Genomic DNA, 144,179 nt, shown 5'->3' with positions numbered 1-144,179 from the left:
AAATATCAGCATTTTCTGACAAGTTCATTTCTGTAACCAGATTTGTAATAGCAGTTATGGTTCAAAACTTTTTTTGTCGCAGGTAACTGAAGATAGCTTTGACCAAGGAGGAAAGAATTGAGGTCATTTTGATGTCTGGAGAAACGAAGTTTCCGTGTCATAGCTGCAGATTTTAATAACCGGCACCCAGTAAGACCTCCAATTTCACACAACACTGTCAGGTGCTTAATTTCCGAATTCCGTGAAACTGGGACTGTGGCTGACAAGGCACGGAGTGGCTGTCCAAAAAGTGCTACTGACGAGACAACCTCAACAATGGTTTTGGCGTCCTTCGTGAAGAGCCCACAACGCAGCACACAACGTTTGTCAGCAGAATGTGGAATCAGCCAGTCATCGATCATACGAATCCTTCATGCCCATCGATGGCATCCATTCAAGATTCAGTTACCCCCCACACCTAGCAGAGGATGACCCAGACAGACGTATGCAGTTTTGCATGTGGGCCTTAGAGCAACATCAACAAGATCCCTCTTTTGCACAAGACATCTTGTTCAGTGATGAGGAAAACTTTTATGTCAGTGGTGAAGTTAACCGTCACAACCACAGGTACTGGAGTGACCAGAATCCACTCTGGATGGAACCTTCCAAGGTAGTTGGTGACGTTAAGGTTATGGTGTGGTGTGGGATATGGGGTACCCATGTAATTGGACCCTTTTTCATTGACCAGACCCTAAATGCTCAACGCTACCTCGAAATGCTGCAAGAAGTGGTGTTTCCCTCAGTTCTGAATGAAGATGGCAGCTTTCCCTGTTACTTTCAACAGGATGGGAGCAGTTGTTCGACAGTGGTTAGATGGTCAATTTCCTGGTCATTGGATTGGCCGACATGGTTCTGTGGAATGGCCACCCAGATCACCCGATCTAACACCACTTGACTTTTATCTGTGGGGTCATTTAAAGCAACTCGTGTATGCACAGAAAATAAGAAACAGACACCATCTCCAGCAACGCATTGAAGAAGCGTGTGCCAGCATTTCTGCGGAAATCCTTCTGCGAGTGCATGACGATTGGATCCAGCGCCTTCAAATGTGTGTTGACCAAGAGGGACAACATGTTGAACACATTAAGTGACTGTCCTTTATGGAGAACAGTCCAGCCTGTAATTCCAAACTTGTCAGAAAATGCTGATGTTATTTGATATATCACACGAATCCCTTTCCATTTAAAAAAATTGACTTAGATTCAAGATGGCGCCCATGTTTGGTACATACCGTAAAAGATAGACCACGTCACCCATACCTTACTGGAGTATTCAAGTTTCCCAATTCCTGTAGAGTTTTTGAAATAAAAGGGTGTACTGTGACTTTTGACTCACCCCTATAGATATAGAGATTATACAAGCTGTATCGGAAAGAGATCAAAACTCCAGATCAGACAGAGCTCAAAAGATCCCTGCAAAGCTGTCAACATGTTTCAAATCGTAATGATTCTTTTCCAAGGCTTTTGGGGGAGGATCTAACTTGGAGCAATGTATAGTGTAGCAAACACTATATGAATTAAAGTATAAGAATGACAAAATGCATTTAAAACAAACCTGCTAACGCATAATAAAAGGACAGGATAGACAAATAGGTGATAATATTGAAAAATTAATGATATTAAAAATTAAGACCTGATACTTTTTCATTCTTCCATTATTGACAGAAGGTCAGACATTACCGATGATAGTGTCTACACAGTTACATGCATTCGGAGGACTCAACGCTATGTTAACAAATATGTCAGATTTCTCTCTTTTTATGGCATTATCTTTAGGACTATATCATCCCTCACCCATCCTGCAACACACACCTCTGTCCACATTGCCCCTTCATTACTTCACTCACCTCTAGTTAACACTCATAAACTCTTTCCTACAATAACTTTAACAGCCTCACCCTGTTAACAGAAACTAAAAAGGACACACATCTTACAATCATCTATACTATCTTTCTTCCTTCCTGCTTCTATTAGCTGGTGATATCGCCTAATCCAGGTCCCCCACATTTCTCACACACGCATATATCTGAACACTACAGAAATCCAGCAAACCTCAAACGTATCACCTGTCTCCCCTCTCTTGCAAAGTCCTTTAAATGTGCCCTTTGGAAAGCACGCTCTGTTTGTAAAAACCTAAACCTTCTAGCAAAAACGGAAACATGGCTCACACAATCAGACACTGCCTCAACTGCAGCGCTTTCACATGGTGGTCTCCATTTCACCCACACCCCCAGACCAAGAGGCAGACAAGAAGGTGGGGTTGGACTACTTCTCTCCCCACAGTGCACATTCACAGTTCTACCAAATGTCCCATCACTCACATTCACATCTTTTGAAGTACATGCTGTTAGGATTTTTAACCCATTCTCTATGCGTGTTGCTGTCATCTATCGCCCCCCTGGTCCCGACCAACAATTTCTTGAACACTTCTCTGCGTGGCTCCCTCACTTCTTATCCTCTGACATCCCCACCATCATTCATGGGTGATTTCAACATCCCTATTTCTAATCCACGTTCCAATGCTGCTTCCAAACTACTCTTGCTAACCTCCACACTTGACCTCTCCCAGTGGATTGACCTTGTTTTCTCTAGACTATGCTCAGTGTCTGATTTCCTTAACACTCCTTTCCCCCTGTCAGATCATCACCTTATTAGCTACTCGCTCACCACCAGTTCCTTACCCTACAAAGTGTCAAGCTCTTCCAAGCCTCCTCACAACCGCAGGAATATGAACTCTATTGATCTTCAACAGTTTTCCACCTCTCTCCAACACCTTCTCTCCCCAATTTTTACATTCTCCTCCCCTGATCAGGCAGTACCCCATTTTCACCAAACCCTAGCAACTGCCCTTGATCAAGTGACTCCAGCGACACTACATACTCCACGTAGACTTCATTGCCAACCGTGGCACACTAAAGTAACACGAACTCTACAAAAACTTTCTCATAAAGCAGAATGTCACTAGCGTAAATCTTGTACCTCTAATAATTTCATCACATATACTGGTATCTGCCACGGCTATAGAAATTCTTTGGACACTGCAAAACAAACATATATCCAATCTCTCATCTAGGGTCAGGCTTCTAACCCCAAACGCCTTTTTAACACATTTAAATCTCTTCTCATTCCTCCCACCCCAAATCCTCCAACTACCATCAGTGCCCAGGATCTTGCTTCATATTTCAAGGACAAAATAGATAAGACTTGAAATGGTATCATCTTCCTCGACAAGCAATCAGCTCAATTTCTTTGTACCACCCTCTGACACTCTCTCTTCTTTTGATCCCACAAATGAAGAGGATGTTTCTACTCTCTTCTCATCTTCCTGCTCTACCTCCTGTCGTCTTGATCTCATTCCCTCACAAATTAGTAGGTCCCTGTCTCCTGTGCTCATTCCCCCTCTAACGAAAATCTGTAATTTCTCTCTTTCTATTTTTCTACTGGTATTTTTCCATCACTATTCAAGCATGCAGTGATTACTCCCTGTGACTGGATCACTGATAAATAACTTCTGGTATGAATTCATTTATATAATTACATATGCACTTATTTTTTATATTGTATATATTCTGAGATAGGAAATCGTTATTTCTGAGACCAGAGTAGAAATTTGTTTTTCTTGTTCTAACCTTACTGAAGGATATGCCTTATTTCTGATGTATATAACTAATACAATAGGACTTTGTGGATGGAGGTCTTTTGTGTATTGGGATGTGTTTTGTATGGAAGTGTCATTGTGTGGGATTTGTAAGGTTGCTAGTGGAAACCTCCAATTGGGCATGTGGAAGGGAGCCTGATAGCAGGAATTGCTAACAATGTTTTGTGATGAAGTGTCATGCCTGCTCTGGCCAAAGACCCAGCAGGGGGTCGTTACTGTGTGGCTTTTGTCCTTCCAAACCTTTCTAAACATTGTGGACAGCATGTGATGCAGGACATCACAGCGTTTCTAGAATTTCCATAAGTGTCATTTTTGTTAGCTTTGAGATGCATGTAAATCCATGTTTGTATAAATAGGTTACAACCTGATGCTAAAAATAGCCTGTGTCTGAACTGTATAAAAGGCACTAGCTTGTATTTGAAACTTATTCTTCTAATTTTCATCTGACCTGATCACACTAGTACCTTCAACCAGTGTGAGAGCAAATAAACATCTTGCTTCAAGACCTGTTTGAAAACATCTTCAATATTGCTGTATTCCTGTGACCTGCAGATTAGACCCTAAAATCTAATCTGTTCACCAGCTGTTTCTGAGGTTTGGACCCAAGCTTTCTGGTACCACCGCTCTGCCTGCTACCCATGCAGCCCTGGTCAGTGTGATAGGCCAGGTGGGACCATCCACAGCATCCCTGATCCATAGTAAGAGGTCAGGAGTACCAGCCTAGGTACACCAGCAACGAGACACGCTGTTAGCGTCAGTTACCCAGGAGAAACTCGGTACTGGATGCCGGTAAGAGTCCAGTGGTGGCAGCTTGTGTAAACTCCTCCCACTGTGGCAAGAGGGCACGTTTGGGATAAGGAAATGGAACGGTGGCAAAGTAAGCCCAGCTGGTTCCCAGCAACAACAGACAGGGTGGCATAGGCGGTCCATCCTGTCACGCTCCCATTTTAAAAAAAACAAATTCTGACCCAAACTCTCTCTCAAATTACCACCCCATCTCAGCTCCCATGCCGCTCCAGGCTTCTCAAGAGAATTACCTACAATCACCTCACACACTTTCTTACAGCAAACAACCTACTGGATTCTCTTCAGTCGGGATTTCGCTCTCAACGCTCCACAAAGACTGCGCTGACCAAGCTTGTCAATGATATGATCACAGCAAAAAGTAAAACCCATTACTCTCTTCTAATTTTCCTGGACCTCTCTGCTGCATTTGACATTGTTGACCACTCTCTCCTCATACAAACGCTACAATCCCTAGGTCTTGCAGGCACTGTCCTATCCTGGTTCTCATCCTACCTATCTAATTGCTCTTTCAGTGTTAATTTATCTGGACCTACCTCTGCTCCACTTCCTTTATCAGTTGAATTACCACAAGGCTCAGTCCTAGGTCCTCTGCTATTCTCAATCTACACCACTTCTCTTGGAAAACTAATAAGCTCCTTTGGATTTCAGTATCATCTCTATGTGGATGATACACAAATCTATCTATCCTCTCCTGATCTTTCACCATCTGTGTTGTCTCGCGTTACTAACTGTCTCTCTGCCATTTCATCTTGGATGTCTTCTCGCCAACTTAAACTCAATCTTTCAAAAACTGAATTAATAATATTCCCACCCAAAACCAGAAGCTTCCTGTCTGACATTTCTATTTCTGTTGATAACATGACCATAAATCCCACCCTGCAAACTCGCTGCCTAGGTGTAATCCTTCATCACCATCACTGTTTATTTATATAGCGCCACTGATTCTGCAGCGCTGTACAGAGAACTCATTCACATCAGTCCCTGCCCCATTGGAGCTTAAAGTCTAAATTCCCTAACTTGACTCACAACTATCATTTATTCCCCACATCAACTCTATATCTAAATCATGTTACATACAGCTAAATAACATTTCCAGAATACGCACATATCTCACACAAGACACTGCAAAAACCTTAATTCATGCACTCATCATCTCCTGCATCGACTATTGCAATTCCCTCCTTACTGGTCTTCCCAAAGTCAGACTAGAATCCCTACAATCTATTTTGCACGCAGCAGCTAGATTGATTTTCCTTGCAAACCGTTCTCCCTCTGCTGAGCCACTCTGTCAGTCTCTACATTAGTTGCCTGTATTTCAATGAATCCAATATAAAATTCTTCTACTAACATACAAGGCCGTCAACAAAATTGCACTGGCATACATCTCCTCACTTGTCTCAAAATATCTCCCAACTCGACACCTCCGTTCTGCACAAGATCTACGTCTCTCTTCCACTCTCATCACATCCTCCCATTCCCGATAACAAGACTTTTTTCGGGCTGCACCCACTTTGTAGAATTCCCTCCCTCGCACAGTAAGACTTTCCTCTAGTCTACAAACCTTTAAGAGTTCTCTGAAAACCCACCTCTTCAGGCAAGCTTATGATAGTCCTCAATCACCATCTTAATCTCCCTAGGTTCCCCTATTACCACCCTCTACACAGCTAACACAAGACAACAACCCTCTGACCAACATTGCTACACACACAGCCCACTCAATACCTTTACCTTTGCATTCTAGCTGGTCCAGTGTGCAATATGATGTAGCACGTTCTCTTGTGTTTCAAGCTCCCATTGTCCCATAGATTTTAAGCTTGCTAGTAGGGTTCTCTTACATCTCTGCCTGTATGTATTACCCAGTATTGTTTTATTAATGTTTGTTCCCAATTGTAAAGTGCTACAGAATTTGCTGGCACTATATAAATAAATGTTGATTATGATTATGATGGAATATAATCACTCTAACACATCTTATAAATAGCTATGGCAAATTAATAACATTTGTAAAAAAGTCAAATTAAGGTAACATTAATTAGAACAGAGCAACATCCATATAGCAGTTCATAATATGGATGTATCATGGACGTTGCCATATAAACAGATATAACGTTGAATAAAAACATTAAATAAATGAAGATAAATTCCAAACTATATTCAGGAGAGAGATCCTAGCAGTGGATGAATAGTAGTAGTTTCAATAATAAAATATATACCAAAAATACTAAAGAAATCAATTAATTTCAAAGTCTTGATTTTGACCTCCTGGACACAATGGGCCTGAGTCATTGCTCCTGGACAAACCACGTTGCAATGCAAGGGGTGTCAATTAGTTTATTATTTTGAACGCAAGGAAAATACTGGCTGTTTTTTCATGTAGCCCACAAATACTTAACAACATTATTTTTACACTGAAATTTAAAGATGATCTAGGACATGTCCTACCCCAACTAAATCTGTCCCCACATTATAAGTTTACCTCCCCCCTTAATGCAACATTGTTTTACTATGGTACAAAGTTACTGCTTTTTTTGCTTTACTTTCCTCAATGACTTAGGCCCAAAATCTTTAGTCTTTGTATCCATTTCATTTCACGTTTAGCAAGCCTAACCAAATTATCCTTTTGTCTACAATTATCTTTTTGTCTACAATTATTGTCAAGTTTTATCTATTCCTAAAAAATGAAAGTGTACCTCACCAAAGTGGGATGAAACTGAATGTTTCTCCCCATCCCCTTTTTGATGACATTAAGACGTTCTCTTAAACAAATTTTTAGGGGACGAATGGTGCGGCCAACATAAAAAAACACAGCATTCACATTCCAAAAGATATATAACATTGTGGCTGTGACGCATTATGAAGTGTTTAGTTGAAAATTTCTTTCCTTTGACTGTGAAATCTGTATATTTCCCAACATCTTTTCTACAAATCTTATAGCCAACACGGGTTCCACATCTATGGAAACCCTTAGTCAAAATTCTGCCAGCTTGGTCTCAAACAGGTAAATAACCTTTTAAAATCAGAGGATTTCTGCAGATCAATCTGTGTCTTCGGAATAGATTTAGATAGGATAGGAATAGGATCCTTACATAATATAGTCCAATGTTTATAAAAATTTTACTCAATGTCTTTATATTGCGAATTAGGTTTCAGAAAGAATGCCCACTGAACTCCATTCAGTGGGACCCAGAAGCCTGTCTCTATCTATATATTGTAGTAGTTAGTGTAGTAGTATCATAGTTGTCTCCAACTATTTTTCTGGATACCCTTTATCCAAATTGGATCTTCATATCATCCAGTTGTGTTTCTAGGATGGATGCTTCAGTGCAATTTCTCACTAAATTGATCCATGGGGATATTAGATATCCATTTCGGGTGATGTCAACTGTCAGCTCCAATATAAGAATTTGAGTCTGTATGCTTCCTATATGTGTTTGTACATAGACCACCCTTCTTGACATATATATATTAACATTCAAAAAGTTGACATTACCACTTATTTTTTAAGTCCATTTTATATTCACTGTATTGTCATTTAAATAAGAAGAGAAATCATCAAGACTTTTTTCTACTACTTCTTCATACAAAAAGCACATAGATGATAAAACAATTCCAGTACACTAGGTTTGAATCAAACGGATGGACTTGCCATACTTGTTTGTCTTCCACCATGCCATAAATAAAATGGCATAGCTTGGGGTAAACCTACTGTCCATTGCAGTCCCAAATTTCTGTACATAGACTGTTTATCAAAATAGAAATAATTATTCTTAAGGATGGGTTCTATACCTTCCAGAATACACATTCTTACATCATCCTCCACATTCTCTTTATGTAAAAAGTACCCAAAAGTTTCAATGCCATCATGATGACTGATAGCAGTGTATAATGACATCCTCTGTTATAGGTAACCAATTTTCTTGCCAACGAAAATTTTTTGCTTTTAAAAGAAGGTCCTTAGTATCTTTTTTATATAAGATCTAGTCTTGACTTCCAAAGGTTGTAAGTGGTGGTCTTGATATTCAGATAAGTTTACTGATTTTGTACATGCCACAATTGGTTTGCCCGGTGAATTAAGAACATCTTTAGGTATTTTGGTAAATGTATAAATAGTCGGGATAACTAGATTTGAAATATGTTCTTTTTCTTCATCATTTATAATGCCTTTGCTTTTGTATTTATCAACGAAGTCAGTAAATTTTTGATTTATAATACTAGTTGGATCTTCTTTTAATTTATTATAAGTGATGGTATTGGTTAACTGTCTATAAATTTCTGCTTCATAATTGGTCCTGTCCATATCCACCACACTACCACTGTTGTTTGCAGGCTTAATTACTATGGATTTATTAGCTTGTAAATCTTTTAATGTTAAATTTTTCTTGCTTGGTTAAGTAGTGTGCATTATTAAATCTTGCTGGCAGATCCTCTATATCAGGGTTGTCCAGCACGCCTGTAAATGTGGCCCAGAAGGAATTTTGGTTGTGGCAAGGGGGCAGCGCTGTTAATGGAAAAAAAAATCCTGTAAGAAAAAGAAAAGAAAATACTTACCTTGCGGTCACGCGGTCACGTCAGCTGGTACTCCGGCTCCCTCCCTTGTCTCCTCCTCCGTGCGGTGCTCGCAGTGAATGTCAGGCGTGATGTCATCACGCCCAACATCCATTGCGGAGCGCAGCACAGAGGAGTCACCTGCGCGAGAAGAACAATCAGCAGCACAGAATTGGAGAAAAGAAGAGAAGAGGACAGGAGAACAAGCCGATTAAAAGGTAAGTTAAGGGGGATTTTCTTTTATTATTTCAAGGGACGCTGACCAGTGAATAAAAGTCACCTGGTCCTGGAGCATCATGGACCTTATCTCCCTGCTACATACTTCTACTTGTAATACTAATGGGGCATTATATATTATTCTCTTTGGCCCATTATAAGTTGTTATCCCTTAGTTATAACATAGTGGTGTAATTAGCAAAACAGATCACAATTTGGGATCACAGTGATGTATATGTCAGGTACCGCAGGCCTGGTCAGGGCACCCTGATATACAATGCCTGGCTTAAATGCACTTTATTGATACTGCATCAAAATAATACAAAAAGTGATTATAGTATAATAACTAGAGAGGATTTTTTTGAACAGGGCGATTGAAAGGTAAGTATAGGGGGATTTGAAAAAAAAAGTGAGAGATATATATATATATATATATATATATATATATATATATATATATATATATATATATATATATATATATATATATATATTTTCTCATATATATATGTTAACTATGTTTTCTATGGTTTTTTGGATGATCAGCTATCGTTATTGTTAGTGTATCTTATGTGCGGCCCAAACCAACTCGTCGTCTTCCAATGTGGCCCAGGGAAGCTAAAAGGTTGGACACCCCTGCTCTATATCATCCAAGACCATACGTTTAAAATTATTGATAAAATTACCTTTCATATGACCTGGATAAAGGATTTAGCATTCTCTAAATTTCCAATAGATGAAATATCATTCACTTTTGATATAGTAAACTTTGAATAGAAAGATTTCTTATGAATTTATGAATATCTACAAACATGTCAAAAAGATCTATATTATTAACAGGAGCCAACATTAATTCCATTTCTAAGATCAAAGTTTCTACTTTTGTTAGCTCTTGTGAGCTCAAATTATAAATCGTCATCTTATTAGAACATCTAATATAACAGGCTCTATGTCATTTGAGGAACCCCTGGATTTTTTTCAATCTCTTTCATCTGTAACATTTATTCCTTTCAATCCTCTTTTGCTTGTCTTCTCCCCTTTTACTTCGAACCCTAATCCTTTTTGTCTTTATCTCTACCTGAAAATCCAAATGCTCAAACCCATAAAAGGGTCAGTTTTGCTATTTAAATGTTCTAAGTGATTATAAAGTGGTAGTTGCATATTTAATTTTCCATTTCCATGAAGGTCATGTTTCATATGTCCTCAACCACTAAAGTGATTATATAATTATTATTACGGCAAAAACATTTCCCCTATCTGATTTGTATCTATTGTTCTGTACTCTTTGCCAAGGTTTGAATGATAGGATTTTGTCTGTGTTTATTCATAAAGTCTGTGTTTCAGTCCTAAATTTTTGTTGTGTCCTTTTTTTATTTAATATTTTGTTCCTCCTCCAGGACCAGCCACCTTCCTTCTTTTGCCACGGGTCTCATAATTTGTAATTCACTCCCTTCCTTCAACCTGTGTGTGGACTCATCCTATCAATGTAAGAGGCAGGTGTCACATGCTATGTCCACCATATGGCAGGTGCCCCCACATGTGTGCAGGCTGCAATACTCTTCTGTCTGCCTCTCCAACACATTGCGGCTAAGGTAAGTGGAGGTGGGGTATGTTAATATAATGTGTGAGGGGGAGGGGTCTTAATATAATGTGGGTCCGAGCATTGGCGGAACTACCATTAGTACAGCATGTGCCATGAACTGGAGCCAATGAGGATAATGGGGCCCACTGCATGGCAGATGCAGAGGGTCGGGGGCCCCGGTTCCCTCCTCCCAGCCTCTCTGCACTGTGGCCCACAGCTCGCTAGTTCCGCCTCTGGGTGGGAGGTAGGTTATTCATTTAATGGTGCAGTTTAGATGGGGATTAATTATTTAATGGGTGCTTTTTGGGTGAGTGGTGATGGTGAGGCAGTTTAATTTAATAGTGGGGCTTATTATTTTAAGATTGGGTAATGGAACCTTTAATTTATTATTTGAATGTGGGGAAAATGAGATCTATCTATTAAATGTGAATATGAATTATTTAATGGTAGTGATGGATGTGGAAAATAAGAATATTTATTAAACGTAAATGCTGTAAATTTATTAAAAGCTACAAATCACCTATAGATTGGAAAGCTGCGAGCAGCGTTTCCCTTCTCTGTCTGTATGTATTATCCAGTATTGTCTTATTAATGTTTGTTCCTAATTGTAAAGTGCTACGGAATTTGCTGGCGCTATATAAATAAATGATGATGATGATCACTCTTCGATGAATTCTATATAAGTGAGGAATTATATAACGAGATCATACTTGAGCACACACATGATAGTAACCAGAATTAAAATCAAGCCTACTAGGCTAGATCTGTAGTGTGTGTTCCATGTTCACAATAGATACGCATATAGCAGCAAAATAAATGTACAACAATAGCTTTATAATGATGTAGTAATTAGTTCACATTAGATCTTCCTTCATACTAGGTGAAAATGACAGATCCAATGAATCAACTACAATAATTGCACTCACGCTATGATCAAGACGATAAAGGTTTATGAACCATTCATTTCCAGGGCAGTCCAATATACATACTATATAAAGATTTACATAGAAAATAAATAGCAGAAACATGTTGCACGAGCACACACAATGATAACCTGATGTTAAAATCAAGCCTACTTGGTTAGATTTGCAATGTGTGTGTCGTGTTAATAATAGACATGCATATTGCAGAAAATTAACTGTAGATCAATGTAGTTATAAAAACAATAATTCTATAATTATATAGTGATTAACTCACAACAAATCCTCATTCATACTAAATGAGGATAACAATGATCCAATGAATCAAATACAATGACTGCATCCGAGGCACGAGCATCCGCAATAAATAACAGCAACAGACACAAACAGGCGTGACAAAGATGCAACCTATTACCTCCTCACTGCATCTCGCCTGTAATGAATGTAATACTATTTAGTGGCTGTGAAGTAAGCCGCACTCCTAATTGATGCAGTCATGGCCTAAGGAGTAATCAAACCGTTTTATTGAGAAAAATTGAGATACAACTAGGTTCCCAAACAAAAAAGGTGAATCGTTTACAAGCCATAAGCAGCATATTTGAAAATGTATACATGGCTAGACTGAATTGTAGAACATATGTTCTATTCCTAAATTAAACATTTGATCATAATTATAGGAAGATGATGAACTACACACTTAACGATGTGCATCTTAACTCAGTGTGCAATAGGAGCACAAATAACATATTGTTCTCTAGATCTTTGATTCATAGTAACAAATGTAGCAATAATCTGTACTAAATTTTTTGTACAGGTGTTTATCACTCAGACTCACAGCCAACATCACGATGCAGATCTCAACAATGGAACAGATTGATTCTCATTACTAGTTTCATCATGTACAAAAGAAATGAATAGGTGCCCTTGACGTAATAAGCAGATCTAAATATCTAAACATATAAAGGATCCAAAGAACACTTAACAGGTTCATCTATAATCAAAGGATTACCATATAATACAAATCACCAGCTGTATTTATGCAAATCCAATCATAAAATAATACTAATAACATAGGACCTTTTACTAATAACTAAACTAACAGCAAACATTTGAAGCACCCAAATCCAAACGTCTCTTATTGAAAAGATTACAAAAACCACTTAATCTCAAAATCTAGATTCAGCCATTTGGGGTTGCGGGTGTTGAATAAATAAATCCATTCTATTTCAGCTCTAGCTAGATCCTCTTCTTATTTTTTCCTTTCATCTCCAATCTCCCTAAACTAATTTTATACCACAAAGATCTGTAATAGATTCCGCATTATATTGATGTTCAAATTTACAATGGTTAGAGTGAAAACTGAAAAAGAGAAAATAAAATTCCCACCTTTTCAACAGAATTAACGGATTTTATCAGATCATTAGTCACTGTTCCTTTTCACTGATGGAGTTAATCTTAAAAGAAAGGAAAATATAACTATTTAAATTAGGACAATAAATAGAAATATTATAAACACTAATTTCCCCTTGTGGGGATTTAGATTATTACAAAGAAATAGAGAAACACATGATGTACAGAAAAAGAAAAAAGAAATATCAGACAAAATATCTAAATATATACAAAAGCAAAAGAGGATTTGTTAACAGGCACAGAGCACATGTGATCAAAAAAAAGATAGAGAATTTTTTCTAAGGAAGCCCCAAAATGTGACCCATCTAAGTACAATGTAAATAACAAAAGAAACTAGAAAAGAACAAAAAGATCATTGCAGAAGGAAAACCAAATGGAATATAAGATTAAACAATTCAAACCATCATTATTCCCAACATAGGGATAAATGCAGTAATAAGTGACGATCTGGACCTAGAAGAGATCATAAATTGAGACAGACTGAAATAGAGGAAATTACAGAAATAGACAGCAAAGTCAGGAAGGTGATTACACAAACTTGGGTATTTTTGGTTAATGACACAAGATGTTAGTGCTTTAGGCAGCTGCCCCGGTTGCCAGGCTTTCGGGGGGAGGGGGGGCACTGTGGTTTGGTACCCCATCAACAATATCTCTGAACAAGTCATTGTTAGGTGACCAGGGTGGTGTGATCGACCCACTTGCTATTTCCCCATGCCACTGTCCTTGGGTGACCATTGTGATGTCACAATGCTGTCAGTGAAGAGGAGCTAAAAGGGTCCAGGATGGAAAGAAGATGTGGAGATGCAAACAAGAAGAGAAAAGAAGAAAAGGTAATTATATTAACACAAAAATTTAAGGGAGAGGGGGCTACAGAAAACACGGAGAGAGGGAGAAAATGGGGAAGAGTGCTACAGAAAATCTGAAGAGTGTGCTGGAGAAAATGGGGAGAGGTGGCTGCAGAAACTGGTGAGAGAGGACTGGAGAAAATGGGGGGAGAGAGGGGGGCTGTAGAAAATGGGGGGGAGGCAAGTAGCTACAGAAACAGTGGAGAGCAGGTGCTGGAGAAAAAGTGGACAGGGAGGGCTGGAGAAAACGGAGAGGGGACCAGAGAAAACGGGGGAGTGGGGGTGGAGAAAATGGGGAGAGGGAGCTTCAGAAAGTGAGGGGATGGGGCTGGAGAAAAATGGGCGAAGAGGGGCCTGGGGAGGGTCAGTAGGCTGAAGTTTTGCCTAAGACGCAGAGAAACCTTGCACATGTCTTTTCTTAAATGGCAATTTTTAAAGCCGATCATCACTCACAAATACACAAGCTGTTTTTAGAGACATGATGTATTTTAATTAATCTGTGCTCTGTTTTATTAAGATAGTTTGAAGTCATTTTCTGTAGTGTTGTACAACAAAATGAAACCATTTAGTATTTTGAACTATATAGAATATACAGTGCACACTGGGATTAGCATTGCTAATCCCCAGTGTCTAATGACCCTACTGTACAAACTGGACTTTAACATTGCTTTATAATATTATTATATATGCTTTCAAGATTAAATATCACTGATCTGTGGTATAGTACTCTCATGGGGTACTGGCAAAAATGTGAAAATGTGTCCGTCCAACAAATGCTCCCTTGTCGGAAATAATTTAATGTTAGAGATTAATATTTATCTATTTAGCATGCTGTGAGGTTTGACAATTACCTTATAAAATTAAATAAATTAATGGTAGGTCAATGGAACAAGACATTGAGGTAAATGGAGGTAAATCAACAAGCCATACTGAATGTCTGCCAGGAATGTCTTTGTTTAAAGGGGGAGATTCGAATGCCGGCAATGTGGCATGCAGACATCTCACTGCACACATTCCAGGCAATTACAGTAGAAAGCTCCGCTCATTTAGAGGTGCGAGGTAAAATAAGCATAGAATTCTGTCATATCTCCGCAGCGAGGTGTCTCGCGGACGTTCCAGAGACATCTCGCGGCTAATTGAATCTCCCCCAAAGAGTTTATTAAAGAAACATTACATAAGACACATCGTGGCTAATTGAATATCCCCCAGAGAGTTTTTTAAAGAAACATTACATAAAATATTAACTATTTTAAAAATGGTGTATTATAAAAATATTCCTATACTTCAACATTTTACATACTACTGCCTAAAATATGGAATCTACATCTGCATCAACTTTTCCACTGAGCTACTCCTGTACCATGAACATTTTAACATAAAAAAAACAAAAAACATAAAAGTAATTTAAAAAAATATATATATTAAAGTAAACATTATCTTAACACTCTGTAATGCAAAAATCAGGTTAAGTACAACAGATTTCAATAATGGAATAAGAATAATTTATTTTGATTTTCCCATAACAGCTCACATTTCCCCACTGAAATCTGTAGCCCTAAATGCTTATTTTCCCAGAATTTGCTGATGCACTAACATGATCAGAATAGGTGGTAATAGTTTCCTAACTTAAACTTCAGGTCACATGGCTGCCACGGTTTTTTAATTAATAATTATGGGAGCACTAGACATATAGAACTTAACAAAGCTTATCCAGTAGATTAGCAAAATCAAATACTTATGGCTGAATAATGAGGCTGCATCTGTAGTATGAAGAAAAAAATCTGGAAATTATTAAGGGGGAAAATTGTTCAAAAAAAACAGGTTAGGGAAAAGCTTTTTGAAAAGGTTTATGGCTTTCATTATCCTTTTAAAGTTAAAATATCTGTCCACCACCTAGTCACTGTCTTGATATGATTAGCCCTCAAAAGACAGTAGCCAAGCATTGAGGACAATGTTGAGAAAAGTCACTGTGAGGTATGACCTATTGACCTCACTTAATATTTTCCTGAAATTCAGACCATTTCATTTTGTAAACTTTCCAACATTGCTCTATGCAATGTACTGCAACTGCAATGTACTATATATATGACTATAAAAAGTGCCACAAATTGCTTAACACATTTCCTCTTTGAGATTAACAGATTTATTGCATGCAGGCAACCCCCAACTTTGATGTGGCGTGTAACCAGAGGGTACAAAGTCCATTTTAAAACATCATTTGTGAAATGATGATGTCAAATATCATAATCACACTAGACAAACATGTATGATAAGAGCAGGGCTGCCAAGAGGAATTCAGGGCCCCAGTACAACAAATTCATGGGGCCCCCCCTTATAGTTGAGTATGCTAAAAAAAAAAAATCTGTGTCATGCTGCCTCCCTCCCTTCATTTTTAACCCCTCTGTGCCAAGCCCCCACTCATTTTTTTAACCCCCTCTGTTTTTTAACTACCCTGCCCCCCCCCCCCCCCCACCGCAAACAAACAGAACAATAAAACAAAAAAAAACAAAAAGTTAGTTTTGGAAAAAAAATAAAAAAAAATTAAAGAAAAAAAATCGTCGGTGCTAGGGCCCGGGCCTGACCCCTGGCATGCCTGGGCCTGGGTAGATAGTACCCACCCCCCATCCCTCTCGGCGGCCCTGGATAAGAGATTGTGATAAGTCATGTGCATTTTGTGTTGCATGCACAGTGATAATGGGTAATACTGCACCTGTCCTATTGTATTCGTTTTTGTTTTAACTGATGAGTGAAATACAATGTGGTGAACTAACTTCAGTTTATCATGTTATACTCATCACTTTGTTTTAAGTAATAATTGGCAGCTCAATAGATAGTGCTGTTTGCTGCTATTTACACACTGCTATTTCACCCTGTATGATGTATTGTAGCAGCACCCTCAGTTGGTCTGTCATGCAATTCAACCCATTTTGTTTCACTTATTTTTTGCTTTTGAACCCTGTTTTAACATGTTTATCTCCTTGGACAAGTCACTTTGTCTTCCTCTGTTCGAGGCAGAAAAAGGACCTTTAAGCTATAGACTACCCAGGTGCTGTAATGGGAAATTAAAGAGGACTTTGTTATGAGTGAAAACATGCATTATGAACGTACCTTGCACTCAATGTCCAAACATCTTTGTTTTCACACACAAATGTATTGAGAAGTTGCTCACGTCCCACTCCCAAATTGCTAAGTAAGTTTGACCCATTGCCAAAGTTTGAATTGTAAGTGTATTATAGACAAATGGTCTGATGAAGAATTAGATGCATTTTACATAATAAACACAGATGTCAATTTAGTCCAAAAACCCCATGATACATGCAACTCGGCATACTGCCTAAAATATACATGCTGGAGGAAGATACATTTAAAGCATGTCATATGCTTCAAGCGTAGAGTGATGCCAGTGATCATCATTAACTCATGTAGAGTTGGCACTTATGCCCCAAAATGAGCAAATATCTTTAGAGATATGACTTACATATAATTGTTTTTGTGAAAATATGTGTTAGGAACCCCTCCAGCCGGTACAACAAAACCCGGAGTCTGCTCTGAAGTCTGGTGTTCACTGTTACCCCTAGTGATGGGGACAGACTTGGCTGCAGACACACAGAGGGTCAAGAGATGTGTACCGGCTAAGGAGAACCCAGGAATAGAGTGTTATGATGGACAGCAGCGTGGGGTCCAGGCCAGAATCGTTGCCGGCAGCAGACAACGTAGCCGGAGAACAAACCAAGGTCAGGAGTCGCATGCACAGGTACAGAATCCAGGTTCAGGCTATAGATCAGGGTCAGAAGCACAGGTTCAGAGTCCAGGAACAGGCAAGGGTCATACACGGGTAATCAATCTTAGGTTGAAACACCAACACAGGAACTAGGTAGCAGGCAGCAGAACTGAAATCAGGACACTATAACTGGCAGGGAGGCTAAGCCCTCCCTGCCATTTACACTGTAGCGAACCAATCAGGGCATTGCCCTTCAACAAGACACAGGTTAGGTAATTAAATAAAGAACCTATTTAGCCCGCAGGCTATAGTGCGCGCGCCCGGCAGTACTGAGTGGCCGGGGCGCGGGAGCAGAGATCTCAGCGGCCCCGACGCCAGAGGGAACAGGAACTGAGTCGCGGCGGTGCCCGCGACCGCCGCGGCTCGTGACATTATGTACATTTAAAAATTATTCAAACAAGGTTTTTACACCTAGATGTCTTTAGACTTTCTGTTTAAAACATGCCTCCTTTTCCACTGCAGTTATAGATGAGGCAAATTTACTCCCTTTTTTGTTTGGTCTCCTTAATGACTGCGCTTCTTGCTGAAAGAAGCATACACATAACATGGTATAGTATAGGGAATACTGATCTGTGTGGAGAAGTATATATTGTCCTTTGTTTAGAGCTGGACACATTTGTGTAGCAAACTTAAATGTGTATGTTTAGTCTGAGATATCTTGAGACATATCTCATCCTAAAGATAGCTTGAAACTGTGAGAAGTAAATGCAAAACTCGCCTTGGCCTATTTAGACACAATATTATAACATAATGAAATGTCATTCACACAAGATCATTATTTACATATATAGCACCAAATTTTGCAGCACTGTAGAGATAGTATATTTGTCATTCACGAGTCCCCGTCCCATTGGAGTGTACAGTCAAAATTTCCTCACATTTTCCTGGTTATGTAATTAAATGCATGCTCTGCATTGCTAAACGCTTTGAAAATCTTGCATAGTCCAAATTAAAATGACAATTAATGTGAATTGATGACCCTGATTTGATATAATATAGCCAAGGTGGTAATACATTAAGTATTATCAGCTAGAGGAGTCTATACACAAACAGCCAATCAGAAACCACTAAGTAGTGATGCTGATTGTCATCATCACCACTTTCAGCTGCACCCAGCTACCATTATTGAAATCCATAGGTTCCAATTCCATACCAGTTTAATAGCGTTAAGCACCAGTGGGTGTAGGAAACACTACAAACCCTGAAACATCGTGACATATCTGGCTGAAGTGGGCGGCACATGTTTGCAGTCCAAGTTCATTGGTATACACAGCAAATCTCAACTAGGTAATTGTCACATTCCAGACCCTAAGTCAAGGTTTTGCTTACCGGGTCCAGGATCCAGTCTGCTCACCTCCTGGTCAGCCCCCATTCACTTAGCATGTGTTTGTGTCAGGACACAGTCTGACTGTTCTACAGCCTTCTTCTTTCCATGCTTGTTTTCCCTAGTGGTGGGCCTGTGGAATTGGCAGTTTTTTAATGTATTTGTTTATGTGATTTATGATGTCACTTTGCCTTTTTTGAATTCCCTACACTATTTAAACTAGCTCTGTGCACAATATGGCATCAGAGTATTAGGTTACCTTTACTCCAGTATTCCATGTAATACTTTTTCTTCTGGATCTCCTGTGTACCAGTTTACTGTCTTGTTTCCTGACCTTGAACCACTGCCTCTGTAATTCTGACCTCCGTTTGACATGAGCATTTGTTTTTGCTTGCATATTTTGTACCTTCACCACCAGTCTGTTACTGATCCAGGAAGTTCTGACATATTCTTTGGTCCCTGTATACCAGTCTGTCACATCAGGAACATGTGCAGTATGTGCGACCTATGTGTCACTTGTTGCAGAGCCCTGATAAAAACCAGTGACATGCTAAGACTACGCGCCTCTGATTGTCCTAGTGCTAATTTGGGACTGTAAGTCCAGGATTCATACCATCTTAATGTGAGAGTGACAGTAATACTTGCAGTACTGAGACTACATGTGAAAAGTCTGGGTTTACACTGAACAATCTATGCAAAACTTTATTTCATTCAAACTCCACATATACTGACCATACTTAACTTTTCCCATGTAACACTTAATCCTGTAATACTCCAACTTTCTATACCAATCCCAGCTAAGTATATTAAACTATCCTTCCCAAGTCACTTCCTATACACTCTTATCCTCTACACACAATGTAAATATCACTTTCTAATTAACAATCTTTACTTTTTAAAACAACCATTTTAATCTTTCAAGTCAGAATATTCCCAAACAGTCTATGCAAAACTTTTCCATACCAATTACTATTAATGTAACACATATTAATCTTCAATCTGCATTATGAACACATTGTCTTACTCAGTCTAACTTTTGCAATCTTACACAAGTCTTTTCTATCAACTCAAAACAGTTCACAAACATTGTAACCACAACAATTCCATTCACACTCCACATTATTATTATTATGACCAAATGTGATCTCTCCAAGATACCAGCTCCCAATGCCGTCCCAAAGCAGCTCCAATAGTTTACAGCCCTACCATTAAAACGCTGAACATAAACACTGGGTCTAAACACTGTACATATTAAACATATTTAACCCATACTTGCCAACTCTCCCGGAAAGTCCGGGAGACTCCCGAAATTCGGGTCAGTCTCCCGGGCTCCCGGGGGAGATGGCATTTCTCCCGCATCCCGGATTTCACCGAGAATCGTGTCATTTGACGCGATTCTTGGTGAATCACGCCATTTTGGAGGGCGGGAGGGGGCGGGACGAGGCCAATCGCGTCATTTTGGCCTCACCCCCTGCGACGCAAATTACGGTTTCGCGGGGGGCGGAGCCAAAATGACGCGATTGGCCTCGTTCCGTCCCCTCCGGCCCTCCAGTCACACCCCCTCTCCCGGAAACTCCGGGAGTTGCAACTATGATTTAACCAGTGTATATTCCCTCATGACCACATATTAAAACAGCCCAGGGTGGGCCCATATATACTTCTCTTTTCCAGTGTCCAGATGGGGAGAAAAATCCTATGTATGTGTCTGCTTCTCAGTCCAGCAAGCAAGAGGGAAAAAAACACTTGACCCCCAATTGTGGATGGAGTCTCAGTACAGGAATATCTTTAGACATGTTAATTACCTGAGGACTGAACTAAAGCAGCTCCAATTTCTATACCAGAAATCAGGTTTCTGAAGAGGAGGGGGATGTGCAGCTTTAAAGATTCACCAACTGAAATTACCGCTGGTGGCGCGTTCAGGAGCTATCACTCCTTGACACTGCATGATGCGCCTATTATAATCTGCCAATGATCGCAAACAATTGTATCAATTTATTATATTTGTGAAAAGCTTAAAAGACTATAACAAATAAAAGAAAATCAAAAATGTAAAACAAAAAAAACGAAAAACCTACCATTCATCTATGATCTCAAATTAAACATGTAGGGCATGATTCATCTTTGGACGCAAGTCCATTTGCATATTTTGTGTGAAATAACTCATGCACATGGTCAGACATGGAATGGGGGAAGGAAAGGCGGACAAACGTTGGCAATTTACAGCACAGGCGCCCCAAGGTCGTGCCAAAGCAGATGCAGCTGTTTCAAGAACTGTGTTTTTTGAAAGTACGTGTTTTTTTAGCCGTATAATTTGCATCAGCTACTGGACAGGTGTAGGTGATGAGTGTCACGGCATAGTCTTTGTATAAAAAAACTATACGTATGCATGCCATTAGATAACAAAGAAAATGTATATGGAAGAAAGATTGAATATATAAATACATTCATTTATTTTATCAATTTTTTTTTTGCATGCTTTGTGAACTTTATATTGCATATATGCATCCTGCTGTCTGCCTAAACAGTACTTGAGATAATTAGGCTTATGATAACAGAGTGTACTTATACCCAAATTCAAATGCAAACGTATCTTGAGATCCACTTGGATTTGAATATAAGTGCATGTAGGCTCAAATTCTATGCTCGTTTGAAAAATGCAACTTGCATGCAGGTTGAGTTCGAAGGTGAATCAGGCCTGTAGTGTGTACTCTTTAATAGCACAATTTAAAAACACACAATAAATTTGCAGCCAGTAACAACATAATTTAAGGATATTTTAAATGTAGCCAACTATTGCTTGTGTGGAGGAAAACATATATAAAACATAAAAATTAATTATCAATATTTATTTTAAAACAAATGAAGATCAGTTGAAAATGTTAGTATCTATATTGAAACATAAACAACACACATTTAGAAATAAGAGCAATTATTGCTTGCCTTCAGATGTTCAGCAGTGCTTTACTCCCTTGCTTGTGGACAGAATGCGATGTACAGTCAAGTCCATAAATATTGGGACATCGACACAATTCTCATATTTGGCCTCTTTGCAACAAAGTATTAAAAAGTGAAAGTTTGATGTAGGATTGTTTAGTTTGTCCCATTACTTTTGGTCCCTTAAAAAGTGGGAGGCACATATAGAAACCGTTGTAATTCCTACACCGTTCACCTGATTTGGATGTAAATACCCTCAAATTAAAGCTGAAAAACTGCAGTTAAAGCACATCTTGTTAGTTTCATTTCAAATCTATTGCGGTGGTGTATAGAGCCCAAAATATGAGAATTGTGTCGATGTCCCAATATTTATGGACTTGACTGTATGTAAGCACTGATACATGCTCTGCTAGAAACACAGAACTCCATGACACATATTGCTCCTTATTAAATGAACTGTATATCAAAGTACCAATAATCATTTATCACTTTTATTTTTTACTTCAAATTTATATTTGTATCAGTCTCAACTGGATTATCATTGACAATTGTCATTCACTAAGGATTTAAAAGATGTATGTTTTCTTTTTTTCCCTCATGCACTGAATATCCAGACTTACAACTTTGCATAAGACTGTAGCTGTGGCTACTGATGATAATAAAAAGCACACTTTAAATCCCAAAATAGACACTACAGACCAAAATAAGGAAAGCCATAGAGAGACACATCCCTCACATGATAACATCACCAAAACCATTACTGTCACCTGAAGCTACGTTATGGACGTCTTGTAAATAAATTTGCCAACTAGAGTGGAATCTCCTCGGTTCTCTTAACTTCATAAGAAGGGCTTTGATTGGCATGAGATAGAGAATATTACTCATGAAGAATTCCCTGATATTATGGTTGATTAAACTGTTTTATTCTAAGGTTTTTCAACATTGCAGTCCAAATGAAACGTGATGAAAAAATGTAAAAAAAAAAAAGGATATAGCTTCTTCACTTGCATTGCTTTCAGTTCAGTTCATCACTTGATGAATGCATCTTGAATAGTTGCTTACACAGAATTAACTGATTGTGCATGAATGATCTATGATAATAGCAGTTCAAGTTGCATTTAACATACGGTGAATGTAGTAAAAAGTACTAAAGTGACCTACCCAGAAGTTATAATTTCACAATGTTCATGTTTACCTTGGAACATAAAGCTACTCTTATGGTTTCAAAAGCGGAAAGTTGTGAAGCATTTCAAGCTAAAGTGTTCGATTATATTGGTGTTTGCCTTGTTTGTGCTTTGTTCTCTCTCCCTTTTCCACTGCCCTTCCCTGTCTCATCTTTCCTACCCCCACCTTATTTTAGGGCCAGGAGCCCACTCAAGCCTTTTTCTAAGCCAAGGGGAGAATTGGAGATAATTTGAGGATACAGAGAGACAAAGATCACCTGAGTAGGACCATGAACGCCAACTTGAAAGTAATTTCTTTTAATGCTAGGGGTCTAAATCTGCCAGAAAAACACTCATGTTTAATATACCTTCCACACAGGTAAGGTAACATACAGTAGCTCTCATTCAGGAGACATGCTTTAAAAGAGCCACTTTCTGAAAAAACATTTATCCCTGAAACGTCTGTGATCGACGCAACTAAGGGAACTACAGATAGGCGATGGTAGAGGCTAAAATACTTAATCAGATATTTACCCTGGTTAATTTTTACGCCCCTTGCCAGGGACAGCAGAATTCCTAACAAAGGCTCTAGAGCAGCGGTTCCCAAACTGTGCGCCACAGCTCCCTGGGGTGCCGCAGCCAGGGCCGACGGTGAGCGGGGTAGACCGAGTGCTCCCCTCTGCCTGCCACCCAGCTTGTCCGCTGGCCGGAAAAAACAAACAAACGGAAAACCTGCAAACTCCTCCCTGCATATCAGGCGTGACATCATCACGCCCGACATTTCAGTGAAGAGCGATGCAGCGAGGAACAAGAACACAGAACAGAAGAAAACAGAACAGTAGAAGACAGAAGAAAACAGAAGAGATATGCAAGGGCAAGTAAAAGGTAAGAAAATGAACAGAGGATAAAAAGGGAAGTGCAAAACAAGGAAAACTGATACTTTTATTGTAGGGGCACATGGTGAAAGTAAAAGGGGCAAAGGGGCACATGATGAAAGTATAAAGGGGCACGTGATGATAACGGTGCACATGTGATATTGTGAAGTGGCACATATGATGATGAAGGGGCACAGTGTTATGATGAAGGGGTAAAGTATGATGGAGATACATACTCTGCATTTATTTAAACAGCCTTTTTGTACATGCAATTTTTCTTCCTTTACCAATAACTATTACCACCTTTATCTTATACTTATAGATATACATCACGATATGATTGTATGTGCATATTTTTTTATTAAATGTTTTATAGATTTTAAATATGTTTCAAAAGTCATTGAATTAAAAAATAATAATAATTCTCGTTCCCCAACACTCCTATATCTTTTTATGGTGCTTTATGAACAACTTGTCAGTCCTTTAAGTGAGGTGCTTGGGAATGAGAAACATTTTAACATATAAGGCCACTGTCTTTATGTATTGAGTGAGATAAGCGCTACTTAATGTAGGTATCGATAGGCACTGCTTAATATAGCTATCGCTAGGCACACGTTAATGTAGGTATCGCCAGGCCCTCATTAATGTAGGTATCGCCAGGCGCTCATTTATTTTGTTGACCAGTAATTGTTGCAGACTGGGGTGAACCATCAGTAGGGGATATACTTTGTGTATAATATATATATACAGCAATACTGTAGCGTCACTATTGTGGGCTATCACCCTGCACTGTTCCTGCTATTTGTGTGGTGTTGCTTCTTAGAAGCGCAATTTTACTTCTAGTATAGGAGCTACACAGGATTTGACTTGATCTAATAATAATTACATTTTGTGATTGCTTCAGCACCAAATTATTTTCTTGCACAAAAAAATAGAAATTTTTTTGAACATTGGATACAAGCGTGCTAGTGAAGAAAATGAGTATAAGCATTTCTGTCCTGACCTAAATGCTTATTACTTTATTTTGACCCAACTACTTAAAATCAGGACTACCCCGTTTGGACTCAGGGGTGCCTTGAAAAAATGATGGAGTCCCTAATCGAACTGAGAAAGTTTGGGAATCACTGCTCTAGAGTGAAGGATAACTTAGATGGAACTCTTCATTTTGTCTGTGTGTGTGTATAATGAAATGCAAGTTTTAAAGGGGAATTTAAGCAAACTCTTGAGTGACAAAACAAAGCTGGCCTTCCAGCACTGCAGGAAACAATATTTCCAATGAGAAGATAAGCCAGGTCGGCTTCTGGCTACAGTTCTGAGAGAACAGATATCCCTAACTTACATTCAGATGATTAAATATGACTTGGGAAAGATGAGACACCTACATACATGTATATCCAAGGCCTTCTACACATATTCTAAATTCTATGACCTATCCGAACAGAACTCCCCTATAGAGGTGAGTTTCAAAGAGAGAGTGATAGACCAGTATTTGAGAGGGATACAGTTTCCTAAAATTTCAAATTAAATGAGTCAGGCAATAGAATCCCCTTGCTCTCATAAAGACCTCCCCTCAGGGGAAAAGCCCTGGCCCAGATGGGTTTTTTATTACCTATTACAAATTTGTTAAGGGGTCATTCCATGTCAGTTCACCCAGTCCAGAACACCCGCCGACTCAGATTTTCATGAAACATTGTACACTTGATACTACCACATATCTTCTAACCCATGTAAAATGTATCTTCTCTAGGCCTCATAGTTTCTGAGATATAGGGGGTCAAATTTATGTAAACTTGCTCAGAAATGCCACTTCTGATTCTCTGTTTTTAGTGGGATATGTCTAATAAAAATATTCACATCTCAGTGCCTAATCTACATATCACTTTGAAATTTTTATCCTTTGTCAATCACAATATGGGGATTCCAGAAAAAAAAGTTTTATCAATCTTTCCCGACTCTGAAAGTCATTAAAAATCATTTAGTTCAACAATCAAGAATTTTTTGAGATGAAAATATTCTTGTGTTCAATAAGCATTATCAGCCTGATGCAGAGGAGTTAACATGTCCCTTTTTTAAAATGAATCCTTAAAGTATACTTTAAAAGGCTATGAAAGAAAAATAATGGCATTTTGATTGCCTGTATCAGTTTTTAATGTTTAATTAAAATTCTCTCTTTAAAAGTGAAAGTAGTGTCAGCATTCTCAAAGGTGATGTCACAAGGCAGGGTGGGGCATGTTTCACTGCTCTTGCTGAGTCTGCACTGTGGTAAGTCAGTCTTCTGCTATCTGTTTTAGAGTGAAGGTGTTCTGTATCAGAAGATATTGTTATACTAGAATGTTTTTTTTGTTTTTTTTTCCAGTGGTTAATTTCAGTGTAATTCTAGTGTAATTCTTTTTTTTAAAGAAATTTCTGTGTTTTCCAGAAATGTCTGAAACTAAACAGCCTGTTGAAAAATGTAATGTGGGAAAAGAAAATGGAACTGAGTGCCACAAGACTAGCTACACAAAAGTGGTCAAACTGGATTTTATCCAAACATTAAGTGGTCTAGAAAATGAACTCTTGTTCCTCAGAAGTGGGATAAATTCCATGTTGTTATTAAATGTTTGTGAGCATCACAAAGCATATTATATCAAGAAATACAGTACATATTAGATGACTTGTTTTGATCCATTTAAATGTCACAAGAAAAAAAATAACAAAAGCACTTAGGATTGTCAAGTGACTTCTCTAAAAAACGAAATAAAATCCCAGATATTGTAAAGTCAATCCCTGGTCAGAAAATATGTGGGGCATGCCGAGAAAAGGTTCAGAAACACCCAACATTTGGAAACCTGGATCATGATAATGAAGAGGTGGATTTAAACAGTGACAGTGACCAGAGTATGTTCTATTTAGAAACATCACTTTCAAAAGATGAAACTTTGGAGCAAATCAATGCATCACTGATATAATTAGGGGAGTAACCTTTGAAATTCCATACAATTGCATCCCATAGCAAATCTTCATATGCTAAAAGAAAAATTAAATCTGCATGCTCCACTCTGAGAAATAAGGTTAGTAGAATCACCAAGAATATTCTCCGGAGAAGGACTGCCAAAACCTGCCAGAATATTTGCTACAAAAAGCAAGTGATATGGATGAACTTGTAAGATTAATTACAGCTAAACTTATGACATAGATGACACAAAGAGAAGAAATACAAGTTTTGACTCTAGCTCCTACTTCAGGTAGTAAAAAAAAAAAAGTTATGGAAATATTTAATGGTAGTCAATATGCAGTCCGTCAAGCAAGAGTGCTTCTTAATAAAAAGGGAATTTTAACTTTACCCGAGCCAAGGAAAGGCAAAAAACTTAGTAAAAAAAACAGTTGAAGTTTTTCAAAACTTTTTCCAAAATGATGAAAATTCGAGTGTTATGCCAGGAAATAAAGATGGTGTCAATATTTCAAAAAATGTACATATGCAAAAGAGGTTCTTATTTTCTAATTTAAAAAAGGGTATATGCTGATTTCAAATTAGAATACCCTAGTATTAAAATAGGCTTCTTGAAAGTCTGTATTCTGTGACCAAAATGGTGCGTGTTGGCAGGGTCCTCTGGAACACATTCTGTATGTCTTTGTACATTCATCAGATTGTAACTCTGCTGCTTTATGCCTGTCATATAGAAGAGACCTACTAGGGCCTAATTAGTCTGTTCAAAAGATAACAGACTGCATGCTACGACACTGCTGTGTCCATCAAGTGACAAATTAAAAAGCATTCTACTTGAGAAATTTGAAGATTGTGACCCTGAAGATGAAATTTCTTAGTAAGTATTTACTGACAGAACAGAGATGGTGAGATACACTGTAACATTTGGTGAATATTTAGAAACTTTCATCGATAAAAAAAAACCACTTGTCTCTTAATCATTTATTGCTAAGGCACAATCAGAGTTTGTAAAAGAAATGAAGGCCAACCTTCAACTTGACACAGCTATTGTTCTCCTGGACTTTAGTAAAAACTATTCTTACGTTATTCAGGATGAAGTTCAGGGGTATAATTGGACGAACAATGGCTGTATGTACCCTGCACCCAGCTGTAACCTACACGCATGTCCCACAGTCTGATGATCTGTTCATCACAAGTTTGTGTCTTGTGTGATGATTTGGAGCATCATGTAGCATTAGTGTACGAAATACAGAAATTAATTATTCATTATATCAAGATAAACATTACTGCTGTCAAAAACGTGTGTTACTTCAGTGATGGGTGTGCTGGGCAAAAACTTTCTCAACTTATGCTGCCATGGTCAAGACTTTGCTTTGAAAGCATCATGGGCATTTTTTTCAACCAGTCACGGTAAATCTCCTTGTGATGGCATTGATAGAACAATTAAACATCCGATTGCCAGAGAGCCTACAGAGAATAACAGGTCATGTGATCGACTCAGCAGAAAAAGTCTTAAACTTCTGCAAGGGAAGAGTTGCAAATATAAAGTTCAGGCTATTATTAAAAGAAACACTTTCAGAAACACGCAAGCAGCTACAAGACTGCTTTTCCAAGGCAAAAACAGTACCTGGTACAAGAGGATTTCATCACTTCACCCCTGTATCTAACAATTTAGTATGAACAAAGTAAATCAGTTTAGATAAAAACTTCAGTTCCACTTTTCATTTCTCAGATCAGAAGAATCCATCACCATTCAATATGTCACAAACCATTACAAATTCATACATAGCATGTGTTTATGATAGTCATTGGTTTTTGGATTGGTACTATCAAAAGATAAGGAGGAATGTGATGTTGAAGTTAAGTTCATGCATCCCAATGGCCCTGCTTGATCATTTCACTGGCCTCTACAGAATAAACAAGACATATGTTACGTTCCTGTATGTAATATCATTTCCTCTGTTAGCCCTCCTATCACGACGGGTACTGGAAGGATGTATTACTTTCCTGAAAAAGGAAGTTGATTATGTACAACAGCAGTACAGTCTAAACTTCAGTTAGACATAAGGCATCTACAATAAATGAAATACATCAGCTTAATTATTAAAACTTGAACTAGTTTGAAATAGGCCTTATATATTAGCCTAAATCATTAATGCTGGTAATAACACTGCTAATAGTACAAGTTGTAATTTATCCGTTTTATTGTCCATTAAGAATAATTTTTTGTAATGGAAAATTAATGTTTAGGATCATTCATGAATACATTTTTTTAAAATTATATTATTTGTTGGCTTGTGAAATAATAAAAATTATTCATTGAAAGCCTCTTAATTTAGTATGAATTATGCCAGATTATGTATAGGATATCTGCTTATCAGGCAGTTCAGTTTCAGACATTTCTGGAAAACACAGAAATTTCTTTAAAAAAAGTTTTTCTTTACAACATTAGAATTACACACAAATTAACCACGTAAAAAAATAAAAAACATTCTAGAATAACGGTATCTTCTGAGACAGAACACCTTCACTCTAAACCAGATAGCAGAGAACTGACTTACTACAGTGCAGACTCAGTAAGAGCAGTGAAACATGGCCCAAGCTGCCTTGAGTGACATCACCTTTGAGAATGCCGACAGCTACTATTGTTTCATAAATTACAGAAAAGCAATCAAGAGGGGCAAGTGGGCCTTATAGCGGTAATTTTTATGATGAATTTAATCGTGGTATTTAAAATTCCAAAAGGAAAACACCTGGTGTGCAAATTTATAATTAATTACTTTTCATTTTTAAAGAGAGAATTTTAATTAAAAATTAAAAACTCATACAGGCAATAAAAATGCCATTATTTTCTTTGATAGCCTTTGAAAGTATACTTTAAGGATCAATTAAAAAAAAGGGACATTGATTGTTGAACTAAATGAGTTTTAATGAGTTTTAGAGTCAGGAAAGATTGATAAAACTTTTTTTTCTGGAATCCCCATATTGTGATTGACAAAGGATAAAAATTTCAAAGTGATATGTGGATTAGGCACTGAGATGTGAATATTTTTATGAGACATATCACACTAAAAACGGAGAATCAGGAGTGACATTTCTGAGCAAGTTTATATAACTTTACCCCCTATATCTAAAAAACTATGAGGCCTAGAGAAGATAACTTTTACATGGTTTAGTAGATATGTGGTAGTATCAAGTATACCAAGTTCCATGAAAATCTGAGTCGGTGGGTGCCCTTCTCATATTATTCTGCCCCCCCTTCCCCCTGCAGCATACTCTGTTCACCTCTGTTGGTGATTAAAACAGTTTTTTGGACTGATCTTAAGTGCACTATAATGTATAATTTTCCCACACAAAAGCTCACTTACAGATCTTTCTACATTCAATTCACAGTACGTGGAATAACAACAAGCACACCTTCCACCACTAGGAGACACCAAAGTTTCATACATACCAGTACATACCAGTTCCTCAAGTGCACTGAAGAAAATTGAACAGTGATAATAGGCTAATTAATATATAATACAAACGGAACCATCTATCAAAATGTCCAACAAGTGAGTCTTTGGAGAAATTAGGCAATTCTAAATGTACTCCCTACAAAATAGGAAATCTGGGAGATTGTCAAATCTGAGATATCAAGATTCCAAAGAGACCTATCCCATGTAGTGACTATGCTCACCTGCAAAATGAAACGGTGCAAGAACCTAATTTTTAGAGGGATCCCAAATTAGGAATTGTTTTGACCAATGTATTCAATAAAATTGTGGATCAAGAGCCAGTCACACAAACAGGGCACATAGGGCTCTGCGCTCCTGAGATCTCAAGTCAGATATACCACGAGGCATCATCTGCAGACTGCATTACTAATAATGTCAAAGAAGAAATAGGAATTGTCAGGAGGGAATAGACTTTGAGGGGCATATTTACTAAACTACGGGTTTGAAAAAGTGAAGTTGTTGCAACACTAAAGGGAGGGGGTGATTGTATATATCATTCTGTTTAATGTGGCCAGCTAGACAGCCCAGAGTCATACCAGCAGGAGGGCCTGTGGTTGTGTGGGTTTTGAAAAAGCTAGACCATTAATAGTCCCGTTATGACAGCTGCCAATCGCTGTTAGGTCCCCTATCTAACACTGCTCAGGCCCAGCCCACTGAGTGTGGGAAGCAAACTGATGGAGGGTCCAGGTTGAAGGGCTGTGTTATGCTTGGTACACTCTATGCATTGAAGTTTATACTTCTGCTATAATGAGTTGAAACTTGCTAAAACTCTGAGTCTTGTTACATGGTGAGCCTGCTGCAGCAGGGAGACATTGGGCTTAACTCCTATCATGCTGATAGAGAAGAGAATATCAAGCAAGGGGACCGGGACCAAAGGGCAAGAAAACTAAGGTGAATGCAGTCCTTAGGCTCATGGGGTAAAGGACAGTGAGTGTGGAGAACCTGTCTGCCATTTATTTAATACTGTATGTTCTATTTTTTGTTCTTTTACACAACAAAATTACTGTTGTACTTTCTAACCTTTGTCTAAGTAAATTAAAGCCCTAAAAAGGTGCTGGCTAAGGTACCCCGGGTGGCCAGCCAGTGTTAACTGGGTGCAGATGGTCCAAAACTAAACCCAGTGTCCTCACACATGTTTTGTATGAGTGGAACAATGTTCACTAAACTGTTTCTGTATGTTAATCATTTGTATGTTGTTGTTTGTTCAACCAATCCATCCTCTTCCTTCCACCCCATACCCTCAACTACATTTATATGTACATTCAGTAGAACTAGGGTATTAGTGGATATTTATCAGATATTGAGTAAAAAAAGCAACCATTCAATCATTTTACACCCCATCCAACAACTTCACGGGTTGACCAATTAAGGCTTAATTCTGTTAATGTGAAGGGTTTAAATATTTCTGAAAAGAGGTCCAAACTCCTACAAGTGATCCTTGCAGAACTATTTGATATTGCATTTATCCAAGAGACCCATTTTAAACTGAATGATCCCCATAATTTAGGAAATATTTGCTATCCACATGTATTTTGCAATAATAACCCTTGAAGGTAAAACCAAAAGAAATGCAATCTTTATCTCAAAACATATACCTGTATCTTATATAACATATCATCCACCAGGTGAAGGCTGGGGAATAATTGAAAATTGTAAGCTCTTTAACCAATCATTCACCTTTCTCAATATACATGTTCCCAACCATGGTCAGTCAGTGTTTTTGTCCCAGACTCTAGAACAAATTGAATACTTCCAAGAAATACTCTGATAATAGAATATAATTTCAGCTAGACAATGAACCCTGTACTGGACTCATATAACAAATCTCCAAGGTACATCTATAATAAGGTGTACTTTACATGATTGCCAGCTGGCTGATATGTAGAGAATCCAACAAATTGACAATAGGGATTATTCTTTTACTCACATTGGCATGAGCTGTACTCTTGAATTGACTGTTCCTTGATTAGTCATAGACACTTTCAAAGGATACTAAAATTAGACAATTCACCTGGTTGAACCACTCCCCAATCTACTTAACAATACACCTACTAGAGACCTTCCCCAGACAGTTGTCCCACTCAAACTCAAATTGAAAATGCCATTGAGGAACATATCGCAAAAAAAAACAACTTAGATACTTCCAAAAACTATAGTGTGGGAAGCATGTAATTGTGTGATAAGAGGGAAATGTATACAACTGGGTTCTTTCAGGAAAATATCAAAATCCAGTCAAAATAGAAACTGTCTAACTTAAAGTGAATACAAAGTTTACTGGGGCACATTAGACTGGGGGATATATTTACTAAACAAGGGGTTTGAAAAAGTGGAGATGTTGCCTATAGCAACCAATCAGATTCTAGCTGTCATTCTGTAGAAGGTACTAAATAAATAACTAGAATATGATTGGCTGCTATAGGCAAAATCTTCACTTTTTCAAACCCACAGTTTAGTAAATATACCCCTGGGTATCTGGTCTGTCTAAATAGTATCCTTCAGCAAAAATAAATGGGTCCTTGTCGTATTCATTTAATATTACAAATGGGACCAGACAAGCATGTCCCCCATCTCCTCTGAGATTTGTCCTATGCATGAAAGTGCTTACAGAAAAAATATACAGCGCTAATTGAACCAGAAATGTACCATAAATAATCTCTCACAAATTTTACAATAGTCAACATAGACATATAAGTCACATATAACTCTCTATCACGTATATATATATTATATATATATATATATATATATATATATATATATATATATATATATATATATATATATATATATATATATATATATACACACACACACAATTTTAAGAAAATTGTTTAATGAAATCTCAAACACATCAAATTCATCGCAATCATCAAGAGTCCCACAAGGTACACAAGGGAAATATAAAAACAAAGAATATATATAAAAAAAATGACTGAATACTGATAGATTTATGAAACAATAAAAGTTCTTCATCTGGAAGGAATGTTCAGCTTCTTGTAGAATTCATTAGTAGCTAGCAATACATAAACAAGTGATTAGAGTGAATTTGTTCTCCTAAATGTGGTGATCAAAAGCCACATAATATGAATTGAAATATCACTAATGTCACTAATACATGAGCTTGAGAAATTGACAGACAAACTGCCACGTATCTAGATCCTCCGATAGAAACACCCATCTCGTGTAAACTGCACAAAGATACAAAGAGGTATTTTTACTAAACTGCGGGTTTAAAAAAGTGGAGATGTTGTCTAAAGCAACCAATTGGATTCTAGTTATCATTTATTTGGTACATGCTACAAAATGATAGCATAGATCACCTCCTCTTGGATATAGTGAAATATTCTCTGCAGCAACTTTCAAATTAGCGATTTTCCTTGATGAATGAAATGAGTCAATGGTGATTTGTGAGAGACAAATAAAAAACCTATTTGAACAGCTCAATTAACCCTTCATGGGTCCAAATGAGACCATAATAAATAAAAAGACAGTCATATATGGAACCAAGACAAAATATGTCAATAAAACAATATATAGATATATCGAGAAAATAAATCCATAAAAATGATATATATATATATAATATGTAATGAAATTCACCTTAAGAAAAATATATCTATGTATCTAGCAATAATAGTCATATATAGCAATAATATTAGGAATAATACTAATACCAGTAATACTACCATTAATATCCACATCTCTTGATCATATACTGATGTTATCATAATTAAACTTAGTTTATTTTTAAAATAATATTCTAAACAATAACCTATACTAAAATAATTAAAATCAAAAGAAAAAGAAAGAAAATCACAATACCAAACTAAATAATTTACAAAGTTTTATTTAACTTCTTTGCTTCATTGAAATCATCTGGATAAATGGAGTTAATCTGATATTCCTCTTGTTTACACAAATTCCTAAACCTGTCTCCTCTTTCTGTAGTTTGTACATGTTCCAAGCCAATATCAGATAGGCATGTTGGATCTCCATTACGAATGGAGGCATAATGATGAGATATACTGTGAGATGGTTATATTGCAGCTCTGTTCCATGATCTTCAATTTCAAAGGTTTATTAGTTCTACAATATATTGAAAAAAAACAAAAACAGCTACATTGCAACAAATATAATCTGTATAATAATATAATGGAATTTCTTTCCATAGAAGAATCTGCTTTAAGAGCTTTCAAAGCTTTCCTTTCCCCTTTAGATAAATCGGTATGTTTCTTTAGGGGTTTAGTACATAACTTTCTGAAACTATTAAGAGTTAACTTAATAAAAACAATTAATACTAGGGCCTTGAACATAGTGGGAAAAAAATTCAGATTTACATTTACACTGATTTTTTCTGTCATTAAAATTATTGTTGGCTGTACCCAAAACATCAAAAATAGGGATTTCTTCCTCACAAGACACCCTATTCTCTTTCCTTAATTCACTCAACACAGACAACGCAAAGTCTTCTTTCTTATCTAATATAATTGATGCAAACACCTCTTCAGATATTTTAGATTCTTTTAATGCAAAATATTTTTTATGACACTCACGAGCGTGTAAACCTGTTAAGTTCAATAAATAACTCCAAAACATTGGGTGTTGAAGTAGGGGCAAAATGATAACAGATGGTTTTTAGTAAGCATTTATAAAAAATCATCCCGAAACAGCGTGTCCAATAGGAGGCTGTCCCGGCAATGATTTCACTTAACTTAAAAGTCACGCTGTCTGTCTCTTCTCTCCGATCACTATGGCAAGATTTCTTTGTGCATGAATGAGCTAAGGTCATGCATGTGCAGAGACATATTTGCGACAGTGACCGGAGGGGAGGACAGGTAAGCTGCAGTGAGGGATCCTAAGATTGCGGAACTTGTTAAATAACGCAAAATCGCAGTCAGATAAGTAGGTGGATTACATAACTGTATGGCTGAGAATAATCATCATCGACATTTATTAATATAGCGCCAACATATTCTGTAGTGCTTTACAATTGGGGACAAACACAGTAATAAACAAACTTGGTAAAACAGACAAAGAGGTGAGAGGGCCCTGCTCGCAAGCTTACAATCTATGCGACAATGGGACTTGGATACATGAGGTTAAGTCTACATATTGCATTTCAGTCCAGCCAGATTGCAAAGGCAAAAACAAAAAGGGAATACACTATAGGGTGGTAATAGGGTAATTTAGTGAGGTTAGGAGGGTGGTTGAGGAATATTATAAGCTTGTCTAAAGAGGTGGGTTTTCAGAGAACGCTTGAAAGTTTGTAGTGCAGAGAAAAGTCTTATACTGTGAGGGAGGGAATTCCATAGAGTGGGTGCATCCCAAAAAAAGTCCTATAGCCGGGAATGGGAGGATATATTGACAGTGGATGAGAGACGCTGATCTTGTATAGAATGGAGTTGTCGAGTTGTGAGATATTTTGAGACAAGTGAGGAGATGTATGTTGGTACCTTGTAGGTTAGTAAAAGTATTTTATATTGGATTCGGTAAAAACCAGGCAACCAATGTAGAGATAGACAGAGTGATTCAGCTCAATTTGCAAAGAAAATCAATAGATTGTAGGGATTTGAGTCTTGTTTTGGGGAAGACCAGTAAGGAGAGAATTGCAATAGTCAATGCAGGAGATGATGAGTGCATGAATTAAGGTTTTTGCAGTGTCTTGTGTAAGATATGTGAGTATTCTGGAAATGTTTTTTAGATGTATGTAACATGAATTAGATATAGAGCCGATGTGGGGAACAAAGGATAGCTCCGAGTCAAGGATCACACCTAGGCAGTGAGCTTGAGGGGTGGGGTTTAAGGTCATGTTGTCAACAGAAATAGAAATGTCAGGTATGCTTTTTTTGGTGGGTGGGAATATTATTAACTCTGTTTTGGAAAGATTGAGTTTGAGTTGGTGAGAGGACATCCAAGATGAAATGGCAGAAAGACAGTCAGCAACACAGAATGCTGAAATTAAAGAGTCAAAGGCCCCCTATTTATGTACCACCGCATTTTACTAACAATAGATTTCAATCCTCATCGCACTGAAGAACTGAACTGAACTATCATGCATATTTATTAAAAATCTCCAACATGAACAGCAGTCACTAAAAACTGCTGTTCCTGTGAAGTACAAAACTTACCTTTTCACTCCCTCTTCTCTTCTGATGAAGATTGCGATGCAGTGTCCTCCTACAAACACATGTGCGCATGCGCTGTGTGAAAACATGCACACAAACATTTCTAAGGAAGCGATGATGCACGTGAGAGGGAGGAGGGATTATATGATCCCTCCACACGTGCGCTGTGAAGCTCTGCTCTTCAGAACAGATTTGAACAGACCTGAAAACTGTGACATACGGTAATGTACGCCAGCCTGAGCTGGCGTACATTAACGTGAAAAACATTATATTTTCGGAACTTGTTAAATTGCGGTTCAGAGCAGTCCCCATACACATTTATGCGGACTTCTCTCCTGGTATGTCTATTCATTAAAGAAATTTTTCATCTCTATGGATGTCCAGTTGAAATTGTATCGAATCGTGGGGTTCAGTTTACCTCCAAATTCTGGCGATCCCTATGTAAACTGTTGGACATTCACCTCAACTTCTCCTCAGCTTATCACCCATAATTTAATGGACAGACAAAAATGATGGACCTGAAAACTTCATTCGCATCTACTCCTCTGCTTTTCATGATAACTGGATGGATCTCTTACCCTGGAAGGAGTTCGCCCACATAATTTATACCATGAGTCTGCTTCATCTACTCTGTTCTTCATTGTCTATAGTCTTCACCTAAACTCTCGACCCTTCCTCCCACCCAAATTCCAGCAGCTTGATGATCTCCATCAAGACTTTGTCTCTATCTGGACCCAAATTCTGAGATGCCTCAGGAAAGCCTTTTCCCGATATAAGCACTTTGTAGACAGGAAACTTTGGGCTGTGCCTCCTCTTAAAATCGAAGATAAGGTGCGTCACTCTACTAAGAACATTCAACTTAGAGTCTATGAAGTTTGCACCCCAATTTATTGGCCCTTTAAAGATTATTCGGGTCATCGATCCGGTAACATTCAAACTTGAGCTTCCAGCTCCTCTGTGGGTAGTGTCTAGCCAAGCAGACCTCGAGGTTCCTCCGGACTCTGATTTTGTGACAAAGTCTATGGAAAAATACATCAAACAGAACCTTGAGAAAAGTTTTATTCGTTCTTATAAATCACCAGTTGCAGATTTTTCTGTTTCCAAGAAAGACAGAGTTACACTTCTTCATTGATTTCCTTGAAGTTAATAAAATAACTATAAAGAATTAGTATCTACTTAATTTCTGAACTTTCTGACTAGTGTAGGGGAGCTATTATGTTTAGTAGGATTGATCTTTGACAGGCCTACAATTTGATTAGAATAAAAGCTAGTCGTGAATGGAAAACAACCTTTAATATAAATTCAGGACATTAGGATTACCTAGTAATGTAATTTGGCCTATGCAACACTCCTGCAATGTCCCAAGACCTCATCAATGATACTCTCTGGAATTTCTTGGGAAAATAAATTTTCGTTTAATTAGAATATTTCACTTATCTCAGAGAACATCAAGCCCATGTATGTCAAGTCCTTGAACACCTAGGATTTACCAAATTGTTTTCCAAAAGTTAGAAATGTGAACTCAAAAGTACCTCAGGTCTCCATTTTGGGTTTCATCAAAACTGCTGAATGCTTCTCTATGGATCCCATCAAGGTCCAAGCCATATTGGAATGGGCTGTGCCTCTTAATCTCAAGGCCATCCAACGATTCCCGCTGTTTGCCAACTATTATAGAAGCCAACTATTATAGAAGAGTCATACCAGCCTTTTCTTCTATAGTAGCACTTAATCACAGCACTCACAAAGAAAGGCATAGATCCATCCTCCTGGTCCCCTCAGGTCTTGCAAACTTTTGAAACTTTAAAAAAAGCTTTTACTTTTGCACCAGTTTTGCGACATCCTGATCCACAATTGCCACTCTTTATTGCAGTAGACAGCTTGGATGTGGGAGTTGGAATAATTCACTCGCAAACAGATCCAGAGACTCAAACTCCATCCCTATGCATTCTTTTCTAAAATGTTTCAACTGCTGAGTATAATTAGGACGTAGGTAAGAGATCTTTTAGCAGTAAAATGGGTTCTGGAAGAAGGGTGACACTGGTTGGAAGTTGCAAATCATAGAGTGACCATTCTCACTGATCATAAAAAGTTGGAATACATTGGTTCTGCTAAGAGACTCACACCCGGATCAGTTCAATGTGCCCCTCTCTTTACCAGATTTAACTTTGTGATTACATACCAGCCAGACTACATAAATATCAAAGATGACACACTATAAAAACATCCTTTCTCAAAAGTGTCTTCCTGATAACAATCCCATATACAATCATTCTGGCTATCCTGACTTCGAATCTGTCCAAGACTTTGATACAGAACCAATGCATGGTTCTGCCCAAGACTCCTGAGAACCTCGTTTGTCTCTGATTGTTTCAGACAACAAGTCCTGTCAGAATTATGGGCAGCATGGTGGCTAAGTGGTTAGCACTTTTGCCTCACAACGCTGGGGTCATGAGTTCAATTCCCGACCATGGCCTTATCTGTGTGGAGTTTGTATGTTCTTCCCGTGTTTGTGTGAGTTTCCTCCGGGTGCTCCGGTTTCCTCCCACACTCCAAAAACATACTAGTAGGTTAATTGGCTGCTATCAAAATTGACCCTAGTCTCTCTCCTTCTTTTCGTCTCTCACTCTGTCTGTGTGTATGTTAGGGAATTTAGACTGTAAGCTCCAATGGGGCAGGGACTGATGTGAATGAGTCCTCTGTACAGCGTTGCGGAATCAGTAGTGCTATATAAATAGATGATGATGATGATGAATTACATGATCATAAATTATCTGGACACCCTGGTATTAGGAAGGTGACCTCAACGCTTTCTGTATCAGTTTGGTGGCCACATGGCGACATTCGTGAGGTATGCTCCTGCAACAAGTTTCCATGCGACATTCCCTATGGCTTGCTGAATCAATTACCAGTACCTAAAGGATGAGGAAGAGTTGGAGGGACAGGCTGGAGCACCCATAAGGGTAAGAACATACACAATGTAGAACAAATAGAGCCCTTATGAATGATTTCGCCTTTAGCATAGTCAATGAGAGGATTCTGTTTGAATAAACATGAATGACCTAAAATGAGTGAAAACTAGGGGCAACTGTTCAGAATGCAGACTCTCTGGTCACACATTTCCATGGATTTTGTTGAACTGCCAGTCTCCAAAGGCTTTAATATTATTTGGGTAGTCATTGATAGAGACATAAATTGGGCCATATTTCTAAAGCTGTCTCATTGTCTCACTGCTGGGAGGTTAGCCCCATTATTTGTACAGCATATCTTGAGGCTCCACGGATTCCCTGAGAATATTGTGTCTGGCATGGGTGTAGGAATTCACAGGTCATTTTGGTAAAGCCTTCGGTAATCTCTTTGGGATAGATTTCAATTTATCTGCATATCATCCACAGATGAACGGGCAGATGGAGAGTTAATCTGACCATTGAGTAATATATACACCTTTCTTTATAGGATGATTGGGCGGACCATTTACCACGTGCAGAATTTGCTCATGACAACTGTCCACAGTCTGGGCTTGATTCATCAAAGAACACAAAACAAACATATTGTGCGTTTTTTTAAAAAACACACATATATCAGGCACACGCACGTCCATATTCAACAAGGCGTGGATCTGAAGATACATCTGTTGATGAATACAAGTCTAGCTCTAACAGATAAGACACTGTAGGATACGTCCAATACATATGAGGAATATCAAGTCACAAAAGAACGCACAGGAAAAAAAAAAGTATTCAATTAATGTCATCCGTTAATATTATGGTCGTTAATGACAAAACATTAAGAATTTTTTAATTTTTAAAGTTTTCATAAAAATACATTTAGGATGTTATTAATGTCTACTGTACATAAAATATTTGTTTACAGTTGCTCCCGCCTGCAAACACACGTTCTAGCTTGCATGCACAGCCGTCATCACTAGTATTCAGCACTTGCACCATACCTGTTGGTGGTGCAAGTAATTCGACTGAAAATCACGAACCATAGAGATGCACAAAGCTTGAATTAGCTTTGCATGCCCTTACCGTACATTGACTATGTACATACGTCCAGTCCCCACCCCTGAAATCGTAGGCTGCAGTAAGGAATAAGGGTCCTTTGCACTCAAAGATGAATTGGACGTTGCTACGTTCTCTGACGCATGGTTAGATTGTGGGCATACATAGTGCAATTTTATGCTAAATAGGGCCCGTATCAGCATTTTTATGCCTTAATGAATCAGGCCCTCTGCCGGTGGAATATCACCTTTCTACTGCATTTATGGGGTTCACCTTAAGGTCAATTATTTTTCTACTACTGTTCATGCATACTCATCTGTGATACTGCCAAAATTATTAAATTGGTCTGGAGGAGCATTCATAAGGTTTTGTCCCAATCTGCTGTCCAAGTCAAAAACATTTTTGACAAACATCAGATCATTTAAATTCCGCATTGTGGACTGGTTGATGGATCTCCTGAGTATACAGTGGAAAAAATATTAGATTCAAGAAGGGTTCGAAACAAAGTAAAATATCTGGTCCATTGGATGGGCTGTGAACGTAAAGAGAGCGGGCACTTGCTTTTGATTATGATGGTCGTGTAACTTACATTCTTAATATAAAGGTATTGAGAGCAATGGATGGAAGCACTGGCTAACTAGGACAAGGGAGGGTGGTTTCATCTATTTTCAGTTTGTCATCTCGCTTACAAAAGAAAGCTGCCTGAACAGTTCAGCTGTAAAACTGGAACCTGTGTGATATGGTAACAAATGATCAAGAAAGAAATTAAGTAGATGCTCCGGAAGGAAATTTCCAGAGTCTTACACACGGCTAGTGGAATAAAGACTTTTACAGAATAAAAGACTTCCTTAATTTACAATATAATCCCTGGAATATATGTGGTCTAAGCACAAGATGCCCAAATGTTATCAGATTATTATAATCCCCCTACTTTATTTATGAGGCCTCACAAAGGGTCTGCTGCGCCGTACATAGACATTGGGACAACAGTACAGGGTAACGGTATATTGCGTAGAGGCAGAAGAAAAACAAAGTGCAATTAGTACAAAAAGTACAAATAAGGTGCAAAAAGCACAAAAATTACAAACTCAGCAGAGAGCAGCTGCACAGGCAAAGAGGTAAAGGTACAGAGAAAAAAATGGGAAGGGGAGGAGGGAAGTGAAAAAAGGAGGCTGAGCCTGTGCCCAATAGTGTGGGTGCCACTAACAGGATCAAGGTAAAGATGGAGATGCAAAGGCAAGGGAGAAGAGGAGAGACAGCGGCAGGAGTCAAGTGATGAAAAGGAGAAAAGAGGGTGGGGAGCCAGGTACAAAGGTAAACAGGAGGAAGAGGACATGAGGATAGAGGGCCCTGCTCAAAGGAGCTTACAAACTGAAGGTGAGGGGAAGACTGACAGGAGACACAGAGAGGGACGATCGGGTGATGAGATGAGATGACTTATGGTAAAAGGAGAGATAATGAGAGTAAGTAGGAGCAGAGGAAGAGTGGTAAAGTATGGTTAGTGTAGTAGGATAGTGAAGAGGGGAGAAGAGGGCAGGGTTAGATGGAGGAAGGGTAGGTTAACCTGAACAGATGGCTTTTGAGGGAGTGTTTGACTTTTGGTCGGTTCGGGAAAATCCTGAAAGAACGGGGGAGATCCAGAAAAGGGAGCAGCATGGGAGAAATTTTGAATGCGGGAGTGAGAGGTGGTGACCAGATAAGAGGTGAGGCGGTGGTTATTGGAAGACTGTAGAGGGTGAGGAGTATGAGTGGAGATGAGGTTGGAGAGGTACGTAGAAATGGCATTAGAGAGGGCTTAATAGGTGAGAAGTTTGAAGACTATTCCAAAGCAGAGGGGGAGCCAGCATAGAGTGTGACAGAGAGGGGAGGTCGATGAGGACCGGCAGGAGAGGCAGATCAGTTATAATCTGCTGCGTTTAGTATGGACTAAAAAGGAACGAAACTGGTGCAGGGGAGGCCAGTGAGGAAGAGGTTGCAGTAATCCAGGTGGAAGATGATCAGAGTGGACGAGAGTTTTGGTGGCATCAGGCTATAATGCAGAGATGGAAACAGCATGATTGGGCATGGGATTGTATGTGAGGGGTGGAGATAGAGGAATCAAGGGTGACCCCCCGGCAACAAAGTTTTGGCAACGAGGAGATGATGATATAATCAATGGTAATGGAGAAGGCAGGAGGTGAGGAGCCTCTAGAGGGGGCGGATAACTATCTCATAGGAGGTAATAAGCAATTTCATTGAGCTTGAAATTTCTACAATTTTTGATTTCAAGTGCATTTTGTTTAAAGTGTGATGTTATAGCCACTAAGGAGTTTATTCCAGCGTAGGGTTGAATCTTGTAAGGAGCTAGCAAAGTTAGTCATTATAATATGAGTGGTAGCTGGACTGAAGATCTCACTCAATGCATATCTTGTTATATGTACGCACATTTGGAGCAATTGTTCCTAAGGTATATATATCTCTGAGAAATGTGAGCTGTTGGTCTCTTTGGAAGCCCAGGTAACTGATTTAAGGCCAGACTAATGCAACATTGAGGGATATTGTCAATCTGGAGAAGAGTTTACAGCTCACCGTTGGTAGAGCAGAGACAGAGGATGCACAGGTAGGCAGTTGGGTAACAGTTACAAGGGGTAACAGAAGGAGGAAGACACAGGTCAGTTCTGATTTTAGCAATCCCAGCAGATTTGCTAGACTGGATGAAGATATACTGTGGAAGGCAGTTCAGAATTTATAGAGTTGGGCGAGACTGCTTCCACTAACAACCAGGGGAAAAGTCTCTCCAGCATAGATGGGACCAAAGTTACTCAGGGATCTAGGCAGATTGTGGTGGTAGGGGATTCAATTATTAGAAAGACAGGGCAATCTGTTACCAGGACCATGAATGCAGAACAGTCTGTTGTCTCCCCAGTGCTCAGGCTCGACATATTGCAGATTGGGGGGACAGATTGTGGGAAGGGCTGGGAATGACCTGGTGGTTTTGGTGCATGTTGGCACTATTGACAGAATTAGGTGACCTAAAATATGATTTCAGGGAGCCAAGTCACAAACTTAATGAATGGACATCCAAGGTATTTTAGGAAATACTACCTGTGCAATGTGCAAGTCCTGGGAGACAGCGGGAGATTAACGCGTGGCTAGGGAATTGGTGTAGAACAGAGGGTTTTGGATTCTTAGAGCACTGGGCTGGTTTCTCGTTCTGATGCAATTTTTGTCGTCGGGACTGATTGCACCTGCATGAGGAGGGGGCTGCTGTGCTAGGGAAGGATAGTTAGAAGGTTGAAAGAGATTTTAAACCTGGCTTCATGGGAGGGGCAAGCAAGTATTGATAGGATAGACATTGATAGTAGTAAGTAAGTAATTTAACAAGAGTCAATGAAGTGGAGAGGGGTAAAAGGGAAGCATAGCAGATAAGGAGAGGCTCATGTGTAAGCCAATAAGAAAAACAGTCATATCAAAGCAAAAAGAATTACCGAAAGGGAGCAATAAACTTAAGTGTATGCTTGCAAATGCAAGAAGCCCAACAGGTAAAATGGGGGAGTTAGAAGAAATAGCAATGAACAAGCAATATGATATTATAGGTATTACGGAGATATGGTGGCATGATACACATGACTGGGCAGTCAACTTGGAAGGTATTAGTATGATTGAGGAAACCCAATTTTTAAATATGGAAGATTTTAATTATATGGATATTGATTGGAGTACGGAGACTTGTGATACAGCTAGGGGCAACAGATTTCTGAGCACGCTAAAAGACCAAAATAGTAGAGGAACCAACTAGAAACCAGACTACTGTATTTAGTAATAACAAATAATGAGGATGTAAAATCAAATATACAAGGGAGCAGTTGGAAAACAGTGATCATAATATGGTCTCATTTGAAATTAGTTTCTAGAGGCAACAATGTAAGGCATTAATTAGGACTAAACTTTAGAAAGGCAAATTTTAATAGGCTAAAGGAGTCTATAAAAGGCATAGACTAGGATGCAGTTTTTAAGAGAAAAAAAAACAGAAGAAAAATGGGCTGTCTTTAAAATGTTGTTGAAAACACACATATAAATTCATTCCTATGGGAAACAATTGTAAAATAATCAAGTCTAAACCAATGTGGCTAAATAAAAAGTTTAGTGAAGAAATGAAAAGGAAGAAGCTTGCATTTAAATTGTTTAAGTCTAAAGGAACTGAGGATTTTTCTTCGTATTTACAAGGAATGTAATAAAACATGCATAAAGAAAATTAAAGACAAGTTGCAAAAGAAAGCAAGAGAAACCCTAAAAAGTTTGAGTATATAAATGGCAAAAGGATTAAGAAAGTTAATATAGGACCTCTAAGAAGAGTGATGGGTGGACTAATTAATGATAATAAAGGAAAAAGCAAACGTATTAAGAAACTTTCTTTTCTTCAGTAATTACTAGAAAGGAACACATGGTAGGGATAATACATAAAAATGGAAATGCAACTGTACAATTAAATAATACTTGGCTGACAAAGGAAGAAGTCCAAAGGCAACTGAATAAAATTAACATAAATAAAGCTCCAGGTCCAGTTGGCATACAACCAAGGGTTCTTAGGGAAGTAAACTCAGAAATCGCTAGACCATTTTTCTTAATTTTCATAGATTGAATTTCATCAGGCTCAGTACCAAGGGATTGTTGAAGAGCAGATTTGCTACAATTGTTTAAAAAGGGAATGAAACCACAATCAGGAAATTATAGACTGGCAAATCTGACATCAAAAGCAACTACTACAAGGTATATTAAGGGATAGTACTCAGGATTTCTTGGTGAGCAATACGATTATTACTAGGAATCAGCATGGAAATGTAAGGCATAGGTCATGTTAAACTAATCTAATTAATTTCTACGAAGAAGTTAGTGAGAACTTAGTCCATGGTAGTACAGTGGATGTGTGGATGTGCAAAGACTTTTGATACAATGACACACAAGCGGTTGATTTACAAAATAAGGGAACTGGGTCTAGGAGACAACATTTGTACTTGGGTTGAAAACTAGTTGGAGAATAGAGAGTTGTGGTAAATGGAACATTTTCTAATTGGTCAAAAAGTTTTAAGTGGTGTACCTCATGGTTTTTGTGCCGGGGGCCACTTTTTTTTTTTTTTTATAACTCAAGTAAAATTTTATTGCATTTTTTACTTTTAACAAAGAAAAAGCCCAAAATATTAGGCTAGTATAACAAACTAAAACCCACGCAGGGGCACAAACAGTGTCAAATATTCATAAATAACAAAATCAAAATGCATTATAGCTCAGACTGTATAAACAGATTATGCACATTGCCTAAAATACAAGATAGTGAGGCAATAACACAGCAATATTGACAGAAAATACAAAACATTGACCTTAATAGTCGAGGTGGCTGGGTGTCTGTCCCCAACACTTCATTAGGAAAGCTCCAACTCCCTCAATCCTTCTGTAACATACGGGGATGTTCTCCATCTGTACCACATCTTTTCATGTTTATACACTAGGTTTCTACTGGTGTACATGAACCTCTCATGACCTACTGTGTGGATAAATCCAACTTCTCAAAGTCGGGCCTTCTGGTGCCATCCACTTCCTAGTGATGACCACTTTCGCCAGCATAGGTGTCGTATTAATGAGCAATCTAATAAGCTTATGGATGTTTTTGTCCAAACCCAAACCAAATATACATAGTCTTGGCGTCATGGCAGACACTCCCACCTCCAACCGATTTATACAAACCCCCACCTCTCTCCAAAAGTATGAAACCAACGGGCACTCCCAGAGCATATGCCAAAAATTCCCTCTCTCACTCCCACTTAGGACACAAAACCACCTGACCGGTAAATTTAGAGAGCTGAAGAGGAGTAAAATACACTCTGTGCAGCAGGAAGACCTGAACCTGATGAAACTTAACCGATGCAGTGACCTGTTGACTGCACAACATAATATCCCATGCCTTATCACTAATTTGCCCAAGATCACCCTCCCACCGGCGACGCAGTTCCGGCAATCCACCAACACCAGATTCTTCCAACAACAATGAATACAGAGACGAAATTTGCCACCTCGGGCCCAACCTTGACAGCTGCACCCTCAACGGATCTGCATTAAAACTCGGGGCAGCTTCCCGAAACTGCGAGGCCACAGCATGTCTTAACTGCAGATACCTGTAAAAGTAACCCCTAAATAGCTCATATAATCCCCGTAATTGCTGAAAAGAATGCATTATCCCATTCTCAAACAATTGCCCAATATGTACTATATTATAAATGTGCCCGGCTGCAGCTTAACCAGCTCACCAAAGTCCAGATTATCCCAAATTGGAGTACATGGATCCCAGACCAATTCACCCCCAATCCGAGATGAGAATCACCACAGCTTAATGGCTTGTACCAATAAGGGAGGATCACCCCCAGACTTTCTATCAGCTAGAATAAACTGCTCCCGTAGATGTTTAGAACCTGTCCCAGAGACAAGAAAGTCGTGTAGATCCATACCCATCCGCGACCGGAACCATACCTCAATAGGTGCCAACTGAGAAGCAAAGTAATAGTGTCTCAAATTCGGCAGAGCCAGACCCCCCGCTCCCCGGGAACGGTATAAAGTAGTAAGCCTGACTCTTGGTTTCTTGCCCGCCGACACCAAAGAAGCCATGAGACGCTCAATAAAACGGAATATACCATGAGGGATGTAAATCGGGGACTGCTGCAAAACACAGAAATTTTGACTGCATTATCATTTTAACCAAATTGATTCTACCTGTGACCGTTAGTGGCAGCTGTTTCCACACCCCAACCCAAGAATGTCTCCGGAGCATCACCCTCTGCCTTTTCAGGAAGACCCACCAGCCGAACATTACTGCGTCTGAGGCGGCCCTCCATGTCTGACATCTTCTGTTTAACAGACACCATCTGAGCCTCCAAACCAGCAACTTTCTGTGGCAAAGGAACTGTAGTATCCTCTAGTATGGAGATGTAGGCCTCCCTCTCAACCACACGCTCACGAATCTTCTGAAAATCCTGCCGCATCAATGACAAATCAACCTGCACCTCTCCAATTTTGTCCATTACTTTCTTTTCAGAGGCAGTGATAGCTTTCAGGACCTCTTGAAGAGAAGAATCAGCAGGCAAATCTGTATCTTTGGAAGACTGAGGTACCTGCAATTCAGGCGCAGGAGCTCCTCCCGAGGCTGTAGCAGGGTTAGAACGGGCATATTTCTCCAATCTGCAAGCAGCAGAGGTGCCCGCAGAGTGTTTGCCCATAATAACACCCTCTATGTAAAGACGTTGATAGATGCACCACCAGATGATATACAAGCAGCTTAAAGTTAGGTTCACAGCTGGGAATTGTAGGACTCAAGGGAGAATATAGCCCCTTCAGTGAAGGGTCCCTTAAATATACACAGTCCAGCCAGAACTTGCACAGAGAGCAAAAAAATTTCCCAAAGAAGGAGAGCCCCCAGGCAAACCTGAATGGTACAGGATATGTTCTCTTCACTAATTTCAAACAGATTACAATAGGTATAGTGGCTGCAGCTTGAGTGATATGCAACTGTATTCCAGCCTGCTCTCTGCCAACATCTGATTCTCAAGATGGTGTAGTGGCCCGCTAGATGGCGGGAACACGAGGACTCAGAGACCTCTCCAGCAGCAGACAGGCAACCTCTCCCCACCTAACAGCCTCCTCAATGGACAGGTGAGTTTTTAATCACCGCGGACCAGAGGACCCAAGCACCACCGTAAAAAATGAATGAACAACTCCTTCCTGTCCGCGCGACTCCAGTCCCAGCACAGCTCTGGGGATGAGCACCAAGCACAGCCGCCCTGAACCGCCACCAGAGCCCGAACTTGGACCAGAGAGAACCAAAGGGGCTCCAGCACAGGACCAGGTAGGTTAAATCAGTCGGTACCACAGGAGGATAGCTGCGTCGAATATTTAGGTTGAGGAGCTCCGATGCAAGCACCCTACTCCATTTTCTACCAGGCCACGCCCCCCCCTGGCCCACTTCTTTTTAATATATTTATTAATGACCTTGGTGATGGTTTAGAGAGCAAAGTTTCCATTTTTGCAGTCGACGCTAAACTTTGTAAGGTAATACAATCAAAATGTAGTTTCTCGACAGAGACTTGAATAAAATTGAGGATTTGGCAGCCAAATGGAAGATGAAGTTTACCATATAAAAATGTAAGGTTATTGTCACGGGCACTAGGAGTATTACCCAGAATTCACCAGGTGTAGCTACACTTACCAGAGGTACGGACCTCTGGATAGTGTGGTGAATCAGTGGAACCATACAATAGAATAGAGGACAGGAATGTCAATAGTATAAATGCTGAGTCTTGGCACCGTGGAACTGTGATGGTACAGCAGTTTATTAAACAGGATAATAAAATAAGGAAAGAGTCCAAGTGCCTTAGCACACAGGTAGCATATAGCAGGCCAGTACTTGATAACTGGATAACGTTAGGCCAAGACCAATCAACAATATAGTAGAAGAGTCAGCGACTTGCAGCTACAATACAGAGGCACTTGTAGACTTTAGTCCAGCTAATAGGTACCATACAGAGTAGTAGCTATAACACAAGGAAACATGAATGGTCTACTGCTGGTAAGTTTCACCACGGATATGTAGAGAAGACTTGTCCAGTGCAGGTGTGTAACGGAATAGCGCGAGTGGTCTGCAATTGGCTAGTTGTACCACTGATGTGATAGGAAGACTTGTCCAGGTGCAGGCGTGGAACGGAGTAACGTGAGTGGTCTGCAATAGGCAAGTTGTACCACTGATGTGTAGAGAAGACTTGTCCAGGTGCAGGCGTGGAACGGAGTAACGTGAGTGGTCTGCAATAGGCAAGTTGTACCACTGATGTGAAGGGAAGACTTGTCCAGGTTCAGGCGTGGAACGGAGTAACGTAAGTGGTCTGCAATAGGCAAGTTGTACCACTGATGTGAAGGGAAGACTTGTCCAGGTGCAGGCATGTAACGGAGCAACGTGAGTGGTCTGCAATAGGCAAGTTGTACCACTGATGTATAGAGACTTGTCCAGGAGCAGGCAGGTAACGGAAGTAGCGAGAGTAGTCTGCAGCGGGTAAGTTCTACTACCGATGTGGAGAGACTTGTCCAGACGCAGGCAGGTAACGGAGGTAGCGAGAGTAGTCTGCAGCGGGTAAGTTCTACTATCGATGTGGAGAGAAGACTTGTCCAGAAGCATGCAGGTAACGGAGGTAGCGAGAGTAGTCTGCAGCGGGTAAGTTCTACCGATGTGGAGAGACTTGTCCAGGAGCAGGCAGGTAACGGAGGTAGTAGCGAGAGTAGTCTGCAGCGGGTAAGTTCTACTACCGATGTGGAGAGACTTGTCCAGGAGCAGGCAGGTAACGGAGGTAGCGAGAGTAGTCTGCAGCGGGTAAGTTCTACTACCGATGTGGAGAGGAGACTTGTCCAGAGCAAACGGATAACACGAGCAGAAACAGGAAACACCTCAGAGTCTCAAGGAATGAGAACCAAGAACAGGCAAAGGTAATAGGGCAACAGATGCCTTAAGTACTGAGAGGTGATTAATTAACCAATAAGACTAGAGGCGAGGTATTAACAGTTCAGGGTTTCTGCACATGCGCAATCTTAGTCAAGATGGCGGACGGCCGCGGCTCAGGAGAGGCGCCGGCAGGAGCGAGAGACCCATGTCCCAAACTAGAGGCACTAACAGTCCGGTGAGTGACCGTTAAGCATTTAGGAATCAAAACAAAGCACGCAATCTATAAATTAAATGGAATAAATTTAGGGCAGTGTTCGCTAACCTGTGACACGCCAGGTATTGTAAAACTACAAGTAAAAGCATGCTTTGCCAATATATAGCAGGACTTGTAGTTTCACAACACCTGGAGTGTCACAGGTTAGCCAACACTGATTTAGGGGAATCTATAATGTTAAAGGATTTGGGAGTGGTTCTAGACAGTAGACTTGGCAATAGTGCTCAATGTCAAGCCACAGCTGCAAGGGCCAATAAAGTATTGACATGTATAAAAAGGGGCATAGGTGCAAGGTGTAATTTTTCCACTATATAAATTGTTGATAATACCTCATCTTGAATACAGAGTACAGTTTTGGGCAGTACTCTACAAAAAACCCACAACATTTTGTAACTACAAAGGGTCTAGAGAAGGGTGACAAAATTGATAAAGGGTATGGAGTCATTAAGTTATTAGAAGAGGTTAGCAAGTTTAGGCATGTTTATTTTAGAAAATAGGGGTCTATAAGAGGGGATATGATTATTATGTGCAAATACATTAAGGGGCAATACAGAGAACTTTCATTGGAAATTTTTACCCCAAGGACTATACACAGAACACACGGTCACCCCCTAAGGTAAGAGGAGAGGAAGTTTTCACAACCAGCAAAGAAAGAGGTTCTTTACAGTAAGGACAGTCAAGATATGGAATTCATTGCCAGGGAAGGTTGTGATGGCAGATTTAATTGATATGTTCAAGAAGGGGTTAGACAAATTTAAAAAAAAAAAAAAGATTGTCCAGGGTTACGATTGTTAATTAAAATGAAGGGTAGTAGTGGATGATGGGAGAACTACAATATTGGGGCAGGAGGGATTTCTTTACCCCGATGTAAAACAGATTGACGGTTGCTTCATCTGGATCAGATTCAAATATAAGATAGGCGATCTAGGAGATTCAATGTAGGTTGAACTTGATGGACTGGTGTCTTTTTTCAACCTCATCAACTTACTGTAATTTCAAGCAGAGGTGGACCTCACAATTATGATCCCCTATGATGTAATATCTTTATGTTGTATTGCCCACTTTGCTCCCGCCCAAAACAAACTTACATGTGTTAGCAGAATTATCAGATCTAGGTAGTTAATTGGCATCTAACATTTTTTTTCTCAAATACCCTTAATTAAGGCTTCTGTTTATATGAGCATTTTTTATGAAATATACAATGTAGTGCCTTTATTAATGTTATATTTTGTAAAGTCAATAATAATAAAAAAAACTCTACTTACCAACATTGTCCTGTGGTTGTAAAATAATGTCAATTATATATTATTATATAGACGTGTCCTTTTGATTCCACAGGTTAAAAAGTCCAGGGAAAAAGGGAGTGTCAACAACAGTCAGACGGAGGGCATCCATATAAACGTTACCCTTGGAATTCACTCATTCTGTAATGGGTGGCACTATATTCAGTGTTGTGGAACTATGTTGTTCAGTTCTCCTCATTAAACTTTTTTTTTTGTTCCTGACAGCAGAGGTAGTTTCTCTGCCGCCTCGGCAAGGGGATGACATCTCTATAAATATATTTCTGAAAATAGTTTTCCTCCACCATTGTAGCGGTCTATTTTATAAATGTAGTCCAGAGTATGAAAGAGTTATGATAGCTATTATGTTTATAGTTTTTAAATAGGATACCGGAAATTAGTGTGAACCTGAAACTTGAAAGTCAATGTAGATCTTAAAAAGGTAACATACAACCAGCAAAATATTGGGCTTGTGCCCTTCACTACATCACACCACCAACATTAACACATGAGACTGCTAAAACTGTGGATTCTTCACTTTGCAAAACACATGTAGGAATAATTCAGTAGTTTAGTTTTTTTCTTCTTTTTTTTTTTTAATTTTAAAGGCACAAAACAATAAATGACAAAACTTGCCAGGACAGTATTAAGTATGTTAAGAAAAATTAGTTTTATTTTAGCCAATTTCACAGCTGAATATTTTAGAAAACTTTACAGACTGTACACTTTATATTTTTTTTCTATAGAACAAAAAGCGCAGGTCAAATGAATGCAAATGTTGTATTAACCCAAGCTATAGACAGATTTACATGTGGAGCAGCTCTCCAACAAGAATGGGAGATGGTCAGTTTGAAGTAAAAATGTAAAAACTGTACAAAAATAAGATTGATTACTTTTCTTCATACATTCAACTAATTTGCAAGCACAGATATCTTCGTATTAACAGGAATATATCTGCAGTCACAAATCAATTATTCACTCCAGAAGGGAATGGCACATTGCATATATTTACAGGACAGACTTGTTGTCTACACTATACATATAAAAGTAAAATATATTTGCAATTTATATAGTGTATTGATAAAAAAAGCAAGAATTGAATAGCACACTCCTAACGAAAAAGGTAGTTTTGGGTGGGTATTTTGCAATTTAATAGTGTACCAAAATTAACTTATTAAATAAAATATATTCTAGTCAAACCTAAAATTTATACATGTATGAACATAAAATTATTTTTGGTGTAATACATTACCTGCAAACAACTATGAAGATTCACCCAGGAACTAAAAAGTTATATAAAATTGCCTCTGAAGAGTGAATGAACCTCAACCTTAAACATAATATAAATCAGTGACTTGTTAATACTGCATCACATAAAGAAAAATATATCTTGACAGTGGTTTCTTCACGCTAACTTAAAATGAACTACACATGTTCCTGACAGTATATGAAGACTTTTTTTTCTTACATTTTATTAGCATGTCCTGAGAACACACACGCACACACACTTTTTTGGGGGTGGAGAGTTGAGTTTGTTAAAATGCATCCGTAAACAGTTATAGTCCTGTGGGAATTGTTTTCTGAAGTCTTTAAAAAAACAAAAAAAACAAAAAAAAACAACATAGTTCATGTCTGAGGTATTTTACCTTCTTATGAAACAAAGTATTGCCTCAGTCCTACCTCAGGGGGTAATGAAAGCAAGGGGCTTGCTGCTACCCGTTTTCATTTTAAATATACATTTATATATTTATTTATATATTATGAACAAAAAAAATTTGCATTTTCCAGACTTCCCTGTCACACATACAGTTTTTCATTGTTCTCTTCTTGGTGCATGACGTGGATTGCTAAGAATACAAAAGAACACTCTATGCCTTGTGACTGCCTGGGAACAATTGATGGCAGGCTTTAGTTGATATTTGTTTAAAAAAAAAAAAAAAAAAAAAGAACCCCCCCAAAATATTTAAATAATCTAGGGCACCAAATAGGAAGATGTCCCTTTAAGTGTTTCAAGGCTACTTCATAAAACAAGCAATGCGACTTTTTTTTTTTTTTTAGAACTCATCAATTTTTCTTTGCAAGTATTTCAACATAGAGTCCATTCCTTGAGCAGATCCCCAGATCTTCTTAAGTACTTCACACTCTCTTTCATTTGTCTGTTCCAACTCTCCCCTCATTACATTCCGAACTAAAGCTTTAGATTCTTCAAGTACCTAATAAAATAAACAAAATGAAATACATTTTTGCAATTCATCCAAAATCCGCTAAATATTCAAGTATACACAAAAGTATCAATTCAACGTACTACTGGATTGCAGGTCACAAGTTCTTTTATGCGAACCATAACTTCTTGTGTGAATGTTCCAGGCCAAAACACCTGAGAAACTAGGCCTTTTGCACAGGCTTCTTGTGCAGTCAACTTTCTTCCACTGAGTAGCATCTCGTTTGCCTAAAATATACAGAGCGAAATAAAAACATTTGCAATGCACATTGTAATTATAGACACAGTTAAGTCACTGTAACCTGCAAAGAGGAAAACACAAACTGATGCTAGAAATTGCTTTAATAGGGACACCATCACTATACAATTGAAAAATACATATAAACCTTTCAAAATTGAACACAGAGCCAATTTTTGTATGTATACGCTCATTTAAGCTAAATTCTACACTTGGGGGTAAATGTATCAAGCTGCAAGTTTCCGGTGGGTTTGAAAAGTGGAGATGTTGCCTATAGCTACCAATCAGATTCTAGCTATCATTTTGTAGAATGTACAAAATAAATGAAAAGAATCTGATTAGGTGCTATAGGCAACATCTCCACTTTCAAAACTTCCAGAAACTAGCAGCTTGATACATTTACCCCCTGGTGATCTAGTTCTTTTATTAGAATACATACACAGTTGCTTATTTAGCTTATTAGCGGTCTATTTTCTAAACCTCTAATACAGTTATAACACTGAAATGACTAAACCTACACAAGTCTGTAATCTAAGACAGAACACAATTTGAAATTAATGTGTCTTTATTAGAAACAATATTGTATGATGATTTCAAATACAGGAAATTAATTTATTTTGACAATTATGTACAGCATGTTACTTTACAGTTGCTTACATATAAATAAATAAAACATTTCCTGAGAATTATATTCAGCACACTCAGGGCATAGTTCATAGGGCAATTGCATATGCAGCTGTGCCACGCTTAATGTATGTTTTTTTTATGTAGTTATGTTTTGTTACTGAACAAAAACCGTTTTACTATCAGGGATTTACGCCAAAACAGGATCTCAAGAGGTTGCACAAATTTTTCACAGTTTCTTGCTGGAATATCGTTGCTGTGAGAAATTGTTTTATGTTTTACGTTACCTCTACACATTTAATATTTTTGACAGACTTTGTTTTCTTTTGAAATAATAGTATATATGCTTTTTTATTTTCAACAGTAGCTGGAAATTATAATACATGATCCGCTTTCTCTTTGTGTACAAATGACAATTTGGTTGTCAAGGAGGACAGTAAGCAGTGCAGTTGGGAACCTCTGCTATGCATCTGTGCCAGTGGCAAATGGTAATGAAGCAGTAGGATGCCAAAAACATGAATGGACTGTGAGGAGTTTAGTTCCCACCCTAATAAGTAAAATGGAAAGTTATAGTAAAGAAAACAAAAATACAGATATAGTAACCCTGGCATTTTACGTGTTTTCAGGAAGTGAGCGGCTAATAAATATTAGTATAAAAACAAAACAAACATAAACGTAATGAGCTTTACTGATACATTTAGAGTCTATAAAACATTAAAATTCCCTCCAGACAATTAGTTCATGTTTGGACGTACGTCCACTTGCGTGGTGTAACTTGCATGAAATACCTCTGCGTGCTCAGAATCAGACATTTTGCCAATGAATGAAATTGCATGCAATTTATGCCTGCACGCAAATGATTCTTACCACAGACTATGATTTGAGAGGTGGAGCGAGAGAGGGAAGGTGTGGACTAACATGGGCAATGTAGAGTAAGAGTGTGCAGAGGGGGCACTCTGATGCAGATTATTTATATTCTGGGTTTCTCACAAGTACGTCTGGTTTCCGCTGTATCATTTGCACCTATTACATGGCAGTCTTTGTGTTAAAAACTACATGTGTAGGTGCAACTAGCTAGCACTAAACATATATATTCAACTAAAATAGGCTATAAAAACAGTGTATATACAGTACGCATTGAAAGAATCTTCTTTTATGTGATGAATATAAAAAAAAAAAATCCATATTTATATAAATGAATAAACTGTTAATAGTTGTTCATTTATTTTAGAATAGAATATTTTCTGTATGACATTATATTGTATATACACTCGTGCATTAAATGAATTCTGTTCTGTCTGTCTACGTAAGGCAAGCACAGTTTAGGCAGAGCATCTTGTGATCCGCTTCGATTTGAATACGGTCACAACTACACTCAAGATCTGTACAACATTAATATAGGTATATATATATATATATACCCCTTTGATGAAAGATATTAAGATATTGGATATTGTGTGTATCCTTAACAAAATTGCTAAGTGCTAATAACTGTGATCTTATCAGTCCTTAGCTTTGTAAGGCTCTGGAAATGTTCTTTAAGATAGTGGCCAATAGGAAACCCGATCTGAATGGTAACTTTTTTTTTTCTTTTGAAAGGTAGCTCTTATTTATATCCATTTTAGGTTTCAACAAAGACATAATAGTAGAAATAATAAATTACTAATCTCTAACTTTTTCACGCCACTACTCTGCATGTTGCCATACCATATACAGATAGAAGGATAAAAAAAGAAACATTCTTCCATTGTAAGTGGAGTGTCTTATAAACTTAAGGCTTGGTTCAACTGGTTCTATACCTATTAGCCTTGTGGCACATATCTGATCCCAAGCATTTACAGAAAAAATTAAAATGTATATGTACATACTGCGCTCATTATCTCACACAGAGGTGTGTCTCAAATTTCTATTTGAGTGTGGGGGAAAAAATGCTTTTCTTTGTTCAGAGCAAGAAAACGCTCTTCAAACTCTATTTTATTGTGGATTGGCAGAGAAATTTGATGGAATAACATCCATAAAATTATGAAATGCAATTGACTGACGGTTCTGTATTATCTGAAACATTGTAAGCATGATTCTTATGGGAGTTTGAAGGATACGGGTGAAAAGCTTACATATTTCAGACCTCACAGTGGAAAGAAGGGAAAAAGGGAGTGTGTCTTTAGAGGGACTTTGTGTGGTTCTACTGATATATGTGGGACATATTGCACTATGGAAGTGTTTTAGTGAGTTTGGATTTTAGGTTCAAAGAATTTGACAGAACCATTTAAGAGAGTTTTCTTGCTCTGTGTGAGACAGTGAGCGCTGTATGTACGTATACATTTTTATTTTTTATGTATATGTTTATGTTTAAGGGGTAGTGGGCCCTTTGTATACGGACGAGGCTGCACATTGAATAAAGCGCCACATCAATCTGTTTATTTACATTTTGACAAATGCAAGCACTTGCTAACCACAGGTCAAACGTAATCACAATGGCAGTGCCTAAAAGGGTTGTATCTTCACAATATTATCTTTCTTTCATGGAGGCAAGTACATTTTATTACCAAACTAATGCGACTTTCTCCTTATGCGCTTGTTCACACCCATGTACTCACTTCTGCTAACGGATGGTCATATATTTCTTTCAACAAAAACACTATTAGCACAAGCTTTGAAATCAAAACAACCAACACTGCTATGGAAAATAATATATAGGATACAATATTGCCATGAGAGGAGAAAAACATCTTTTACTATTTGTGGACACATAAATAAACTAAAAATTTTAGGAACTATGAGAAAGATTTGATACAAAATATTAAATATATAAAATAATTTATTTTGTTCCTTAGATTTAAGAAACTCAATTAAAATTAATCAACAAAAGGAAATATATGTATACAATAACTTCGATTGTTTAATTTGAAACTCAATATATGTTTAATACTATACATATAATAATATAAAGGCACATACAATAGCTCAAGCATTTTATATCATGTTCAATTTCGCTTTAACAAATATGCATAAAAACCACTTTACCACTTTAAGGTTAGACAATATTCTAATTAACCTCAGGTACAAATGATAAAATACATCTAAAAAAATATGCTAAACGACACTAAAACAGAATTTGCTAAAGTTTTAACAATGATAATTCACTTTTTTCCAGTCAAATCTATGCACATGAAAAGTTTAATGTACTACATACTAAGCAAGCTTTGGGGATTGCAAGGTCACATTTTGCAAAAGTAAAAAAAAAAAGGGGCAAAATTCAACTTACCGATGCAAGTCCCATTATTTTAGGAAACAACAATGATGAACAACCATCTGGGCTCTGTCCAAAAGTAGTGTATGGTGTTTGAAACCAAGCTTTCTCATTTGCCCAGATAACATCACAAAGAGGCAATATGGATGCTCCAAGTCCAATTGCAGGTCCATTTACAGCTACGATAATTGGTTTCTTGAATTGAATAAAAGTATTCACAAACATCCTAAAGCGTAAATACATAGATTTATATTATTGCTATTGCCTAATATCCAGTATTGAAAGATAGTATGTCAACATGGTTTTAATAGCATATGTAGTAAGAAACTGATGTGAATGTTGCTAAAAAGGAGAGAAAAATGGATAGTCCTAACAATGTTAAAAAATGAGATTACAGACTAGAGGGAATCATGTCAATGTACTTTGTCAAATAATAAATGTAGCATATGTATTTTCTCAAATTAAAAATATGCAGTTGTCTTTTCACAATTGTAAAGTTCATTGCAGAAAGTAAAATCAATTGATTTCAATGCATGAAACCAACATGGAAAATGGCATTTTCACCAATTTCCCCTACATAATGTCCATAAAATATATACAACATACAGTTAACATGAAAAACAAAAATGTGGCAATTTGTATGGTCATTGAAGAGGAAAATAGTTCCAATATAAAGGTGATTATTATGGAAATTTACAGTTTCTATATTAACCAATTACATTTAGGTTGAACCATTGTTCACACCTAGTAATGTGGGATGGACATAACAGAATCATACATACCTAATTGCATCAGCCATTTTGGTGCTTTCCCTTTTGCGATCATCTGTCAAACGTCTTATAAAATAAATAAAATCAAGGCCACAGCAAAACACACTCCCAACTGCACTGAAAAGAACCAGCTTGCTGTCATCTGCAGCTGCTGTAGCTAGTGCACCCTGGACTTCCTTCATTACCTAAACAAAATGAAAGGAGAGAATGGTAAATTTACAGGAATTGATAAATCCTACAGACACAATGTGACAGCTACTGAGACTTGTTATCTGCAAGCTCCAAGAAGTCAGGGAATGGTGCAGGCACTTATAGTGTTCATTTCTGGATAAATGTAAGATTTTCTTTAAGGGGGGTTTTCCACTTTAAAAACACCCTCTTCTCCATACTAGCACTTATGTAGGGGTTTATTACCTGGTATGTCCAGTTTGCCCCACTACTTATGATCTGTTGGACAGCTGTGGTAATGCTCACCCACCAACTACAAGTATTGGTTTAAATAAAAAAAATACAAATGTTAATTTACAATGAAAACCAATTTAATATTATTGACCCTAAATGCAAGAAGGCAAACTGTATATGTATAAAAACATCACAAAAAATTAAAATGTTGCAAACTAAATTTTAGTTCTAAAGTGGGACATCGTGCATACTGTATTTGGTAAAGACATTTATAAGACATACCATCAATAATATTTTAGTGTATATTAAAAATTTAAAAATATATAAACACCACATTATTCTAAGTTGTCTGAAAATGCTAACAGTTCTAACACATCCTTGTATCAAAATCACAATAACTGGACACTTGGTAAATTAAAATTAGTGTTACACATGCAAATACAACAGAAAGGGAATACGCTAAAATGTAATTGTTATTCTCTCTTCTGCTTCTCTGATGAAATGATTGTAATTATTTACAATACAGTTTCGATTACATAACATACATATACATAAGAAACCAAATGCCATGTCAAAGTATATATGTTAGAGGGACAGCATTATATATATATATTTATTTTATATGTATTTCAAACATAATCGTATATAATGCATAGCAATCTTCATAATAATTTTAATTGCTAGTTGAACATTTATACTAATAAGGCTGTTGCTTTTAGTTTTCAACTGTTGCATCTCTCCCCCACGGTCAATGGTCAGTAAACTTGCAAGAATTCTCACTAATTAAGTGTTCAAAATAGCATAATTAACCTGACCCATGCTATTTCATGGAGGATAAGGGGTGTGTTATTTTATTCCCTTGAAGGGCATTTGTTGAGCATTAAAACAAAACATTGGAGATCAGTTGGTAGAATTAAGAATACATTTTTCTTAAGCAATTTTGGTTTTCTTCAAAGTTTGTTTTTTTCAGACTTCGTCCATCTTAATTATAACTAAAATGTTACTTTATAAACCACATAAATATTATATATTTTCCCAAGGCAATTTTATTTTATGGAAATCTGGAGGGGAAAACATCATTCCAAAGAAATATTAAAAAAAAATCTATATATAAAAATTTAAAACTAGATCTCTGTCCATCCAAAATGTGTGGCATCACTTATCTGTAAAATAGTTATCTAGAGAGTTTTAAAAATTAAAGAAAAAAAGAAAGATTTCTGCAATTCAGTGGTGTGGTCATGTACACAGACACGATCACCAAGTGTTTCTTCCTACGGTTACTATGCTACACATCTAAAATGAGGGGTATGAAATATCAATATGTTAAAAGATTGGGATAATTTTAAAAATATATAAATTGTCACCAAATGATGTAAAACTCCTCATCTGTAAAACACTAATATAAGAGTTCCTGTTAAGAAAGGTTAAGGTATAAAGATGAAAGAACGTCTGCACCGAAGTTAAAGATAATGACAAGCCTGTCTACACAGTGTTTAAATTGAGAATGTAAAGCATCCAAATGCAATGTTACCAAGAGTGTCATACAGTTTCCCTCTGGTCTAAAGGGAAAATTAACATTTCCAATGTATCCTCTCTTTTTGTTTTGTCATTTCTAGTTGATGTACCTAATAGCATTCTGTAACTATGACATTTTTAGACATAGGAAGTTGCAAATAATTATACTTGTACAAGTTGGTATAGAGTATTATATCTCCAGCTCTATGTATGCAAATATACTGGTTCTGCACAGTTGGCCAAAGGCAACATATGAAGAATGACTGTACCATTTCTTAGGAAAGGATTAAATCACAAATCACTTTGTTTTGTGTGACAATGGTGTTTTAGTTATAACAAAGGAGTCTAGATACCTTCTGCCTTAAAGTTTGCAATGTATTTAGATAACAGTAAATATTTTGAGAACATAGAAATGGATGAGTAGCCATTATATTGAAAACGCTTTACAAGACGCATTTTATGGTGAATTGACAGTATTAGAAAATAAAAAAAACACTACAGGTCGCCTTATTTACAGCTTGCTTATTAACCACTTTAAATAGGAAGTTAATGTAATATTAGAAACAAATAAGGCAACATTTTTCAATACTGGTGGAGGGTGGCAAAGAGAGGAATTTGGGCAACAAAAATGTTTTGCAAAGGTAATGAACCGCTCCGAAATTAAAAGTAATGATGTCCCCTTTTTCATTATATATTCTAATGTTAAATTACACAGTTTGGGCATCAGACAAAGTAGACATGCACAAACCACAACTTTAAAATAAATTCAGTTATGTTAAAAGTCTGCTATTGCACTTTAATAATTTATCAATGAAACTGACCTCTGGATTCAGTGAATTATTCTCGGATGATTTTGTGGAAAGTAAAATGTGTGTGAATCCATCCTGTTTTCGCACAACAATGTCTCTGTATCGGTAAGCACTTTCAGTTTGTCTTACACTGAATCGTAGCCTTTTATCAAAAGATTGGTCTCTTCGCTCATCAATAAACCTCCGCTTGCCTGTTACTCCTGCAACTGATGTCTGTATATTGCTGGTACCATTTGCAGTTAATGCCTGCATGAATGTAGACGTGCCTGCAAATAGTTAAAAATGTTATACTTTGGTTATGTTTCAGTAAGATGGTTTCAAAAGTTTACCATTTGTATTGCATATGTCCCATGTGTAGACCTGGGAAAATGGCTGAAGCCAGGTAAAGCATTTGCATTCCTAACTTACTTCATAATTTTTCTAACTTATTATTTCATAATAGCAGTCATGTGAGCTTGCATGTAAGAACAGTTGCATTCAGGGTCATTGTGAGAATCAAAGGCCTTCCTAGCTAATAGTAGTCACTACACAAGTTTAAAGGTATTGCTTGCACTGTAGGAGAATTTGGGATGTTATGTTGCCTTATTTCTAAGGGGCTACCCAAGGGAACAAATATTCATCTACCAAATCAAACACTGTCCTAGTTTAGTGTAGCTGTCAATGTTTTAAAATAATTTCCAGAGAAATATTACTGCTGGTCATGTGAATGTAAACCAGTCATGCAAAGCCCTATCGAAATCAGTAGTGGCAAACACACTCTTTCCAAGGGCCTCGCATTATAGAAAGCATTAGATTACATTATGAGATCACAGCACCCCATACAAACCAAACACTAGGTCAGTGATAGGCAAACTTTTTCAGGAGCGGGCCAAATAAAAAAGAAGAATTTTAGGCGGGCCAATATAATTTATTAAAAAACTCAAATATCGAAATATATAACACAAATTTTTTGAATGGGACGGGAGGGTGTTATATTGCGGTGTTACCGCTATAAGTGCAGCGATCGTACAGACACAGAACTTATTTCAGCAGGTTGTTGCAGATCCGTCTTTCTGGTGAGCCACTAACTGACAACACAGCAGCCAATCGAAATCCGCCTTAGTATATGGCCCAGCCCATCTCTTCTCACATGACTTTCAGCCATTAGGGGGTGGGCAGGTATTTGAGTGATTGACATACTAAGTGTCCTTTTAGGAAGGAGGATGAAGTGTAATGAAGGAAATAGCTGGGAAGGCATAAAAATGAAGGTTCTGACACACAGGGTCGGCCCTAATAATTTTATGCATATTTTAATGAAATTTTTTAAAATATTGGCGGGCCGGATAGAACCTTTAAGTGGGCCGGATCTGGCCCGCGGGCCATAGTTTGCCCATCACTGCACTAGGTTAACCCATGGATAGCTTGTCAAGGTGTTAAGAAGACATCCCAATCTAATCACAGAGTAGAAATATTGGTAAAGTAGCGCTAATAGACAGTTAAGTATGAACAAATGATGTAATTTTAAATAAAGCACAGATTAGGAAAAAAAAAAAAATTCCCATAGATTCCTAAAAGTCTTGTTGGTGAATCCTAAGGAGAAATTACAACAGAGTAATAACTGGGAAATAAATCATATAAACTCTAGAGTTTTTTCCCCCCCAATCTGTGCCTTATTTAAAATTGCTTATTTATTCTTATTGTTTTTGTTTGTTATATTGTCTGATTGCTTTTGTGATGTACCTTGTGACATGCATTTTTGTTACATCTTCAGTGACATTTTGAAGTAAACCAATTTTCATTTTAGATTGGGTCACATATTATATGCATCATTTGTTCATACTTAACTGTCTATTAGCGCTGGTTCACCAATATTTCTATATATCCAAAACAAGTTGGGATCACCTTGTATAGTTGAATCTAGCAGCTTTGACAGGACACAACTATATCTATCTGGTCAGTGCGCATATCATTTTTTCTATTCTAATCACAGAGAAGCTTACCACATACACTGATGGGCTGATGAAGAATCACCCAAGTCTGCATAGCTGCATATGCATGTGCCCACTTTCTGGGCATGCGCAAAGTGATTTAACCCAAGATACACTACACAAACTGGCATACGTCCCACTCTGCATGAGCCCGTGTGACCACACTACAGTCACTATGATCTTAACATTACTAGAAAGAGGACCAAAGAGGGTATCTTATAAGGAGTGCCATATGTAACCCCTGAGAGTTGCTGATTACCCAGCAATGGTTTAAATGATCCTTGGTGAACTATAATAGTAGGTTTTAGGGCAATGGACATATTGGGAAAAATGGGAATATATTGTTGCAAGTGAGCGACTTCCTATGCGCTTTTACAAGTTACAAATATTTTCATATGAATGCACAATGCAAAACAGGGCTAAACAAACAGGTCATCAGTCAGAATTTGTAATGTAAACTAGGTCTAAAAGAGAAAAAAAAATGATGTGGCTAACTAATATCAAGCAGTGCCTTTAGATATGTAACAAACTATACCTTAATGTGTAGAGTTGGTACTTTTCAAGCATCCATATAATATACAACCAATTGTCTTGGTTCCTCTTAAAAGGTGTGTGTAATGTTATCATATGTATGTGTGTGTGTATATATATATATATATATATATATATATATATATATATATATATATATATATATATATTATATATATATATATATATATATATGTATATTTTATCACAGAATCTCATTTACATATAGTTCACAGACAGACATTATTTTGTCAGTTTACCCAGAGTGCACTGAATCGATTTGCCAAGTCTGGACTTGTCACTTACTATTTTTGTTTCTAGAAATACTCACTACTAAATCGAATATAGTCTACCCAATTGATTACTTTGATATTCACTGTCATTTAAAAAAAATTGCAATCTTGTTTAATTAAGATGAATGACAATCATGCTTTAACATCTCCTATATTCACCAGACATTTCTCACTCCCTCCTCACTTACCTGAGGAAGCAGGCTGAGGTCTGAGTACAATGTTGTATCCATTGGCTGGAGAAGTATTTAATTTAAGCCTAACCTTACTGTATTTTACATGCTTGATCATGTGTTATATATATTTTGTTTACATTTTAAATATTAACAAATTGAACCTTAATAAAATAAGATTTCACTGGATTTTATGTCTTTTCCATAAAATTTTATATAAAAAAAAACAACTTTTTTTTTTTGCTTGTTAAGCCTTTGATTGAAAGATGAACTACAATTAACAAACGGACAATGGTGTAATAAATGTCCAAAGGAAAACTGTTCCTTAGTACAGTATTATCACCATTTATTTATATAGCGCTGTACAGAGAATCTCACTCACATTGTAAGCCCCAATGGGGCAGGGACTATCTAAATTCCCTAACAAACACACACAGACTAGGGTCAATTTGCTAACAGCCAGTTAATCTACCAGTATGTTTTTAGAACGTGGGAGGAAACCGGAGCACCCGGAGGAAACCCACACAAACACGAGGAGAACATACAAACTCCTCACAGATAAGGCTATGATCGGGAATTGAACTCATGACCCCAGTGTTGTGAGACAGAAACTGTGCTAACCAATAAGCCACCGTGCTGCCTCAGTATTGGATTGTCTATTGCTCTCTCAAGGATGCACATACACTATATGTGTATTTGCTTTCATTTCTGGGGCACACAACCTAGGAAAAGTAGCCAAACCAGAAAACACAGTGGACTTGACATTTGACCAACCACACATTATATCCAGCTTTGCTTTTCCCAACCGCCACCGACGGACATGTTTCCGCATACTTGCAAAATTGTATATATTAACATTAATATTTTAATATTACTTTTATTATTTAAATAAAACAAATGTTAATTGACTTTCTTCTGCTATAGCCATCCTAGATATAATTCCCCATGCAAAGCAGAGAGAAAGAAATCTTTCCTCCAACGGGGGCTACTGCCACGGTGCCCATTTGATATACAGAGCTTTTCTCCGGTTGATAATAGAGCCCTCAGTGATTTTCAGCCTGGCTTCAGAAAACACCATTGAGAAATTTCATAAGGTTGTGTTTGTTCAAAAAGCTAATTCACAAATATTTCAATAGTGTTTTATAAAAATATATTTAGTAAGGTTAAGACAAAATAAATCATTTAAAATTTTCATACAACAAATACATTTTTGTCAGGAGAACTACTGTTATTAGACAAATTCACAAAACGTAATGCAGAGGTGTGTTTGATCACTCCGACTTTGAAGATTATTTTTTAAATTTTCACGGTTTTGACTAAAAACCGTAGTGAGATGGGGCTTAATTAGGTTAGAGATCACATGGGGTCTGATCTTTTATAAGGAGGGTGTGTCTCTAACTGTGGTGGACAGGAATTTTGAAATGACCTGTGTTACTGTTTGATCATGCACAGACTTCTAGCATGGTAACTTTTGTTTTGATGCCAATAAATACCAGCCAAGTCTGAATTTAAACCTTAAAAGTGGACCATTTGCCCATTAATACCGCTCAAAGCTGCTCAGCCTAGCTGGAAAGGAGCTAAAATCCCACGCCGCATTATAATATTGTCATTTACAAATTTTTGCTACTGCCAAGTTTGTGTATTCTACTTCCGTTATCTAGGTTTCATGAATGCACAAATATTATATAGCAATTTGTCCTGATATTGACCAACATTTACTAATAATTTATATCACCTGAAACATGTTGACATATGCTGCAAACATGTTGTGGACTACTTTACATCATAAAAGAACCAATATACTACAGTGTGGTCTGCAATGGCACAACATCATTACTCAAGTGTTACCCTTTAACAGAACTTTGGATATCTTTAACCCACATTAACTCAATTAAACAAACATACTTTCAAATTCAGACTTCAGTACATTTATATAAAACTCTGTAATTAAGCATAAGGTGAAAATAAAACAATTCTAATATTTACTTAAAACACATACATTTCTGTAAACCTACACCAATGCTTCCCAATAGTGGAATTATGAAAAACCAAAGGCCACATAGGTCCAGGAATAGGAAGACAATTGCAAGCGCTGCACGCTGCCCTCTAGCTTTCACTGGTGGTTTGTAACAAAGTACAATTTTCTTTTAAAATTCCATCTTATTTTATATGCAATTACTTAGTCAGTTGTTGCACTAAAACTCTTATTGGCTGTCAGAATGCAGGAGGGATAGACAACTGCACAATAGAATAAGCTGCTGTGAGGAGCATCAGATTAGAGGAAGGTAAAAGTGCACTGTACAAATGGGGAGAGTGAGCCTTTGAGGTTCAACAAGAAGACATGGATAGCTCTGCTTTTAAGACTAACCACAAGATTTTGGCTGTGCGTGTATTATATTTACCATCGGAATATGCCTCAACTTTGTATACTTAGCAGCCGCACCTTATATTAAAAGAATGAAACAGCTGAAAGTTCGTCTCTGTCAGCACAATGTTTCTCGTACTGCATCGTTAATGACTCCGAAAAAGCACTACACCATTTAAGTAAAAAAACTAGTCAGAATAGTCAGAAGCGCAGACCTGTTTTTAACAAAGAATTTTCATTTTTGCAGTGAACTCTGGGGATTCCATTGCCTGTCATGAATGCAGCTGTATCTCATTGTAAAATACTTAACAGCAGCTCAGCTTTATGTGGGATTGCTACTTTAAGAGATTATACTATTGTGAAATATTTTGACTTTTTAAACGTTCAAGTAATTAAGGAGTTGTATTAAAAGTTAACTAGCACACGCCACCTCAAATAATGTCTTAAGCTTTATCACAGCAATGTTTACTTCTGCGCTACTGTATCACAAAGAATCAGGATCAATTACTCGTAATTGCCAGTCACCTTGGAAATGAATAGAATTCACTAGAAAATGATAGACAGATTCTGAAATACAGCAATAAAGTCCTAAAGTGACCACTGTAGTATATTTCTACCGTAGTAACGGTAAAAGTGCACAGCCACAATGTTCTGACTAACTTTGCGACTAATTGAATTCCCCCCTTATAGTTTGTACCAAGGTGACACATGCTGATGCTGCCCATGAAGTGGGTATCATTGAATCAGATGTATGCGTAAACACACATGTACCCTTATTATGGAATGGTCACATGCAGCCACCACAGTATCGGTTAGAAGGTGGTGATTGGCAGCAGCAAGCCGCAGATCTCTATTGAATGAAATTATGTCCATTGTAAGGGAAGCGGCAAGCTTTCCCATTATTAAACAGACTTGAACCTTGCCTAACTAATTGTACCACACTGGGCTCCCGTGTAAGATCCAGAAATAAGAGAAAATTTGTAGTGTCCAGAGCAGACATGGCTGGAGCCACTGGTTAATCAACGAGGGGAATTGTTATATTGTATATAAGAACTGTGCCACCCAAAAAGTTAACACTTAAAAGGAAATAAACCATTCAGTAGCATTGCAATCTACTATAAAGAGTGGTGATGTTAACATGTTAACCTTTACTAATTGCAAAGCCTTAAATAAACAGTGCAATGTACTTATCACCCATACTAGTTAAAATAGCGCCTGTTAATAACAATGTATTAATCCAGTTGAGGATTGCATTAACCAATCTGAATTGATTGATTATCCTGGCATTATAGCTAAATTTTAACTGTAAATGGTCTACAGACCTAAGGGTATCTGCAACTTTGTGTGGGTGACAGGGTCAAAGCTTTAACTATTACGTTTTATGACTAGATGGTCAGATTTTTTTAAACATTTTTTTTTTTATAACAGATGATCCGAGTTGGAAAGGATACACGTGGATCAGTTTCCTGGCATTCTACTTTTTACACAGCACATACCTTACCCAGAAAATGTACCATTTACCAGTAATATATCCAGAAATATTTACAAAGTTAATATAACTAACATTATCACCATGATTCACTACCTATAAAAAAAACAAAACAAATGTATGCATATGACAAATTGTACCTTAAAATGTACAGCCAGTAATCTAGCCTTTAAATTGCAATTTAAAGGCTATGTTCTTCTCTTCTTCAATTTTTTCCCCATTCCTTGTCCTCTTCTAGATTACGTCTTAATTCTTACTTTTCTTTACACCAATTAATGGAGCTTTAGGATACAGCTGATTTAAGGAATGGGATGGGGTGTAGCCCACTCAGATTTAGGCAAACTGTTTGAAATTTAGTCACAGGTATTCCTAGAAGGCAATGTGTCTACCCGCAGTTAAATGGATAACATTTTATGGTGGAGCTTTCAATGTCTCTAGGATTTTCATAGGAGAAGGCATACCATATTAACAAAGCTTGTTTGAACAATCAGTGCCTGTGACTTAAGTAAGGCGAGGTCTATCAAACAGCTTATAATAGTTTGTAGAGCTTAGTTTCAGTGTGAAGTGGAATGCAATAGCCTGCCATGGTACCGTTTCAGGTCAAAGAGCCTGCAAAACACGCTCTAGAAGTTTGTCACTTGGACTAGGACAGGGGTCTTTTTTGTAACTGTTTCATAACAGTGACAACCATTTACCAAACTACTGTGTCTTAAAGACAATGTGTAACTGTGCCTATTTATACTCATTCCACAACAAATTAAAAGTATTCTTATTCACAAGCTGTGAAAAGATCTCCACTAACACCAAGCCTGAGAATGAAAGTGATGTGGCTGGTCACAAATCTCCGGGGAATAGGCAATATGGCAGTTTATACTCATTAACAAATTCAACCAGGAATCTACATATAACTTGCGCACATACAGATGCACATAAAAAAAACAAAAACATATTGAATATAATATATATTTAATATAATATATTGAAAATATATTTACACAAGACAAAATCTTGCTTCAGTAAAGGCTCATTTTTACTTTATTTGCCCCATAATTATCTGAATACTTACAATTATGAACGTGAGGGGGAGCTGCAATATTGTCAAGGTAATATAATGGATAGCAGTACAATGAATGACCAATTATTTTAGAAAATATGCATATAAAACAATTTACTTATAAAAACTGAAGCTTATATTTTCATTTATCTCAGGAGGAGATAAGAAAACCGAACACCTGGTTATCTATACAACAGAATACCCTATATAGATCAAGGAATGGATGCAAATGGCAGCAATTTGATTAGACATAACATATTACTAAACAATAAAAACAGTATATTAATCACACTCATACTATAAAAAAAAATGTGACAGACAAATATTTTTATTTGGCTAAACTATCTTCAACATAAATAAAATAAATCAAAGAAAAAACAAAGGCCAATGCAAGTTAAGCACAGAATTATATCAGAGCACATAAAATGACTCTCTTATACCGATCTGCTTTTTGTGCCTTTCATTAGGTTAAAAAAAAAAAAAACACATGAAAAAGTACATTAAAATTGTGAAAAACCAAGAGTAAATTATACAGTTTTCACCACTGCATTCTAAAATTTTAAAGCCATGCTTAACATTTTAGAACACATCATAAACTATTTCAAATTGGCTAACATGCACTACCATTACAGTAGATTGAAAGCGCATAGAAAATGCTATTAGCCATATTTTTGTGTTTCAAGGTATTAAGCTGTGTCAGTGAACAAAATATAGGATGCAATAGGCAACCAAGTGCACTGCATCTTTGCAGTCAAGCCAATAGCAACCTTTATTTCTCAATGTTTATAACAACTTAATCGTTCTTTAATGTTACACATAGGATTGGCATGGGATCAAAACTGTATATCTGAATAAGCATTTAACTATTTTATGGCAATTATTATCCAGAATATTTAAAGCACCAACATTTTACATAACACTATACAATCTCTAACAGATACACAGACTTTACAAACTAAAAACAATATGATACAAAATTGTAAAGAGGGTCCTACGCAGAGTTTAGAAACGAACAGGGAACGCATGTAGTGGAGGGTGAGCTAAGAGAATTCATAGTAAGTTTATTTGGTCAGAGTCATTTTCAAGAGGTCCAGTGTGTCTGGATCACATATAAATAACTTATGGTATGAATTTATTTAAAGGATATAGCGCGGGGCGCTTTTTTATATAAATGCACTTATTTTTAATATTGTGTATATTTTGAGATAGGAAATCGTTATTTCTGAGACCAGGGTAGAAAATGTGTTTTTTCTGTTTAGCCTCTCTATAGGAAATGCATTATGTCTGATGTATATATCTGATAGAATGAGCCTTTGTTTACAAAGCCTTTGGTGTATTGTGATGTGGGGAAGTGGCTAGTTTTGGGTTTTTGTTGTTCTGTGGGAATGTGTATTCAGCGACTGTCTGAAGAAGGTATTCATGTCAGACCTTTTGACTTGCTAGTATGTATCCTGCCTCTGAAATGAGACAGGATATGACAGCAAGGTTTTTAAGAATTTCATAGCAAAGTGTAAATATTATTGGCTTTGCAATGCATGTAAATACATGTTTGTGTAAACAGTTTATATCTGGATGCTAAAAATAACCTGTGTCTAAATTGTATAAAAGGCACTAGCTTGTATTGGAAACTTGTTCTTCTGATTTTAACTTCTGACCTGATCACTGGTACCTCCAAACTGTGTGATAGCAAATAAACATCTTGCTTCAAAGACCTGCTTGGAAACATCTTCAATATTGCTGTATTCTGGTGACCTGCAGATTAGACCCTAAATCTAATCCGTTCTCTGGCTGTCTCTAAAGTTTGGACCCAAGCTTTCCGGTACTACCACTCTGCCTGCTACCCATGCAACCCTGGTCAGTGTGATAGGCCAGGGGGGATCCATCCACAGCTTCCCTGATCCATAGTAAGAGGTCAGGAGTATCAGCCCAGGTACACCAGCAACGAGATACGCTAGCAGCGTCAGTTACCCAGAAGAAACCTGGTTCTGGATGTCGGTATAGGAGTCCAGTGGTGACAGCCTTTATTAGCCCCTCCTACTGCGGCAAGAGGGCGCATTTGGAATAACAAAAGGTAACGGTGGCAAAGTAAGCCCAGCCGGTTCCCAGCAACAACAGACAGGGTGGCATAGGCGGTCCATCCTGTCACATCCAGTACATAGGGGACTTTTTAATGTACTTGAGGAAAGCATACAGGATTGGAGAAGCTGCACTAGAATATTACATAAATACACCATTGTGACATATAGACTAATAATGGCAAACATATTAAACATGTTCACAAAAGTAAATCTAAAATGTACTCCTAGCAAGTCTAAAATCAATAATTAAGTGCTGATGTCTACTTTCAAATGCATTAAAATAATAACGCGATTCATTATTTTGTTCAAATTAGAGCTTTGATTTTTAGGTGTATTTACAGAAAGGCAAAATCTACACTTTGCACTTCAAGAGGGATATTCAATTCAAAACGATGTGCTGCGGAGTGCCTCTGGAACAGTCCACGAAGACACTTTGTGGCAATGTTTCTCCGCTCATTTATCTTTGCAAATCGAAGGATTGCGCAGAAAAATGAGGGGAGATACCTTAACCGTAATAGGTGGCAATGTGCACAGCCTGACATGGTGGTGATGTCCGGCAGCACGCTGCTTTAAATTGAATCACTCCCAAAGAAATGGTTCATCAGCACATATCACATCACTCACTTTGACAATGTGTAATTTCATGTAAACTTAAAAAAAGTCAAAAATACATCTAAAATATTGTACAGCCCTGCTTTTAATTAAAAAGTATTGATAATGGATCAATTACATTTTTTGAAATGTGCTGTCCTTCAACTAAAAGAATACTGCTATATACATATGTAAAACAAACTACAAAGAAAACATCTAACCAAATCATCTACTGCTTTACAAATAAGAAGTTGTGTAACCAGACATTAAACATTCTTATATGACACCATCTACAAAAATAGAAATACTGTCAGAATGACTTGCTTGTAACAAGGTGTGGTGTGATGTAATGTAGCGTCACAAGCATGACATCATTGTGGTTTATATAAAGTATGCTGGCATGAGCATATCAATCAATATAAAACCAGGGTTGCTTTGTTTTTAATAATAACAAATAAGGATATGTTTTGTTGGCCCCATGTTAAATTGGAAAACTTTCAAGCTAGAATGCCAAAGGTAGTATTAGGGCGTGGAAGGTACATTACAGCACCTCTTCCACAAATAGCTAGCATTACATGCAGCAGATTGTTACTTGTTATTTCATTTAGTTATTGTCACTTCCTGGGGCAGATTGTTTAACTCTGAATCAGCAAGAAAATGGCGGAAATAAGCTGCAACTTACCTTTTCCATTTACTGCTAAAGCTGATGTTGCGGTAATTGTCAATGGTAGCTGAATTTGTGGGGCTAGTGATGGTGGTCTTGGTCTGCTTCCCATTCGAGCCCTCTCTGCACCAGGTCCCAGTAAAGCACCAACTGGCTTCTCAGCAGTTACCTCAGGAGCAACAGAATCCTGCTCCTGTTCAATATGATTTAGCTTTTCTCCAGTTTCATTCTGAAATCCATCTACTGAACTCCTGTTTTTCATTGGACTTTTAGGTACAAGTATTTTAATACCCGTTCTAGAAAGGTCCATATTTTTCCTTACTGGAATTACTTGAGAAGGACTTTTGCGTAATTTTGGACTAGTAGAAAGTGGTGTATTTTTTGATTCACTGTCCTTACTAAAAGTCAATGATTTTGGAGACGTTCTTGAAAAAGAACTATTGGTTGACCTGGAGATTTGTTTTCTGGCATTAATGGGAGATGTCCGATTTGCTTTTGCTATTGTGTTGTTGTCTTTTGGCTTTTCATTGTGTCTTCTGTTGAATTCATGAATATATTCTTCACAGTTTACTAAATGTTGTTCTGGTTCCCAGGTATCATCACCATTATCGTATCCTTTCCAATGCACCAGATACTCAATTTTACCTTTTTTATTTTTCCTCTTGTCAACAATTCTTTCTACCTGGATATGAAAAAATAGAATACATTAAGGATCCATTTATAAAAATGCATGAGCATAATAACCTCATGTTACAAATAATACAACCAATAAAAAAGGAGCATGCCCTTCTGTGGCTGGATCATTTACAGTGGGTGAAATAAGTATTGAACACATCAATATTTTTCTCAGTAAATATATATTTAATGTGGCTATTGTAATGAAATTTATACCAAATGTCAGCAACAACCCTTGCAATCCCACACATGCAAAGATATCAAACCATAGATGTCCATAATTTAAGTTTTGTGTAATGATGCGAAATGACACAGGGAAAAAGTATTGAACAAGTTTCTTGAAATGTATTTAATACTGTGTACAAAAGCCTTTGTTGGTAATGACAGCTTTAAGATGCCTCCTGTATGGAGAAACTAGTCGCATGCATTGCTCAAGTGTGCTGTTGCCCCATTCGTCAATGCAAAAAGTCTTCAAATCTTGAAAGTTCTGTGGGCTTCTTCTATGAACTCTGATCGTTAGTTCTTTCCATAGATTTTCAATTGGATTCAAGACAGGTGATTGGCTGGGCATTTTCTAGCAGCTTTTTCTTTCTCTTAAACCAATTGAGAGTGTCCTTGGTTGTGTGTTTGGGATCATTGCCTTGCTGAAATGTCCACCCTCGTTTCATCTTCAACATCCTGGTAGATGGCAGCAGAATTTTTTCAAGAATGTCTCCGTACATTTTTGCCATTCATCCTTCCTTTAATTATATGCAGTATGTTCCCACCTCCAAACTTCACTCTTTTTATGGTGTTTCGGGAGTGATGTGCAGTGCCATTTCTCCTCCAAACATGGCGTGTATTAAGGACTCAAAGAGTTCGATTTTGCTCTCATTTGCCTAAACTATATTCTCCCAGTATTTTCCACGCTGTTTACAAATGTTGTACAGCAAACTTTAAAACGAGCTTCAACATGTTTTTTCTTCAGCAAAGGAGTCTTGCGTGGTGAGCATGCACACAGGCCATGGCGGTTGACCGCATTACTTATTGTTTTCTTTTAAACAATTGTACCTGCTAATTCAAGGTTTTTCTGAAGCTCTCCACAAGTGGTCCTTGGTTGTTGGACAATTCCACCGATAATTTCACTTCTCTGTCAGAAATCTTGCGATGTGCACCTGGTCGTGGCCAATTTATGGTGAAATGATGTTCTTTCCATTTCCAGATTATGGTCCCAACAGTACTCACTGGACCATTCAGCAGTTTAGAGATTCTTCTGTAACCAATGCCATCAGTATGTTTTGCAACAAAAAAGGTAGCGAAGGTCTTGAGAGCTCTTTGCTTTTACCCATCATTTAGATGTTTCTTGTGTGACACCTTCCTAATGAGACACCTTTTTATAGGCCATCAGTTGTGGCTTAGCCAACTGGCAGGATTGCCTTCCAATTACTGATAGATTTCAGCTGAGTGTCTTGGCTTTCCATGCCTTTTTGCACCTCCCTTTCTTCACGTGTTCAATACTTTTTCCCTGTGTCATTTCACATTACTACACACAATTTATATTATGGACATCTATGGTTTGATTTTTTTTGCATGAGTGGATTGCAAGGGTTGTTGCTGACATTTGATGTACATTTCATTACAAAAGCCACATTAAATATATTTTTACTGAGAAAAATGTTAGTGTTTAATACTTATTTCACCCGCTGTATAAATTTTAGTTAAATTAACAGCGCAGTGGGCCAATTTATATAATTACAAATGTAACAATTTTTGTATTGGCATGTATTTTCTATGGAAATGTATTTATTTCTGAGACAGTATGTCACAAGTTGGTTTTATAACTTCTCTAGAGGAAATCCCAATTAGGCATGTGTGGAGGAAGTGTGTTTCTACAACAGGTAATCTCATTTTAATTAGACCTTTTAATCTCAGTGACCAATATGTCTTTTTAACCTGAAAAACACAGGAGGGGGTAATTAGACTTGCTGTCAGATTTCATATAATTCGTAAGGCTCAGGAAATCACAGATTGATGTGAATTTTGCCAACACTTAAAATTGCATTAACTTCAAGTCTGGAGAATATATAACATCCTGACGTTAAATTATCTTATGCAATCTCAGATGTTTTGGTGCCAAGGAGGTTCAGAGGCTGGATTATCCACTGCCAGGCTATGTGTCCAAAACTGTATAAAAAGGAGCACGGTTTGACCATGTACTGTATCATTCCATCTGTAACCTATGGATGATCACCATTACCTCAAACTGGTGTGTAAAAGTCCTTTTCAGGACTCTTGAGCAATAAACCATCATCGCTTGAAGATTCTACGTGCGACTATTACCTGCTGTATGCTGTGACCAACAGATAAGAGCTTACACTCTAATCCATTCCCCAGCTGTCCTGTGTTAAACCGAGCATCTCTGTATCAACTTTCTGCCCACTACCCAGCAGTCCCGATTCATAGTAAGCGGTCAGGAGGTACCAGCCAGCCCACAGCAAAGAAGCATTGTATCAGCTATACCAGCTACCCCAAAAGTAAGCTGTTCTGGGTGCTGCAAAGAAGCCCAGTGCTAGCAAGCGAATTCTCCTACAACTAGTGCACAGCTGGCATTTGCAGTCGAAGACTGTCTGGTGACAAGGTGACACCAGTAGGAGTGGTCCGTAACAGTCAGTTACTGACGGTAAGCAGGAAATCCAGATAAACTGTGCAGGAAGAACATCCCCCGAAAGACCAGGTGAATAAGCAAGTCCATCCAGTAACACATTCCAAAAGATTTATTTTGTTGGACAAAGGTAACCGGATCTGCTTTTAATCATACCTCCTATATGCAACGATTTGTCAGGGCAAATATACAGGCCGATTTAGAAAAAAAAAAAAGATTCACATAAAGTGAAATATGCTAAGGCATGAAAATAAATTTATTTGTTATTGGTCCACGAATAAGTAATTATATATAGTACAGTAAATGTATTATACATTAGAGCTCAATGGTTTATGGTCAAAGCATTACCGTATATACTCGAGTATAAGCCGAGTTTTTCAGCACATTTTTTGTGCTGAAAAAGCCCCCCCTCGGCTTATACTCGAGTGATGCTCCAGGACCACACTTTTTTACTCTACATCCCCGAGTTTCACATACCGCGCATGCGTGGCCAGCAGCGCTCATCGGAAGCAGTCAGCAGGGAGGTCACACTACGCCCGGCGTCCAACCACGCAGCCTGACCAGAACACCAGCGCCCGCCTGACCCCATCATCGGCAGTCGTCCACGGGCAGACCGCACGCAGCCTCTACGGGACCCTACACAGCATCCAAGGCATCCCGCATGATGGTAGCTTTAACGCATTTACCACCATCTAAAGGTAATTGTACAATATCACCACATCTGCAAGTCTGGAAGTCACTACCTTTAGAACATTATTCCACTTTGAACACTATTCCACTGTGCACCTACCTCGCAGACACAAGTGCTGCAGATCCATCTGTTTATCGGCACATCCAATTACTATTTCAGTAGCAGTATTACTTTTTTGTTTTCACATACTGTTTTACTGTATACCACTGTATTTATCCAGTGTATTATCTATTTCCTTGCCCATCACCTTAACCCCCAATCCCGCTGCTTCTAATGAATGTGCTTCCACTGTAGTGGAAGCATGGGATCTCAGCTGAATGTATAAAAGTAAAGTAAAGTAAAAAAAATTACCAGTAGCTGCTGCATTTCCCACCCTAGGCTTATACTCGAGTCAATAAGTTTTCCCAGTTTTTTGTGGTAAAATTAGGTGCCTCGGCTTATAATCGGGTCGACTTATACTCGAGTATATACGGTAATTGGTAAGAGATACTGCTAGGCTTATCTCCCTATGAATTGATGTTTTTATATAGAGGAGGACTGGATCTTGAATTGAGTAGGGAATGGGATGGCTTGAACAATAAGTCTCAATCAGAGGCAAAAGTAAAATGTGCAATTTAGGGGATAGAGGGATAATTAAGTGACAGAGCGGGGAAGGGGACGCATCTTAGCTCAACTCTACATTGCAGTGTAAAAATAAAGTTTGTCAGTATTTGTTTCATACATGCAAAAGAGGGCATTGTCCTGATGCAACAAGAAAATTGCAGTTGAACCCTTGCATCACAACATGGTTTGTCTAGGTGCAAAAGTACACACCTTTTATGGATTTCCTAACCTACCAACTCTAAATGAGGCCCTAAATGAAAAAGTGGCTATGTACAATCCCCTTAATGTTAGAGCTGAAAAAAGAGTGCAACCTTAAATATTTATTTTGGCTTATAAATTGTCTAGTACAGGAAATTCAGTTAAGCATGCCCCTTTCAGATGCTTATTTTATGATGAAGACCAACGCATCTCTGCTACAAACACATCTGTACACTTAATTTAAAGCTGCACATACCTTAAGGTGCATACAGCTCAAAATACAGATGTGAAAATACAACAGTGCAGATCCATCTTTGTTTAAAAGCAGATTGTGCATCTTTACCTTCAAGTCTAAAACCCTCTGGGTCTATTATTCCTGCTATTGACATGCATGTTTTTCAGTGTTGATCAAATAGATATACCACAAAAAAGAAATAAAACAACCATCAAATAATGTGTTATTTGATTTATTTTAAACCTTTAATTCTCTCTTAAGCCAATTTTTTTATTGGTTGGTGAGAGTCACAAGTTTTTGGATATTGGAACTATTGGAAACAAATCACTTACTACAGATTTGAAGATTTCATTTTTATTTAGGATGGCACTGTGGGTGAATTTTAAGTATGTTAATTAGTACAATTTGTCATTCAAAATCACATACCAATATGACTGATTTTGTAGATACCATATTTAAAGATGGCTGTAGTAGGGTAAAACATACTGATAGAGAAATAATCATGAATAAGAATAATAACAGGAGAGCATCAACAAAGAAATGGAGAGTAGATACATCTGATAAGGGGTTGGATTTTATCACTGAATACAGTTCAGATCAGTGTCACCGTGCTGACCGCTCCCAGGAAAGAACCACTTGGCTGGGGTAGCTATCCGACAACCGCTTGAGAAGAGTGATGCTGAAGTAAAAGATGAAGCCAATGAATTGTAGAAGGTAGTATGGTGATGGACAAAGCCAAAGTAAAGGGTTTTGAGAAGGTGGAATCGTGATGTACAGTCCAACAAAATAGGTCTTCTTTAAAGCACAAGCAGATAGCTCGAAAACAAAACTTTGCTCCTCTAAAGGTTTGGTGTAACTGAGGGATTTCGAAAGGCTACAAACTGGCGAGATAAAATAGTTCTGACTGACTTGACATTTTCACTGAAGAGCCGAATGCAGAGCAAGGAAGGCAGTGGTTCAGGCAAGGTGACTAACTAGATTGCTGTTCTTAGCAGAGTGCCGATTACGGGAATTGAAAAAGCGTGTAGCTGTCATTGTGAATAGTTATCCGACAGCTGTCAGCTAGAGCTAGTGTGTCAATCCTCACAGTGCCAAATCCTTGTAGGAGCAGGCCTGAGATGTGACCTAGGCTTGCCAGGATTCAGCCTGAATAATTTGGTGAGCAGTGCCGATGCATAAACATTGGTTGACTTAATCCAAGAGCAGTCTGCAGGACCGAAGACCTTCCAGTGCACTTTGTACTGCATGCCTCTCCCAGATTTGCAAGAGGAGAGGATTTGACGGAATGATGTATACTTTGTGGCCCTTTACCTCCATTGCAGAAGGAGGAAGCACCACTCATCTAGGAATCAGATCCTTCACCACTGGTCTTAGAAGGGAAATGTGGAACACCGGATGGATTAGAAAGGTAGATGATGGCCGCAGCCTATAAACTACTGGATTTATTTTCCCATTGATACTGAATGGACTAATGTACCTAGACCCCAGTTTAAACTAGGGAATTTTCAGAGCGATGTTTCGTGTGGAAAGCTACACTTTGTCACTCACTGAGGACACCAGTTTGTATCATTTCCTCTGGCCGCAAACCTTTTTTTGGTTAGCTAACAACATCTTCAGCTGCTCCTGCAGCCTGTTTCACAGTCCTTGGATCCTGAACGTTTGTCGACAGAAGGAACGCCAGAGGTAGCATGGTAGTAAGGCTTAAAAGAATGATTTCCGGATGGAAGTGGTTGACACAGAAGAGGGATATCCCATGAAATCCTGCCTCTAGTTGTTATGTGAGAACAATGCCCACACAAGTAATTGGGACTAGCTGTCCTGGTTATCTGAGACAAAGCACTGCAGGAACAGTTCGAGATTGGTTGGCACTCTGCGTCTGCCCGCTTGGCTGGGGGTGGTACCCAGATGAGAAGTGAAATTCCCAGCCCCTTGCAGAAGGCCCTCCAAAACTTTGATACAAACTGAACCCCTCTGTCGGATCTTATCAACAAGGGAAAGCCAAATAGCCAGAAGTTGGTGAAGATCTGGAAGAGTTGGAGTGCCAATGACAGTTTCTTGAAGGTTGTGAAGGATTGGAGAAGATAGAATCATGATATACAGTCCAACAAAACAAGTGTTCTTCAAAACACAAGCTGTGATATCCAAAACAAAAAGTTTGCTCATGCAATTTTTTGGTAGAACATATAACAGCTACAAACAAGTGAAGTCAATTGTTCTGATTGACCTATTTACTTTAGAACTAATTGCAGAGTAGGGAAATCTGTGCAGTAGTCCAGGTGTGGTGACTAGCTTGATTGTTGTTATTAACAGAGTGCTAATTACAGGGATTGAAAAAAGGTGTTTGTAGTGGTAATTGTGAATAGTTAGATGACAGTGGTCATTTGGAGCAAGTGTGTGAATCCTCACAGTAACTGTTTTTTGACAGCTGTCATCTGGAGCTAGTATTGTGAATCCTAACATACAGATAGATATATTCATAGATGCCGTACTGGGAGATATCATTGCAGGAAGATGCAGAATTATTTCCAAATGAGGTGTGTTTTAGGGACATTCGATTTTCTTGCTTTTAAGCCTTACTACCATCATGCCACGGATGCAGTCACATTGCACTCATACATGGTATGGAGAAAGCTGTGGGGGTGTTTTCAGTGAATCACTATTTGATTGCTTACAGCCAATAGTAACAATTAATTAGTAGCATTATAAATTATATCTAGAGGTTGATGCTTCTCGGTGGGTGTGGGAGCAGTTCACTCTCAGAAGAATTCTGTTGGCACCTTCTTTCCATGTGTCTTTCTCTCCAGGAATTTTTTACCCGGTAAGGCCAACTATAGCATCGGGGACAAGGAGCTCCTGGCCATCAAGATAGCTTCAGAAGAATGGTGGTACCTGCTTGAAGGCGCTCTCCATCCTATCACGGTATTCACAGATCATAAAAACCTCACCTATCTGGAATCTGCTTAGTACCTTAACCCTCGACAGGCCTGCTGCTCACTTTTTTTTCTAGATTCCAGATGATCCTGACTTATAAAGCTGGGTCAAAAAATTCCAGGGCCGATGCACTTTTCAGGTCTTTTGATCCTTCGGATTCTTGCCAGCCAGACGGTAGCCCTATCATCAGTCCTCTGAAGATTCTAGCCTTGACTAAAACCTCAGTTAAGACACCCCCTGTTTGACGCTCTTTTGTGGAGACCCATCTCCGTCCCCGACTGTTGGCTTGGGCTCACAATTCCAGATTTGCTGGTCATACTGGGGTTAAGAAGACCATTGCTCTTTTGTCCCACAGCTATTGGTGGCCGTCCTCGAGTGCTGACGTTCACAAGTAAGTTGCAGCTTGCGGAGTATGTGCTCATCACAAGACACCCAGGAGTCTGTCAGCCGGGCTTCTTCTTCCGTTACCGGTTCCAGACTCACCTTGGGCAAGCATCAGCATGGATTTTATTACTGACCTCCCCAATAGTCATGGCTTCAATCCTATTTGGGTGGTGGTCAATTGTTCTGCAAATGGGCACATTTTGTCCTCTCAAGAAATTGCCATCTGCTGCCGATCTAGCCCTCTTTTCATTAAGAATATTTTTCGGATCCATGGTTGCCCCGTTGACAGAGGTGTACGATTCATTTCAAGATTCTGGAGATCCTTTTGCAACAATCTAGGAAATTAGCTAAAATTCTCCTCGGGATACCATCCCCAGACCAATGGTCAGACTTAGTGGGTCAACCAGGATTTGGAGACGTTCCTCCGTTGATACTGTCCTGATCACCTATGCTCCTGGAGTGATTATCTACCTTGGCAGAGTTTTCAAATAATATTCATCAACATGAATCATCTGGAAAATCTCCCTTCTTTACCATCTTTGGCAGACATCCCACACTTCCCACCTTTTCAGAAGTTCCCAGTGCATCAGTACCTGTAGCTCAAGAGATGGTCAGTGACTTTTCGAAGATTTGGACTCGGGTATGATCTAAACCCTTACAGTCCTCGGAACGCCATAAACACTTTGCTGATCATCACCGCAGGAAGATTCCGGTTCTTCACGTTGGGGACAAGGTGTGGCTGTCCACGCATAATTTCAGATTTAAACTACCTGCAATGAAATTCACCCCACCCCCCCATATATATTGGGCCCTTCTGCATTTCTCATCTTATTAATGCAGTTACCTATAAGCTTAATCTCCCTCCTTCACTTAGTGTGCATAATTCATTTCATATTTCCTTATTAAGACCATTGGTTCTTAATAAATTCTGCAACCTTTAGCCTCCGGCTCCTCCCATCAAGACGGCCTTGGGCGACGAATATGAGATTGAACGCATCTTGAAATTCCGATCCATTTGTGGCAAGCCTCAGTTCCTCGTCCACTGGAAGGGTTATGGTCCTGAAGAAAGGTCCTGGGTGGATAAGAAAGACCTACATGTCCCCCAGCTGCTGTTAAAGTTTTTGAAGAATAGGACTTCTAACGCTGCTTCTTCTAGGGATTGGGGTACTGTCAGGCGCGGTCTCCGCACTAACACTTAGTGTAGGAGACAGACGCTTGCACCTTCTCGTCAGCCGCGTCCTGTTCCCTAGCTGCGGGACGCTATCTCCGTTCACCTGTCAGCGGTCAGCGTGACTGACTGCCAAAGCTCCATCACCCAATCAGGATGCACCTTATGGTATATAGAGCACTCTCCGACGCATGCTGGGTGCCAGAGTATTGGTTCACTCTTGCTCCAGCGCTTCCTGAACTTCTGATCCAATGTTCTTCGGTTTTGACTCTGCTTCCTGTTACTATTCTCCAGTGTTTTGTTTTGGCACCTTGCTGCCCGGCTGGTTTGACTATTTGGCTTTACCTGACTTATCTCTGGAACCTCCCTGTGTACCGCACCACTCGTTTGACTTTGACCTGGACAGCCTGACTACGCCTGTCTAATACTATAGCTACACCAGTGACTGTCTTGGAGAACTGGAACCTGCATATCCTCTGCAGCTAATCCTAAACTCCCTTGCGGGGGTCCCTGGTGAATACCGTTGGACTCCGCTCCTCCCTGTTCAGTTGACCTAATATCGGTTATCGGACATCTCTAAAATTCAGTGACAGAGATTAAGTCCTTGGGACAACCAAGTACTGGCGAACATATCTGGTTCCATTGGAACAGGAGTTAAAAGTTGGAATAACTGCAGATTTCTTTGCGTGACATGAGTGTGACTGCATCTCTTTGTCTATAGGACTTTGACCAGTGGTGGAAAGCCATGACTATAAGACTGTACCAGAGGTTGGAGACAAGTTACAGTTGAGCCCGAGTTTCATACATACACTGCAGCAAAAACATTGCGATTCTCTCAGCTCTATTTCCCATACTACTCAGAACGTTCAGCTTTCGATTTCATCATCTTAAAGGCAATTCAATATACTATTGCCAGATTCCTCTACATTATCTGTCTATCCTCTCCATACCCTGGATTCTACACTTGCTAAAATAAAATTCACATTTTAAACACAAAACTCCTCCAAACTGTATCACTCTTATTTATAAATATTCCGCACTCTGGTAACATGCCGACAAGTCTTTTCCAAATCAGTACCTCAAATATGAAATGCACTTCCACAAAACATCAGACATATTCCCTCTTTACAAACCTGCAAACGTTCTCACTTCTTCAGACAGGCATATTCACCTGTTACTTAGCTTACACAACTACCACTATCATCCTCTCAACTGATTAAATATTTCACTTTTTAAACTACCACTCAGACCCAAAGCCCAATCCATATAGACTCTAAATCAGAATTACTGTGGCAACAGTCTTCCATTTTTCTCCCGTTTTACTAGAATCTGTTTCTCTTATACTTAAGGCTCTGCGGACAACACTTCTCTCCATATGTTTATCTTCATTATATTATGTACTTTGTGAATACGCATCTATGTATGTACACAGGATAGAGAGAATAGTAACTAAAGCATGATATTTCAAATTAGTTTAAACAAACAAATTACATTAGGGATCATTAAAGATTCAAATTTAGGAAAGCACTTTTTTGTACATTACAGGCACCACTATAAGGAATATACTGGGATGAGATAAAACAAGTTTGGAGTAAGTGGGCAGCATCTGTGAAAGATCATTCATTAGAACAAACCACATGTTAGGGAATTTAGACTGTAAGCCCCAATGGGGCAGGGACTGATGTGAGTGAGTGCTCTGTACAGCGCTGCGGAATTAGCGGCTCTATATAAATAAATGGTGATGATGATAATGTAAATAAACAAGGTAAAAGCCAAATGTGGCTGAAAAGGAAGACAAGGAAAGTAATAGGCAGACATTACCTATATAATGCTTAGGGCATGGTAGCATTATTTGTAGGGCACTCTAACCTTTTTTCTTATTGTCCCTTTTATTTGTCTGATGCATTTAGACTTTAGTAAATATGCTTATTATAAAACATTACCTATTTTTAAGAATGTGTTATTAGCAGGCATATTTATTAACAGCAAAAACGATTCTCTATCAAAGAGAAAATATTCGCTGGGCCCTCTCTGGCAAAAGCACGTAGTAAGCCTTTCTAACAAGCATTGCTCCAATAAAAGTACCGCCACAATTCTCCTTTGGCGGAAAGTCTCCTTTCAGAGTTCAACCTTACAGTAGCAGACATTTTTTTTCCCCGCTGCTTCGTAATCTCCTTTTCTCTATGTCAAATTTAGTCATATGTGATAATCAATATAACTTGATTTGGAGGGACGTGATATATTAGGAGCATGGCCAGTTTCTAGAGTCACAAGAAAACGGCAGAGGAGGCAATAAGGCGACAGACAACTTCCCAACTTCTCTCCCAGACTGCACAGCGGGATAGAATACAAATGTATTTAGCCTTCTCTGTGTTACAATTTAAGAAAGACTAATTTGAAGCATAGAGAGAAGATTAATTAAAGTAAAGACATCTAACACACAAAACTCTTTCAAATAAATAGCACAAGAAGGAAGAATGTGAATGTTAGCTTAAAAACATGTAAGCAGATCAATTACGTGATGAGAGCATACGTTTTTAAATACTTTTCTTCTATGTTCATCTCAGAGGAACCATTATCTGATTATAACTGCAAGCAGCTGCCTAACAGTCCTTAAACATAGTTAACGAGTAACTGAACAAAAGTACCCAGGAATAGCAAACATCACCGAATACAGTAATAGTTATATGTGTTATAAGCAGACAACTATATTTAATCTTTAAAATAAACTATATCAACAGTACAAATTGATTGCAGCAAAGCAGAGGTTGTACATTTGTCAAGAAAGGAGTGTGGCCTGAGCCAGGTAACAGAAGACCAACAAGTTTAACAATGGTCATTGGAGACGATTTAGAAAATGCAAAGGATCACTGGTTTTACAGTAATGTTATAAAAAAAAACACGATAACCCAAGCAATGAATTGTAGGATTGTAGGATTCCAAGGAGAGGGAGTCACTTGACCCTTCTTATCGCAAATTTTTTAATTTGAATTAATTTTTACATTATATCTCTATCTATATCTATATCTGTATACATACATATTTATATTACAGTGCATCCAGAAAGTATTCACAGCGCTTCACTTTATCCACATTTTGTTATGTTACAGCCCTATTCCAAGATTTAATAAATTCCCTTTTTCCCCTCAAAATTCTACACACAATAACCCATGATCAAAATGTGAAAAAAAAATAATTTCAGATTTTTGCAAATTTGATAAAAAGAAAAAACGAAGAAATCATACTTACACAAGTATTCACAGCCTTTGCTCAATAATTTGTTGATGCACCTTTGGCACCGATTACAGCCTCAAGTCTTTTTGAATATGATGCCACAAGCTTGGCACACCTATCTCTGGGCAGTTTCGCCCATTCCTCTTTGCAGCACCTCTCAAGCGCCGTCAGGTTGGATGGGAAGCGTTGGTGCACAGCCATTTTCAGATCTCTCCAGAGATGTTCAATCGGATTCAAGTCTGGGCTCTGGCTGGGCCACTCAGGGACATTCACAGAGTTGTCCTGAAACCAGTCGTTTGATATCTTGGCTGTGTGCTTAGGGTCGTTGTCCTGCTGAAAGATGAACCGTCGCCCCAGTCTGAGGTCAAAAGCGCTCTGGAGCAGGTTTTCATCCAGGATGTCTGTGTACATTGCTGCATTCATCTTTCCCTCTATCCTGACTAGTCTCCCAGTTCCAGTTCCAGTTCCTGAAAAACATCCCCACAGCATGATGCTGCCACAACCATGCTTCACCGTAGGGATGGTATTGGCCTGGACCAGAGAATTTTGTTTCTCATGGTCATGAGACCATGTCTCATGAGAGTCCTTCAGGTGTGTTTTGGCAAACATCAGGCGTCCTGCCATGTGCTTTTTACCAAGGAGTGGCTACCATCTGGCCACTCTATCATACAGGCCTGATTGGTGGATTGCTGCAAAGATGGTTGTCCTTCTGGAAGTTTCTCCTCTCTCCACAGAGGAATGCTGTAGCTCTGACAGAGTGACCATCGGGTCCTTGGTCACCTCCCTGACTAGGGCCCTTCTCCCCCGATCGCTCAATTTAGACGGCCAGCCAGCTCTAGGAGTCCTGGTGGTTCCGAACTTTTTCCATTTACGGATGATGGAAGCCACTGTGCTCATTGGGACCTTCAAAGAAGCAGATATTTTTCTGTACCCTTCCCCAGATTTGTGCCACGAGACAATTCTGTCTCAGAGGTCTACAGACAATTCCTTTGACTTCATGCTTGGTTTGTGCTCTGACATGCACTGTCAAGTGTGGGACCTTATATAGACAGGTGTGTGCCTTTGCAAATCATGTCCAATCAACTGAATTTACCACAGGTGGACTTCAATTAAGCTGTAGGAACATATCAAGGATGATCAGTGGAAACAGGATGTACCTGAGCTCAATTTTGAGCTTCATGGCAAAGGTTGTAAATACTAGTACATGTGATTTCTTCATTTTTTAAATACATTTGCAAAAATGTCGTTGTTATTATGGGGTATTGTGTGTAGAATTTTGAGGGGAAAAAAGGAATTTATTCCATTTTGGAATAAGGCTGCAACATAACAAAATGTTGAAAAAGTGAAGCGTTGCGAATACTTGCCGGATGCACTGTATATACACACAGACACTATATGGATAAAAGTATTTGGTCACACTTGTTAATTATTGAACTGAGGTGTTTCAATCAGCCCCATTGCCAGAGGTGTATACAATCCAGCACCTAGCCATGCAGTCTTCGTTTGCAAACATTTGTGATACAACATGGGTTGTTATAAAGAGATCAGTGACTTCAAGCGTAGTACTGTGATAAGATGCCAACTTTGCAATAAGGCAGTTTGTGAAATTTCATCTCTACTGCATATTCCACGGTCAAATGTAAGCGATATTAGAAAGTGGAAGCATTTAGCAACAGCAGCAACTCAGCCACAAAGAAGAAAACCACGTAAAATCACAGAGCGGAGTCCACGACTGCTAAGGTGCATGCATGGTGCGTAAAAGTCGCCAACGCTCTGCTGATTCCATAGCTGAAGAATTCCAAACTTCCATTGGCATTTATGCAAGCACAAAAACTGTGCAGCGGGGGCTTAATGGAATGGGTTTCCATGGCCAAGCAGCTGCATGCAGACCTCACATCACTAAGACCAATGCCAAGTGTTGGATGGAGTGGTGTAAAGCACACTGACACTGGACTGTGGAGTGTGGAAACGTGGTCTATGGAGTGAGTAATCATGCTTCTCTGTATAGCAGTCAGATGGGCAAGTCTGGGTTTGACGGATGCCAGGACAACGTTTCCTGCCTAACTGCATTATGCCAGCTGTAAAGTTTGGTGGAGGAGGGATAACAGTATGGGGCTGTTTTTTCAGGTTATCTCCCGTGAAGGGCAATCTTAATGCTTCAGCATGCCAAGTCATTTTGGACAATGCTTCCAACTTTGTGGCAACAGTTTGGGGAAGGCCCTTTTCTAATCCAACAGGTCTGTGCCCCAGTGCACAAAGCAAGGACTACAAAGACATGGTTTGATTAGTTCGGTGTGGAAGCACTTGTTTGACCCGCACAGAGCCCTGAGCTCAACCCCATCAAACACCTTTTTGAATAAACTGGAACGGAGATTGTGAGCCAGGTCTTCTCAAACATCAGTGTCTGACCTCATAAATGCTCTACAGAATGAATGGGCACAAATTCCCACAGAAACATTACAACATCTTGTGGAAAGCTTTAGAGTAAAAAATAAACAGCAGATTAGGCAGCATGTAAAAAAAATAATGAAAAAGCTGACCACAAACAGAAAAATCCCATGATTTACCTGAGACACAAGATTACCATTCAATTTGGCCACTCATGCGGGTGGCCAAATTGGACACCATGCCACTCAGGCATGGTGTCCAGGTAACTTCCAGCTCCACTGCAACCTGGCTACAAGATAACCGCACATACTAGCCAATAGTGGTACTATTCCAACCACATTTACATTGTATTGGCCAACATATATAGCAATATCAGTCCAAATGCCAACTATGGATAAAATGAATGCGATGTACTTGAAAAATTCTTACAATTCTTCAGAAGGGGAATTTGTCAAATGAAAATAGGTGAGAAATATATGCATCCCTGCTTTGGTTAAAAAAAAAGTGAAATGTATTGACTTTTATTTCTAAGGCTAATTCAACAGAGTTTTCAATTTTGTGTATAAATGAAACAAATGTCAAATATCACTTATCTATATAGTGGCAATCCACCAGACCTTTTACTGCTGCAGTGTTCTAAGACTCCTGCAGCAAAAGACTTCCCCACAGACCGTTAATATAGCTTCCACTAGCTGCAGCAGACAGCAGGGGACTTAGTAGATTGCCACTCTACGGGTAAGTGATATTTTGCATTTTTTTTTCTTTTTGGATGGAATTATCCTTTACAGAATAAATACTAAAAATACTACCCCCACAAAAAAAAAAGAAACAAAGAAAACCCCCACTATAACTAAACAACATTGGTCTCTTCTTAGACAACTTCTATGAATAACCCGACCCATGATATATTATTTTATAAAGGCATATTCTGCTTCGTAGGGCAAGTTAACTCTATACCCCCATTCTTCTGCTTACCTAAAAGAGCGGCATAGGTATATACTTAGATACTTTCACCGACTAAACTCTGTCACCTGGCTTCATAGTCTGCAGTGATTTGAAAGTAAGCAGGATAGTGACAGCAAGACAATACTAAAATCAAAGTGTGCTTGTTTTCTGAAGGCATGTTTGGGAAATTTTTGAAGGGTTTCCCAAATAGGGACTAAAGAAATAGGCGTTAAATAGGTCTAAAATATGCTTTCCTGTTCCAGCCTGTGGGAGTATTGTTGATTTTTGACATTAAACTTACATGAAGTAAAAAACAAACAAACTAGTAATTGTGCTTTCATGAGCGCACCACCATGAAAACACAATTAACTGTGAGAGCAATTTCCATTTTCCTTTATGGATTCCATGCAATCCCCACCAACAGATGTCACAGATGTTTTTAGGCACCAAAGAGCTAAGCGTACAAAATCTAGATCCTGGCTAGACAATAATTGGAGGTGTGATAAAGTTGCTGCTCTCCAAACTGAGGCAGAATCTCATTCCTTTCATCAAGTTGATATAAATGTGGTTGAATGCATGCTTAGGGCTTAGGAAGCCTTTTATCTACTGATGCATTGCTTAAATAGATAGCTATGATCCATCTAGCAATTGTAAAATTAAGAATCGTCTTACATTAAGGCAATGATAGGTCTTTTCTTGGTCCAATCTGGGATTTAAGAAAAAAGAAAATAATGTATCATTTCTTGGAATTTGTCAATTTAGAAGACGAATTGGAAAGAAGTCCTACTTCAAAACAGAACTGTCCACTAAAATGGAGAGATAAAAGCTGCTAGAGAAGAAGTCCTGAATTGCACCTCTTTGCCTTGCTGTAGTGAAGAGAATTTGTAAACAGCCCAATAGAAAAATACCCTCCAAAGGCTTAAATACTTGAATTGCCAAAGTGAACCCAGTTTAAAGGTCCATGGTGAACAATGGTTACAAAACCTGGGTAACATACTGCAGGTTAGTTCAGAACATCTGTGAACCAGGGTTGATCAAAAATTTTAGAATCTTAAAAATGTGTTCGACTGGTCCCTGGTCCAGTTCAGTTTGTAAAAAGTTCAATATGACAGAAATGTTAGGACTGTTTAGCCTTCCTTTCTTTGTTGCAGGGCAAAAAGGTTTATCAAATCCTCAATAAACTTGAGATGCCACTGTTATCTTACTCATGACGAGTGTACCAATAACCTTATCAGAAAGCTCCATTCAACATCCATGCCATCAAATGCAGGCTTTCCACCTCTGAAGGCAACACTATTCCCTGACACAAAAGGCCATTGTTGACTAGAAAGGGCCAATGCTCCTTGATCTACTAGTTGCAGAAAGAGGGTAAACTATTGAGAAAAAAGGTAAACTATACTCTCTCTTTGGCCAAAAGAAAATGATAAAGATAAGGCATGCCAAAGTCAGTGCATTCAAAGTGCATGCACTTTTGTGATGCTGCATCCACTGCATCTACAGCACTCGAAATTCAGTGAGTAGAATCTATCAAATATATTGTTCTCTTTGTGGACATGCAGTACATATCCAGGGCACTCAATCTCTGTTAAACTCCAGAACACTTACTGTATCTTGGGCTTAGGAAATCTATAAATGCATTTGTTTTACCCTTCAGGGGGACTGCTAAAAATAAAGAAAACATCCCTTAGCGCAATTTGTAATAAAAATATAAATAAATAATATATAATGTGTAAAGCTCTTCATAAATGAACAGTATAAATTTGATTCAATTTGATTAAGGATATGCTTAATGCATCTACATCCGTTAATATTTAATCCAATAATAGATTCTCAGTACCTGTTCCAAGTCTGGTCGAACTTCTGTATGCATATCACATCTTGCGTGATTATGCACTGCACAAGCCCGGAAACTGAGATTATGCCAATGAGAACAACTACAGATAAATCATATCCACACGCATCCGACACTTACGACATGAGGCGTGGAGATGGGGAGGGAAGAAATGGCCAAGCATAGCCCATGAACAGTAAGGTTGTGTTCACAAGTATGTTAATTTTCAGCTGTATCTTTTACACCGGCTACAGAGCAGGTGTAAAGGCTGAATGATAGTTGTGACTGGATCACTGATAAATAACTTCTGGTATAAATTTATTTAAAGGAAATAGTGTGGGGTGCTTATTTATATAATTGCACATGCACTTATTGTGTATATTTTGATATAGGAAATCCTTATTTCTGAGACCAGGGAAGAAACGCGTTTGTTTTAACCTTGCTAGAGGGAATGCATGATTTCTTAGGTATATTTCTGATACAATAAGCCTTTGTGAATGGAAGTCTTTTGTGTGTTGTGATGCGGGGAAGTGGCTTGTTTGGGGTTTGTACATTTCTTTGGGAATGTGTATTCTGGACTGTCTGTAGAGGAGCCATGCTAATTAGATCTTTTGATGTGTGAAGGTCCAACACTGAAGGCAGGAACTCTGCATCTGAAAATCAGATGCAGGACATCACAGCATCTCTAGAATGTCATAGTAAAGTGTAAATATTGTTGACTTTACAATGCATGTAAATCCAAGTTTGTGTAAACACACTGCATCCAGATTCTAAAAATAGCATGTGTTCAAACTGTATAAAAAGCACTGGCTTGTATTGAAAAGTTGTTCTTCTTGTGTCATCTGACCTTAGCACTGGTACCTTCAGCCAGTGTAAGAGCAAATAAACATCACTTGCTTCAAAGACCTGCTTGAAAACATCTTAAATATTGCTGAATTCCTATGACCTGCAGATTAGACTCTAAATCTAATCCATTCTCCGGCTATTTCTGAGGTTGGACCCAGCTTTTCCAGTACCACCGCTCTGCCTGCTACCCTGGTCAGTGTGATAGGCCAAGGTGGATCCATCCACAGCAACCATGATCCATAGTAAGAGGTCGGGAGTTACCAGCCAAGGCACACCAGTAATGGGGTACATTCGCAGCATCAGTTACCCAGAAGAAACTGGATGCCGATGCGGTAAAGAGTCTAGTGGTAGCAGCATTTGTAAGCCCATCCTACTGCGGCAAGAGGGCGCATTTGGGATAACGAAAGAAAACGATGGCAAAGTAAGTCCAGCCGGTTCCCAGCAGCAACAGACAGGGTGGCATAGGCGGCCCATCCTGTCACAATATTGATGACCGATATGGCTTAACCTGCATACATAATGTACACGTATACGTCTCAGTAGCAAAAAACCAAACACTACAATATATCTATCTCTATATCTCTCTCTCTCTCTATATTTATGTAATATATATATATATATATTATATAAAATCTATATCTATATATACATTTATACACACACCGCCAAAACAGCTCTGACTCATTGAGGCACGGACTCCACAAGACCTCTGAAATTGTCTTGTGGTATTTGGCACAAACACGTTACCAGCAGATTCTTTAAGTTGCGAGGTGAGGCCTTCAGGGAACAGACATGTTTTTCCAGCACATCCCACAGATGTTTGATTGGATTGAGATCTGAGGGGAATTTGGAGGTCAAGTCAACACCTTAAACTCTTTGTCATGTTCCTCAAACCATTCCCAGACAATTTTTGCAGTGTGACAGAGTGCATTATTCAGGTAATATTATTACCACGAGGGGGTATACTTGGTCTGCAACAATGCTTAAGTAGGGGGTACATGTCACAGTAACATTCACATGAATGTTACCCAGCAGAACATTGCCTAGAGCATCAATCCCCATCTCTTCCCCAAGTTAACGATGTACACACTTCCAGCCGTTCACATGATTTAAAGGAAAATGTAATTCATCAGAGCAGGCTACTTTCTTCCATTGCTCCATGGTCCAGTTCTGGCGCTCACGTGCCCATTATATGTTCTTTCATCTGTGGACAGGGGTCAGAATGGCCACTCTGACCGGTCTGCGACTACATAGCAAGCTGTGATGCAGTGTGCTCTTCTTTGGGATTGGAGCAGAAGAAATAACCTTTGCTTTCAACAGCATCAATGAGCCTTATCGCTGTTTCACTGGTTGTCCTTGGACCACTTTTGATAGGAACATACCACATTTTGGAGAAGCACTGATTTAGTTGTCTATCCATCCCAATTTTGCCGTTGAGCAGAGCTTTGATTTTCTGCTTTTTCTGCCATTCATCCTTCATCGTTAAGGTCTCTCTTTCTTGGCTGCTGGCACCTGTAGTAATTATTGCTGAACTTTTTAGAATTTAGGGAACTCCTTTGTTCAGATTGTCAGTTAATCTTCACCACCAGTTCACTCGAGTTTTCACCTGCCAGACAAAATCAGGGCGAGTTAGTCCCTGTTTTTTCAACCAATGGAATGCGACTGTGCCCACTTTACTGCAGAAATGCATACTGTTATTAACAGGATTGCCACTGCTTCCACAATGGAAGTATTTTCTGATCTGGATATGAGCATTTGAGAAAGCTCAACAAGTCTATCTGTGCCAGACAGTTAAGCATGAAGTCTGAACACTATCTTCATGACCATCAGTTAAGGGGATTTTCACACATCTATAGGACTTCAGGATGCCTATTTTGATGTCCCTGTTACAGGGATCAGGTTTATGTAACAACACTTTCAGTTCACCTACCTGTCCTTTGGTTAAAGTTCTCAGGAACATTGCCAGGCCAAAGTGCTGGTTATGCAGGTGGCGGAATTAAGAAAACAAGGTGTCATGATATAGCCCTATTTCTGCAAAATCAGAAAACACATTGTCAATTCCAGAACAGTGCAAGTGATCCATTGTCTTGCAGAAAATGTGATTATGAACAAAACAAAGTTATTGGGTCTCATCAAAATAAATAAAAGTTTCTGAGGTCCAGATAAACATCATACAGAACAAGATATTTGTCAGAAGAAAGATGTATCCAGATCCAGTGGTGAATTTATCAAGCTGCAGGTTTCAAAAAGTGGAGATGTTACCTATAGCAACTAATCAGATTCTAGTTACCATTTATTTAGTACATTCTACAAAATGTTTCACAAAAAGGTAATTGTTACTGTGGCGCTTCACTTAGTATGCAGCCAAATATATATACGAGGACCACCACACCTTTGGACATATACACAATAAAACAAATTATACATACATCAGGTGCTCCCTTCAAACACATAAGTGTGAGATCAGTTCCAATATCAAGGTCTCCTGGTGGGATAGTTCACAATATGGGACCTATAAAATCATATGGCATGACATAGTGTAATACAGTACTGATATGATAGTCCAATAGATATTCTTTTTTTTCACTGTTAGAAACCGTGCAGAATAAATCCAAAGTGTCACCAGTAACCATTGCACACACCAAACCCTCTTGGGTATATGCTTACAGAATAGTTGATCAAATCAAGCCTTCAGAAATATCAGATGTAATGGTCAGCTTCAATAAGGGTGAACGGACTTGCACAAGATCCCCAAAAAAGAAAAGTTTCATATCTTGTGTATTACCTCTTATTTATTCTCAAAAGTATACATCCAGTGTTAAAAACATATGTCTCACATTGAGGCCGTTACAATAAATCATTAAAACAATGTAACATTGCATTTAAAGGTGGACTCCTATCAGAAAAAAACTCTTTGGAACAGCGTGACAAGTTAAGGATGATCCTGCTAGATGCTCCGTCGATACTAGCTTAAAAAAACAACAACCTGGCAGTTTTACCAAATAAGCCAACGCGTTTCAACTGTGACAGTCTTTATCAAGGCAAAAAAAGTTCATAGGTACCGCTCCAGGTTTATCATAACCTCTCACTTCCGCAAATCTCAATTCGAAAGAGAGGCATGAAATCAGTATCACATGACCCGATCCCATGTCTTACTATCCGTCCCTCACCGAGTCCGGAAACCGAAAGTAGTTATTGGCATCCCTGGAACGCACCCGTATTATCACAAAAGCCGAACAAATCGGGATAATACAAAACACAAATTATCTTGTTTGGAACAATACATACATTCCTATTTCACATTGTTAAAAAACATTAAACAATTTTATATAATAAGCAATCCAGATGTAAGACACATGACTCGATTGCCACTTCGAGGACATAGTCTGTACCATAAATAAAGAATTCCAAAGAAAGCAGGGGTAAAAAGGAGAGAACTTATAATCTGTATCTTAAAGAATTTGCTCTTGTCCATATGTAGTGCAAATAAACCCTACATCCAAGACTAAGGTTTCTCATAATAATTCTGTGTTAAGTCCATAAGGGATCATGGTATTAAATGTGAAGATGCATTTAATTTCTGCCTTCGATAAAAAGCTCAGCTTTATTCCTCCAGTTGTTGTCTATTTTCTGAATCCCCCCCCAAAATGTATAATGTGTTCTGCTTTACATGAGTGATGTGTCTTAAAATGATGGGATAGAGAGTGAGTTTTCAGGCCTCTCCTAATAGTATATATGTGTTCACGTAAGCGAACCTTTAGTGGGCGAGTGGCTTTCCCTATATATATTTTATTGCAATTGCATTCTATGGGATATATGACATTATTCGAATGACAAGTAATGGAACGTATTTATCTTTTACTTCTGTCCGTTGATCACCACTTCCAAAAACCTATTCTGCTCTGACATACATGTCCTGCATGCCATGCATGTCCTACATCTGTGAAAGCAAATGGTTCTGATGGATTTTCTTGTCTACGCATGCAAATGGCTCCTCACTAGTTTATCTTGGTGCCTTCCTGTATATAAACACTGGTTTCTCTGGAACCACATTTCCTATAATACTATCTTTCTACAAAATATCCCAGTGTTTTTCCAAAATGTTTTCCATTTGTTTATAGTTGACACTATATTGAGAAATGAACGCCCAATCATATTTATTCAAGTTTTCTGATCTACTGCAGTGTCCTTACCTGATAAAAGCTCATCTCTATCTACTAAAGTTATGGAACTTTCTGCTTTCTCAACTATCTTACCATCATAGCCCTTAGAGATGAAATCAGATTTCATGCTATCAACTTATTCTCTGAAAACATGGTTTTCTGTGCAATTTCTTCTAACCCTTTTCATCTGGGGAATATTATTCAGCCATACATGATGGTGATTGCGGTCATAATCAATATAGCTCACTGTGTCAGTGGACTTCCTGTATATTTTTGTTTGTAGGCCTCCCTCATTTACATATAGCATTATGTTCAAAAAATGGATGGAACTTTCGCTCCATTCAATTGATAGTTCTATATATAAATCATTATTTAAATATGTGTAGAAAGTATTCAGATCCTCCTCATATCCTTTCCATACAAAGAAAATGTCGTCAATATATCTGTGCCAGGACACCAGGTTTGCCCCAAAGCCATGTCACGCCCACACACTGGGCTCCTCCCACTGGGCTGGGAAGATGTTAGCATAGCTGGGGGCAAACCTGGTGCCCATGGCTGTCCTGACACATTGAAGAAAGTAGAAGCCCTGAAACCGAAAATAATTGTTGGACAAAATGAACTGGATGCCCTCTATACTGAATTCCCTAAGGCCTTCTGAATACGTAGTATTCGTAAGTCCATTGGCCATGGCCTCTACACCCAAATCATGCCTGATGATGAGGTAAAGAGATTTAACATCGGCCGTAACCAATATATAATCTGTGCACCACACAGTCTCAGAAACCATTTTCAAAAACTGAGTGTTGTCCTTAAGAGAGGATCCTGTTCGCTGTCCAAGGGGTTGCAAATAGTGATCTATGACTTCCAATAGATTAATGGTCACTGACCCTGTACCCGAAATTATCGGTCTCCTGGGTGGGTTTTCCATATCCCTATGGATCTTGGGCAAAACATATATATATATATATATATATATATAACGGGTGTTCTCGGATATGGAACGATGATATAATCCACTGTATCCTTATCTAAAACACCCTTATTTTCATATATTTTTTTTCTTTTTTTAACGAATAAAAGTTTTATTGGTTTTTTCAAGGTTTTTCAAAAGGGGTACAGAAGAAAAAAAAAAAGGGGAAAGGGTACATAAAGGGGATGGAACACATACACAATATCCTTGAGAAAAAATACAGCGTCAAAATCAAATGCAACTGACTATACGTTGTGTACATTCGGCTTGATTAATACTTTACACCCCATCAAACAAAAGATCATTCACCAGCGTCATTGTCATTAGAGGGCGAGGTAAGCGAATGTGATGGATTTCCCTCCCCATCTGTCACATAATTATGCCAGGCTCTCCACTTAATCAGCGGGGACGATGTTGACGTGGAATATGGGACACCCAGGGTTTCCATTTCGAAATTGAAATTAATTTTGGAGATTACCTTGGCCAGAGTGGGGGGAGAGGCTGCTTCCAGGCCTGGGCTATAGCTGCTTTGGTTGCTATCAGTATCTGGCCTGTCACGTATCTATCCCAACTGGGAAGAGAGGGGGGATAATATTGCAATAAAGCTAACTCTGGTGTGGGGAGGACCGAGTGACGAAGGACTGAGCTTATCAATTGAAAGGCCTTATCTTATTTTCATATTTCTCTACCAACCCTTTCAAATCTTTTAAGACACGGTCTGTTGGATATTGCTTTAACTTTTTATATGTACCATCTGCATCTAATTGATTCCAAATGTCTTTCGAATACTTCTCTGTGTCCATGATCACCACCGCTCCACCTTTATCAGCTGGTTTTATCACTATTTTTCGATCCTCAACCAAAGTTTTAATGGATTCCCTTTCCTTACTAGTTAAATTAAGGTTGTTCTTCTTTGACTTCTTCTTTATGCACATTTTTCTCATGTCCTCTGTAACCACCTTATTGAAGGTTCTAATAAAGATCTCCTTAGTGTGAGCAGGAAAAAACAAAGATTTCTAAATTTCCTTTCATCTTGACATACATCCCTCTCTTGATTTTCCCCACTATCTTCTTTGGACTTAAACTTTTTGATGGTAATTTTACGTATGAATTTTTGTATGTCCACAAACATACTGAACTTATCAATAACGTTTGTTGGTGCAAACTTGAGTCCTTTATTCAATGTGGACTGTTCTGCCAAGGTTAAGGATCTAGAACGTAGATTAAATACATTGCCTGGTTCATTCCCTACTTGTGTATGCTCTAGTGGGTTATCAGACCCTTCATTTATAATATTATTGTTTATGAGATCTTTCTTCCTTTTTCTATATCTCTTAATTTTCTTACCTCCCTTCCTACTTCTTTTTCTATTTTTTCTTGGGGCTATCTTCCCTATCTCCACGTTTTTTTTAGTTTCCCCTTGATCTAAAAAAGAGGAAGAAGATGGTTTTCTAATAGGGACATGATGGTACGCAGAAAGTTCTTCTAATGGATCAAATCTATTCCTCAGTGGAATGTGAAAGTCTAATTTGGATGTTTCCTGTGAATTGACATCTTCATTCCACCTTATTCTTCCATATCCGCCTCTTCTTTTGTTGGTAATAACTTGTTTCCACTTTTTCTCATGTTCATCTAAAACCGGGTCGTGATCCTGAGGATATTCACGATTGAAAACCTTATTAGTTGTTATCCCATTTTTTGTATACTGTTTTTCTTTGTTCTCATTTATTCAATTTCACCTGCCCCATTTTTGCAGGTGAACATTGCTGTGTTGCTGCTAGAACTGCCATTTTATCCCTTTGGAATTTTTTCTTTTTCCTAATCATGGTATCTCTGCAGTCCTTACTTATCCTTCTCTCTATTTTGTTTTCTACTTCTAAAAACTCTTCTTGATTTTTAAAAAGATGTACCAACATATTCAATGTTTGGATTTCCTCCTCAAGTTTCAATAATTCATTCCCATCTCCTAATATTAATTGCATCAGGGAGAAAGAACATGTGTGAAAAATTGTGTTCCATTCTTCTTTGAATGTGATGGAGGAGACCTGGATTTATCAAGCTGGAGGCTTGAAAAAGTGGAGATGTTACCTATAGCAAACAGATTCTAGTTCCCATTTATTTAGCACATTCTACAAAATGACCGCTAGAATCTGATTGGTTGCTATAGGCAACATCTCCACTTTTTCAAACCCGCAGCTTGATAAATTTACGCCTCACTCTCTGGCACAGCAACAACAGACTGTCACCACACAACAATAAAGAGACTATGGTTATTAGGAAAGCCTTCCTCCACCATAGGGATCATCCCCTGGGCAAGGTGACATATGCAAAGTCTCCAATTGGAACAACTGACCCAGTGGGGTCACAAATACTGGAAAGAACTACCAAAAAGACTCTTAGCTGGTAGCAAAGTCCAACGTTAAGGCATGAGGATTGTCACTTTGAAAACCAGAGTGTGGAACACTCACGGCAGGCTGGGGGGTTCACCGTCCGGCACAACTAGCATGTTCATGAAACGAAAAAAATATCTTCAAATTACTTTCTTAGAAATATGAGTAGTGTAGAAGACAGTTCAGCACTTATCTTCAGTTACAAGGGAAGCATATTACCTCAGTCGAAGACAACTTTATGTTCCAGTTACTAATAGAAAAATATCGGCTCCCTCAACTGGACATTATTGCAATAAATCAGAATGCTAACGTATTCAGGTTCTGATCTTGACACAAAAATCCAGGGGAAGAGGAAATAGACTAATTGCCAGTTCCGTGGATGTTTAACCTAGGTTATTTCTTCTCTCCATTTTCCACACATTACTAGCATTCTAAATAAGATTACAAAAAAAGAGAAAGCAGAAATAGCAATCCTTCCATTTGTGGTAGTCTTGGAAATGTTCCGGGAACAACCGTGGCCTCTACCACTTTGGCCATATCTCCTGTACCAAGGTTCTACTGTTCATCCAGATATAGAACAACTAGCTTTAATGTCATGCAAATTAAGCAGGAGCTGCTCAAAGATCAAGGAGTCTCGGAGCAAGTGATCAACATACTGTAGCAAGCATGAAAGAAAAACTAATCAATAATCTGTTAAAGTTTGGAAGAGGTTTCTTCATGTGGTGAGTCTAAATTCCATCCAACTGCAGCAACTCTTCAACATATCCTTGTCTTCCTTTAAGACTGATTAAACAAGGGTCATGTCCTCTACACTCAAGGTACTGGGTGTCTTTGTTAGATAGCAAATTAGCCCCAGAGGAATTGATTATTCGATTCTTGCAGTGAAGAACTGTTCCTCTACTAGTTCCTTTGTGGGGCCTCCAATTAGTTGTCAACACTCTAATGTCTTTTGAAACTCTACAAGATGTTTTTCTTAGATAGATTACACTACAGGTGGTGTTCCGAGTTGTGGTTACCACTGGCCACAGGGTTGGAGAATTACAAACACTGTGGTGCAAGGAACCCTTTTGGAATATCTATGATAAAGTGGTACAACCCAGTGTTTCTTCCAAAAGTTTTGTCAACGTTCCACATTAATCAGAAGGACATACTGCCATCCTTCTGTCCACAGCCTATCGATGAAAAGTTATGAAAGGTGCACTTGTTGGACTTAGTTACAGCACTTTAGAAGTATTTATGCAGGACAGAAGAATTTAAAAGAATGGAACAGCTTTTTGTGATATCTACAGAAACTCAGAAATAGCATGCCCCTTCTAAACAAACCATTTCCAGATGGGTCAGATAAATAATTATACAGGCATACAAGAGGAACAGGCATAAGGTGATATCCCACTCAACACGAGTGATAACATTTTGGACAAGAAAGGCTTAGGTTTCAGCAACAGAGCTTTGCAAAGAAGCTGGATGGGCATCTATGCATACCTTCGCTAGTCATTTCACAATTCTTGATTATGCAGCATACTTGAATGATTTTTTTTCTTTGTAGTCTTCCCTACTATATTGCATGGATACATTCTATTGTGATGGCTGCTATGGAGGATTCAAGTGGAAAGAAACTACCATTGATTCCTTTTCCTCAATATACCCCATAGCAGCCAGTTTCCCACCCCTGTTTAATATGTTTATACTTGAAAAGGGTGATAAGGCAGACAGATTGCTGGTGTCCAGGCTGAGGGCCAAGGTGTCCTGAAGCAATGTTACTCGAATTAAACACATTCACACTTAGATGTTACTACACAGGATCCGGACCAAATTACTGAGGAATTTCAGAACTTCTATAGTAAACTTAAACATCTCACCCAAGGGTAACTCCCCCCCCCCCCCCCCCAAGAGCCTGTGGATTCTATTTGAGACTTCTTGTCCCAATGTCCCATGTCTAGACTCTTATCTAGCGTGCTTCATATGGCGAGTGCAGATTTCACTCTGTAAGAAATTTCCAGCGTCATAAAAAGCCTAAAACTTAATAAAGCTCCTGGCCCAGACAGCTTTACCGCCATATACTATAAAACATTTAATGCCTTGTTTTCGCCTTATCTTACCGATGTGTTTAATAGCATGCTGAGAGGTGTGTTCTTCTCCAAGGAAGCTCTTGAAGCTAGAATTATTGTTATTCCTAAGGAGGGCAAAGATCCTTCATACTGTGCCAGCTACAGACCCATCTGACTCATGCACACACACCGTTAAAATATGTGCGGAGGCACTGGCGGGGCATCTTACTGCAGTGTTACCTCAGCTAATCCATAAAGACAAAGTCAGTTTTATACCTGTCAGACAAGCACGCAATAATACTAGACGTACCACTGATCTTCAAAACTGCACAAGTTTGATGCTATTACACTATATTTGTTTAATTTTGTATTTTTCATTTTATGTTTGATGACTGCATTCATCAATGGAGTAAAGTGGGGATTAATTATATCTGAATATAAGTATTAATTCATGTTGATCACTTTGAACAAGTTTTTTTACACATTAATGATATGAGATATAACCAGCACTAGGTTATTCCATATTAGATTATTTCAATTCACTTTTTCACAATTGATGTATATGGGATTTTGGTTGTATCTGGCTGCATTGGGTAGTGAAGCGCTTGTTTGAAATTCTTTCTTTGTTCAATAAGTATAATTTGTTATTTTTATCTTACATTAAAATGCCGGCTGATATGTTATTACAGATTTGTGTCCTTTTCTTTGAGACAAATATGTTTTTAACTTATAACTGAGATAATGTGTTTAGTTGCAGTAATATGCAAATGTTGTATTGTGATTTTAACGGATTCTTTTAACATGTCATACATAATTTAACACATTTTTAAGGACAGCCAAAGAGAGTCTTATTTTTCAGATGACCTTTAAGTTGATTCAGGCAAAATGTTTCAGGGATCTTGCTACACAAATGGAAGCCACGCAGTGGAGGTTCTACAAGCCTTTTGAAATGCGCTCTGCTTTCTTACACATTGAGTTTTTATGGACTCCTATGTCACCAAAAGTTAAAAGACGATTTATTTTAAACTTTGCCACTGGAATATCTATTTTCAACAGGGATCTGGATTTCACTGGCTTCTTCTACTTTTTGAGAAGTTGGAAACAAAAAGTTTTCTTTCTGGATTTTCCCTTACATTTTTAAATTAGATTGTGGATGGTTCTCTGCATTGTAAATATCCTCTATTTCCTTGTTTACAGGCTCTTTCAGGTATACTAATTGCTATAGATGGACTGGTTCATGCACCTTCATTTCAATGTAGTATTTTTAGTATTTTTCAAGCTATGCTACATGAGCATTATGAGTTAAGTTGAGTACACACTACAAAAAAAATGACTGCAGATACAATTTCTGTAACGATTTTACAACTGAAAGTCCCAAGGCAGATTTGTGTACACATCTACACGATTTAACTTGAGATTTGTGCTCTTCATCTTTCATGACAATCTGCTGAAAGGATTGTGACTCACTCTATGGAGATCTGCCTACGTTGCTGCTCGCGACTGCAGATACACTTCCACATTTGCCTGACATTGTTCCATTGTTGTTAGTGATTTTTAGTCAGTTTATAAAATCAAATGGTACGATGTGCTTTGGTATGATAAAACATTATTGTGGGAGCACGCACACTAATGCGATATCGGACCTAACAGTCGCTTAGCGTGTGATCGGCACAATACTTCAACTTCAAAAACCTGTACTGTATCATCATGGCTTTCAAATGAGCAATAGGTGACAAAAAGGGAAAGGCCAACTTGCACTTTTAATTTATAAAACAACTATTGGAGAGAGGAAGACTGAAAGGTAACATTACAGAAAACTGTTTTTTTTTTTTGTTTTTTCTTACAAATAGCATCATATATCCAAGGAATACTCTACCATAATTCTTTTTGAACCTCAACATTTTTGTAAACGAGCAAAATACAACAAGGACAATATAAGACAGCACTAAAGTGTTCAGGACAAAAATAATAAAAAAATTAAAATAAATTACCGGTACATAATATATATATCTATATTCACAAGCTTATAACAACGGTCTAATATATTACACACAGACAATAAGGAACAAGAACAAAACAGCTAAAAGCAAATATATCAGTTGATACTAGGATCTCATTTTAAAAAATGAATGGACTGTATTCCCAACTATGCTAATAAGACCCCTAGTTATTCTGGAAAAAACAATATCCCAAACAAATATACTCTGGTACAAATTGTAAATATAAAGCAAAACTCCCAAACCATTCTCTGCAAATAAGTAAGTGCAGAAAAGACACACAACAAAGCAAGATTTGCATTCAATATCATTCTAACCCTTCTAAATGATTTATTTATCTACAAGTGAATGTTAATTTTTTTTAATCTTTTTTGACACAATATAGATGGCAGTTGGAGAGGATTGCACTTTACATCAGCTCTGTGCCCTACCTCCAACATAATCTTCTTCATATAAACAAAGCATATCAACATTTCTGAAGGCAGTGGGGAATGATTGCAGTGAAAGCCAAGGAGTGTTGGCACACCAAGGACAAGATTGCTTAGAAAAATTATATTAAAGGGGAAAGATATACCCTACTGCACTGTAGACACAAATAGTGTTGCCTGAACTGCTGAAATTAATAGTAGATACGTCAATGGGTTCAAATAGTCCTTTAAAACATTTGGATGTATACTAAGAATAATGCCAAGAGCGCCATTTATCCAATGTTTAACCAATCACTAATGAGAAGCAAATTGAGAATGGTAAAGGACCTGCAAGTCTTACATAAATAGTAGGGAAATAGAATCACTTTTAAAACTGTTGACTGGTTAGTGTCAAACAAATTACAATATTTAAGGCAGCATATATTTGTTGCTCGGAAATCATGTCAAACTAATCTAGTGAACATCTTTGACTTGGTAACTAAAGTGATGGATCGGTTCATATATAACGTATTGAAATTTAGTAAGGCACTTCATAACACCATATTAAATTAAGCAAGAAACTGAAAATGTTTGAAATTGAATCTTAAACATAGCGTACGAGCAGAAGAGATATTGGTAGCAGGAAAAGGAAGGTTATACGGACACTTTATAGGTCGCAGGTAAGAACTCACATTGAGTAATAGGTTTACTAAAAAAAAAAAAGGTTAAAAAAGAAATTGGAGAAATAAATATACAGCATGTAGCCTAAGATTTTGATTTATCAACTAACAATATGCTTTTAAATCTACATGTAGTGGACAAACGAATGTGTAAAAAAGTGGGTAAATGAGGGAAACCAGGCATATTGACAGCAAGGATGTCCACACAGTTGTGGCTCATCTGTTAATTAAGCACATAAAATCCCAGCAATCTCAGGGTCATATATCAAATACTGAACTGTCATGATTACATATAATTACGGCTAACATGACTGGAACAGGACCTCAGTGACTTTGAAAGGGGGTGATTGTTGAGGCGCTTTGGAAGAAGCTTTATTGACCAAGACAGCTCAACTTGCTAATGTTTCACGAGCAACAGTGTCTATGGTTATGTCAAGGGAAAAAATAATCAGTAAAAGTATAAAAGTGCCTCAATATGATGACACTGTCAATAATTCTAAGTTCAAGGCAAAAGCAGATCAACTTGACTGTAAATTTCAATCTGTGGTGCAAGCAGCCAGTTTAATCAAAAATGGTCAGAAGGGAACTTCTAACAGAAGGATATCTATCAATCAGGATTCACCGCCTAAACGGCTTGTCAGAATTGCAAAGTGGTGCACAGTCAATGGACTACTGAGCAGTGGAGGTAGGCAATATATTCACATAAATCAACCTTCAACATGTTTTCTACAAACAGATGAGTGCATGTGTGGTACCAATTTATAGACCTCTACAGATATGAGTGCTTATTTCCAACAGTAAAGTATTCTGATTTTTCCTTAATTTCCTGGCATGGTTTGGGTACAAACAATCTCATACAAGGCAACGGTAATGCAAGGGTCTAGTTAATTGCACAGTACTCATCTTCACCTCGTGTTGCAGCATTTCTTTTCTGACAGAGTGTTTTTCCAAGATGACTATGCCCTCATCCACAAAGCATGTGTGGTTGCCCAATGGTGTCATGATCATGACATTGATCTTAGTCATATGGCATGGTCTTCTCAGTCACCAGATCTGCATCCAATCAAGCATTTATGGATAGATTATTCAAGAATGATGTCCTAGACAACATTTTCCACCGTCATAAACCAGGCATCATTCAATGACTTTCTTATGGCAGAATGGTGCTGCCTCCCTTCTGCACAATACCAGACATCGGTAGACTCCACGCATGAAACATACTGGTCGCAAGAGGTTGGTTTACAAAATAAGGGAACTGGGTCTAGAAATCAAAATTTGTACTTGGATCGAAAACTGGTTAGAGAATAGGGAACAGAGAGTTGTGATAAATGGAAGATTTTCTAATTGGTCAAAGGTCTTAAGTGGAGTTCCTCAAGGTTCCGTGCTGGGACCACTCCTTTTTAATATATTTATTAATGACCTTGGTGATGGTTTAGAGAGTAAAGTTTCTATTTTTGCAGATGACACTAAACTCTGTAAGGTAATAAAATCAGAGCAAGATGTAGCTTCTCTACAGAGGGACTTAAATAAACTGGAGGATTGCGCGGCTAAATGGAATATGAGGTTTAACACAGATAAATGTAAGGTTATGCATTCAGGGATCAAAAACAAGAACGGAATCTATAAATTAAATGGAATTAATTTGGGAGAATCTATAATGGAAAAGGATTTGGGAGTGCTCGTAGACAGTAGACTTAGCAATAGTGCTCAATGTCAAGCAGCAGCTGCAAGGGCAAACAAAGTATTGGCATGCATAAAAAGGGGCATAGATGCAAGGGAAGACAGTGTAATTTTGCCACTGTATAAATCATTGGTAAGACCTCATCTTGAATATGCAGTACAGTTCTGGGCACCACTCTATAAAAAAGAGAATTTGGAACTAGAAAGGGTTCAGAGAAGGGCGACAAAATTGATAAAGGGTATGGAGTCATTAAGTTATGAGGAAAGGTTAGCCAGTTTAGGCATGTTTACTTTAGAAAAGAGGCGTCTAAGGGGAGATATGATTACTATGTACAAATACATTAGGGGTCAATACAGAGAGCTTTCATGGGAACTTTTTACCCCAAGGACCATACACAGGACACGTGGTCATCCCCTAAGGTTAGAGGAGAGGAAATTTCACAACCAGCAAAGGAAGGGGTTCTTTACAGTAAGGGCAGTCAAGATATGGAATTCATTGCCAGGGAAGGTTGTGATGGCAGATTCAATAGATATGTTTAAGAAAGGGTTAGACAAATTTTTAGCGGAAAGGTGTATCCAGGGATACGACCGTTAATTTAAAATAAAGGATAGTAGTGGATATAGGGTAAAAATTGGATTGCAATATTGAGTCTGGGGGGATTTTCAAAATTGAAACAGATGGGCGGTTGCCTACTCCGGATTAATTTCAAATATAAGTGCAGGATCGCAGGAGATCCAAAATAGGTTGAACTTGATGGACTGGTGTCTTTTTTCAACCTCATCAACTATGTTACTATGTTACTATGTTACATGTGGTAGCCCAGTGCTCTACTAATTAGATACAATGGTGGGTTTTTTTTGGGGTTGTTTTTTTACTACCTTTATTATTATTTCTATTGTAAGGACAGTCTTTGCATGCTCTCAAGTGTCATGATGCTTTCACATAAGTAATGCATCTTACAGTCTATGCCAAAATTATACAAGGCTCCATAATGGGTTTTTTAGAGTAAGTTAGACTATTACTAAAATAAAATGATACTTCACATAAGAGATATTATACAAAAGTGTAAAATGTCCAATGTTAAGCTAAGTAAATATTAACATATTGGTCAAAGCTTTAGTACAACATCCTAAAGGGCCACAATCTAAACAGCTGCAAGCTTAAAAATGTAGATTCATTTAAACATCAACATTTAAAATTACTCTTGTTCTCTATGCCTACAAACTTAACTTTGTATGTGTTCTGAAACAGTGTTTCAAGTATTTGTAGATCTTAACAAATCTACTATCCCCCTGGGTGCTGCACAAACCATTGATATTTTATGAAAATCAGAATAACCACTACTAATCCTCAGTGCAACAAACATATCAAAAAATCCTATTATGTATGTCATTAAAAAATCTTCACCATTGGACATCTGCTTGAAAAGTCTTGCCCAAATACCCAACCTAACCAAAAGATGTTAATTTCAACAGCAGAGCCATCTCAATAAGACTGGACTGCTAGTTACCCAACTGGTGGTCTCAGTTGACCAAGATATGCAGGTTTAACTGCAATCTTAATATGTTTAAATGATACATTTCCAAACCAGAGCCATGGTCATACATATCACTCTTTTCTGGATCTATCTGTGGGTGTTAGCGAGTGAGTGAGTTGGGATAACAAGAGAATCAAAATGGGGGATGTCCTACCACAAGTCAATAGTTACAGTAATAACAGGTAAAGACTTTCCCAATACTTTACATGCCCCCTCTGCCCAATCACACGTGTCTCCCCTCCCTCCACACGCTACGTGCATTGCTGCCTCAGCACATTAACAAAGATGACTTTTCCTCACAATCTGGGATTGAAGTCGCTTACTGTACTCATACGTTGGGGAAGGAGTTTATAAAAAGTACTAATTGAACAAGTAGCGCCTCTCACAGATAAAGCAGATACTTCTGGCTGTACTTTATCCACAATCACTCCAGCAAAGTCACTGTCACGGCTGCTATGTGCTCTCCTTCATCTTCCTCATCACGGCTGCAGAGGAAGAGGAAGGCCGGGCCACCACATAGCTCTGCTCATGATATCTGTCCAGCAAACTGCTTGCTGATGAGTCGCACACGGGCTATTACTAGAGTACGAGGAGGAGGAGGAGGAAGATGAAGGTGCAGCTGCCGGTGGGAGGAAGGAGGGACGGGAGTAACTCCACATTGGAGAGCTCTGAACCTCACACACAACTACCGGGATAAACACTCCAGGCATTTGGAGACACAAGAGGGGGGGAAACAGTGAAGAGAAAAGAGGAAGAAGAGCTGACTGAAGGGGTCAGTGTCTGCCCACCCTCCTCCCAACAGCCGCCGGCGGGGTGTCCGCCCGGCCGGTCTCCCCGGGTTACAGTACCTCATAGAGTTCCTCGGAAGCCATGCTGGTGGTGGCCGGGGGTCTGGGAGCCGCTACCGGGCTAAGCAGAGTACTTTCTTTCAGTTGTGTGCCTGGCCTCCTCAGAAATGCCAGTGTGGTAGAGTGCGCACAGGAGCTGCGCAGCCGCCTCACGCACTCACTCGGCACACTCACACGGGCACACCGAGCGGTGTGTGTATATGTGTCTGTGTGTACACTCAGTGCTACAGCGGCGGTTCCCCGGCGCTCCACAGGATCCACAATCGAGCGCAGATGGGAAGGGGGAGGGCGGGTGTAGAAGCGCGTTCCGAGCTCAGGGATCTTCTTCTTCTTCAGTGTATCCTTCAGCACCAAGCACCGAACCGCCCACCTCCATTATTACACCCCTCCCTCCTTCCTCTCTTCGTCGGAGTCGCTAGGTCGCTCGTTACTCCCCTCCTTCTGCCCCCTCCCATTGTCCTTCCAACTCTTACCCACCCCCGCATCTAACACCGACCTTTTTTTCCGCTGGGGAGCAGGGTTGAATGTTGGGGATTCTTCACTTGTCAACCTCAAGCCAAAACTGTCCTTCCTAGCACATTACTTACCAGCCTAATTACTTGGTGAACACATTAAAAGTCATATGATGTGAATCAAAGGGCGACCTTGTCTGTGATACCAAACACACCCAAAAAACCTCCAGTTACATAGTTGCCCGTGATGCTGCCCTAAGCTAGCAGTAGGACAGCTCCCATCATATTTCTTGTTTCAAAAACATCCTACAAATTCAGACTCTGGCAACTAGATTCAGATTTCTGGATAACAATAAAGTAGGTGTTGTATAAATTACTAAAGATGATGCCTATTTCCTATTAGGTAGTGAATAACAATAACTCGAATGAACTCTCAATTTCAGCTCTCAAGAGTCCCCTAACACTTAAATGTATTCTATGCAATCTTGTTATATAGGGACCTATTTATGAAGCTCTAAACCATGTGGAAATTGCTTTTTCCACATGGTTTAGACATTTTTAAGTGACTTGTTGGTTTAAGAACAGTCTAATACAGGAGATATTGGCAATATCTCCTGCATTAGGCAAATTTCCACATTGAACAACTGTCCTCATAATACTCAATGTAATACTCAATGGGGACTGTGGTCTGGGCAATTTATCAAGCTCCGAAGAGCTTAACTTTAGGAGTTTGAGCTCGATAGTTAATGCCATCTGAAGTTGGCGTTAGAAATTGAATCCTATGGGGAGAACATCGCAGGAGAGGGATCTTCGGATCCCTCTCCGTCAGTGTTGCTGCTTTCTACTGTGCTCTTTACTGCAAATGACCCTAGGTTGCACATACGCAGTAAATGAGTCTTCGTTAAGAAAAAGTAATCGCCTGGACATTGTCCCGACATGACTTGTATAGTAAATTTGTACAAAACGTCATTGCTGCGGTGATTGACGATAATGAACGGGGGAAAACCATTTAATTATTAAATAGGCAATGTACGTTTGGTCAAATGGTGGAGAAAGCACCTAAATAAACTGCCAAACAACTGCAAGCTTACCTTCTGACACAAGCTGCAACAGTGTCATCTTGCACCATCCGTTGTCAGCTCAACAAAAGGGGGTTATATGGTAGGTGGCCCAAAGGGCCCCACTGCTGAGAGAGGGACATTAGAAAGTCTAACTGGAGTTTTAACAAAACACATCTAACAAGCCAAATGCCTTCTGGGAGAATGTCCTGTGCACAGATTAGACCAAATTAGAGCTTTATGGTAACGCACAACATTTGTATTTTTACAGAAAGCAAAATTAAGCTTTCAAAGAAAAGGACACCTTCTCTACAGTCAAACATGTAGGAGGTTCAGTGTTGTTTTCAGATTTCTGTGCTGTGTCTAGCACTGGTCCATTGAACGTGTGCATGGCATCATGAAACCTGGAGCTTACCAGGCCATTTTGCAGCACAATGTTGAGCTAAAGAATGCTGGGTCACTAGTCGAAGGTCATTGGTCTTCCAGCAGGACAATATCCCTAAGCACACTTCAAAAAGCTCCCAGGAATTGAACCATTCCTGTGGCCAGCAATGAATCAAGATATAAATCCCATAAAAAACCTGTGGAGAGATCTGAAAACAGTAGTTGTGAGAAGGCGCCCTTCAAGTCTGGGAGAACATGAGCAGTTTGTACAAAAAGAGTGGACCAAACTGCCAATAGAGAGGTACAGGAGCCTCATCCTTGGCTATAGTACCCTGTTGGTTAGAGTTATTGTAAGAAAAAGCTGTGTAACCAAATGTAAAGTCTATAGTGTCAATACTTTTGTCAATGCCATTTCTTTTCATTTTCTGATTTCCAAAAGATATACAGTATTAACTTCAGAAGAAAAGTCAAAGGTTCTGTAATATTAACTGAGAAATAATTGTGAATACCCAATACTGTTTTTACTTTCAACCTTATATTTAGAGGAAATTGTGAATTATTTGAATAAGTGCAATGGTGCCAATATTTGTGGCCATGTCTGCAGTTGGTGTGTTATCCTCAGTCTGTATATAGGACACAAATCTGGTATGATCCACATACTTCCATGGAAAATATTGTTCAATTTACAAAGAGTTTTTATATTAAAGACATGTCCAACTTGTGCCAATTTTGCATATATTCAATATATCTGCTTAACTCTTAATTCTTAAGTAGTCCAATTGAGTCCATATAATCTCCATTCTATTAGGAACACTAATGTCCCATAGAAAGGTAATATAATCAATTGGAATATCTCACCATGATGATATACAATGCAGGCTCCTTCGATGTTGAGCTGAACTCTTTGTTTAGACTCGGCATCAGTTTGTGACATAGCTTGCTCGGTTATATTCTGCTGTCACTAATAGTCTACAATATAATCCAGGAATGTGTTTGGACTCTCATTAAATCACCTAGCGCTTTTCTATTTTGTCTTTCGCAATTTCATCGAGGAAATGTAGTTAGCCAGAACAAAACACCCAGAAACACTTAATACTGCTTAAAATAAATACATTTATTAGAGGGAAGATAAATGGTATGTCTCTGAAGATATATGGAGAGGACCTACCTAGGTAAGAGTAGCTCTAGTTTTCCATATCACCTCCAGACAGCGCAGCAAAGAGAGATCGTAACTAAACATTAGCATGAAGAACTTTATGACAGAATTACCCTGTCCTAATTGACAGGGAGATTGGGCTCTTTTACTGATATCACCTCTTGTTCCAGTACTCTCCTGGCACATGTTAAATCCAGGATGAATGTCAATGTCAAGGTTGTGAACCTGATTGGAATGTCCTTCAAAGATTCAAATGGATGGCGAATAAGCCCATTCAGTAACCAACTGAGATTCCAAAGAGACAAAGTTACACTTATCAAGCTTAATTCTTGAAGACACCTTTAAATATATAAATATTTAAAAATGGAATTTAAAGCTGTAACTTGCACTTTTAGGGCCTGATTCATCAAGAAACACAAAACGAATGTATTGAGCATTTTGTATTAAACAAACTTATGTTGGGCATACGTATGTCCATATTCCACAAAGAGCGGATCTGAAGAGATGTCCATTGATGAATACAGGCCTAGGTCTGCTCTGCTCTAACAGATAAGACACTGGAGGATACGTCCAATACATATGTGGAAATCAAGTCACAAAAGAACGCATAGAAAAAAAAGAAATTAAATCAATGTCACCTGTTAATCATATAGTCATTAATGGCGAATCATTGAAAAAATTAGAAAGTGGTATTTTTTCTCCATAAAATACATTTATTAGAATATCATTATTGTCTGCTGTACATAAAATACATTTTTACAGTTGCTCCTGATTGCACATGTTCTAGCTTGCATGCACAGCCATTATCACTAGTAATCAGCACTAACACCCGACTTGTAGCTGATGCAAGTGATATGACTGAAAATCACGTTCCTTTGATATGCCCAAAGCTTTATTCGGACAGTGCTGCGTGTGTTGAGCTTGGCACGCTCTTACTGTACATTGACTATGTGCATATGCCCATTTCCCTCCCCGTTCAACCCCTGAAATCGTAGGCTGTAGAAAGGTCCCTGTTTCTGGCCATGTGCAGCGAAAAATATGGCAGTTATTGGCATTTACTTGCCTTACTGAATCAGGCCCTTAATGTTCAAGTGATGAGTTTTTTGGATACTCCAGAACATCATTCTGAAACGCCCCATTGACTGTTCTAATGGACATATTTTTTCCAGACTCTTCAGTAAAAATGTTTGTTAATTTGTAATTTGGTTTAAAAAGCACTGGAATAGTTTGATAATAAACACATCAGAAAACCCTTTTGCTTGTTAGCCTGAACCATTTAACATAAATTACTAGTTGTAAGGTTTTCATTATAAGTGGATAGTCAGTCCCTTAGAGATCAGATCAGGCTTGATAGATAGGATCCACGGCTTTGCCTTTGCCATCTCATTTAGGGTTGAAAACAGGGCTCTCCTGTGAAAATAGGAAGTAATGGTCTTCATTTTGTTTTCACCTCCCTTATTGTTCCTGAAGTCAGCTGGGATTAGATATATTGATTTAGAAGAACAAACCAAGAGAAATGTCCATGTTTTGACCTAGTGGAAGATCCCTGGGTTTTAAGGAAAATAAAATCTTTCATTTAAGTTGTGAACAGGCCTTCAGAAAGATAAATAAAGCTGCAAAACTGAGGAACTTTGAATGGTCTGGGAGAATACTGCTCTGAAGGTAAGTATCATTAAATCCAGGGTAGCATAAAAGGTCCACTGCTGACGTAATGGCTTCCTTTTAAAAACAATTCAGATTCATAATACTTCTTAAGATTCAATTCAACTTCCTGAAAAGAGCTGCCAGTCTCTGACAGGATGACTGAATGGGGGTAAACAGTTGCTATGACTGATACATATGCTTGAGCTTCAGCTGGTACCCTTCTTGGATTGTTTGTTGGATCCATTGCCTCAAGGTGTATGCATCACAGTAGGCTGACAACTGACTCACTCTCGCACCCACCCAACATCTCATGTTGTCATTGCTGGGATTATAATTCACTGTTTTTGTGATTTAAAACAGTGAATTCATTTTTCCCTTTCTGGACTTCTGAGTAGAGATGAACAAGATTTTTCAAAACTGTACCAAAGAATATTTGCCTCATTCTGCATTTGGCTGTGCAATTTTGCAGGTTTGCTGGTGTTCCCAGTATTACCCTAACCACATCACACAGCAGAATGAATTGGTCAGCATCCCAGCTTTACTCATACACTAAAAATTCTGTGAAATGCAAATTTAGAAATATAGTGCAAAATTGCCTTTCCTCGGAATAGCAGAGAAATATGAATTGGGAAATAATGAGAAATAAGAATTGGAATATTGTAACTCTTGAAATTTGTGCGCCATAAAATTCAGATCACATGAAATGTTGATAACTTTGTTCATCCCTACTCCAGACTCCCGATGCTGTGTTGGATGCATGCTGGACATAATTTATACTCAAAAATCAGTTGGTAAAAATAGCTTATTTATTCCCACATGCTGAACGGGGTGTAGTACGAATTTCCTAAGAAAATAATACAGACACAAAGATTTCTGACACTAAATCCTGACATTTAAAATACTGACAAGTGGGAAATACTTAAGTTGTAAACTATTACTATTAAACCTAGTGCTACCAGCCTATTGCTGGTTTCTGTGAAATCAAGGGAATGGGGGCGGAGGTGGGATTGTTTGGGTCACCTCAATTTCATGAAAACCAGCACAAGACAAACCGGCTGTGATTGGTGGCACTATAGCAGGGTCCCCCTGTCATAATGACAACCAACCCCAGGCTGGTTAGCATGGGGCTGGATTCCCTAGGGAGTGGGGTCTGCAAACAAATTGTGCGGGTTCCCCCTCGAAAAATAACCAACCCTGTCCTGAAAGCACTAGGGCTCTTCCTACACCCTTGGTGGCGTTGGGTGTAATAAAATGTGTGGAATATATAAAAGTAAAAAACACCATTTTAGTTTGTGGAACTACAAATCCCAGCAGACCAGGCTGCCATTAACAGTCTCGACATCCTGTTGTTTGTAGAACTACAAGCACCAACATACCCATGACAGCCAGACAAGTGCCACCCTGACACCAAAGGCTTGCTAAGCCATGTAGTCAGGGCCATTTTTTCCATTGGGCACGATGGGCAGCTGCCCGGGGGCCCCACCGGCAAGGGGGCCCCATAAGCACGGCTCTTAATGAGAATAAATAATCCTGCTAAAGAAAAAAACCTGCAAAAAAAACCTTCAAGGGTCACTGAGCAAGTACATCTATCTATCTCTATCTCTGTATATCTATATCTATATCTGTATCTATATACATCTATATATCTATATCTATATCTATATCTATATCTAGGGGCCCCGGTGCACTGATTTGCCCGGGGGCCCATAATGTTGTTAAGATGGCCCTGCATGTAGTTCCACAAGCTAAAATGTTAAATAAACCGCAACACCCTCATTATTACCACAATCATTTTTTTAAAAAAACCTTAAATAAAGCACAACTCGCTCTTTATAACCACATCTGTTTATTAAAAATAATAAATCCCCAACTACTTAGTATCAGATGTCTTCATCTGTATAGGATCCAGTCTTCTAAGCTTTCAATCCAATAATGCTTGTAACCATACCCAAAATAAACCATAGTATTCCCAAAAATCCTGTAACTGTCCAAAAATAATAACAGTTTCGGTCCAGGAGTAGTTCAAGAATAATAAAGGGCAAAATAAATTATATTCCAATAGTCCATGAAGAACATCTTCTTTCCTTAGGTCACAAAGACCCCTTTTGTATCCAAAAGTCCATGAAAAGGATATGTATGAACAACGCTTTATGTTAACACTAGGGCTTTAGAATATTTACATGTTAAATTAATTTTTCTCTTGCGAGATGTCAGGCTGTGAAATCTCATATTTTACCTCCCAAATTGTACATTATACCTCCAAATGACATACCATCTCACCAACAGCTTGCTCTCTTGTGTAGGTAATAGCATCAATACTTTACTTTCTGGGGTAAAGACACAAGAGTGGCAGTTGAGATAATACAATGCTCTTGTGTCTGTTGTGTAATTAAATCTTCTTGGGCAAACTGACCAAGTTTGGATGGTTTTGGATATTCAATACATTTTTCCGAAACAGTTGAACTTCCCAAATCTGCGGGTTTGAAAAAGTGGAGATGTTGACTATAGCAACGAATCAGATTCTAGCTGTTATTTTGTAGAAAGCAATAGATAAATGACAACTAGAATCTGATTGGTTGCTATAGGTAACACCTCCACTTTTTCAAACCCGCAGTTTAGTAAATCTAGCCCATAGACATTCTTATGGCAAAAAGCTGGTTGAAAGTTCATGCAGATCTGCTCGATAAAAAACGTTCTATTAATCTACTGGCGACTTAACAAACTTTAGCAAAACGTAGCAGGTAGACATCTTGATATCTAGTGGCATAGTCTACAAGTACTAAAATTGAATTATACTTTTTAGATCATGGTTCTGTCTGGTCCACCAAGTCTATCCCTGTTTTCTTAAACAGGACCCTAATTATTGAAAAAGAAATAAGAGGGGTGTAAAATGGTCATGTGGATTTAAGGGAAAAAAGGACTATGTTTATTAGGTTGAATCAGAACTACCCTTGTGAGGAGTTGGTTGACGGTAAAAGTCGTAAATAACGTTATTAACTGGTTTGCAACACATTTGTGAGATTCTTAGAACCCCATAACCCTAGTATCACTCTGATTTACCATTTATCATGACAACATTTTCTAAAGCTCTACACAAAGCAGGATCTTCGCCTTGAGCTATTCTGAGACTGGGGAGAGGTGCAAGGGGCATAGTTAACATATTGAGCTCAGCAATTAAATAGCTTCTTTATTACTGTTTTTCAAAATCGTCTACCACAAAAAACATCTTGTGAGATCAAGTCCATAAAATTATTTTTCTTTTGTTTCCAGGTTTTGGGAAGTTTTATTTGGGACAAAAAAATAGAAATGTCCCTTCAGTGGTCTCTATACCATCAGGTGAAACATCCAGTCAGCCTCTGGCATGTATAAACATATATCCACCTTCAGGTTATTAGTTATTATAATTAGCCATAATTTATAAAGTGTCAACCAGGGCCAGATTAAGGGCCACGTGGGCCTGGGGCTGAAAATATGTACGGCCAATGACGTGTAAGGGTGGGCAGTTGTGTGTGGGCGTGGCTAGCACCCTGGACGGTGCTGATCCTAATTGATATATATATATATATATATATATATATATATACATGCCCACATTAACTGTCCACTTTATTAGGTATACCTGAGCACCTGCTAGTTGATGGAGATATCTAATCAGCCAATCATGTGGCAGAAACTCAATGTTGTAAAAGCATGCAGACATGATCATAAATTATAATTGTTGTTCAGACCAAACACCAGAATAGAGAAGAATTGTGATATAAGTGACTTTACTGTGGAATTATTGTTGATGCCGGACGGGTTGTTTGAGTGCCTCAGTGCCTCAGAAACTGCTGGGATTTTTTTTTTTATCAAATATTTTTATTCAGATTTTTAAACAATACATAGAATAAAACAAAACCAAAAACAAAGCCAAAACACAGTTCCAGTTCTTTCGGACATGTAAGCGTAATAAGGAGTACATGTATGAGTTCAAGCAAAGAAACAACATTCAGTACATAGGCGTTAGCCATGGGTAGTATGCAGAAGAGCATATCTGAATGCACAGCATATCCAACCTTGAAGTTGAGGTGCTGTAGCAGCAAAGACCACACAGCTCCCATGTGACTGCCTCACGATACACAGCACCCTTGTGACCGATGCACAATACAGAGCACCCTGATGACCGTCACACAATACAGAAGGCAACCTGGTGACCGCCACACAATACAGTGGGCAACCTGGTGACCGCCACACAATACAGTGGGCAACCTGGTGACCGCCACACAATACAGTGGGCAACCTGGTGACCGCCACACAATACAGAGGGCAACCTGGTGACCACCACACAATACAGAGGGCAACTTGGTGACCGCCAGCTCAAAGTACTTAAAACAAGAGCCAGATAAAATAGCGGCAATAGACCAAGGGCAAAAAAAAAATTGGGGCATGTTGCAGGTATTTTGTCACCGTATTGCTTTCTGTAAAGAAAGATTCTAACTTTCAATAGTGATTTCAGCAGAATGAGGCAAAGGAAGGTTCTTGTTTTGTTTTTAACTGGAACCTTTGAAACACACATTGACCTCCAATTTCCTTGATAAATTAAAGGCAATATATTTTAGGCATAGAATAACAGAAGAGTTTGTATCAGACAACCACCCTCAGAATACATCAGCAGAGTTTGCACAATTTACCAATGCCCATGATTTGCACACAATTTCTAGCCCTATCAATCCACAGTCAAATGGACAGATTGAGAAAACCTTTAAACTGACACGCAAAGAAGATCACTTTATCACCATTGTTGAACTACAGCTGATCGCTGTATGCTGCCAGTTACAACTGACATGGATTCTATCCTTCACATCCAACAATGCTATATAAATACGCACGAAACAGTGCCTTATACAAACGCACACACACACACAGTGCCATATACATATGCAAAACCCTATGCAATATAAATACACACAGTGCCACAGACATACACACAGTGCCATATATATATATATATATATATATATATATACACACAGTGCCATATACATACACAAACCCAATGCAATATACATACACACAGTGTCACAGACATACACACAGTGCCAAAGACATACACAAAACCCTAAGCAATTGTCATGTGCAAGCTAATTTCTATGCATATAAATCTGCAAATATGTGAATTGAAATATGCAATTCCTAGAAATAGTGTGACATGGCTCAGAGGAGCTGTTTAAATCAATGTGTTTGATTATGTTAAACTCCCCAGAGGGTGCTGGTAGATAAGAGCCCAGACCAATTGTAGCACCTTATATCATTTATGGCAAATCACAAAAGTGAAAGCCTTTGAAAATATCTCTTTCAGGGCAGTGAAATCTAACGCACCAATGGGAAGCCAACTGCAGAGACAGGGTTATATGTGAATAACAAATTCAAGTTGAATAGGATCACAGGAAAATATCATATAAGTTTCTCCAATATCATACTGATCAGGGGCATGTGTGATATGCAGATGAAGGGGAACTTATGACATGTTGTGTGGAGGTAAAATCATGTTTGTACACCATACTGGTGAAAAATTAGGACAGGGTAACAAAAACCTGACTTAGAAGGTGTTTCTTCAACAGGGGTCATAAAACCCTAATTTGCATTCACACAGACCTTTTACTTCTGACATCACAGGGAGGAGGGATGTGGGCCCTGCAGCTTGGTTTTAAAACTTCAATGAAACTCTAAGTTTTTGTTCACTTTTGGGAATCAATCTGACCATTTTTCTACTTTTCCCAGCACCAGAAATTTGATTATACGTTATCAATTGAGTTATCAATTCTGTGTTTTATCCTTTCTATTTTATAAGAAACAAGCGCATTATATTTGTATGTCATTTTATTAACTGTTTTATATTAAGCATTGTGGATGTAGTTTCCATATTAAATTACACCTAATAAAGTGTCTGTGTTCTGAATTCACGCAACAGTTTGGTCAAAACGCTACATAATTGAAAACCGGGGAGAACATTGTGGTCGATGTTAACTCTTATTAAAGTAAATTGTGCTTGATTAGTTGTAAGGGAGAACCGAAGGCTTCCTAAATAAGAGTGTCAGCTCTTCATATAAAACCTTGGTGGTGGCATATTTAGTACGGCAAAACTAATGTGTGGCATAGATAGGGGAGGATGTAATCATTTTAGACAGACCAAGGTGGCTGTTTTTGATTAACCCTTTGTCACACACACGCCACGCAGGCTCAGGTGAGTCAGGTGAGTGCTGTTCGTGACAGAAATTTACATACACACAGTGGCACAGACATTTACACACAGTGCAAAAGACATACACAAAGCCCAGTGCCACAGACATACACAATGAATGACAGGTTCATATGAACACCAGCTCCCCAGTCATGTAACCCCTTGTACTTACCTGCTGACATCCATGAATGCAGAGAGCAGGAAAAGAAGCCTCTTCAAACGAGGCTAAAAGCTCTGCACTGACAGGCAGCCTGTCAGCAGTCTGATTTGTTGCTGGGCTGCCTGTCTTCATTAGATGACAGACAGGGCCGTCCCGATTAGCTCCGCCCCTCCCTATGCTCCGCACCCTCCCTCCGGCTAAAAAGAGGGAAAAAATAACCAAAAAAACCCCCCAAAAACGATTTCTCCTGGCTGGACTGGGTCTCATTTTAATTGGAGAGTCCTGGGGCTGCAGCCTCATCAGGCCCATTGTTAATCTGGCCCTGGTGTCAACATGTTATGTAGCACTGTACATTGAGAAGATCACGATACAAAGAAATTACATACAATGACATAAAGCAGATCATAAAGATTTCCCTGCACAAATAAATCTACAATCTAAGAGAAATGGGGAACACTTAAAACATACGGCAGCAGAATAACAATTGTAGCTGTTGATGGGAAAGGTGTGTGACTAGTGTATTCATTTTCCCCCGTACAGTGATAAAAAACCATGAAGTTGGAACATCCCCATGTATACAGTCTATGCAAATGGTGCTTTTATGGGACACCTCTTTTTGGGGCATTAAGCCCTATGAAATTCTCACCCCATTGTCCTTCACCCGTTTAACCACTTTCCCCTGAATTAGAATCAGCATGTGTAATAATAATGGTATTGTCAAGACCTCTGAAGGTGTCCTGTGGTATCTGGCACTATGACGTTAAGTCCTGTAAGTTACGTAGTAGGGCCTACATGGCTTGGACTTCTTTTTCCAGCACATCCCACAGATGCTCGATTGGATAGAGATCAGGGAAATTTAAATATATATGAAAAATAATTGTAAATTATTATTATGCTTTATGTTTGTATTCACAATGGATGTTGTATAGCATTACTTTATGCACACTATTAAATATTATGTATTCAACATAGGAGGAGGTACAGTCACACCTAAACAATAATAAGGTATTTAAAGTACATAACTCAGATAACATCCATCCATGTGTGCTACAAGGACTAAGTGCAGTATTTGATTGACCACAATTTCTCATATTGATGAACTCCCTCATAAACATATCAGTGTCACAAGATTGTTGGAAAATAGATGTGGCACCTATCTTTAAAAAGGGAACAAAATCAGAAGCAGGAAGTTATAGACTTGTGTTGTGGGTAAATTAATTGAAGGGATTCTGTGGGATGCAATTCTGACATGTAGAAAATATCACATTGTCAACATGGTTCTGTCTAACAAATATGATTTGTTTTTATGAAGAGCTATGTTTCAAACTGAATATTGGTAGTACAATTAATGTTAATTTTTATGGATTTTGTAAAGTAATTGGATATTAGTACATAAGCAGAGTGTACTAATTTTAGGGGGGAAACGTGTACATGGGTAAAGAACTGGTTTAAGGAGAGAACACAATGGTTAGTTATAAACGAAACAAATTCAGACTGGGTTAAAGCCATTAGTGGGATACCACAGGGATCAGCATTTGGCCTTGTCTATTTTAACTTTTCATTAATGACCTGTATAGATCTAAAAAGTAAAGTGTTCCTAATTGCTGATGGTACTAAGCGGATAAATTGAATTGTTTAGAGCAATTTAGCATCTTATAACAGTGACTTCAAAAAAGTCAGTAGAAATTTCAGTTTCATAATGCAATCCAGAGGAAGTATTTGAAGATCTAAAGAAAAGAATCACAAGACAGAAGAGCCTAGAAAGAAAGAGTTTACATCATCAGAAAAGCATTTATTCCATCTAAATCACGTGAGCGCAGACACAGAAAGAAGCACAAACCTGGTTTATTTTATGGGAACCTTTAATCATATAAACTTGAATGAACATATACCTTGGGACAAAGCTTCATTTAAAAGATGAACGTGCTTCAATTGTTTGTGTAAGATACATATTTTTGTCCTGAACATGCATATAAAATATGTGACTTAGCTTACATTATATAGCTTTATGAGTATTGTTGACTTTCACCCCCATTGAGCCAGAAGAGGAATGGGCAGGTGTGGCGGGCAAGTGATTTCTGTGTACAGTAAGGTCATGCTCATGTAATTGCAACATCCATAGATATTGCCAAGCACCGGACACTTCGCTCACTTACCGGGGTCTGATGTACAAAGCGACTGTAACTGGATCACTGATAAATAACTTCTGGTATGAATTTATTTAAGGTAAATAGCGCAGCCCGCTTCTTTATATAATTGCATATGCACTTATTTTTTGTATTGTATATATTCTGAGATAGGAAATCATTATTTCTGAGACCAGGGTCGAAACTGTTTTTTCCTGTTTTCACCTTACTAAATGATATACCTTATTTCTGATGCATATATCTGATACAGTAGGCCTTTGTGGATTCTTGGGTGTTTTGGGATGTATTTTGCATGGAAGTGTCATTGTTTGGTATTTGTAAGGTTGCTAGTGGAAAACTCCAATAAGGCATATGTGCAAGCGAGTCTGATAGCAGGAAGTGCTAACGAAGTTTTGTGATGAAGTGTCATGCCTGCTCTGGCCAAAAGCCCAGCATGGGGTCATTGCTGTGTGGCCTTTTGTCCAGAGTGAATTTCATAGACAAGTGCAAAGTTTGTTAGCTTTACAATGCATGTAAATCCATGTTTGTGTAAATAGAGTATATCCTGATGCTAAAAATAGCATGTGTCTGAAATGTATAAATGCACTGACTTGTACACTGAAATGTGTTCTTCTGATTTTCATCTGACCTGATCACTGGTACCTCAAACCAGTGTGAGCAATTAAACATCTTGCTTCAAGACCTGCTTGAAAACATCTTCAATATTGCTGTAATCTTGTGATCTGCAGATTAGACCAAAAATCTAATCCGTTCTCCGGCTGTCTCTGAGGTTTGGACCCAAGCGTTTCCAGTACCACTGCTCTGCCTGCTACCCAGCAGCCCTGGTCAATGTGATAAGCCAGGGGGGGATCCATTCACAGCAACCCGGATCCATAGTAAGAGGTCCGGAGTTACCAGCCCGGGTACACCAGCAACAAGGTACACTAGCAGCATCAGTTACCCAGAAGGAATGTGGTTCTGAGTGCCATAGAAGGAGTCCAGTGGTGGCAGCATTGTAAGCCCCTCCTACTGCGTCAAGAGGGCGCATTTGGGATAACGAAAGGGAACGTGGCAAAGTAAGCCCAGCCTGTTCCCAGTAACAACAGGCAGGGTGGCATAGGTGGTCCATCCTGTCACAGCGACTAAATGTTTTTCACGCCCCCTCATCCTCCAGGCTATATAAAGCACCTGTTCTGGCAACATGGTGCCAGATCTTCAAGTCTGCTTCAAGTCTAGCCTGCTTAGATGCTGGATTATTTGGCTCTTCTGTATTCCACTAGTATCCTGGTAACTACTATCCTGGTATCCTGGTCTCCTACATCTGTCACTATTCTGGTCTCATCTTGTTGGTTAATAACATCTTCTCCTGTCAGTCTCGACTGATACCCATCCGGAGAACTGCGACTTGCAGGGTGTATCAGTGAAGCCCAAACCTCCTTGAGGGGTTCCTAGGAAAAACCTTTACCTCATTAGACTTCTCACCTCAGTGTGGTAGCTATATTACATCAAGTTGCTGTCTATTCACATTACTTAATTGACATTTCCATTGTTTAATTGAGTATTCCATTGGTTGATATGATTATTAAAGTAACATTTAAGAGGATTGTGTGTTCTTTAATGTTTTTTTGGACAATAATTTTTAGCCAAAGGGTATTGCAGTTTGAAGCCCCATTCAGTCCTTATATAATGTAATATTGATCCATGGATAAATATAATAGTTGCCTTTGAAGTTAGGAAGGAAGTTTTTCTCATTAGGGCAGATTGGAAGTGTCATTGATGAAGTTTTTAATTTAATATGGGTGAAGTTGAACTCTATGGATTTCAAATTGTGCAACAATGTAACCAGTCTAGTAAATCAAATATGTGGTATACTGCATAAAACTGACGTCTTGAAATTATTTTTGATTTTGCATTTGGCATGCAAAGCTAAATGATCAGCATTGCCTATTTACAAATGATGATATTCAGAGCTTATCAACAGTCATAGTTCCACACCACCCAGGGTACAGGATATACAAAGTATAAAATCAGGAGTATACATGGTGTTTTCTTCTAAAGACATAGCCCCATCTTTAACAAGCAGAATAAATTGTGCTCAATTATGATGGAAATGTATCCTCAAAATGAAGCAACCATGTGGCCTACCGATATATATTTACAAACGCACTGAGAAACAGGAATGATTGTTGTTGCCGCCTAGTGATGTCAGGAGGAGAGAAAAACAAACAATAAAGCTATTTATTCTGCTTCAGTGATAGAACACAGTTTTTAACTATTACTCATGGGTTGAATACACTGGGGAAATTCATTTGCACAACTTATAATCACTTTATGACTAAAACTATGTATAGTTATTTTAGTAATGAGATAAGTCATCTCAGTAATGAGATGAGTCAGACAGGCAAAGGTTAATGTAGAATATTCTGGCACTTGTCTGATGGAGTTTACAGCTCACAGTAGTAAGTAGTGAGCAACCTGAATGTATTTGACAGAACAGTCAGGGATCAGGAGTAAAGAAGAATGCAGAATCCTTTAAACTATCCAGATATTAATTTTTCTGTCTATGGTGCCAGATGTAAGCAACACTACCAATATTTTTGTTGTGACTGATCACTTCACCCGCTACACTGAAACATACCCGGGCAAAGGTCGAAGAACTATGACTGTAGCAAAAGATTTTATGGGAGAAATTCTTTGTGCACTATGAACTTCCTGCTCGCATCCATTCTGATCAAAGGAGAGATTTTGAGAGCAGGCTAATAAATGAGATATAGGAATTGTGTGAAATACAGAAGTACAGGACCACACCTTTCCGCCCACAAGGAGACCCACAGCCATAGAGATTCAATCGAAATCCTCTGAACAAGATGGGTGCTTTAGGCACTGGTAGACAGTTGTACTGAAGTAGGCACATCAGCCAGTTGGTACATGCATACAACTGCACTAAAAATGAGTCAACAGGATATACACCATACCTACTTATGATTGGAAGAGAAGCTCAACTGCCTGTAGACATATGTTTTGGAATATTGGAGGTTCTATACTCAGGGAAGAAACATTTACATTAAGTTCAGACTGCGAGAAGAGCTGAAAGAGGCTCACAGGTTGACTCAAGAAGCTTCTACCAAGTCTGGTTTGAGAAAATAGACAAGATATGTCAGTTGGGTGAAAGAGAATGTATGGGCATTAGGAGATTGAGTACTGCATTGGTGTCACAGTTGGCTTATGGGAAATTGATCCCTATGCTCTGCTGGACACGGCTTAGCCCACCCACAGGCGCGGAGTCTAACAGGCAGGTGGTTTTCACCAGGAACCCCCGCAAGGAGGTATGGATTTAGCGGCACCAAACCTGCAGGTCGCGGTCCTGTGAGTGGGTGAACAGCAGAACAGTGTGGAGGAGCCAGGTAACACGGGTAGAAACAAATGAGTCACAAGGAGAATAGATGTCCTGTGGTACAACGAGTAAAAGCAGAGGCTGTCACAATGGTGTATCCAATGGTGATTGGTAGAGATACTGGAGTACAGCACTGGAGTGTGCTGAGCACACACGGGAAAGCAGAGATAGCTGAGGGAGGACAGCCAATGAGTCACCAAGGCAGTTGCGGCTCACAGTGATAGCGGTTAGAGAGCTGTAGCTGTCACGATGAAGTACATCAGAGATGGTATAGAAGTACTAGAGCAGCAATAGTTCAGTACAGCAGGAGACTGAGAGTAAACCGACGTGGTGATGGTAACTCGTTGTCACGGCTCTGAGGGTGTTTTGCAGATCCCCTGCCTCTACTATAGAGGATGGTGGAGGCAGAACACAATAATATGCTTAGGATAAGTTCACGGCTTACAAGCATCAATAATAACACAGGAGAAAGTAGTAGTGCTGCAACATATTATATTGAATGTTGGTACAACAGGAATGGAAGGAATTAGATATATATATATTGGCAAAGATGAATACACAGTATTAAAGTAATTCTATCGTTTTAAAATAAGCATTGCCCAATCAATTGTATGTGTGTCCAAAGCACATGGTGGTTTATTTTAGCAGATGTAAATAGTCAACAATTCAATACATTATTATATCATGATAAAGTACAGTACAGCACAGCCAATACCAAAAGATAAGTACATACCAAATGCAATCGCTTGCGCACGCTGCGCACCCACCGGACCCGATGGACAATATTCTCTATAGAATATTGTGTCAGAGTTGACTGAGGCCCCAGTGAGATGCAACTAATATATATACAGTCAGTGTTTCATTGTGAACAATAGAGATGACGTAGATTGTTTCTATAGGTCCAGACGTTGGGTGGGTCCAGGCCAGACAGGTAATAGGTTGATTCAATCTAAGGAATCCAAAGGTGGGGTTCTTCTCTCCGGGGGGTCTGCTCCTTTTCATAGCCAGTATCATATAAAGGTTTTACACTCTAATATCAATAACTAAAGTATGCAATGTGCGATCTCTTCGCCGACTGCACCGGACAGCTGCTGATGATTAGGGCTTCAATATGATATCAGGCATGACACCTTTCCTATTACCTAAACCTTTAATAACACTACAATGTACATATAATCAACATATATACAGACTAATAATAAACCGAATACTATCTGCTCCTGAGTTACAGTGTAACAGAACCAATATGTGTCACGGCGCTTACCCGTGTCAGCGCCGCTCCCCCGTTCTGGACTGCCGCACTTCCGGGTAGGTCCCGGCGGCAGCTCAGCTGATCTGGGCGGGGAATTCAAATCCCTACTTCAGGACTGCTCTGACACACTGCAGGTGTCAGAGCAACGTGTTTCCTGTATCTGGCTGCACTTCCTGTGCTTGGACTTCCCTGGTGTTCTCCTCTGTGACTGTTGATTTCTGTGTACTGAACCAGCGCTATTCTCCAGACCATTCTTCTGCCTAACCCCTGGTACTGCATAACGGACGGATCTCTGTGTACCGAACCAGCTATTCTCCAGACCATTCTTCTGCCTAACCCCTGGTACTGCATAACGGACGGATCTCTGTGTACCGAACCAGCTAGTCTCCAGACCATTCTTCTGCCTAACCCCTGGTACTGCATAACGGACGGATCTCTGTGTACCGAACCAGCTAGTCTCCAGACCATTCTTCTGCCTTATCCTTGGTACTGCATTAACGGACGGATCTCTGTGTACCGAACCGGCTATTCTGGACTACGCTTCTGCTCCTGGGGCTGTACCGTGGATTGACTCCTGCATCCCGCTAGTCTCTACTCCAGACTACTACCTTCTGAGTATACGGTTAGTGACTTCATTTATCTATTCGTCTGTGGATCTGACCGTGCCGCTACATGTCCATCTCATAGAACTCTCTCCTTACGTCAGTAGGCTAACCTGGGGGCCGCGACCTGCGGTTCTCCGGCAGCAAAACCCACCCTGCCTTGCGGCGGTTCTTGGAGAAGACCGGGAGGGCCGTTAGACTCCGCGCCCTAGGAAGGCCGGCGTAAATACTGACTAAGGTAACCTTGAAACCTAACAGTTTGCTCTGACCATATATCTATTTGATGGACGGATCCGGGAACCCCTCAACCAGGGAGTTATTGGAACATTTAGCTACCCGGGTAGAGGAACAGGACAAGAACCAGGCACAGTTGCTTCAGTTTCTTCAAAGCATGTCTGCTCGCCTGGACACACTGCAGGGGGCAGTGTCAGCTCAGGCAGTTCAGGCAGCGGTACCTGACCCACTACCGATTCCCCCCCAACCTGCTCCTGCCCAGGGGGGTGGTGCCGATCCTCTCCCGGTGAATTCCCAACTTCGCATCCCTAATCCTCCGAAATTCGATGGGGACCCCAAGGCCTGCCGTGGATTTTTAAATCAGTGTGATATCCAGTTCGAACTCCAGCCAGGGAACTTCCCTACTGAAAAAGCTAAAGTAGCGTATATTATCTCGTTACTTACCGGTCAAGCTCTTGCCTGGGCATCTCCCCTATGGGAACACAATGATCCTTCACTACATAACTGTTCCACCTTCCTGGAGGCTTTCAGACACGTTTTTGATGAACCAGGAAGAGTTTCCAGCGCTGCCTCTGGCATCCTTCGTCTGCGTCAAGGCTCCATGACCATAGGCCAGTATGCCCTTCAGTTTCGCACTATGGCGGCTGAGTTACGTTGGAATAATGAGGCCCTGGTAGCAACCTTCTGGCAGGGTTTGACCGACCGCATTAAAGACGAATTGGCAGGTCGTGAACTTCCAACTTCTCTGGATGCTTTGGTCTCTCTATGTAACCAGATTGACATTAGATTCCGTGAACGCTCTCAGGAGAAAGAGAGTTCTCGTCGTTCTCCTTTTCGTCTGGTCCCACGTTTTCAGAGTCCGGTGATGTCTGAGGAGGAGCCCATGCAGTTGGGAAGAGCTCGCCTTTCTCAAGAAGAGAGGGAAAGACGGTTCAAAAATCGTTTATGTCTCTACTGTGGAGAGCCTGGCCATTTGCTAAACAATTGTCTTAAGCGTCCGGGAAACGACCGAACCTAACTAACGATGGAGAGGCCAAGTTAGGTGTACGTATTTCCTCTCCCGTTGATTCTAGTTTTTCTATCCAGGTTCTGTTACAATCCTTTGACAAACAGCTTTCTCTTCCAGCACTCATTGACTCCGGAGCAGCAGGGAATTTCGTAAGAGCTGACATAGTGGAGAAGTTGTCCTTACCTACCCTTCCCCTGGATCCCCCGATTGCCATCACAGCCATTGATGGAAAACGTATTAGTGGAGGATCACTTAAGAAACGTACCATCAAGCTCTCTCTTCGTATAGGAGCCCTGCATACTGAATCTATTTCCTTGTTGGTCATTCCAGAGGCTATTAATCCTCTCATTCTTGGTCTTCCATGGCTCCAACTTCATTCCCCTACATTAGATTGGCATAAGCCAGAAGTTCTTGCCTGGGGCCCGGCCTGTCATTCTCGTTGCCTTCCCAGAATCAATAAGTTCACTAAGAACGAAGCTGCATCATCATTTAAGTCCACTGGTATTCCTCTCCAATACCGTTCATTCTCTGATGTGTTTTGCGAAAAGGAGGCCTCCTATGGATTGTTACAGCCTTTACCCATTCCGGATCGTCCATGGAGTCATCTCTCCATGGACTTTATCACTGATTTACCCTCTTCAAGGGGTTTTTCCGTGGTTTGGGTAGTCACAGACCGTTTCTCACGGGCTGCTCATTTCGTACCTCTAAAAGGCCTCCCATCTGCTCCGGTGCTGGCACAACTTTTTATTAAGGAAATATTTCGTCTCCATGGTTGCCCAGAGGTCATCGTTTCAGACCGTGGAACACAGTTTGTTGCAAGATTTTGGAGAGCCTTTTCTCGTGTTTGTGGAATCAAACTGAATTTTTCCTCTGCATACCACCCCCAAAGCAATGGTCTAACGGAGAGGACTAATCAAGAGCTTGAAAAATTCCTCAGATGCTTCATTTCAGCTAAACATGACGACTGGGTTGATTTGTTACCTTGGGCAGAATTTGCTCACAATAATAGTTCTCATGACTCTACATTGGTTTCCCCTTTTTTTTGCTCTCCAAGGCTTTCATCCTAGAGTTCCTCCTTTTAATGATTTGCCTACATCCGGAATTCCTGCTGTAGATTCCATGTGGTCAGACTTCTCGTCCAGGTGGGGTATAATCAAACGTAACCTACTTCACGCCACTGCCACCAGCAAAAAGGCGTTTGATAAGAAAAGAAGACCTTCCCCATTACTTTCTCCTGGCGATAAGGTATGGCTATCTACGCGGAACCTTCGCCTGTTGGTTCCTTCTAGGAAATTCGCTCCCCGTTTCATTGGACCCTTCAAGATCTTGGAGGTTATTAATCCAGTAGCTTTCAGATTAAAGTTGCCTCCTACTTTAAGGATTCCCAATGTGTTTCACATTTCCCTCCTCAAGCCACTGGTCATTAATAAATTTTCCTCTTCCAAGAGACCTCCTGCCGCTGTCTCTACGCAAGATCATGAATTCGAGGTCAAGGAAATTCTAAATTCTCGTATTTCCAGAGGTTCTCTACAATTCTTGGTTGATTGGAAAGGCTACGGACCAGAGGAGCGTTCATGGATTCCGGCACGTGATCTACGTGCTCCAGTACTGTTAAGAAAATTCCATGCCAAATTCCCTCAGAAACCTTATAGGCTGTCCGGTGGCCATCCCTAATGGGGGGGGGTACTGTCACGGCGCTTACCCGTGTCAGCGCCGCTCCCCCGTTCTGGACTGCCGCACTTCCGGGTAGGTCCCGGCGGCAGCTCAGCTGATCTGGGCGGGGAATTCAAATCCCTACTTCAGGACTGCTCTGACACACTGCAGGTGTCAGAGCAACGTGTTTCCTGTATCTGGCTGCACTTCCTGTGCTTGGACTTCCCTGGTGTTCTCCTCTGTGACTGTTGATTTCTGTGTACCGAACCAGCGCTATTCTCCAGACCATTCTTCTGCCTAACCCCTGGTACTGCATAACGGACGGATCTCTGTGTACCGAACCAGCTATTCTCCAGACCATTCTTCTGCCTAACCCCTGGTACTGCATAACGGACGGATCTCTGTGTACCGAACCAGCTAGTCTCCAGACCATTCTTCTGCCTAACCCCTGGTACTGCATAACGGACGGATCTCTGTGTACCGAACCAGCTAGTCTCCAGACCATTCTTCTGCCTTATCCTTGGTACTGCATTAACGGACGGATCTCTGTGTACCGAACCGGCTATTCTGGACTACGCTTCTGCTCCTGGGGCTGTACCGTGGATTGACTCCTGCATCCCGCTAGTCTCTACTCCAGACTACTACCTTCTGAGTATACGGTTAGTGACTTCATTTATCTATTCGTCTGTGGATCTGACCGTGCCGCTACATGTCCATCTCATAGAACTCTCTCCTTACGTCAGTAGGCTAACCTGGGGGCCGCGACCTGCGGTTCTCCGGCAGCAAAACCCACCCTGCCTTGCGGCGGTTCTTGGAGAAGACCGGGAGGGCCGTTAGACTCCGCGCCCTAGGAAGGCCGGCGTAAATACTGACTAAGGTAACCTTGAAACCTAACAATATGAAATTATATAAATAACTAACTGTTGTAATGCGAGTGTGTGCGTGCGTATTTTACCGTGCGATCGCGTCACGCCACGTAACACGTGGCGTACGCTTCGCAATACGCACGGCAAACCAATATTAAACCAATATACTTTCGTTCGTCCAATTATACGACTTCAACAGTCCACCCTTTGATAGTACAATAAACTATCACCTTAAAGATGTTATAAGCAGGATCTCAGTATCACGTTTCATTGTTATGTAATACAAATCCCCCTTGGTGTATGTCCACGCTGTTCGTAGATCTAAACAAGTTATCATAAGAGAGAGTCTTAATCCTCTAAACGACTTCTTCTTTTACTATAAACCGTACACTTCTGGAGCTTGGAAATAACCTTTTGTATGCCCTTCAAGGGTGCAATAAAACACTTAATACATTATTTGGAAAGGTACATGGTACAGTAGAACGTGTATCAGCTATACAGAATTCTATACTACAGTTCTTCAAGTTTAACAGGTTCTTCTGTCCAACGCATGTCTTCAAGCTCAGAATACATTTAAACACTTCATGTTCATCAATAGCATCATCCTATGTCTATCAATAATGTCATATGCAATCTCCTTCAGCTTGCATTAATATACACACATCTAATAAAGTCACCAGTTCTTTTCATCAACGCTTGTGGGCGGGCTATTGTCTGTTCGTTCTTCCCAGTCTCTCAATACTCAGATTTAACAGTGATTGGCTTGCAAAGCATTGGGAGACTTCAGACTAAGGGACCTAGGTGTCCTACTTTTTCCCTTTGGTGACCTCCCGCCTATAGTTCGGGTACCTCAAGAATATTTAGTGGAAAGAGAACTAATCCTACTTGATATAATCACTGAGGCACGTGTGAGCACGCCCAGCACTTTGTTTGGTCTAAAACCTTACCCTCCCAAGAATGATAATCATTCTCAAGGATGCCTGCTCAAGTCCGAATATTACTGGACTGGCATCGCTGGGTGTGTCTCTTTTTTTAACTATGGGGTCGCCGTACTTACGGACGTAATGCTACTCAGACAATAGCCCCTCGCACTTTCTCCAAGCTCCAAGGTTTCTAAATTTTCCTTTACCCCTGAATTGAATAGAGTAATTTGACTGGACTGATTATGCTACTGACTTCTTCCTTCCTAATACCTCCTTATCATTACCCAAACCAGTCTCTGTCACCTGCCAATAATCAAAAGAATTAACCGTCCTGAGAAGAGAGTGAAATGAGAGAACACAAAAGAGGAAAAACTACAACTTCATGCTGGACAACAGTCTTAGCCTTTGGCTCAGGTGCTACTAACTGCATCCGAGGCCTTCCAGTACAGACTCATGAGTGCCCTTAGACCCTTCTCTGAGTGTTGGCCCCTCTGCAGTGGGTGGTATGGGCACCAGTGTGTCTCTGCTACCCTTGAAGCCGTGAGGCTGGTAGCCTACACCTGGTACCTGTCTGGCAAATAACCTAAGCTTAAGAAATTACTGCTCCACGACTTACTCTCCTGATCCAACATCCTGACAGTTAGTGTGACCTTTCAGGAAACAGTGTTTTGGACGTTCTCGGTTGCTGTCTCACTATTTACCTTCCCTCAAGGTCTAACCTAGCCTCCCAGTTACAATCTCATCTCACGAGGGGTCAAGAACATTTCAAAAACTGACAGGTTAGGAGTCTGCCCAGGGGTGATCTCTTGGTAGCGGGAAAGGACTAGTGGCACTTCAATCAAGTTCCAACTCTTAGTCTATTCAATTCATTCTACCGAGTACCACTACTTTATGTTCACACTGGTTTATGGCTAACTGAAAGTATGTGATTTGTTACCACTACTCATACATTATACATCTATTATCAACAACATGAATACCCTATCATCTATTATAACTCTAGGACTATCACATTAAATAACAAAAGCTTTGAGTATGATACAGTAATACATTAGACACATTTCAATACACCTCTACCCAGACATTTTTCATTGGTACACCTGTGTATACTTGAGGATCCTGCATGGTGGTAATTGGATGACGTGTATTTGTTTTACCTGGAGGAAAACCCATCAGCAGGAGGGATATGGGATGGCTCTATTGGTCTACCTTGTCCATCTCTCCAGAGTCCACCAGACTCCTCACCACATCTCTTCACCTTCCAGACAGTTTATCCTTCAGGTAACACAAATCTTCCTATATTAACCAATATGTGTATGCGTGCACGTGTGTGTGTGTTCACCTTTCTTAAAACTAAAACAATACAACGAAAAACAAAACAAAACATAGATTTGTTAGCTGTCACATAAAACCCTGCTGTCTATTTGACAGCTATGTTCTCCCTGGTGTGACAGCCATGTATGGTTGTGTGTGTAAGTGTGGACCTTACTAGCAGCTACTTCTGTTGGTAACTGTGTCCCTGTATAAAGTCCTCTATGTAGTGTCCTAATCATGTGCTGGTATTGCTATAAAACGATTTCTCAGTCACCTCAACATCGCCCTCTAGACTAGAAAAATGCTAAAGACCAATGTATATCAATCGATTTTCCCTCTGCCAACTCACGTGTCATTCTCAGTACCTCATATTCAGCTACTTGACTAAGTGGGAAAGGCAAAGAGGTCTCTTTCTATAACACTTTCTTCAAATATAACAGTATCCAGTACATGCCTGTCTAACAGTGAAAATTATAAAACATGAAAATTCTACATTTTCTAGGGTTTCACATTATGTCGTATCTTGTGGTAAAAATCCTACTCCAATGTTCTACACAGAGATGCATATCTGTATGCCTATCCTCTAGCAATCTCCTGTCTCCACCCTTTGTGCATCCATAAAAAGGCACATTTTTGTACAGGAGGCACGAACCAAAACAACAAAAAAAACAAAAAACAAAACAGATATGCAATCTATAAAACATGAATCGTATTTCCACAACAGAACCTTTCTGCTTAAAAATCAGCAGTTTCTATACACATGAAAACAAAACCCCTGACTGTTTCTGTAACTTATGTCAATCTAGTGTGTGTATCTCTGAATTTGTCTTATGTAAAAACATAAAAATATGTTTTAGCCCCATTGTTGAGACTGTCTGATTTTTTTTCTCTACCAGAGCAGAGAGAGAGAGGGAGAAAGAGAGAGAGAGAGAGAGAGAAGTAGATAGAGAGAGAGAGAGAGTTAGAGAGCGAGAGAGGGGGGGGAGAGAGAGGGAGAGAGAGAGAGAGCGGGAGAGAGAGAGAGAGAGAAGTAGAGAGAGAGAGAAAGAGGGAGAGAGAGAGAGAGAGAGAGAGAGAGAGAGACACTAGCGTTTGTGTAAAGAATGAGAAATAGGAAAGCAATGAATGATGGGAATACAAAGGTTTGAATACAAACATACATGTAGAAAGGGAGATTTTTACAACAAAATGACAGCTGGATTGGACTCTGACTCTATGGGGAAATGGCTGTATTCATTCCACTGTTCCCCTTAGCTATTTGCTAACTATGACCCCTCCCCATACTTGACTAGGGGTTCTTAACAGTGCAATCCAGTGTCGTCCGTCATTTGTTCATTAAGAACTCGGTATCTCATTGACTACATACCTTTTCAACTGACTTTTCTAACTTATAATAGAGAAATGTAAAAATGTACTCTTAGTGACTCATATTTTCTCTGAAATACATAAAACAATATTTTGGAGCAAAGTATGTACATACTTCATTGTTGGATAATGATTCTCAGCCAAACAAATTATCATGAGTCACTGCAGCCTAAAACAAAAGAGTGTTCCAATTGTCTATTGTTAATTAGTCTTTCAAGAGTAATTCTTCTATTTCTCTATCTCACCCCTTTTAAACACTTGTCTATACTTCTTTTGTGTCCCCTCTATCTGTGAAAAGAAAAACAAGATAGTTATCTTAAAACAGCAAACAAAACAAACATTTCTATTCTTTGCCATCGGCTAGCAATTTAGGAAAACAAACATTTCACAACATAAATGAACAAACAAAATCAACCAAGGTTACCTTTTAGAAATCAGTTTCTTGTACACTACTACTTACCACAGTTTAAACCCCACCTGTTTGTAGGACTACAGGTCTGACCTAACTTCCAGGGTTGACTATGGTTCTCCCCCAAGGCATTGGCTGCTATGAGGTGCACAGGAAACTGTTGAGAAGTCTCCGAGACTTGTGTGCGCCGTCTCTGTGGGTGTCTATGTGATTCCCCCTTAGGTGGGCCAAGTCTCTTTGCTTCGTGTCCCATTTTCTTAGCCTTGGCTCTAATATTTTCTTTGCAATCTTTCCTCAAATGTCCTTTTTTAAGACAGTTAAAACACTTCAAAGATTTCTGTTTCTTTCGTCCCTTATAGTGGTTTTTATAATTCTGAGGTTGTGGATGTAGTTTTTCTAATGCCTGGATACTCAACATCATTAACCTATCACTCTGTGCTTTTTCCTTTTTACATATATTTTTATCATGTTCTATAGCATGCTCTCTAATATCAGTTACCGTGAGACCTCTCCAATTAGGAAAAGAGGTTTGTATCCAGGTCCTTAGATCCTCCCGGAGGCCGTCCATTAGTACTGCAACAGTTACCTCCCTGTAATGTGGATTTACCATTATATCCCATATTCCTGTGTACTTAATAATGCCCGCTAGCGCCCTTGAAAAATAATCAGTTGTATTCTCATTACCTTTTTGTTTGATGTTGCATATTTTGCCCCATTCCACAGTCACTGGAAAATATACGGCCAACTCTTTGATTATACATCTTATATTATGCTGATTGTTATCCTCAGTTAAGGGTTTATCCTTCTCCAAGTTACAACCCTCAATGAACTTCTGTATATCAGTATCGAGAGGAAGACAAGCTCTAAACAGCACTCGCCAATCTTTATTAGTAGGTTCATGTGCATTACCTAAATGTCTAATAAATTTCTGACACTTGGCCAAATTTTTTCTAGGATCAGGGAAATCAGACATAATTGTAAATAGTTCCGTCTTAGTCCATGGAGAATACACTGCTACTTGTTTCATGGGAACTACACCATCTCTGTCCGCTATCCCATTGGGAACTGCTGTTCTGCGGATAGGATATAAGCCTACTAAATCACTCTGTTCTGACCTAGTTGCTGGAATTGCTGTTGCAGTACAATGAATGTCTCCCCCTGTGTTAACCTTTTCATTATTCTCACCACTTTCAGCAGCTGCCCCTGCTGGTGGGACCGTTCCTTTTCTTTGTCCTGAAACATTACTTTTATCATTACTTAAAACACCATACAAGTTACTAGTTACCATTTTTACATTTTTGGTATTGGCTGTACTTCCCGCCCCAACCGAATTTATCGGGGGCGTGTTTGCGCTCAGTTCGCCACGCTTTGCAACGCACACTTCCGGAATGCTTGTTTCCGGTACGCTTACTTCCGCTGAACACGTGTTTTTCCTTACACTCACTTCCGCTGTGCGTTCGCTGCTCTGCCACGTGTTACCTTCCATTTGCCACAATTTTAAACAGCCATCATGTTTAATTCTCGTTTTTGTTGATTTAATCAACCGCACTTTATCTCTAACATTATTTAACACCTCTGAGTCAAGAGTACCTATATTTGGGAAAGGTTTCACACACTCCCGGGTCATCTTGACCCATTTGTCGCAGTATGCCGTAGCATACGCACCGTATTTATTATACATAACATATTTTGCCGAACCAACCGGCCATTCATTAGGTAGCACAACATGAACTATCTCTCGCGTTTGCTTCATATGCATTGTGAAAACAACCTATTTCTCAACGCTACACAAAAAGACTTTTACCTGTTCTCTTTTGAAACAGAACTTACTAGAGATTTTTTTTTATTCATGGACGTTTTCAACAGGCACGTCCCCTTAAGATATCAATGCCCTTCCTAGTTTGAGTACTTTACCACTGTCAGCACCAGATATCAATCAAGAATATCAGTGGTTGCAGCGTATTTCCTCCCACATCTCCCAAGTCGCAATCACGGCTGCACTAAATCAACCATGCGGTCCGATCGCACCGCCTACGGATACTAACTATCGGTAAGCTTTGCGATTAATATTTGGGAATGCCGCGAAAACCTGTTATTTTCGCTTTAAGTATACCTGCCAAGTATACTCTGTGGTGTCTCTTTATCACCTGCTCTTTGTTAGAACAGAACACCACTCACACAAAGGTTTCTTTATATCCTGCTCAGCCCTAGAACAGAACCTTTGTTGTCAGGTCACCTTTTTTTAACATGCCCCGTCAGACACACCTGAACTAAAGCGCTATCAATTTTCAAATAGTACCACACTGCCCTCCCAATACTCAATCACGGCCTTGCCATGCGGTCGATTTGCACCGCTCAATGATTCATTATGCGGACCACAGATAACACCGCAATGCTCTGTCCCTTCCAGCAAACAATACCCTTTATCAGTGAATGTCGTGATTAGTATTGGGTGCACGTGCGAAAACCTATAGTTGCCTATAATTTCCAGTATACTTTTTCCTTTATGTATTTATTCACATACACACACATAACCTTTGTTTTCTGTACAGAAAATAACTTTCCCAAACAATGGCACTATCTTTTCAGAGACTTTACCAAGTGCTTACAGTATGCATATAACAACTATCAAAACTATTGTTCAACCACGTGGCAAATCTACCGGAAGTTCGCGTACGCACAGCAGGAACTACACATACGCACAGCAATGCAATACACTTTTAAAACATAAAACGACAATAAAAAGAAACATTTTTCTTTCTTGTCCCTAGATTCTAATTAGCGTTCCTTCAGTCTATGCAACAACGGACATTCGGTTTCGCAACACACAGTGAACCACAGGTATTAGACGTATTACGTTCTTTCCTGCTTTATACGACGCGTCCGTCCATCCACCCTTTGTTGAGGAACCGAATATCGTAAGCGTTGCATACCTGCCGGTAACGTAATTCCTAACTCACGAGCCCCCAAATTATTAAAGTAATTCTATCGTTTTAAAATAAGCATTGCCCAATCAATTGTATGTGTGTCCAAAGCACATGGTGGTTTATTTTAGCAGATGTAAATAGTCAACAATTCAATACATTATTATATCATGATAAAGTACAGTACAGCACAGCCAATACCAAAAGATAAGTACATACCAAATGCAATCGCGTGCGCACGCTGCGCACCCACCGGACCCGATGGACAATATTCTGTATAGAATATTGTGTCAGAGTTGACTGAGGCCCCAGTGAGATGCAACTAATATATATACAGTCAGTGTTTCATTGTGAACAATAGAGATGACGTAGATTGTTTCTATAGGTCCAGACGTTGGGTGGGTCCAGGCCAGACAGGTAATAGGTTGATTCAATCTAAGGAATCCAAAGGTGGGGGTCTTCTCTCCAGGGGGTCTGCTCCTTTTCATAGCCAGTATCATATAAAGGTTTTACACTCTAATATCAATAACTAAAGTATGCAATGTGCGATCTCTTCGCCGACTGCACCGGACAGCTGCTGATGATTAGGGCTTCAATATGATATCAGGCATGACACCTTTCCTATTACCTAAACCTTTAATAACACTACAATGTACATATAATCAACATATATACAGACTAATAATAAACCGAATACTATCTGCTCCTGAGTTACAGTGTAACAGAACCAATATGAAATTATATAAATAACTAACTGTTGTAATGCGAGTGTGTGCGTGCGTATTTTACCGTGCGATCGCGTCACGCCACGTAACACGTGGCGTACGCTTCGCAATACGCACGGCAAACCAATATTAAACCAATATACTTTCGTTCGTCCAATTATACGACTTCAACAACAGCAATTCGTTGTAATGCAGACATTAATCACATATGCTACTTCATAGTCAGTAACCCTTGGCAACAGCATGAGATGAGATGATATACAGTTCAACGCAGTGATGATAAACAAGAACACTAGGATCCAATAGAGAACCACACAGCAGATGAAATGTGAATCACTGGTACAGCTTACAGTCCAAACAGAGTAGTATATAGAACTTAGCTGATCCGAGAGTAGAGATGACTCAACATAGCAGGTGGTACTGGAAACACTGTGATTCTTATTAAGTAGAACAGCAAACATTAAACATCACCCAAGGACTTGGATGAACACTGACACATGCAGTAGAATGTTGCCTAGAAGTAGCAGAGACGTGAGTAGTATCTGAACCATGCGTGGAACTACAGGTAGCAGGATTCGTTGTAACTGCAATGGTAAGTTCACTGTAGTAGGAAGCAAATGAACAGAGACACGTAACTTGAGCCCAAGTACTAGCCACCGGCACAACAAGTAGTTCACAATAACAGTCCAGTAAACAGGTAACAGTAGAGTAAGGATAACCTGTGTCAGACGTGGAACTACAGGTGACAAGTAACTTGAAAGTAGCTCTTACAACAAGATGCAGCGATCATAGCCAGCCAGACGTAAAGGTGAACCAATAGATAAGGCACAGGTTTAGCAACAACTCACGATACTCGTTCAGCGTGCATATGAATAGCGGAGAGGAGTTCCAGCTTGCAGGTGAACAGCAGTGAGGAGTTTGCAGCTTGCAGGTGAACAGCAGTGAGGAGTTTGCAGCTTGCAGGTGAACAGCAGTGAGGAGTTTGCAGCTTGCAGGTGAACAGCCGTAAGGAGTACATTCCAGCGAGCAGGTAACGGACACACAGAAGGAGAGGTATACAGCCAGATCCAAATGCAACCAGAGTAACACGAAGAACAGGCATTGAGCCCATAACCTTGGGAGGTTAATATAGTGCTCCAGGACCAATGAGGTTCAGGAGGAGGTCCAGATCACAGTAGCCAGGAACACCTGTGAAAGTAATGTCTCTGAGGCAGAAGCAAGCAGACTCATGGTTCTTAAATGGAAAGTCACAGCTCCGGCACCTAACTATGGGACACTCGTAGTAACAGCCGATGAGTCACAGTAGTAGTAGCGGCTCTGAGTGGTGGCGGTGAGAGAACTGGAGCTGTCACGATGAAGTACAGTTGAGATGGTAACATCAGTACTGGAGCAGCGATAGTTTAACACAGCCGGAGATTTGAGAGCACACTGAAGTAGTGGGGGTAACTCGTAGTAACAGCTGATGAGTCACAATAGTAGCAGCGGCTCTGAGTGGTAGCGATGAGAGAACTGAAGCTGTCGTGATGAAATACCCTGGAGATGGTAGTAGCAGTGCTGGAGCAGCAATAGTTCAACACAGCAGGAGACTGAGAGCAAACCTGTAGTAACAGCTGATGAGTCACAGGTGTAGTAGCAACTCTGAGTGGTAGCGATGAGAGAACTGAAGCTGTCGCGATGAAGTACACTGGAGATGGTAGTAGCAGTGCTGGAGCAGTAATAGTTCAACACAGCATGAGACTGAGAGCAAACTGAAGTAACGTAGGTAACCCGTAGTAACAGCTGATGAGTCACAGGTAGTAGCAGCTCTGAGTGGTAGCAATGAGAGAACTGAAGCTGTTGCGATGAAGTACACTGGAGATGGTAGTAGCAGTGCTGGAGCAGCAATAGTTCAAGACAGCAGGAGACTGAGAGCAGACTGGAACACAAGCAAACCACGAAGAGAACAGCAACCACAACCACAGGCTACAGGAAGTGAGCTTGAAGAACAGGCATCAGACAGGTGAATCCAGGAGGTTTAAAATAGGGCTCCAGAAGTGCTTGCATCTGCACAGATCTGAATATAGCTGAATGAATGAATGAAGTTAGTCTGATACTGGAACATGGCAGTTTCCAGATAAATGAAATGCGGGTAACGGGACAGGTACTACTTGCGGGACCGAAGCGTTACAGTACTCCCTCCTTTAAAACGCTTAGACGAAGTCTTCGGTCGAAACTGAGCATGGAACTTTCAGAGCAGAGCTGGAGCATGGATGTCGGAAGCGTTGACCGAAGAGCGTTCTTTGGGGCCAAAGCCCTTCCAATCTACCAAGTATTTGGTGGTACCTCTGGAAACCTTGGAATCCAGGATCTGTGTGATCTCAAATTCTTGTTGCTGAGAAAATTTGGGAACAGCAGAAATGGAAACTGGAATGGAGAACCTGTTGATGATGAGTGGTTTGAGAAGAGATACATGGAATGAGTCAGAGATATGAAGGAAAGCGGGCAGCTGAAGTTTATATGATACTGGATTGATGACCTAAAGTATTTTATAGGGTCCAATGAAACAAGGAGCAAACTTCATGGATGGTACTTTGAGACAAATATTTTTTGTCGATAGCCAGACCTTGTCTCCCACCTTGAGTGCTGGAACTGCTCAGCGCCTCTTGTCCGCAAAGGTTTTATAGCGTGAGGAGGTCCTTTTAAGATTAGCAACTATTTTGGTCCATATGGTGGAAAAGCTGCGAATAGTATCTTCAACAGCCAGGACATGGGTGGGTGGGAGATGAGAAAACCTGGGAAGCAGCGGATGAACTCCAGTAACAATAAAGAATGGAGTAGCAGCAGTAGACTCATGGAAGAGGTTGTTATGTGCAAATTCGGCCCATGGCAGGAGGTCAACCCAATTATCTTGAGAGGTGGAAGAAAATAATCTGATGAATGTCTCCAGATCCTGATTTACCCTTTCAGTTTTGCCATTGGACTGTGGGTGATAAGCTGAGGAAAAATTGAGTTGTATACCAAGGGTTTTACAGAGGGCGCGCCAGAATTTCGAGGTAAATTGAACCCCTCGGTTGGATACAATTTCAATGGGACAACCGTGCAGACTAAAAAATTTCTTTTATGAAGTGTTGAGCAAGAACTGATGAAGACGGCAGACCAGTGAGAGGAACAAAATGAGCCATCTTTGAGAAGCGATCCACAATGACCCAAATAGTATTACATCCTTTACTGTATGGAAGGTCAGTAACGAAGTCCATACTGATATGAGTCCAGGGCTTGGTGTGTATGGACAATGGTTGTAATGGACCCATAGGACTTGCACAAGGACTTTTGTGTTGGGCACATACGTTACAAGCGGCTACAAAATTTTTGACATCTGGTCGAATAGAGGGCCACCAGTAAGAGCGAGAAACTAATTCGTAGGTCTTGAGAAACCCCGCGTGTCCGGAGAATCTGGAGGCGTGACACCAGCAGAGCAGTTTTTTCCGAAGAGAGACAGGAACAAATGTTTTCCCAGGAGGAGGAGAGTTGGTCGTAGTGAGTCCTAATAAACATTTAGGATCCAGGATGGGATGACTGAGAGGAAGGTCAGAGTTCAGATCAGAACTGAAGGCCCTGAAAAGTGCATCTGCTTTTTTATTAAGATGGCCTGGTTTGAAGGTTAAGTGGAGGTTGAAACGGTAGAAGAACAGGGACCAACGAGCCTGGCGAGGGTTGAGGCACTGAGCAGACTGTAGATATAACAAATTCTTATGGTCAGTAAAAATAGTGACCACATGCTGAGCCCCCTTAAAAAGGTAACGCCATTCTGACAGAGCCAACTTCATGGCCAAAAGCTCCCTGTCTCCAATTGTATAATTCCGTTCTGCGAGTAGAAACTTGCGGGAGAAAAAGGCAGAAGGGAGAAGTCTGTTAGGAAGATACTTCTGGGCGAGTACCGTTTCTACTCCAATGGCAGAAGCATCGACCTCTAGAAAAAAGGGTTGCGAAAGATTGGGTTGTCTGAGGATGGGTGCAGAAGAGAAGGCTCGTTTCAGGAATGCGAATGCCTCCAAGGCCTCCTCCGTCCAGTCCTTGGTATTAGCCCCTTTCTTTGTGAGAGCCGTGATGGGGGCAACAATGGTGGAATACCCCTGGATAAATTGTCTGTAATAGTTCGAGAATCCCAAGAAGCGTTGTACTGCTTTAAGGGTGGCCGGGCGTGGCCAATCCAAGATTGCCCGAACCTTCTCAGGGTCCATCTGTAGCCCAGATCCGGAGATGATGTACCCTAAGAATGGCATGGATGAAGCTTCAGATGAGCACTTCTCCAACTTACAGTATAGTTGGTTCTTCCGAAAGCCTAGACAAAACCTCAATGACATGTTGGTGATGAGAATGAATATCCTGGGAAAATATGAGGATGTCATCCAGGTAAACAACTACATATGAATAGAGCAGGTCTCTGAAGATCTCGTTAATGAAGCTTTGGAAGACAGCTGGGGCATTACAAAGTCTGAAGGGCATCACTAAGTATTCGTAATGACCATCACGAGTATTAAAAGCTGTCTTCCATTCGTCTTCGGAGCGTATGCGGATCAGGTTGTAGGCCCCTCGCAGGTCTAGTTTAGAGAACATTTTGGCCCCTTTGATACGGTCAAACAATTCGGTAATGAGAGGGATAGGATACCGATTTTTTACTGTAACAGCATTGAGACCCCAATAATCAATACAGGGGCGGAGAGATATCGTCCTTCTTTTTAACAAAAAAGAAACCCGCTCCGGCAGGAGAGACAGATGGCCTGATGAATCCCCGCTGAAGATTTTCTTTGATGTATACAGACATGGCCGAGGTTTCTGGCTGGGAAAGTGGAAAAACTGTTCCTCTGGGAGGAGTTTTCCCCGGGAGCAATTCTATTGGACAATCCCAAGGGCGGTGGGGCATGGGGGGGGGGGCAAAAGTTCAGCTTGGACCTTGTCAAACACATCCGCGAAGTCTTGAAATTGAGGAGGAAGTCCTGGAAGAAATGTTTTCGTGGAAGAAGAAAGAATCTTAATCGGCTTGACTTTAGTTAGACAATTGGACCGACATTGAGATCCCCAGGCCAAAACTTCAGAGGTATTCCAATCCAGACTGGGAGAATGTACACGAAGCCAGGGTACACCTAGGATAATGGGAGCAGTTGAGTGTGGTAAAACGAACAATGAGATGATTTCAGAATACAGAATCCCGACACGGAGAGTGAGAGGCTTGGTTTGGTAGCGAACCATACTTCCCGGGAGTTGAGAGCCGTCAATGGCAGTGATGGTTACAGGAGTCTCCAAGGGAACAACTGGAATAGAGCATTGGGATACAAGAGACCAGGAATGAAAAATTTCTGCAGCACCAGAGTCCACCAGTGCTTGGGAGAATTTTTCAGAGGAATTCCATAGTATGGAGACTAGACTGTGAGAAGACAAGCAGAGGATGAGGAGGCTTCAAATGTCCCCAGTCTGACCTCCCCAGAGCAGACTAGGTCCTGGCATTTCCCGACCTCTTAGGACAGGAATTCAAGAAGTGACCAGACTCGCCACAATAAATACATAAGTTGTTTAAGCGTCTCCTTTCTCTTTCTTTAGGTGTTAACCGAGTTCTCCCAATTTGCATAGGCTCTTCAAGAGTAGGGGAGGTTGAGTAGGGACGAAGAGCAGTTTTGACAGATGAGCCGTTAGGATGTTACTTCTCAGCCGATCTTTCGCGGAAACGAAGATCCACTTTATTACGAAGTGAGATTATAGCATCCAATGTGGTAGGAAGTTCTTGAGATGCCAGTACATCCTTGATTTTGTCCAATAGGCCTTGCCAAAATGCGGCTACCAAAGTTTCATTATTCCAGGACAGTTCTGAGGAGAGGGTACGAAATTCTATAACGTACTGAGCAACTGTGTTGGTACCTTGGCGAAGTCTGAGAATGCTGGCAGATGCTGAGGACAAAGATCCGCCAGAAGGTGGCCAGGAACATGAGGTAATTATTTAACAAGGGATCCTCTCGCTCCCATAGGGGAGAGGCCCAAGCCAGGGCTTGGCCAGACAATAGAGAAATAATGTAAGCTATTTTGGACCTGTCGGAAGGAAAATTTTGGGGCTGTAATTCGAACTGTATGGAACATTGGTTAATAAAACCACGACTAAGA

General features: G+C 39.3%; 1 protein-coding gene across 2 annotated transcripts; it reads right to left on the bottom strand.

Moving 5' to 3' along the window:
- Positions 1-52,306: 52,306 nt before the first annotated feature.
- On the bottom strand, positions 52,307-108,569 carry CDYL (chromodomain Y like). Of its 2 annotated transcripts, XM_075213010.1 has the most exons (7): positions 108,178-108,569; positions 72,705-73,368; positions 61,497-61,750; positions 58,771-58,943; positions 58,004-58,214; positions 53,961-54,104; positions 52,307-53,868 (listed from the first exon to the last, which is right to left on the bottom strand). In XM_075213010.1, exons 1-7 carry the CDS (start codon positions 108,199-108,201, stop codon positions 53,710-53,712), a joined length of 1,629 nt encoding a protein of 542 aa, XP_075069111.1. In that variant the 5' UTR covers positions 108,202-108,569; the 3' UTR covers positions 52,307-53,709. The 2 variants fall into 2 exon arrangements, with proteins under 2 accessions (XP_075069111.1, XP_075069112.1); XM_075213011.1 differs by lacking the exon at positions 72,705-73,368 and having other exon boundaries at positions 53,574-53,868; positions 108,178-108,567.
- Positions 108,570-144,179: the final 35,610 nt, after the last annotated feature.

This window comes from Mixophyes fleayi, chromosome 5, assembly GCF_038048845.1.
Source record: "Mixophyes fleayi isolate aMixFle1 chromosome 5, aMixFle1.hap1, whole genome shotgun sequence".
NCBI classification, from domain to species: Eukaryota; Metazoa; Chordata; class Amphibia; order Anura; family Limnodynastidae; genus Mixophyes; species Mixophyes fleayi.
This window is presented reverse-complemented; position numbering and strand designations above follow the sequence as displayed.

Excerpts from the sequence above, each read along its gene's own strand:
- CDYL (XM_075213010.1), bottom strand. The coding sequence starts at position 108,201 with ATGGCTTCCGAGGAACTCTATGAG. Across the intron at positions 58,944-61,496 it reads ATAATTCACTGAATCCAGAG|GTAATGAAGGAAGTCCAGGG; the intron begins GTCAGTTTCATT and ends CATTTTGTTTAG. Across the intron at positions 53,869-53,960 it reads TTGTGACCTGCAATCCAGTA|GTACTTGAAGAATCTAAAGC; the intron begins GTACGTTGAATT and ends TTATTTTATTAG.